Source organism: Chaetodon auriga, chromosome 2 (assembly GCF_051107435.1).
Source record: "Chaetodon auriga isolate fChaAug3 chromosome 2, fChaAug3.hap1, whole genome shotgun sequence".
Classification (NCBI taxonomy): Eukaryota; Metazoa; Chordata; class Actinopteri; order Chaetodontiformes; family Chaetodontidae; genus Chaetodon; species Chaetodon auriga.
Genome location: NC_135075.1, coordinates 17,246,020 through 17,384,482, shown reverse-complemented (window position 1 = coordinate 17,384,482; position 138,463 = coordinate 17,246,020). Strand labels below are relative to the sequence as shown.

At 41.6% G+C, this 138,463-nt stretch overlaps 15 protein-coding genes across 19 annotated transcripts; 9 read left to right on the top strand and 6 right to left on the bottom strand.

Moving 5' to 3' along the window:
• Positions 1-2,070: 2,070 nt before the first annotated feature.
• On the bottom strand, positions 2,071-14,156 carry patz1 (POZ/BTB and AT hook containing zinc finger 1). 2 transcript variants are annotated; one of them, XM_076759028.1, is made up of 6 exons: positions 11,474-14,156; positions 9,834-9,897; positions 9,551-9,722; positions 8,085-8,243; positions 5,084-5,296; positions 2,071-4,637 (listed from the first exon to the last, which is right to left on the bottom strand). In XM_076759028.1, exons 1-6 carry the CDS (start codon positions 12,718-12,720, stop codon positions 4,159-4,161), a joined length of 2,334 nt encoding a protein of 777 aa, XP_076615143.1. In that variant the 5' UTR covers positions 12,721-14,156; the 3' UTR covers positions 2,071-4,158. The 2 variants fall into 2 exon arrangements, with proteins under 2 accessions (XP_076615143.1, XP_076615151.1); XM_076759036.1 differs by lacking the exons at positions 5,084-5,296; positions 8,085-8,243.
• Positions 14,156-26,120, bottom strand: eif4enif1 (eukaryotic translation initiation factor 4E nuclear import factor 1). Its single transcript, XM_076759015.1, has 19 exons — positions 25,772-26,120; positions 24,935-25,052; positions 24,771-24,844; positions 23,843-23,970; positions 22,739-23,013; positions 22,091-22,289; positions 21,761-21,924; positions 20,860-20,998; positions 20,255-20,434; positions 19,592-19,863; positions 18,855-18,929; positions 17,686-17,872; positions 17,218-17,306; positions 16,767-16,900; positions 16,409-16,490; positions 16,161-16,284; positions 15,752-16,066; positions 15,436-15,606; positions 14,156-15,160 (listed from the first exon to the last, which is right to left on the bottom strand). The coding sequence occupies exons 2-19, from the start codon at positions 25,001-25,003 to the stop codon at positions 14,973-14,975; spliced, it is 2,865 nt and encodes a 954-aa protein (XP_076615130.1). The 5' UTR covers positions 25,004-25,052; positions 25,772-26,120; the 3' UTR covers positions 14,156-14,972.
• Positions 26,121-26,665: 545 nt separating this feature from the next.
• sfi1 (SFI1 centrin binding protein) lies at positions 26,666-36,623 on the top strand. 2 transcript variants are annotated; one of them, XM_076758991.1, is made up of 31 exons: positions 26,666-27,045; positions 27,127-27,198; positions 27,326-27,436; positions 27,517-27,611; positions 27,721-27,838; positions 27,936-28,038; positions 28,133-28,289; positions 28,374-28,535; positions 28,666-28,736; positions 28,820-28,912; positions 29,005-29,102; positions 29,276-29,342; positions 29,476-29,606; positions 29,683-29,764; positions 29,858-30,036; positions 30,138-30,213; positions 30,396-30,491; positions 30,587-30,663; positions 30,844-30,946; positions 31,023-31,119; positions 31,794-31,954; positions 32,042-32,116; positions 32,616-32,690; positions 32,803-32,979; positions 33,037-33,260; positions 33,342-33,413; positions 34,124-34,319; positions 34,404-34,473; positions 34,608-34,719; positions 34,828-34,927; positions 35,711-36,623. In XM_076758991.1, exons 1-31 carry the CDS (start codon positions 26,882-26,884, stop codon positions 35,879-35,881), a joined length of 3,585 nt encoding a protein of 1,194 aa, XP_076615106.1. In that variant the 5' UTR covers positions 26,666-26,881; the 3' UTR covers positions 35,882-36,623. The 2 variants fall into 2 exon arrangements, with proteins under 2 accessions (XP_076615106.1, XP_076615114.1); XM_076758999.1 differs by having other exon boundaries at positions 26,707-27,045; positions 33,055-33,260.
• On the top strand, positions 36,193-42,705 carry sxph (saxiphilin). Its single transcript, XM_076759005.1, is given in 18 exon segments — positions 36,193-36,370; positions 36,373-36,432; positions 36,787-36,950; positions 37,190-37,289; positions 37,387-37,563; positions 37,663-37,825; positions 37,940-38,004; positions 38,332-38,489; positions 38,586-38,772; positions 38,866-39,014; positions 39,116-39,206; positions 39,650-39,697; positions 39,781-39,963; positions 40,083-40,230; positions 40,441-40,523; positions 40,608-40,792; positions 41,595-41,781; positions 41,866-42,705. Coding segments are annotated over 18 exon segments (2,370 nt in total). The 3' UTR covers positions 41,910-42,705.
• A 380-nt stretch (positions 42,706-43,085) lies between these two features.
• Positions 43,086-46,994, top strand: sirt4 (sirtuin 4). Its single transcript, XM_076758930.1, has 4 exons — positions 43,086-43,220; positions 43,590-44,050; positions 44,279-44,573; positions 44,668-46,994. The coding sequence occupies exons 2-4, from the start codon at positions 43,590-43,592 to the stop codon at positions 44,818-44,820; spliced, it is 909 nt and encodes a 302-aa protein (XP_076615045.1). The 5' UTR covers positions 43,086-43,220; the 3' UTR covers positions 44,821-46,994.
• c2h1orf74 (chromosome 2 C1orf74 homolog) lies at positions 46,028-46,931 on the bottom strand. The gene has a single exon (XM_076758943.1). It carries the CDS (start codon positions 46,929-46,931, stop codon positions 46,113-46,115), a length of 819 nt encoding a protein of 272 aa, XP_076615058.1. The 3' UTR covers positions 46,028-46,112.
• On the bottom strand, positions 46,028-48,466 carry tomm6 (translocase of outer mitochondrial membrane 6 homolog (yeast)). The gene is made up of 3 exons (XM_076758979.1): positions 48,313-48,466; positions 47,377-47,511; positions 46,028-47,213 (listed from the first exon to the last, which is right to left on the bottom strand). Exons 1-2 carry the CDS (start codon positions 48,408-48,410, stop codon positions 47,415-47,417), a joined length of 195 nt encoding a protein of 64 aa, XP_076615094.1. The 5' UTR covers positions 48,411-48,466; the 3' UTR covers positions 46,028-47,213; positions 47,377-47,414.
• Positions 48,467-48,520: 54 nt separating this feature from the next.
• On the top strand, positions 48,521-50,874 carry uqcc2 (ubiquinol-cytochrome c reductase complex assembly factor 2). Its single transcript, XM_076758966.1, has 4 exons — positions 48,521-48,698; positions 50,348-50,422; positions 50,550-50,616; positions 50,701-50,874. The coding sequence occupies exons 1-4, from the start codon at positions 48,561-48,563 to the stop codon at positions 50,805-50,807; spliced, it is 387 nt and encodes a 128-aa protein (XP_076615081.1). The 5' UTR covers positions 48,521-48,560; the 3' UTR covers positions 50,808-50,874.
• tspo (translocator protein) lies at positions 50,698-53,523 on the bottom strand. Its single transcript, XM_076758955.1, has 4 exons — positions 53,011-53,523; positions 51,927-52,102; positions 51,700-51,838; positions 50,698-51,568 (listed from the first exon to the last, which is right to left on the bottom strand). The coding sequence occupies exons 2-4, from the start codon at positions 52,097-52,099 to the stop codon at positions 51,386-51,388; spliced, it is 495 nt and encodes a 164-aa protein (XP_076615070.1). The 5' UTR covers positions 52,100-52,102; positions 53,011-53,523; the 3' UTR covers positions 50,698-51,385.
• A 2,873-nt stretch (positions 53,524-56,396) lies between these two features.
• On the top strand, positions 56,397-66,625 carry frs3 (fibroblast growth factor receptor substrate 3). Its single transcript, XM_076758917.1, has 7 exons — positions 56,397-56,759; positions 58,190-58,315; positions 58,419-58,507; positions 58,656-58,842; positions 60,151-60,312; positions 61,939-62,060; positions 62,142-66,625. Exons 3-7 carry the CDS (start codon positions 58,442-58,444, stop codon positions 63,462-63,464), a joined length of 1,860 nt encoding a protein of 619 aa, XP_076615032.1. The 5' UTR covers positions 56,397-56,759; positions 58,190-58,315; positions 58,419-58,441; the 3' UTR covers positions 63,465-66,625.
• Positions 66,626-71,909: 5,284 nt separating this feature from the next.
• On the top strand, positions 71,910-91,346 carry LOC143338468 (sodium- and chloride-dependent GABA transporter 2-like). The gene is made up of 15 exons (XM_076758891.1): positions 71,910-72,162; positions 72,497-72,681; positions 73,342-73,476; positions 77,093-77,233; positions 78,523-78,610; positions 80,746-80,878; positions 82,701-82,835; positions 83,019-83,122; positions 83,889-84,013; positions 84,674-84,786; positions 84,929-85,066; positions 85,317-85,419; positions 86,589-86,689; positions 87,781-87,951; positions 90,060-91,346. The coding sequence occupies exons 1-15, from the start codon at positions 72,155-72,157 to the stop codon at positions 90,207-90,209; spliced, it is 1,830 nt and encodes a 609-aa protein (XP_076615006.1). The 5' UTR covers positions 71,910-72,154; the 3' UTR covers positions 90,210-91,346.
• Positions 91,347-93,620: 2,274 nt separating this feature from the next.
• slc6a11a (solute carrier family 6 member 11a) lies at positions 93,621-107,609 on the top strand. Its single transcript, XM_076747375.1, has 14 exons — positions 93,621-93,839; positions 99,487-99,621; positions 99,708-99,848; positions 100,102-100,189; positions 102,222-102,354; positions 103,327-103,461; positions 103,548-103,651; positions 103,851-103,975; positions 104,255-104,367; positions 104,461-104,598; positions 104,800-104,902; positions 106,771-106,871; positions 106,959-107,129; positions 107,276-107,609. Exons 1-14 carry the CDS (start codon positions 93,665-93,667, stop codon positions 107,387-107,389), a joined length of 1,776 nt encoding a protein of 591 aa, XP_076603490.1. The 5' UTR covers positions 93,621-93,664; the 3' UTR covers positions 107,390-107,609.
• A 6,952-nt stretch (positions 107,610-114,561) lies between these two features.
• On the bottom strand, positions 114,562-116,294 carry ppil1 (peptidylprolyl isomerase (cyclophilin)-like 1). The gene is made up of 4 exons (XM_076747894.1): positions 116,108-116,294; positions 115,595-115,749; positions 115,295-115,363; positions 114,562-114,840 (listed from the first exon to the last, which is right to left on the bottom strand). The coding sequence occupies exons 1-4, from the start codon at positions 116,161-116,163 to the stop codon at positions 114,620-114,622; spliced, it is 501 nt and encodes a 166-aa protein (XP_076604009.1). The 5' UTR covers positions 116,164-116,294; the 3' UTR covers positions 114,562-114,619.
• Positions 116,295-119,058: 2,764 nt separating this feature from the next.
• Positions 119,059-125,673, top strand: eno1b (enolase 1b, (alpha)). Of its 2 annotated transcripts, none has more exons than XM_076758866.1 (12): positions 119,059-119,163; positions 120,285-120,379; positions 120,522-120,617; positions 121,267-121,325; positions 121,435-121,504; positions 121,812-121,945; positions 122,049-122,271; positions 122,601-122,798; positions 124,163-124,364; positions 124,480-124,588; positions 124,831-124,889; positions 125,280-125,673. In XM_076758866.1, the coding sequence occupies exons 2-12, from the start codon at positions 120,295-120,297 to the stop codon at positions 125,347-125,349; spliced, it is 1,305 nt and encodes a 434-aa protein (XP_076614981.1). In that variant the 5' UTR covers positions 119,059-119,163; positions 120,285-120,294; the 3' UTR covers positions 125,350-125,673. The 2 variants fall into 2 exon arrangements, with proteins under 2 accessions (XP_076614981.1, XP_076614991.1); XM_076758876.1 differs by lacking the exon at positions 119,059-119,163 and adding an exon at positions 120,044-120,137.
• A 1,270-nt stretch (positions 125,674-126,943) lies between these two features.
• Positions 126,944-137,460, top strand: rereb (arginine-glutamic acid dipeptide (RE) repeats b). Of its 2 annotated transcripts, none has more exons than XM_076758851.1 (17): positions 126,944-127,087; positions 127,945-127,993; positions 128,484-128,608; positions 129,441-129,540; positions 129,639-129,737; positions 130,622-130,702; positions 130,814-130,967; positions 131,105-131,191; positions 131,313-131,506; positions 131,716-131,877; positions 132,169-132,279; positions 132,391-133,523; positions 133,943-134,147; positions 134,225-134,927; positions 135,037-135,177; positions 135,285-135,459; positions 136,419-137,460. In XM_076758851.1, exons 1-17 carry the CDS (start codon positions 127,062-127,064, stop codon positions 136,450-136,452), a joined length of 3,579 nt encoding a protein of 1,192 aa, XP_076614966.1. In that variant the 5' UTR covers positions 126,944-127,061; the 3' UTR covers positions 136,453-137,460. The 2 variants fall into 2 exon arrangements, with proteins under 2 accessions (XP_076614966.1, XP_076614958.1); XM_076758843.1 differs by having other exon boundaries at positions 126,974-127,087; positions 131,719-131,877.
• Positions 137,461-138,463: the final 1,003 nt, after the last annotated feature.

Sequence of the window (138,463 nt, the reverse complement as noted above, 5' to 3'; positions counted from 1 at the left end):
ACATCACTCCTCTTCCCTTCAGCGGTCTTAGAACATACAAATATCTATCTATCCTGGGCGGTTTAAAACTTTCTTTTTTGACAAAGCTCACAGTTAGGGCCGGCTCAGGCTTATCTTGGACCAGCCCCTAGTTATGCTGCTATAGGCTTAGACTGCCAGGGGCCTTCCCACGATACAGTGAGCTCCTCTCTCCTTCTCTCCCTCTCCTTCTGTATAATGTCCCATTCAAGCATGTTACTAATGCATGCTCTTTCCCAGAGTCCTTAGGTTTTCTGGTCTCACAGGTTGTCATCAATCATGGCTGCCCCTGTATTGTGGATCGTGGTTGTGCCAACTGCTGTAGCCCTGCTTGACGCCTGCTGCTACTGTTATTATTATTAGTCACATTTCAATTATTATTACATTCATTGTATCGTTATCATACATATATATTATCATATACCATCATATCAGTAGTAGTCCTCTCTCTCTCTTTCGCTCAAAAAGAAGTTTTCCTCACCACCATTGCCAAGTGGATCCCCCTGAATGCCACACACTGGACCTTTAAGATTCCCCACAGGAACAGAAGCATAGTGCCCCTGCTGTACCAGAGTACCTGTAAAATGGCCACATCAGGTTAGGGTCTGACATCTGGCCACACCCCACATCCAATGAGGAGCCCCTAGCTCCTGACGGCCAGGCCTGGATGGATTCACTCTCATTATCCACCACTAATAATTACAAGAGAAAATGTAGGAGCTTTTTCAATTGCAATTTATTTGATGCTCATCTCTGTACCAACAAGAGAGATGAGACTCCATAACAGAGTACAAAAACAAATATCTATAGAAAAGTATGCTTATATTGAAATATGTCCAAAGACGTTATAACAAAACATGTAGCTCACATGTTTTAAGAGCAATCTTGTTGAGTACGATGATAAAATACCAAGTTAACATATTGTACATTTTCTGTGTGTGTTTTTATACAAAAGTGTCAATGCAAGTCACTCTGTACAATTCTTAACCTTTAGAAAAGAGGACCTTTTTTAATCCACTGCTGTGCACAATCAGTATTTGGAAGGCACTTTGCAACAGACCAAAAGCAGAAAGCAAAACACTTAGGCCTACATAATCCTTGAAAATCATCTTTTACACTCGAGTACCAACATGAGCGAAAAACAAAATCATACATCCCGGTGAAGAAAAACACTCAAACAAAAGCAACAGCATTTCCTTACAGCATCTTCCACTTGTGTTCGCATAACTGATAACAAATCAACCCTTATTACCTTTTAAAGGAGTAAATACTAGTGCAGAGTGGATCAAAAAAGGACAGGGAAAAAAAAAACACTTGGTCAAAGACATGAGTTGTGCAGCTGGCAGCATGAGCACTACCAGAGCAGAGTGACAGTACAGCGAACAGCGAAACTATTACTGCCACCAACCAGTGATCGACATTCAGTCCCCAGCTCAGCTCGCATGCCAGGACATGCAGTTTACACTTTCAATCAAATGGCCATAACTTAACATCCCTCCTCGTGATAGACAAGCAAAAAAAATCTATATATGTACAGGACCACCATTGACAAACACTGATCATATTGGTTGGTTCATATATATTTATATATATATATTTATAGAATGTGTATATGAATGGTATATACACGTGTTACAATCACAACATAACCATAAATAATATAGGAATGTACTGAATTTAACAGACTAAATTACTCACAAATAATAATTAAAAGGAAAGCAGGAAACACAGATCAAACACAGAGACACACTCCCACAGACACGTATACTTTTTTTTCTTTTTCTTTTTACAGAGCTATCGCCACACACACGCACGCACGCGCACACGCATGCACACACACACTGCTAAGCCCCTTCACTGTTGGACTGTGTTTGATTTGCATCGTGATACAGGTTTTACAACACAAGAAAAAACAGCAACCCATGAGCAAAATGTTCGTCTGATGTGCGAGCTGCATGAGATCAATAAAAGATTTTAGTTTGGATACGATCTGACAGTGATCCAAAACCAAATGACACTTTACTTATGGTGTTTTTTTTTTGTGTGTGTGTGTGTGTGTGTGTGTGTGTGTTTGTATGGTTTCTTTTTTTTTTGTTTTGTTTTTTTGACATGTAAAACAACTACAGTGAACGTGGAGCGAGTTTTTAAAAATCAAAGCATAAAAGTGGACGTGAGGCTCCCGTTGCGTGTTGATTTGAGGAACCATCCAACAAAAGTCTGATCCCATCACGGGAATGTCTCGGGTACAACACTTTGGTTTAAGCACATTCTCGCTGTTAGACACCCAGATGGATGAGCTTGTGCCTTAACCGAGCGACTACAGGTGCAAACCACAAGACATGCCACCTACTAACAGAACAAGGCAATGTGACAGGAGGCGGGTGAGCAACACAAGAAGAGGAAGAGACTCTGGAGGCTTAAAGTGAGCTTAATCACGTGACGCACGAAAAGTAGCATGACGTTTGGTCGTTCCAGAGGCTGGTGGATCAGGGTGCGACTCCTCGGCCTGACACACACGTAACCACGCATCTCCGTTTAACATAATTTAGAGTGAAAATTGATCTAAATGAGCAAATCACTAGATTTTCAATTGACAATTAAAACAAAAACTGTACACAAAAGCGAGGGCATGAATAAGTTAATAAAATATAATCTACATTTCTCAGAATATATACTGAAAATATACCTGACCTTGGTCCCTGTTTAATGTACACAACTGATTGAACACCTAACAAACGAGACTCAGAAATCTTGGGGGATACAAAACTCATTCCTACCAAGCTCAAGGCATGTTTCAGACAAATTTTACAGGTTAAAAACATCTTATTCCAGGAAAATTCATTTTCAAAAAAGGTAATCCTGTACACAGTATAGATCACAGGAATAATGGCTTTCCTCTCCTCCAATTTTTCAGATGAATAATCCATTTTGTGAATCATCTAATCAAAAAAACGATCAAGGGCTTTTCACATCCGAGTGAGCCGTCAGGAGATCTGCATCGTTCAGAGCACGACCCTCCAGCTGCCACATCAGCGGAAAACCCAGCAACACCACCGCTCAGGTGAACGGTGAATGGTAACACTCATCAAAGGCTTTGCTCAAGTAATGGAAAAACACATAATTTTACCAGTAGGACGACAAACAAAAACAAAACAACAATAAACAAATTCATGAAAGCTGTGGCACCGCCTATTGGAGCCTTAAAAAGAATTTTGTTCCACTTACATTAACTGTAGGCTCTCTAATTTCTGACAGGAAGAGCGGCTGGCGTCTGTTTGTCAATTTGCTCCAACTTTTTATTCATTAAATCTGATTATGACACACAAAGCACCACGGTGTTACTTTCTTCTGTGAGGTAGCTTATTTAGTTTAGTTTTAGCTGAAATTATATATTTGTGGTGCCAGATGGGCTTTGAGCGGATGCTTTTATTCGTTTTACTGATACACGTTTTAAAAGTGCTTCACAGCTGTAACATTGTCAATAGTGACTCATCAAGGTCCATGACAGCTATCAATGCTAATCAGTGGGCAGCAAAGTGACACGTTCTGTACGAGGCCAAAGAAAAATGCAAATACCAAATGTGCCGTGAAATATGCCTCGGGCCTGTTAGGAATGTTTCTTAGAATAGTTAATTAAACTAAACCTGCCAATTTAAATCCCTGTCCTTAAGAAAAACAACATCCTTCTCACAAAGACGCAGAGAAACAACATAAATACAGACTTCACCAACATACAAGAAGTAATTACTTGTTTCAAAGTTGCAGTAAATAATTCACCTCGTGTCAAGAAATATTTGTGCAGCTAAGAAAGCTCAACAACACACAAGGCGAAACCAAATGAAAGCATAGCAAACAGAACTTCAACAGATCCACATCAGATAGAGGACAAAAAAACCTTCATGTCGTTTCCTTATAAAGAAAATTCAAACACCGTACACGCACTTTTCATACTCTGAAAAAGTAGAAAAAGTAGGAATCGTATGGCAGTCTGTGACAAAAATATCGGATACACATTAAGCAATGTCACGAACAGAAAAAGTAGTCTTGAGGCAAAGTTATTCCCAAATACAGAGCATCTTCTGTGGGCAACCCGGCTTTGTCCTAAGAGCGAGAGGCTTTCCAACAGCTTTAGCAAACACGTCACTTCCCTCCAAAGTCGATTCCACTTTGACCAGCCTCGGCATCGACCAGTGAGGACGCGAACGCAGACTGGACTATCTGAAAGCCAAATGACTCGAGCAGAGACATGTTTTGTTGAGGGGAGAAGGGAGAGGTCAGGGCGGGGGCCAGCTCGTTCAAGCCCGACCCTGAACCCCCCTGGGCCTTCTGGGCTTTGTGAACTCTGTGCTGGTGCTTATTGAGGTAGGACTTGGTGCGGAAGGCCTGGCCGCAGATGCCGCAGGTAAACTTCTTCTCAGGGTCCGTCTTGGCTTTAGATCCTTCCGGAGACCCCAAGGCCCCTGCAGAGGCTCCGTTGCAGGCTAAAGAGGGCATCTCCAGCTCCGGCCCGTCGGGTTTGTGTGGAGATTTAAGCTCGTCCCCGTTGGTCAACTCCCCAAATGAAGGATCTGATTCTTCTGATTCCAGATGAGGACATTTTCCAGCGTTTTCCTGCCCGTCTGTGGTAAACACAGCATGGAGAGAGAGAGAGAGAGAGAGAGAGAGAGAGAGAGAGAGAGAGAGAGAGGGAGAGAGAGAGGGAAAATGGAAGGAAAGGAAGGCATGAATTAGAACAAATCGTTTACAAAACAGGTTTTGTCCAATATTTCAATCCAGTAGATGTCTGTCACCTGCAAAAACTTAAAAATTGAACTTGAGAACTTAAGTGAGAAGGCACCAAGCACAAGTAGAACAAATTGTGACTATTAATTTTACAGATCAATCGCTAAATACAGTAAGAAGAACACACACACTTCCTTCAAAATGTGGCTATAGCATTAAAATCTACAATCATCTATCTCAGTCCATTTGCCCAGTGTCCACTGATAATTCTGCTGTGCTCATCCGACCAGCGGGCAGTGCTAGCACCATGCCCCCACCCACCCTCTTGCTGGACTGTACTGACCTGAGACAGGCCCATGGACGGGGAAGCCAGGCAACCCGCCAGAGCGACACTCCCAGAAATATGGAGCCCCACCTGCCTTCCCCATGAGCAGCTCAGGCTGCAGGCCCAAGGCGGGAGGGCCAGGCTGGGGGAGAATTGGGTGTCCAGAGAGCCCATGAAAGCGACCCTCTGCCTCAGACGAGGTGAGAAGCAGCTGGCGACTGGCACACAGGTCTACACAACACCCGGCCAGGGAGAAAGGAAAGGGAGGGGGGGGGGCAGACATAACAGGTCGGCGGAAACCATACGGACAGAATCACCTTCATTTCATCACTAGTATATGACAAGCTGTCTGTAAACAAAGCAAGCTAGACAAGTTTACTAGTTTGAATGTTGTTGAGTGATGAATTAATTACCTTTCTCCTTTTTTTTCCCCTCTAGCAAAATCACTTAACTCAGTGATGTGCTTATGAAAGAGCTGACAGTTGATACAGGTGCTACTTTTGTCAGATAAAATTAAACAAATTGTGAGCCGTTTGACTACAGACCTTTCGCACAGGGACAGTTTGACTTGTTAAACACAGGTGGAATTAAAAACATTAAAAATGACCACATTTAATACCCTGCTACTGTGCATGCTGGCTCACTGACACACATACATGAACAGAGAGCCATCGTTCGTGTTATTAGTGTCATCTGTGCGTCCTGCTGTGACATGTCAGATGATCGCAGTGAGAAAAGCCCAGACTGTGCATAACTAAGCATACTGTTCACACACATAACTTGTTTCTCTCACAAACGGCATGACACTAAATGAAGGCTACAGTGAAAACTGCAGTAAATATAGTGACAGTACACCCATTTGGCCACGACCATTTCCAAAGGTAGATCAGATTTTTTTAATATTTAATGAGCTTTGTCACTCAGAGTTAAATCATTAAAACCAAACAATTGCCAAGAATTCTCAGCTCACCAAATGCTAAGTAGCGTTTCCTTAAATTTCATTGCTCACATATTCAGTCAAGTCAATTTCATTTATGTAGCCCAGGATCACAAATCACAAATTTGCCTCAAGGGGCTTTACATTCTGAACAGAGTACAGCGCCCTCTATCATGAGACCCTCGATTCAGATAAGTCGTAGCAGTCAGAGCTGTTAGCTTTGTAACTTCACAAGTCATGCTCAGCATCACATTGAGAACTGCTTAGATGACACCTATCTGCCGTGTGACAGTCAAATATGCACATATACAAACTGTAGTCGACAGTGTTGAAGGAAAACACATTTATGCTACTGTAACTAAAGGTCTGCTCATTTGGTGACACCACAGACTGACTCAGCCAATCATCTAACCCTTCAGCCATGCTATCCTTGGATGGATCCATCTCGGAAATAAGCTGAGAAAAGACAAACTTGCATCATGACCTGAGCAGGCAAACAAAAACAATAAACGCTGCCCATAGGGCACAGGAAAAACACGACTGACCATTTGACATCTTGATTATGCATATCTGTGAGTCACTGCATAGCGTGACATGCTGTTCTTGTCACAAACTGACTGGCAGATGCTATGACAACCACAACTGATTTTACCATCCTGGATTCACCTCAGAGGAAACCAGCTGACTTCTAACGAGCTTTTCAGGTCTCCACTTGCCAAAGCAGGAAGCTTTTCCCCAGTTAAGGTCAATACGGTGCTAATGGATTCCTATTTGTGCTACTGAGACTGATAATATCACTCATTAAAAAGACAGTCTCTAAAAATAGCTCACAAATGGATAATGGCAATTATATATCAAAGAATATGTGTGTTTAAAGCGCCTGCAGCAAAATGTCTACCACGATGCAGTTTAGAAGATGGCAAACAAAGTGACAGGGCATGATCAGTTTCAATGATTTACTAGGCGGCTTCATTATAACCAATGATTTGGTTAGCCAACCTTAGCTTGGTATGCCGAATGGCATATTTTTCAATTTCTCTGATTATCCGTGCAATTGCAGAGTTACAAATACAATCACAGATGTAAACATGGTCTTCCATATTGTTTTTTTTTTTGCCAATCGTGGTTGCGGCTCTCTGCTCACTGTGCACTGTCTCTATGCTACTGCTTCTCCCACAAGAGAACAACCACAAAAGTTTCAATGAATCCAGGGCAAATGGAGAACACATTAAGACGATCATGCAACACTGTGCGTTGCTGAACAACTGCCGATGGATCAGCCAAGCAGTAAACAAGACACTGTTAACCATAGGATGCCATGGCCATGCTGGACAGACACTCACATACCAGGAAAAAAAAAAAGAAAGAAAAAGTAATCAGCACTCCAAGCATCTGTAAAAAAAAAAAGCGAACTATGAAGTCTGGATAACTTCTGCATGTGGCAATGGGAACTTAACAACTGTCTGCTTTATATTTCCAATTTCCAGCCTAATAACATTGCCGTGTTTTAGTCCCATAGGTGCACGTTAGCAGAAAAGGTCATGATTTCCATGGAAGTTTCAGTTCTGTAGAGCGTATGAGTAAACGAGTCATCAGCCTACTGACTTGCAGTCATTCTATAGTAAGAGATGTGCTGCTCATAAGTGCAACATCAAAGGGTTTCCTCAAGCTATTTCTGTAATTCTGACCTTTGACATGAGTCAGTGAAACTTATAAGGACACTGTTTCAGCTCTGTCTGTGGCACTACTGACTAAAAATGGTGTAGCAGTGAGGGAACAGAGAAAATGTATCCGAAGAGGTGTGCAGCACTTCCAGCTGTTTCCCCTCTACCTAATCACCAGAAGGTTCTGTTTACACTGCTTCCTCTGACTACAAGACACCGGTTAGCTAGCAGAGAGACAACCAGCACATGATACAGCACAACAGTGAATGTTTGAGCGAAAAGCTGGGCAGCAGAAGTCGATGTATGCTTGTGTTTTAAACATACACAAAGATGCAGCAGCATGTTTCTCCAAAAAAGCAGCAGAGCAAATGAAAAGCCAGAAACATGACAGTTTGGGATGGGGCGGGCGGCTGCTTGCCTTCCACTGAGCACTGGCGTCCCATGTGGTAAGGGTTGCCGTTGTGCATCTGCAGTTCCCCCCTTGGCTCAGGGAAGGTGTGCATTGTGGCAGAGGGGGGCAGTGGAGAGCCATGGTGTGTCTTTATATGCACCTTAAGGTAGGACGCTGTGGAGAAACCTGGGACCAGAAGAACAAAGAACAAGGCAGTTGTTTGACACACTCGAGGTCTTTGACTACGGGGAGGGGCGTCCTGTTACAAGCCGACAGGCTGTTCGATGGCGATGATCCGATGGACGTCTGGACTGATTCCACCAAAAACACTCTGGAGCACTGATGAGTTTTTGTGGGGAAGTTAAATTAATATCCATCTCTTTGACAGTGAAGAGCATCATTATAACATGGGCAAGAGGCACAAATCAAAATTCCCATCCCACGGAAACAAAGTGTGCAGAACATTGTGAAGAGATGTTCTTCGAAAACATAATGATGTATTTTTGCATCAACTCAGCTTTAATCTGCCATTTTTTTTTGCTGGTTTGATGCCTTTTTTTAATCTTTTACCCTTCAATCCACTTTATTTATTATTTCAGTTGCAGCTTTGAACATTTCATGTTTCTTATCTTCTTTGTACTTGTATCTGTAAAAGTAACATTGCTCTTATTGTCTTGTGTACAAAGCACACAAGATGTAAAACTTTCATTGGACCTCCCTGTGTACATAAAGGTAAAAGTAATGAATAAAGCATGATCTCAACCGGTTTGAATAGAGGACTCCAGTATTTGTGCTCAATGAGCACAAAAAAAGCAGAAGCCTGAAAAACATTTTCAGCATGTGGCGCCAAGACTTTATGTACAAGGTGAAGGCCAACTTTCAGACATATTTGTCATATTCAGTATGAGCCTTTCATCCTGTCCACAGACCAGACAGCAAAGAAAGAACTGAAAATGTTTTGTACAACTCAATGCAGCCTGTCCCTGAAAGTCACAGCGCATGGTCCAGATGCAGTGATTTGAATTGAAATGTAGCTTTTAAAAAGGAAGAGGCAATCATTTAAGGCTCTGAATTTACAAAAACTTTGAGTAGCACCATCAAATCGGGAAGCAGAAGACACCCAAATGGGACGACATACACCTTGACCAAAGCCTTGGGGTATGTTCGTGCTTCCTCTGGTTTCCAGGGAAAAAATAAACATATTTTGCGACTTTTGTTGAAGATATTTTACCACCCATAGTAGATACTGAAGAACCAAAGCTGCAGTAGTTGACTAATGTGATGTTTGGACAAAAAAAAGAGAAAAGACAGCCACTGCGTTCATTTCAGTGGCCTTCCTTTTTTTCCAAAAACCCACAGCAGAATACCAACGCCGGGTTACTGCAAGTGTTGATCCTCTGAACGTCCATGACTTCAATGCTGAATATCTGTCTGGACATGAGGAGCTTGTCACAGTGTGGTGTATCACTGTACGCGGCACTCTAAATAATTACCTTTGTTGCAGATGCCACAGTAGTTATGTGTTCCTTCACTGTGTTTCTTGAGGTGGTCTGTCATGTAGGCAGCTCGCAGAAACTTGCCACAAACTTTGCAGGGGATTTTGTCCTCATGGCATGCAAGGTGTGACCGGAGGCGATCTCTTGTAGCAAAAGAGGCGTTACAAATCTGCGATGCGGAAATCAACATGTTAACACCTTTTCTCACATTTTCTGGTTTCAAGCCATCATTAGCTGGGCTGCGACTTATAAAGTCTGAGGTGTAAATCTTAAATGTTACCTGGCACTTGTGGGGTCTCTCTGTTGTGTGAACCTGTTTGATATGTCCATTCAGGTGGTCTGGTCTGGAAAGAAAAAAGGAAAATAATGTTTGGGTTTGTAAAGTAGATGTATGACTAATTTCTTATACATTTCCGCACAGCTAAATGTGCCTTTTCTTACCATCAGCATCAGCAAGGACGCTCATTCTATTCATCTTTCTTAATTACTTTCTGGAGAGCAGCAACCAAAACATAAGCACACACTACTCTGAAGACATTTTACAACACATCTTAGAGACTGAAGAACAAAAGCCGAAGTAGGCGACTAATGTAATGTTTGGACCTACATTAGCACCAAGAACCCACAGCAGAGCCAGCCGAATACGCACGTTTTTATCCTCTGAATGTCCACTTCACTCGGGTGGGTGCTGAACTTCCCGTGCAGACTAACGTAAAACGATTGCCTCTGTTGTGACGACCCACTTAGTTATTCATGTGTGATTTTGTGAATCCACATTGTCTTTATGTCTAAATTGTAAAATACCAGAGGCTGACGGCTGTACTGAATTTGTCACATCAAGTAAGAAACTGAAAACAATGAATCATAATGAAAAGAATACAGTCAAGACACGCCGTTCCCCAGTCAGTATGAAATCCTGGATGTTGTTGTCATGTGCGGCAACCATTTACCAACCAAATGCTGAAATAATGAATCCAGACACCAAAAAGTTGCTGATGGCTCTGTCACAAACTTCCACCCTCTCCCTCATCACATTTTCGCATTTTTTTTTTAGCAGTTAGCGTCAAACTACTTTGGACTTCTCTTCATATATCATCTGCATGTATCCTCCACAGCAGCAGGTGGTGACAGTGAGTTTGCATCAGGGCCTGAGAACACTCAGCCTGGGAAACTGGTTTGAGTGGTTGAAGCCAAATTACACAGAGACAAGTCAGTCAGTGACAGTTGTGCAGCTTCTGACATAACAAACCCAAAGATTGGTGTGTGCTAATGATTAAGAGTGTCATGGCTTTCAGAAAGAGCCCTTTTTAAAATTAATGATCACACACACACACACACACACACACACACACACACACACACACATTAATGCACACATGTTAGGTTTTCATCACTTTGGGGACATTACATAGACTTACATTCATTTCCTGGAGACTGACCTGAACCATAGCCACTACTTGCCTAAACCTAACCTTTACCCTAAAATTTAATGCTTTACATTATGAGGACCTGCATTTTGTTCCAAGTAAGGTGAGTCAATAATGTGACTGTGTAAACAGATTTAAGTCCCCACAACGTGAGTAATATACACACTTACTTCAGGGTTTGATCTCTGACCTGCCTCTGTTAATTGGTACCAACTCTGAAGAGTGACTACAAATTTAGTATAACTAATTTTGTTGTTTTTGGACTAGATCCTGAGTTCAGGCTGCTGACGATTGACTACGTTTCGTGTGTGTGTGCGCATCTCAGAAGCTGATTAACAGCCTGCTGAACACGAGCAGCGGGGCTGACGCGAACTGCTCCATCAGTGCCTGCTTTGTTGCAGAAACAACGCTGCAAACTGTGCACACAGGCACACGGCATTGTTTTGTTTAACAGCTGTAAAACACAGGCCACGCTGTCAGCGGGTCAACTCACCTTGAAAAGCCTTTACCACAGCTTTGGCACACGTACGGTTTGCCGACAGACCCGTCATGGGACCGCACATGGTACGACATCCTGTCCTTGCGTTTGAACCGGAGCCCGCACACGGGGCATGCGTACGGCTTCTCCCCGGAATGGGAGAGCTTGTGTCGGTTCAGGTGGTACACGTCGCGGAAAACTTTACCGCAAATGTCACAGCCGACATGCCGCCTGGTCCTCTCCCGTTTGCGCCCGTTGTCCAGCGTCAGTCCTCCGTGTAACTGCACGCCGTTTTCCACCAGACCTGGCTGAGACATTAAAGACATGCCGCCCGCTGTTGACAGGCTGTCACCGCCGTTGTTTACACCGCCGGTGTGGGCTCCATGTTGCGCTTCGTGGTTCTTCAAGCGGGAAGCTTCTGTAAAAGCTTTACCGCAAGTCCCGCAAGGAAACAGCCCATTGTCTTTCTGGGTGCTGTGATTAAAGGGCACAGCCTCCACTACCCCAGCAGCTTTCTTTGGTCTCCCCCTGCTCCTTTTCGACCCCGGGGAGCCAGCGTCGTGCTGAAACGCGTTCCCCGGCATTTCCGCTGATGGGGAAACGGGCAGTCCTTCAACAGGCTCTAACATTGGCACCGACGACTCGCCGCCGTCCTCCAGTAACACGGCGGCGGCGTCTTCGCTCCCATCCACATGCATCGGTGCATTGTTAGCAAAGCTCTGACCGTTCACCAGCATTCCCGTCCCGTTTACCAGATCCTGCTGTGCCACCGGGAACCCCAGCTCGGTGGCCCCCGTGGCCTGGAAAAGGCTGGCGTCTCCTCCGCGTGAGGTCGGGACGAGGATTTGCACGTTGGACTGTTTGATGACCTCCTGACATATCTCAATGACTGACCGCATCAGTAGAAACTTGGCAGCTGTCATCAACTCCGGGAAGCATTCCAGTCGCACCACAATCCTGGAGGTGTAAGCGAAGTCCAAAACGTCTTTAAAAACTTTCGGGCTGATGGTGTGCATCTCCAGCTCCTTGGCGTCGCCGTCGCCCTCCGTCTGGCGGCTGAAGACCGACTCGAAATACTCGCTGCACGCGGCCAACACAGCCTTGTGGGCAGGGAAGCTCTCCTCGCCGACGCGTAAGATCACATCGCAGAACCTGCCTCCATCTTTCCTCTGAATGTTGAGGTTGTGTAGCATCTCCGCACTGTGCTTGCTCACCTGGTAGGTGTACGAAGAAGTCCAAGACGGCTCCGCTACCTTCTCCATGCCGAATTCATCCAATAACAATGGTTGTTAGCGACGACGGGAGGAGAAATGACGGATTTTGTTTATCGATTTCGAGCCGTTGATTCCAGCTAGCTACAGGATCCAAAACCAACCGCCCCTCCCCGTCGCTTTAGCATCTAACGTTAAACGTTAGCAGTAGCAGCAGCAGGGAAAAATGGCAGCCCCCCAGCTTCCTGTGAACTTTGACCCTGGTTTCTTGAGGGGTGGGGGTCGCTGTTGTTTCGTGAAAAATGTTTCTCTTGGGTTTTGAGACTGACCTTGTGTTCTCTTTTTTTCATGATTTTGTCATTGTAAGGGCAGCTGGAGGAGTCGAGCCCCAGCACCGCAGGGGTCTTTCGTGGCTTTAGCTCTGCCAAAATGTTAACACGCAGGTCTCTTCCTGCCTGGTCTGTTTGTAAAACCCCTCCCCCAACCAAGCATGAAGACGAAAGCCCCTTTTCCTTTTCTGTACGAGCGCAGACTGTAAACCCAACGCACATCAACACACATGCAAAATTATCACACTGTGCAATCCGTTCAGGTAAGTTCTGGCTCGACTAAAAAACAATTTAAAAAAAAAGTACCCGTGAAATTAAGCGTAAAAGGAAACAAACGAGAATAGACGCTCATTTCCGTATAACCCAGTATTATTGAAAAATATTATGTGGCAATAATTGAATTGTTTGGAGTGTGTGGATAAGTGTGAACAGGTTTCAGAGCGAAAAATTTCATTTTATAAATCAATTTTTAGATTTGTTTTTTAACCTTAAAGTCGAGCCTGTTAAACTGACGCTACTGCTGCTGTCTGCTCCTGTATACATGAGGGTGGCAGAGTATTAGAAGCTTCAATATAAGCCATCCCACCACCAAAACAACAATAATAAACACCCCTGACAGTCTCAATACTCAACATTACAAGCTTAACTGAAGATAGGATTTATTGCAGCACATTGCATTGTCTGATCAGTGCTGTTTTGTACTGAATGATAAGGATCTATTAGATGTGATTACTAAATGATTGTGACCAAGTTGTGCAATAAAAACTTGACAATAGTGGACAACACTTCTTAAAATACCCTGAATATGACATTTCTACATTGATAAGTATTTTCAGTTACTGTCCCACACATGATGGCCAATGCCCTGCTATCTACAACTAGCTAATATGTGCAGATGCAGCATCCTGGCCAATGAATGGGTCTAGCTGCTCACTGGATTGTAGACTTGTACTGAATAAAACAGTGACCCAGTTAAATGTCTTAAGCAGCACAACCATGAGTGCTCAGTATCCTTACATGTATGCAATTAGTGGTTGTATTCCTACAAAGTGTTTGGATGAGACAGCTGTCCATTCAGGTTTCCTCTCAGTGGTCAGAAGGTACACATTCACTGCATGAGTAAGAACTACAAAACCATTTAAAACAATTAAGCAAACTGTTTTACTGAAGATTTTATTTATTAATTCTATTTGTGCTTTTTATAACTTATAGCACATAAACTGAATCCCAACCACCCTCAAAAAATTGACAACGTGAGCAGTGCTGCACCCCCCTAGTGATAGGTTGGATGGGAGAGGACACAGTTTAAAAAGGAAGGAAAACAAACAAACGAAAAAAAAAAAAAAAAGGCACAACCAGCGCTAGCTGCATCACCTGGAGTTGTCTTGAAACGCTCCAGCCAGTCATAGACAGAAAAGGGCCACTCACCATGCCACAAACGAAGAGTAGAGTTTACACTTAAGTTACTCATCAATCCCACATTTCTCACTAGCAGTAGCCCTTTATCTGTGAACTTCGGGGGGGAATCAAAGTTGAACAAGACAAAGGAATGCTACCAGCTCTTGGTGACTTTGTCTCTCACAGTTTTCAGTTGAACTGCAGGATAGTTTCACCTTCCCCCATACCAAGAAAAGGGGAAAAAAAAAAAAAAAAAGCTATATACAGGGAGAATAAGATTCTTTCCCATGGTCTGTACAATTGGGCCTATACATTATTTACTGCGTAGAGCCGAATACAAAGAAAAAAAAAAGAAAATTCAGTCAGTCGGCACAACTCCTCGCCATCGCTCGTCCTCCCATTTCTGCTGACAAACCTCTTCAAAAGCAGTGACTTCACGGTTGAAGACAAAGCATGGCAGGGTTAGACTGTCCAGGTCTGTGCTCTTTCAAATTAAAGTTCACATTTTTATGGTGGAGATGGGCAAATAACAAAAAGAAAAAAAAAAAAATCTTGCTATCCAGTACAGTGTTTTTCTTATGGCCGGAACTCCAGCTCATCCACACTTATGACCTTGGCCGGCATGGACGGGAGCGGCTGTTCTAGCACGTCCGATCCGAACCACTTGGCGAGGCCTAGAGGGGAGCCGCCCCCATGTCGCTGGGAGCCGTTTGTCCGGTGAGGGCCTTGGCTCTGTGACTGAGGGCCTGCGACACTTGGATGTACTGCAAGGAGACAAAATGATAGATTGATTTAAGAGCTTAAAACATCAACAAAAAAAAAATAAATGGGAAGCTCTTACCCAAATACCTGTTATAGGTCCAATATAAAAATTTTATATAATATAAAAACTTTTTAATTATTCCACACTTTTCTTTTTAGGTTATTCTATATGGCACAAATACAATGAAATTCAAGATATGACTGTAGCTGTATGTCTGAAGACAGAACAACGGTAGCACATGCCCTTAATGAGTCGTACTACTTGACTTCCACTCACTTGGTCTCTGTTGCTGAAGTTGCTGCTGCATTACCGCTAACTGCATCTGAGTATTGGCTCTGGGAGGTAGAAGTGGATGCCCTGTTGCACTTAGAGGGTACAGCGGTTGTCCAAGCAGGGCAGGAGGCAAGCCTTGAAGTTGTGCAAGGTCAACATGTGGTGGAAATATACCTGGTTTGTACAATTCAAGACTTCCATCAGAGGTCATCAAGGTGAGAGGTCAATTTTACAAAAAGCTATTACAGTAAAACACAGAGACGTTTAACAAAAGATGAGAGCATGGAGAAAAAAAAAAAACAAAAAACTAAACACTAACCTGCTTGCACAAGAGCAGGTCCAAGTTGCTGGGGCTGGATACCCTGCGCCAGCATTCGCTGAACCACATTAGGGTGGAGCTGGGGAGGAGGGCGCACCATAGGTACATGGGATAGCAGCGGTACCGGATAGATGGGACGAGGGAAAGATGAGGAGTGTCCTGGAGGTGGCATGGTGGACGTATGGTGTCCAGCGGAGCCAGGCCTGAGACGCTCCTGGTCCTTGTTTGACAAGGTCTGCGAGCCGGCCTTTCCTCCCCCAGACTGGGCAGCATTCCCATCCATCACTTCCAGGTATAGGTTTGGTGAGCCGCTGTCTGTAATCACATTACCCAAATGCCAATGTTATCATGCTGTCATACTTGGGCTACGTTCAAATCAGGAAGTTGTGGGTAATTTAATACTCTGTACCATCTTGAGAGTGCGTTCCTGCCTCCTCCTTGGTCTCTGAACGACTTGATGGCTCATCTCTGCTTTTATCTTTTGTCGCATACATTTTGCGGATCACAGATGTGGGTGTAAATGACGGTGACAGCTGAGGAAAACATTAATACTAGTTACATCAAGAGGTGTAGACAATACAGACAAAAGTTGAAAGAGCCTAACTTTACATGGCAGTTCAAAGCACTGAGGGCTGGGAGGGTAAAGCTGATGCTCACCATGCTGGTGACAGCATTGGCTGGAGAGTTTCTTCCAGCAGGCTGAGGGCCTGGACCAGGGGAGCGAGTTGCACGCTGCAGTCTGTGGACCACAAGCACATCAGCCATAACTAACCATCAGATGCTAAACAATCCTTGTTATCGGGTTTGGGTACATGCTTTCGGCACACCAATGTAGCTAAATATTTCCCATGATTGTCAAGAGATTTTCATTCTTTTTACATTTCTGCACAGTACTGCTGTCATGTGCAGCACCCTAAGCTGCATTTTCCATCATTCCAGTTGCTAAAAAAGTAGCCTTATTTCTCTATTAATACATATGATAAAGTATTTAAATGGTTTTTTTAAAAAAACATACCTATTTCGAAAAGATTTATCTTGTGGTGGCTTATAGCCAGACTGGAAAGAGTGGTGGGCATGTAGAGCAAGATCCTGTTGGAATGCAAGAGCTTCAAGATCTGCCTGATTCACTGGCATGGAGAGCGCCCTCATCTGGACAAACAAAATATGCACAAGTGAAGAGATCGCCAACTGATGTCTTATGAGGATGAGTGTTACTTTTCTAAAAATATATACTAATAAAGAAAAAATAAAAACTCTCACTGTAAACTGAGAATTGTTGCATGCTTTACAATGTATATGACAAAAATCAAATTAAATAGTTAACATACAAAGTGTTACCTATTCATATCCAAGCCATTAGTGCCATTCTTAGTACTATGTACACCCACAACAGGATTGAAATAAACTACTATGTGTACAAAAATAAAGCAATTAATCCAAGTTCAACATGTCCAAGCATGTGTTACCTGTTGCTGTGCAGCAGATCCAGGGCTGATAGACCTGTGTACATCAGCAAACTGTTCAGGCAGCATAGGCTGAGGACCAACAGGAAAACCTTGAGGAAGGTGAGGGAGAGAAACAAATGATCCATCTTGTCTGACCAACACCATCTATGTCATGCAAACAGAGCTGTAAAGAAGTTTGGACGGTATCTTAACAATGACTAACACTTCACGTTGCTTCACATTCAAAGTTTTCCATCGTTTGCTGATCATGAAAGTCTATCCAAGAATTAGTAAAACATTGTTTGTCCTGAGCACAAACATTTCATGAAAAAAGATCTGCGATTCCACAATTCCAAATACTTTTCTGGGCCCATTTCTGATGATACCTTCATGACATCAGTAGCTTCAGCCTTAGATTTAAAAGACAGAGTCGATGCATACAATGTGTAGTACCTCCATTTCCAAGGTATGATTTTGCAACGAACTCACCTGCTGAAGGTTGCAACCGACTGTTGAAGTAGTCAGGTGAGGGTGCCCTCTGTGGAAAGAGAGGGGGTGATGGGCCCTTATGTAGTAGGCCATGTAGAGGGGCCGAGGTTGTTGGACCCTCAGAGTTGCCCAACAGATTGCCAAGCAGTGAGGGGGAGCCACTACGAGCAGGACCCCCCAAGAGCTCCTACAATACCAGCACATACAGATATATGTATTTCAGTCTCAATTCACTTTAATGTTATTGGTCTGGCAATTAGATTTAAGTGCAAAACAACTGTTCATAAAATGTGAGTGTGTGTATTTTTCCCCCATGAATCTCACCCTGGCAACTTGCCAAACTGGGACCTAGCAACCATTCTCAACAGCTCTGGTAAAGACACCACTGGATGCAGCACACACAATTTTATAATGATCTTAGACATTTTATGTGTGATGTTTTTGGCTGCCCCTCAAACACAATCTGAACTGGAAAAGTGCATTCACTCTTTCTATAAAATACAGTCTGTAGGCTGTTTGGTATGGGCTGGAGATGTTTGCTGCAGGCATGGCCTCCAGATGAAACATATAATATTTATCTCATACTGCCTCCATCTGATAGTCATAAAGGTGAATAATTAGTTTCACATTAAACTTTTCTCCCACAGGAGTGTGCAGAGGTTCAGCCTGAAGGACTCAGTTGAGACTAATTTTGAGGGTCTATGCAGTGCTTCACAACATGTTGCAGCATTGAAGGTCTTAACTCAGCAGTGTGTATGGTCATCTACCCAGCAGGACACACAACGCTTCAACTGCACAAGAAGTCGGGAAATAGACCCGAGGACCAAATTCAAAACACAGTCGCCCCAAAAGTACTCAAATATGACAACACAATCATTCTGCTGTCTGTGTTAAAGAGCAGCTGCTGTTAAAAAGAGCAACGTACATGTCATATCCCCCCTATACTTCAGTTACACTCTCCATCTGCTGTAAAAAAACAACAGGTTTCTCCTGTGATAATGACACACCACCTGATCACAAACCTGGAGTACAACGGGACCTTCCTCAGACTGAAAATAATTTGCACCTGGCCCCAATTCTGTTAATAGGAACTGAGTGGCCCTGTGAAGACCTCGAGCCCATAATAAACATTTACAACATCTGCCTGAAAGGATAGTCAACATACGCACCTGAAATATGTTTTTCTGCTGCTGAGCGGGCACCGGAGCTTCAGACATTGTCACCACAGCTGGGTCTGAAGGCTGCTGCATTGTACGGGAAGAAAGACAGTGTGGCAGGTGCAACACAAGCAAAAACAACTTCCTTGTGAAAACCCATCTCAGTAAGTAATGTCAGGTTTTGGGAAGCATTTTAAAGTGCATCAAAAGAGAAATGGCATTCAAATTGGCCTTCAAGTATCTGACCAGCTGGTACAAAATTTGCACATTTATCCAATGTACAATTTGGTGAAATCTCCTTAACCTGCAACAATACAAGCCCACTGAGATTGTTTTGTACATGCAAGTCACAATCAAAGAGTCCCTTATGCAAGTCAGGTATGCCTTTGGATAAATGTACTGATATCTTTATTAACGAGCATTCATCTAATGACAGTGGTTCTCATCTCAGTACAGAAAATATACAGATCACCAATTCAGGAGCAAACTTGCATAAAAAGGACGCTTGCAGCTTTCATGCATCACAAAAACAACCTCCAAAACCATTAAACAAATTTATGCCCATCACTTTCAAGTCCATTCATGAAGTGGATCAATCTAGGTGAAGTTTAAATGCTTGCATGCAGCATCACACAAGGACAGACTTGTATGAATGGTTACCAGTTTCATTGCAACATACACAATGTTGTTACTAATCCAGTTTAAGCCTGGGTCAATAACAATTAAAAAAAAGATATTAAAATACTTACATTGTTTGTGTTGGTTTTGGGGTGAGTTGGCAGAGTTCCACTTGCCTTCATGCTGCTGACCAGTTTATTAAAGGCCGACATGTCCGAGTCACGTGAGTGTGGACGGGCGCTGGAGCCACCAGTTAAAGCCTCTTCTAAATGTTCAGCCATGAAGGGCGTGCCATTTCCCCTCTGTGGAGGCCGCACCTTTCGCACCTGTGGTTCTGAGTCCAGCTTCATCCCCTTCATCTCTCCCTCCACTTCCTCCAGCGAGAGCACCGCTCCGCAGTTAGCTGGGGACAGATGGGTTTTACTAAACTTTATGTAGCACTGGTCAAAATGACAAAAGGGAAATTAAATGCTGCAGCTTGTTACTGCAGATGCCAGTGAGACTATGGAATGCAAATCATGAAGTCCAGTTTCATAAGCCATCAAACACATGGATCTATTTCAGACATCCAAACATAGATGTATTTCACTGGATTACCCAGAAACATTCCCCATCTTTTTTTTTTCCATCAAAAAATGAGTTCTCAGTTGAATTTCCACTGCAATCAAAACATGCGTTACCATGCACAAATCTTATCTATATAGCCTGACCATGCATGAACAAGTTTTCTGGTACTCAGCAGTAAAAATTATGTCATGGTATAACTGCAAATGTTTTCGTGAACTGGCACTCACTGCTTTCTCGTAGCCGAGCCTTGTTGACTGACAGGGTGGAAAGAAGAGGTTTCAGGTCTATTTTGGCCTTATGCAGCAGCTCCAGGATGTCCACCTTCTCCTTGCACTCCGATGACTGAATCGGTGTGAAGTATTGAGCAGGGCCGTGGTGACCAGGGGACGTGCAACGTGGCTCAAGCCCTTCAGAGGAGCAAAACAGTCCAAGATTTAGGAAATCCATTACACAAACAAAGGCAATAATGTGATATGCCAGCACTGGAGAATGATATAGTAAAGGAGCAGCTTGGTGAAGATTAAGTTCAAAGTTGTTAATGCCATGCCCCCAGAGTCGGGTCGAGTTAAGACTGGCCTGTTTCAGTTGTGTATTTTGATACAATAAGCCACAATAATGTCCTGAATGTACGTCCAGGGACTTGTTTCATGAAGCAGGTTTGCTGAATTATCTGGATAATAAAACCTTGCACATTAAAGTTAATGTGATCATTCTTCTAAAGAACAGGCCTGAAGTTTTCATACCAAAATGTGTCTAAACACAGCTTCACCAAAGAGTGCTAGGGCAGGTTTTAAGCAACATGAAGCTCATCCAGGGAAATCAAATCATTTACCTGCGAGTTTTTCCAGCTCCTCGTGAGGAGTGGACCTCAGACTGCTGGACCGGCTGCCCGAAGGGCTCATGTTACTGGAGAACCACTGACTGAAGCGACTAGCCGATACAGGGCCCTCCCCCAAAACGTCCTCTATCATCTGCAAGACACAAACATGCGCCTCTGAGACAGGGTGGGAAACAAAAACTGGCAGACCGAAGGGTACAAGGACAAAGGTGGCACTTACGTTTAGGATGTTTTCCATCGATTTAGCACAAAATGCGCTAGAAGCCTGAGGGCAGTGTCAGTGAATGCACTGCTGTTTGACCATGTGTTGTTTTAATGCCACAAACCAATTAGTACACAACTGTGTTATTTAGTCTGCCGACTGGTTCATTTAGTTGTCCAATTAGTAGCAGGTCTAATGTAGCTCTAATGATGGGCATAAATTTGGATAGTTGATACCTTTTTAACCCCATGCAGTAGCCCACTGACAAAAATATCTAGAAAGCGCACCATTCAGTGACAATTCCCACCACAGAGCAAGTTCAATGAGATCAAGCCAATGCAGCAGAGGCAATCTTGTGCTGTCAAAGTATCTGCAAACTTTACACTTGGCTTCAAAAAGGCGTGTTTATTCATTCTAAAACATGAACCTAAGCAGACTATGGAATTCGTCAAGTGAGAACTGTGTCATAACTGTCAATGTAGCCTCTACAATAAGCTTTATCATTATACAAATATATGGAAAAGCCAGTCTGGTTGTAGGGGAAAGTGCAGATACCAGACCTGAAAACCCCTACTGTTTGGCTTGGCGTAGAATACCATATAAAAGGAAAAAGCAGTTATGAATGCCATCCCATCTGTGATATTCACACGTTTAAACACCCAACGAAACCACACAGTGCACCCCAGTACTTACAGAGGCCAGTCCTGGCATGGTCTTCTCCAGATTGAAGAATTCATTGAAGTCAAAGTCTCCAGTTGACTGCTCTGGCAGAACATCAGGGTGGGGAACCTCCTGATCAGCAGTGGACTGCAAAACCCCATCTTGCTCTCCGGCCTGTCCGCCATTACATTCTACTACTGCACACAATAAACATGAAGACAAAAACCCAAATCTTAAGTATCCCTGACGTGATAGCAGTCACACTAGATACTCAAATGATATAATGCAGTTCCAGTAACTGATGAAAACAAAACACAAAAAAAATGGGCAAACTGAATTCTGAAGAAAAATGCTTTGACATGCCTTCTTTTAAAGACTCTGCCCTCTTTCTTGACCGCTTGGACTTGCGTTTATCATCTTCCAGGATTTTGTCGTCAAATCCGATGAGCTCAATTGTTTCAGACTGGCTGGTGGGACCCCCAGAGAACCACTCTGGCTCCTCCTCTGCATAAGAGTCATTCCTTCTCCTTTCACTAAACACACGTTTGTCACCAAAATCTCTCTGCAAAGGATCAGACAAGACAAATCTGAGGTCACTGTGCTTGTACTTGACATGTTGCTCAGTTAGATTAAACGAACTGGACCATTCTTTAAGTGAAAACCAGTCTTAGCACCTTCCTCACTCTAATAAGCAGTGAGTACGCCTTGATTGCTTTACTAGCAAGTGAGAAATATTATAAGTCCGTCTCATGAAAAACATTTTCCAATTGCAAGGCTTTATTTTCACCTGCTCATTTCTGTTGTCAGCTAGTGTTATCTTTTAAACTTATCTTCACAGGTAATTTTTTTTATTTTTTATTTATTTTCTTTAGACAAATTGAAGGGCATATGCGCCTGATATGGTGGACTTTCTTGGCAATCCTACTCAAAATTGCAAACAAATGCCAACCTCAACACACTGAATGCTGAGGGAAATGCTTTATGGATGAACTGACAGCAATGAACACCAACCCTGAATCTTTTATCCTTGAAATCCCTCTCACGTTCCCTCTCTTTCTCTGCACGAGCTTCTCTCTCAAAGGCTCGGGCAGCAATTATGCGGCCACTGCCGATTCTGCGCGCAGCTCCAAGGCGGAGACTCTCATTTTCCTTATTTTCGAGGGGGCTGATTGGGCGACGGGCATGAGGCGCAAGTGCAGCGTTGCCTTGACATCCACCTCCAAAGCTGCGTCGCTGCGGGCTCAGTATGACATCCAGATCATCCTCCTTTAAGCGCTCACGAGGATCTGAACACAATGCAGTAAAAAAGGCCCAGTTTTAGATGTTTATGTACCTACAAACAACACCCACAGTCATATTCTTAACAAACATACAATCCAGAGTTAGCCTAGATTAAAAATCATCTTTCGATTGTCACATCAACATCATTCATTTCTTCCTGATTTATATATTGTTATCTCATCCCTCAAGACAACACTATGCATGACAAATACATGTTGAAGCTTAACCAGAGCTGCTGAATATTCAGGGGTTGTGAGCAGTCTAATCACAAACATTGCCTGAATAACATTCAATGACAAACATCCTCCTGTGAGTAGGGATGGGAATTAAGACTTTTTGATCCCAATGCCACTATCGATACAGCTCATGAATCTGATTCTTATCCATTCCTTTGATTCCTCATCTATTTTTTATGTGGGAAAAAAAGTGGGCTACACACGTTTTCAGTGTCTACAAAAGTGTGTTATGTTGCATAAAAAGAAGTCTCAACATACTGCTGATGATTCCACGCTTACATGAAATTATCATTTTTACACACATTACAACTACCACTGTTGTCATCTTACTTCATGAAATGAAGTCCTGCTTTGGACCGTACTTTTTCTCCATCATGAAAGCAAGTTTATAGCATCATAGACGCATGAGTTGTCATTGTTTTGCAATATCAAACTGTCAGAAAAAATGTCAGTATAATTAAAGGGAAATGATAGGCTCGGAGGCATACGATTCAGATGTGTCAAACAATATGGAACTGGTTTTCAACTGATACCAGTTCTCAATCCCCATCCTCACCTACAGACAGTAAGATAATTTAATGATTTTTATGACATTTACCTGGGATTCTTCGTTTCAGAGGGACTCTCTCATCCACATAGTCCTTCTTAGAACCTTCCACCGGAGAGCTACGCTCTGAAGTGGGATACAGTGAAGCATGCCACTTCTCAGGGTCCCAGACACCATCACTGTAACAAAAACACCATTTGAACCCACAATTAAAAGACATACTCAACTAGTTTCCAGACTATAACAGGACAAATGCTCAGCTAACATGATTCCAAAATAAAAATCTCAACCGCCTCTGGACCAAGAGGAGGAATGCCATTTTCTATCATATCAGTTACTTTTAAGAGAGAAAAGGTTGAAAAACACATCAAACACATCAAAATATTATGCTCATGTGGCCCAAGCCAACATTGCCTCTACAGTTTATAGGAAAAAATAACGGACAAGTCATCTGCACACCAAACATTGTTTTACATGTGACGTCTCATGAAGACGTCACAAGACCCAACCTTTGACCAGCCACCTGCAGCTGTATGTGATCAATATTTCTTCAAGGGTCTAAACGGTTTGCACTGAAATTCAAGAGTAAAGAGTGAAGTAAAAGTGACAAAAGAATCTTAATACATTCTTCACCCAAGGTTACAATAGTCACCAATTAATGTATCTTGTCTTCTAGCACACTCTTTTCAATTGACCAATGAAAGCCACTCATGTTATACACTCAAGAGTAAATGCTTCAGCTTTTTCCCTCTCATCAGCTTCATTCTCACCAGGGAAGACATATCTATAACTGGACATCCAATTAAGCCAATTACTGTCAAAGAGAAGCTTTGAAGTTTTTCAATGCAGTTCATTTAAACTCTCTCATTAGTCTTGCTCCCCTGGTCGTCCCATATAATATCATTTGGATAAAATCTGAATACTATTATGTGGATTATGTATGGTGTGGACTTTTACATCAGAGGAAGTAAATTCATACCTGTCGTATTTCTCAGAGAGACACTCTGGCCTTTCATTGGAGACGGGCAGTTCTTTTATTTCCAGAAGCTCCTCCTGCATTTAATTGATCATGGTTAATTAATTTCTATTAGGAAGAAGCCTGTGTTGCCACTAAACTATCATATTATTGGTAGTTGTCATCACCTTGCTGTATCTGAAAGGAGCTGTGGCTGCTGGCTGTTGTTTAACATGGTCCACAGCATCGTTCTCCATGATTTCAGACGCAGAGCGAGCAGCTTCCAGCCCAACAATGACTCTGTTCCTGTTGGAAACAAAGTTAGCGTATCTAGATAGTCCAGCATGACAATAAGAGTTTCAGTGACTTCATTTGGCTCCTTCTCGTCAATGAGGTTAATTACTGCGTCGGTTGATGTTGATAAATTAATCACTGGTATCGATCAAATCAATTAAAGTATGTGTTAAAGTTGAAGCAGCACCGAGTCATTCTAGTGCTGATGACATTTCAAACTTGTGACCATGGATCAGCAAAACATAAAAAAGCGTCCTGGCTTCCAACACGAACAAACAGCACAACCAACTCTAATTATAAAAATTAACAATTAAGTTCACCTAACCTCGAGTCAATTTGCATGCGGACAGTTTAACAAACGCTGCTAGCTAATTAGCAAGTTAATTGACAACAGCCAGAGAGCGCTGACATGAGACGAGACTTGTCAATCACAGTAATTTACCTAGCGTTAATTGACACATTACCTGTAGCGTCTAGACTGTGAACGAAGCTATTCTGAAGAAAATCCACCCAACGTTGACATTACTCAACCAATCTACTGAAAAATGAATCATCATCCCTTTACTGAGTTTCAAGAAAACATACGCTAACAATTAGCCCAGGCACTGGTGGAGAGTTAGCTAGGATAGCGTCCCACACAGTTAACTGTAACGTTAAACCTCGTTCGTGGTATAAAAATACAAATAACTGGCTATCTACTATATTTAGAAAAACACAAAAGGCCAACTTACTCAGCTTGAATGCTGCGTGGAAAACTGGTTGCTAACGGCCAAGCAGCGGCAGTTCACGTTAGTTAGCTAGCTAGCAAAACTAGCACCTTTAGCTAGCTAGCTAGCTAACTAGCTGGGGAATGGGGATAATGCCCACCCAGCAAGTATCAAATCTAAAGCCGGTTGAGTTGTTGCAGTGATTTCAGCAAAAGCACAGTGTAATGGGGTAACTAAACACAATAACACAGGTCCAAATAACAAATTAATTCACACGGAGACTGTGTAATTTCAGTTAATTGTCTGGTCTTTCTCTGTTTTCTAAGTCGTAGCAGCAATTTTCCTCTGATCGCCGCTTTAAGAAGGTCCTAGGAAAGATTACATTGTGTCCATCGCGCCTTTGTAGAATTTAAAGTAGTCTCATGTGCGTCAGCTTTGTTATAATTTAATATTCAAATCATACCGTGGAACTATAATATAGAATTATGAAAATCGCAGGAAAAATGTAACTTGTTTAATGGCGATATAACTTACCATAAACTCACAACATTCAAGAGGCAATATGTGGGGCAGCTACTCACAGTCGTGGGATTAGCTCGATTTGCAACTCTCGAATAGCCGTCAGTCGGAGTTACTTTGAATGAAGGCGAGATCCCGCCCATACGGGCTGTCAAGGGATACATTGCAAGTTACCGTCACTCTGAAAGGACCCCGGGTGCGTTCCGGATATTTCATACTCAGTATGTGCAGCGAGAATAAATCTGTTACAATTTAAATTGTTTCATAAGGAAGGAAGTCCGATAACCGTTGCTTGAGTTTCAGTTTGTAAAGATTATTAAGCAGTATAAAAACGCCAGAGAGACACATTTAACGTCCACATCCGGAACGAAGTGAATTATGTAGTGCGTAAATGCGCTGCCTGTTGCCATTGACAACTGCGTCTGAAACGCATCCGTGTCGTGCGTTCACGTGACGAGGAAAAACAAACGCGCGGCAGTTAGTTACCCAAACTACTTTTTCACAATGGTCGTAGATACTAATGGCGTATCGCTATGGTAAAGTGTTGGTCTTTGTTGCTTTTATTTCAAGTGTGGTGCTCTACAGTTCTGTACACTCGCATTCTGATGTAATAAAATGCAAAGTAACAGCAGAAAGCCAGACACAGTGAGACTCCGACCAAGCTGTGTCAGCTCCGGTAATGAAACCAAACAAGTCCGCAAAGTTCATACCAGAAAAGTTCCTTACAGAGTTGGATACAGTTGGAACAAAGGTGGAAGACTCAAGGAGCTGAGAATAAGGTGCTGACACTCTTTCTGTATTTCAACGTACACAACATTTATCTCATTTGTAGCGGAGTCTAATCCTTCTACCTACTGCAGGCACTTGGCAAGGAAGTTTCTGAAGATATGGATTCAGAATACCTTTGGCCGAATTTTTCCTCATAAAGCCAGGTAATGTGTTACACTCGACCGGAGTTGTTGGTGTAAAAAAGCTATTTTATATTTAAAGCGAGGATTACAGGCTGTTTGCCACGCTCAAATGCCCTACGTGAGCCTAAGGGAGCATTGCATGTTGCAGGTCCCACTATAAGAGCGTGGTCTTGAGACGAGCCTTTGAAGGATGGAGAGATGAGTGGTGGACGTCCAGGAGGGAGTGGAGTCTTACAATGCGGGCAGAGTGTCACCACAGGTACACAGTACAGACTTGTGCCTCAGTGAGCTGGCCACCGACAGTACTTGTGTCTGCTAATGATGCATTTTGTCTTCCAGGTATTATCTGTATAGCCTGGCATTCCATCACTGGCGGACGTTTATGTTATTACAGAGGGAAAAGAAGAGCAAAATCCAAAATGCTCAATTCTTTGGTATGATTTTGGCACATACAATGAGAGTGTAGCTAACCTTAACGCCTTATGTTTCGTTATATACCTCAAGCATCTGTATCGCCTTTAATCACTTTGTTTCTGTAACTAGCTGACAGGCAACGAATGCGTCTGGTTTGGGACCGATGGGAGGTTTTCACAGAGATGAGGCGAATGAAGAACAGAATGCTTGAATCTGCCCTTGAGCTGAACAGACTCACAGCCCTACGGTAGGACTATTGCATCTATAAATTAGGCCTACACTTGTAATGCTTAGCTGATTATTTTGTTTAACAGTGTTGCTTTTTTTTTTCTTAACTCGTGCAGTTCAGCGTGGAGCATGTGGCAGATGAGGCTGCAGCAGCATCGAAACGTTTATGCCTTAGAGGATCAAGCCCTGAAACAGAGGGGACTAACTTTACAGAGCAGGGTAAAGACCTGACCCAATGCACCTGCAAATCACATACTGACAAACGTATGTGTGATGATCACTTCCTTTATATTTGTGCTGTCCTGTTTTTAAGTCTTGGCTTCAGTGGAAAGAGATGCACACAGCTGCTTGTTGCCAGAGAGAGAAAGAATCCAAAGCTGCACTTCACTTCATCCTCAGACTGAAAAGAAGTGCAATTCACCACTGGAAAATTTATGTGTCACGACTCCAAGTCAAGAAAAAGTCACAAGGTCATTATTCTTTTAATATAAATCACAAGCTCATTCACACCATACCTCTCATGTATATTCACTTTAAAGCTTGTTTTTTTTAAGCTGTGGCTCAGCGTGCTTACCATGTCCACCTGTTCATGATGTGCTGGAGTAAATGGAGCAGTGCCTTGCATCACAAGCAGAATGAGGAGGACCATTTGCAAGCTGCAGAGAATTTGGCCGTACGGAGCACCCAGCGGAGAGCACTGCAGCGCTGGAGGGCTTGTATCCTAAACATAAAACAAAACATTTCTTCCATTTGTATCCTAACTGCAGCATCATAAGTAGTCCAGTGAGGGATAGTAAGAACTTCTATTTATCAGTACAGCTGTTTGACTCTTGAGCTTGTCACTAGACGTGGCGTTGTGCAGAGAAGACGATGAAAGAAACAGGATTGCATCTCAGCATCAACATCATCATCTACTGGTGAGATTCCCAGAAAAATTAAGCAACTGCAGAGAAGTAGAGTGATTGTTTAACGTACTGATCACTGTGGGTTCTTGTTGTAGCATGCTGGATTGAAGGGACTTTCTCTTAATGTCATCGGGAACAAAATGCACCGACTGAACCGCAACATGGCCGTCCAACACTATCATCAAACTGTAACTGATGAGTACTCCATCATCCTAATGCTACATTGTCAATTACATACTTTTTAAAGCTTCTGAAGGTTTAATGTTTGTGTTTTTCATAGTTAACCAGCAAGTACTGGAAGCTGTGGCAGGACCGTCTGGAGGAGGCTGAAGACAAGAGTTTTCAGCCCCTAACAGAAATGGCACTGACTAACCACAGGTGCTTTTATGTACATTTCCCAATCTCTGCCAGGAGCTGTGTTTGACCTGGAGTGAAAAATATATCATGTTGCAGCATCCAGGCTACAGACATGTTTTGTATTTCCTCTAAAGTTGTTCCTGTTTGCATAATTTGGGTTTAACTTTTGACTGGAATACTTTTTCTCTTTACAGCATGTCCCTGTCGAGCAGCTGTTTTCACCACTGGAGAGAGAAACTTGCTGAGCGGAGACACATGCAGGTATTTTTAGATCCAACCCATGACTTGCAGAACAGAAATAAGGACACGTTTCTATAGATGTTCCAAGCATATTCTGTATACATTTCCAACATAATATCGCAGTTTCTAAATTCCTTCAAAATGTATTCTTCAGGAATTGGAGCATCGTGCAGACATTCGGTTTGCTGAACGCATGCTGCCTCGGTGTTTCAACTCGTGGGTTGACTTTACTCTGCAGAGGAGACTCCATGAACAGATGAGACACAAGGCAGAAGTCTATAATCAGTGAGTTACCATCCCAGTTAGTACGTGCACTGGAATTAATTTCCAAACTAAGCTGAGTTGTTCTTTGTTTGATCAGGCAGCGTCAGTACACCTGGGTGTTTTACACCTGGTGGAGACAATCAGAGAAACACAAAGAGCAGATGCTGTCTGAGCGGATGGTATGTTACCTTCAAATGGAGGCACGTTCTACTGCATGTTGATTAAGAGCACAGCTGTGTCTCAGATACTGACCGATAACTTGATGTTGTCAGGCAATCCTACACAAGGAGCGGTGCCACTTGCAGAGAGCTTGGGATCACTGGAGGCAGCGGACAGAGCAGCAGATCCAGGAGGAGGAGAAACAGATGGCTTCAGACAGTCTGTACCTGCACAGACTGCTTCACAAGACGATGACACAGTGGAAGGACAGCAGCAGTGAGATACGAGACAGGTGAAGCAAACAAAGTCCTGTTGAAGTGATTTAATAGGCTGGTGAAGTTGCTGGTCTGTTGGCGAAACACATATTTTTCATCGCATTTGTTTGCACGTCAGGAGGACTCGAGAGCTGCAGGCTTGTCGTCAGGGTGACCTGCGGCACATGAGATGGGCTGTGGAGAAATGGAAACAGGTGACTGTGCAGTATTTTCTCTTTCTGCTTGCACAACATCCGTTCACATAACGTTCTTTAGGCTCAGGTGGAATAAAAAGACAGAGATTGACCTGTTTAGGAAATTTGTATTGTCTTCTGAGCTGCTCTGTTAGCATCTCTGGTAGTCTGTGTGTGTCAGTGACTCTTGTGTGTTTGGTCAGTTTGTTCAGAGCCAGCGAGTGAAGAAAAGTAGACTGAAGCAGATGCAGAGCTACCATGAAGTTAAACTTCTCAGACACACATTTGGGGCCTGGAAGGTACATCAGAATTTTGTAATCACGTGATTTCTTAAGGTCAGGGTCATAAAGACGAAGTTTAAGATGATATATACTGCGGCCCTGTGTATTCACAGAAACACCACCTACAGATGTCTCAGATCTACGGTGATGCAGAGGAACTTTACAGACAACAAAAACAGAACTCTCTCAGGTATTGAACAGGTATTTATGTATGTTCAGGTCTGAAGTCTGAGTTTGAATTTCTTTAATTAGAAACCACTGGTGTGTGACTACTAAACACTGTCACTGACCTTCTACCTGTTCCTATTTCCTCCATCTGAATGATTCGTATCAGCTTCATCTGCTCAGGCTCAATAACATCTCTCTGCAGGAAGGTTCTGTCTGTTTGGAGGGAGAGCGCGGTGTTGCTGACAGAAGTCAGGCTCATGGAGCGACGAGCTCAGAATCACTTTCAACATTTCCTTCAACTTAAGGTTGTAAAGCAGCCTCGAACTGTTATTGTTATTCCTTTTTCAGAGCCTTTGCTCATAGCTTTCTAAATCTGTCAAGGTGTTTCTTGCTTGGAGAGAAGTAACGACACGTGCAGTGTCAAGGCGTCACCAGCAGGGGGAAGTAGTCATCAGGGCTCAGAGGTCCATAAATCAGGGCAAGTACAGAACTCCATAAGCTGCAATTATTTTTTAAAATGTTGCTGTCTCGAGATAACGAAAGTCATTTTCTTGTGCTAATAGGTTAATTTGTCATGTAATCTTGAGAAAACAATAAGATGATTTCTGCAAGTATATCTCAAGATCATGGGATGATTATGGAGAACTCACACTAGAGCAGACACTGGTTTTATAGAAACCAACCAAACCAACCAAAGCCAAAAGACATTAATAATTTCCGGTTTTATCGGTGAGACTTGCAAGCCCGTCCCACTGGACCCCCACAGCATCTCCTCATAGCCTACCGACTCCTGTGATCCCGGACTTTTATCATCAAATTTATGATGTAGCTAATTTAGCGGGATGTCATGTACTCGAACATGGATCAGTCTGGTGTGCTTATCAGAAATGGGTTCTCTTTCATGTGACGTTTTCAAGTCAGTTATTACAGCTGTCAAGCCACCATCTATGCACGCTGACACGGCACTCCTGATCCCCGATAAACATTCTAGATAATAAAAGGAAGCTACCTTTGGTTTTCTCATGATAGCGGGTTGATTATGTCAGTATTTCAAGATAACAAAGCTCATGGTCTTGAGATAACAGCATTAAAAAACAATAATTGCAACCGGAATTGTTCTGCACTTTTTAACCCGATGTCTCCCATGTTTAGTGCGGCTGCTGCGGTCTTTCAGACAGTGGCGGAAGCAAACCAGGGAGGCACGGAGAGAGAGGATGTTCATGGAAAAATCCAGACGGCACCATGACTCCAAACTCCTTTCTAAAGCACTGAAAGCATGGAAAAAGCATCACAACCAGTATCAGAAAAATAAGGTTGTAGCTTCATTTTCAGCTGTTATGTAAAGCCGCACTGTGACTTCAGGCTGTAACGTGACTTTTTAACATGTGATGATCTCATAGGTAATGAAACGACAGGGAATCTTTTTGCTGAGGCTAAAGATGTACCAGAGGTACTTTGAACAGTGGACAGTGAAGGTTTGTCATATTCTTTTTCACACAAACACTCAAGCCTCTTAAGTGACTCTGATTTTCACACATAAAGATCCCTTTACTTGTCATGAGGAGCAACACTCAGCCAGTAAAACAGCTGTATAATGCTGTGTCCACTGTGGGTCCAGAGGAGCTTTGCAAAAGCTTGATCCATACTAGAGACAAAAAGTCAGGATATCTCGGCCTTTGCTTCTTAATTTGGACAATTCTTCTTAAATATTGTCTCTCCACCATGTCCACCAACTCTAAGAAAATAAACAGTAAAATAGTAAATCCCTGGAGTAGCCCTTTAAAATTGATAATAACAGAAGCAGAGAGAGGGAAATGAGGCCAACTGGCCTTGTTTCATCTGTACAGTGTTGTTTCTTAAGTTGCTAATTGTTCAGCTTTCTATGTGGAAGAGATATCAGACTGATGCAGTATATGTGGTTTCATTTAGTGCATTTAAACTTGGCCGTGACTTTGGTTTCCTTCCTGCTAACAGCTGCAGCACAGACGGAGAGAAGCTGAGCAGACGGAGCGAGCTCTCTGGCACTGGTCCCTCACTCTTCAGGCCAAGGTAACACCTGCCTGCACATTCTTCTCTCATTGCAAAACTGAACCCTGAATTTGTAGCGCTGGTGCTCACGTGGTTTAATGTGTGTGGATATCGTTTTGTGAACCCTTTGCAGGTGTTGCTTGGATGGAGACTGTGGATCACTGAGCAACGCAGGAAACAAGAGCAGACTGCCAGAGCTGCACAGGTCTACAGAGACCAGCTGCTGAGGGAGGGCGTGACATGCATCCTCACGTACGCTGCTCACATGAACGACCTCACAACGAGCCTCACGCAGCACAGCCAAGAGCACGTGGGTATCTGTTAGTGTGTTAGCGTTACTTCAGACATTAAATTTGACTTCACCCAGTCTGCCTGTGTCCTGCAGAGATCAAGAAATCTCCAGAGAGTGGTGAAGCGCTGTGCTATGCGCTGGAAGCAGCGGGCGCTGTGTAAGCCACGAAGTAAGCAAGAGGTCAAAGGGCAACCATCAAAAAAGAGCGTGACCTTCTGTTTGACTACGCCTGGGCCAAAGAGTGTTTCTCCGTCTGACTCAGTGGAGGAGGAGACTGAAGATGAAGTGTTTAGAAAGCTGTGAGTCTGAGCCCCTGACAGGCTGTGAATCTGTGTTCAGCACATGGACTCAGTCTCAGAGAGTTTTTCATTTTTTTGCAGACTGCTCAGACGTACACTTCGTCGGCAGCCACGTCGCCGAGAGGACCTGTTTGAGTCTCCACTCAACATAAAGTAAAGTTTTTTTCTACATACTTAACATTATTTTATAGGACCAGAGTGAAGGATGTAGTGGCATCGAGCGGTGAGGTTGCAGATTTCAACCAGCTGAATTCCCCTCCATTCGCCCTCCGCTTCACCAGAATTGTTTTTTCCCACGATGGCAAAGTCCTGACCCGTCCTACTCTGACTCTAATTGGCTTGTACTCGTTGCCTTTGTTGGTTGGGTTAGTTCGGTTGAAGTACGAGGAGTGAGATTGGCGAGGGTAAGAATATCAGGCTAAGCCAATCAGAAGCATAGTAGGGCGGGTCATGACTTCGCTATCTTGGGGAAAGAAACATTGCCTCCCCTTAGAGTGTGTAGCAGAACCGGCAGTGCCCACTAAAGCTGAAAGCTCTCGATCCAGTGTTTGGTTTGTCCATTCTGGGCTACTGTAGAAACACGGCAGTGTAACATGGCCAACTCCTTCTGTAGGTATAAAGAGCTGATTCTAAGGTAACAAAAACACAGCGATTCTTATTTTCAGTTGATTATCTACTAAAAGAAAACATTGAAACACACACACTTATGAATATTATATTCCATTTCTGCCAATGTAGCCCCCCAAATCCTACACACTGGCCCTTTAAGTACTACATGTCAAATTAGAAATCAGCTTAAATTTAAATTTTATGTTAAAACTCTGCCTCCCTCACTGACAAAAGCCTTTTCTCTTGTTTTCTAGCACCAGTGCAGAAACAGCCTCAGAACCCTTGCAGCTCCATCCTGTTCAAGTTCCTGTGACCTCCACACATCAGAGCACCTTCATATCTCATGTGTCACCCACTGAGCCTCATACATTCACTATCGACTCTCCTCAGGAGACCCAAGACGTTCTTTTACCCCCCTCTGCTTTCATAACCACCTGGACCAAAGATGCGGTAATAATCACCTGTTTGCCTTAGACAGACATCCGTATGTACTCAGCGCTAAATGAACTAACTTCATTTGGGTTTTATTTTCAGACCAGCAGCTCAGGTCTTGGAGATGCTCCACTTGTGCCTTCCTTTAAACAACACTCATCAGATTGTCCAGGTATGATCGCTGCTCTTCCTCTCCAGCATGGGTTATTCTTCCATTTAAACATAAAATTACACGATAGTCTAACTTGGATTATGCAAAACATGTGAACAAATGATCTGAACAACTTGTTGTTGTGCTTCTTCAAGACTCATCCAGTGAAGAAACTGCAGCGACAGATCCAAATTCAGCTCTGATCAGAGAGCTGCTCAGCATCCAGCTGGACATGAAGACATACCAGGAGGACAGGAAGCAGCTCCGGTAATACATCTGTAAAAACAGTTTTTCCATTCTTATTGACTTGTTGAACATGTTGTCTTCACAGTGACTGATGTTTGACTGTCTGTGTGTGTGTGTGTTTTGGCTCAGGGCTTGGCAAAAACTGAAAGAGGTATTACAAAGTTGGCTGCAGACCAGTGGAAAGGACGAACAAATTGAAAAAAATGCTGTTGGTCAAGAGTTGCAGGAGGTAAGAAGACGTGTCATTGTTGAAAATACTCATTGTGTCCACACAGTTTGATCAGAGTGACAAAAAGAGATATTCATCACTCAGCCAGAATTCTGCTGTGTGATGAAGAGATGTTAACTGTCTGAGTTTCTTTAATTACGGAGAGACAGACAGAGAGAGAGAGACTTGTGAGGTGCTGATCATGAGGAAAGTTATTTCAAGGTAACTTCCCAAATTACCTCTACCGATGGCTTAAATTATGCATGCATTCCTTTGAGGACAAGAAATCATTGGCTGTGAAAAAAGCAGAAATCAGATGCTACATAAGAGGAAACACTATGAAATCACCAGTGGTGGAACGTAACCAAGTACATTCACTCAAGTACTGTACTGTACTGTACCGGGTAATTCCATTATATGCAGCTTTACACTTCTACTCCACATCTCAGAGGAAAATATTGTGCTTATATTGACAAATATATGACGATCTTACAGAATATGATGCATCGCTGTCGATTAAAGTACCCAGCTGTATGTAAGCTAGTTAAAATGAGCTCAACCTTAAACATCTGCAGCAGTAAAATGCAACATGAACATTAATGCAGCAGTAATTTTAATCCAAAAACACCAGATATGATATTAAAACGTGACAGGGACCATTTTACTGCACAATGAGCACTTTCACTTTTCAGAATTTAAGTACATTTTACTGATAATACTTAAATGCTTTCACTGCAGTAAAGGACCTGAGTACTTGTGATACTCAGAGTCTGTGTCACAATGGATGTTTTTGGATGTTAACAGTTGGAGGAGCGGATCGACAGACTGTCCACTGAACTGGCGAAACAGAAACCAGCGATGCTGCGACACGTGGAGAGGATCCAGCATTTACACTCTGTCCTCAGAGGTCATTCTGTGTTGACAACATTACAGGAAATAGTGCTCGAACGCCCCAAAAGTGCCAACACCTGCTGATCATTTGGACCGTTGTTCATCTGCTCGGATCACATTTCTTATAATAACATGAAGACTGACATGAGGAGTGAAAGAGAAAACTGTTTTTATTTCTACCTCTTCTGCACTCGGCTTGTGAGGAGAAAGTGTCCATGTATTGCTATTTATTCTTGTTAAATATCCTATAAACTGTTTTTAAATTGACTGAGCATATCACAAAAGCATCAGATCCAAGTTCCTGACCGCAGCTTTCTGTGCTACATCTACACCTAAAATCTACAAAAAGGCTGGCTAGGGGTCGTCCTTGTGACAGATGTGGCTAAATATTTTCCATGTGTGTGGAAAAAAAAGTGACTTTACTGTTTTCAGAGGAGCTGCCCTTGCGCAATAGGTTTTCTATTTATCCGTGAGCACCAGTGCCTCTCACGCTGTGGAAAATCTATGCAGGACGAACTGGACAGCTTTCTGTTGTGCTCTGCAGACGACATAAGACAGGTTTTAGCCACAGCAGGCCAGAATGAGACGACTTTATGCCATTTTACTCTTTTTCATCTTTGTCTGCTGCATCAGGGGTAAGTTTTGTTCCTGAGTGAGTTTATTTTACTTACATTGTTAACTTATATCCTGTTCATATTCAGTCTCATTGTGTCCTTAAAAGTCTTTTTATTCTTTTGTAGATGTTGTCTTTTTTTTGTTGATGGCAAGATTGTTTTCCTCTTTTTGGAGCTTCTTTGTGGACATTATTAAAACTGATTGAAATATTATAAAAGTTGTAAAATTATTTCACAGTTTGCAAAAATGCAAAGTTTAGATTTTATTAATTAATGCAATACCTGCATCTTACTAAAACACATTTATGCATGAAGTCTGCACCAAATGTGTGTGATCCTCTGATGAACTTGTGTGAACTGCGTCTTGCACGTTAGCTAAGAAGATGCGGTGGTGCACAGTGTCCGATCCTGAGCAGAGGAAGTGTGCAGAACTCGCTAAAGCTCTAGTGGCAGTGCTGCCTCCAGCTGCTGTGGCAGCTTTTGCCAGACTCTCATGCATACGAGCGTCCAGCACGACTGACTGCATCGACAAGATCAGGGTGAGCCTTCCTTCACCTGACGTTTCTGAAATTTAGCAACAAAGTGTGCAAAGGACAAATGAGTCACTGTGGCAGATAACAGCCATTATTAATTATTAATAGCATGAACAAATAATATCTCTTGGGTGATTTTTTTGTAGTGAAAGCTTTCAAAGGTGTACAAACCCTGATGGAGCACCGCTCTAATAAGGTCTCCTCTTTTGTAACATTAAGACTGGCTGTGTTAATCTTTGCTTTAGGCTAACCGTGCTGATATAGTGACTTTGGATGCGGGAGAGGTTTATTCTGCTGTGAAGCAGTTCGGCCTTGTCGTCATTGCCAAGGAGATATACAGTGATGGTAGGTTTACCTCACACTGCTGGGACACTTCAGCATCTCTCTTCAACACTTAGTCAGTGTACCTGTCTGTGTTTGTCCATCTCTGTGAGTCCTGCAGGAGGCTGTATTCTGTCTGTGGCTGTGGTTAGAAACAGCAGTTTGGACATACGGTCCCTGCAGGGCCTCAGGAGCTGTCACAGCGGGGTTCGATGGACGGCCGGATGGAGCCTTCCACTCGGCTTCCTGCTGTCCCGCAACTACCTGAGCTGGTCAAAGGAGCAGCCTCTCAGTCAGGGTAACGAAGTTATATCCAGCTGCACAGTGTGGAAATCTTTTGTCATTTCTGGCCCTCTCGTCTTTCAGTGCCCTCACTTGTTTTTCTCCTCTCGAGCAGACGTCAGCACCTTTTTCAGTGCCAGCTGCATTCCCGGAGCTGCTGCCATGGCACCACCTCTGTGCGCTCTGTGCCAAGGCCAGAAGTCCTACATTCGCCAGAAAAATTATCACTGCGAGACGTCCCACAGTGAGCCCTACTACAACAGCCAAGGAGCCCTCAGGTCAGGCAGCAAAGGCTCCACAAGCTCCACACTTACGATGCACATTTGCTGTATTTCAAACATGAAGACAGTCAAAACATTAGAGACACTCTGTTTCCTCTGTTGCCCTCACAGATGTCTCAGGAACGGGGCAGGAGATGTTGCATTTGTGGACCATTTAGCTCTTGAAAGTATTGAAGGTAAACTATCTTCTAATGGACTTTATAATATCTTACTGTTCAATGAGCTAAAAGTAGAGCATAAACCCTGCTGAAAAAATTACAAAGAGATCAAACCTTAACATCCACATTTCCAGGCTCACTGTGTCTGGTATGAAAAAGTCAACTGCATCCATTTTTATATAAATAATAGCATTAAATAACACCCATCTTCCGTTCAGGATGACACATCTGTAGATCTAGATGTGTGGTGTTGATGAAGCATGAAGATCTACTGAATCTGAAGTGAAAATCTCCCTTTTTTATGACTTGTCACATCTGCTTTTCTTCTCGTGCTTGTCCTCTCAGACAGCAATGGAGAGGACTTCAGGTTGCTGTGTACAAATGGCACGCAAGCTCCTCTCAGCCACTACACAAACTGTAATCTGGGACGTGGTCCAGGAGGCGGCATGGTCACCAGATTTAATTTTCGCAAGGTTGCTCGCAAGTTTCTAGTGACGGTGCAGGTACATCTCTTCTCCCGCTTTGTCTCCATGCTGTGTGTCCGTAGATGTCCTTTTACCCTATTAAAGACTGTTAAATGATTGTTTATTGCTCTTTAGATGCTGTTTGGTCAACAAGGACGAGAGAGACAGCGCTTCAACCTCTTTAACTCGTCTTCTTTTGGAGAAAATGACCTTCTCTTCAAAGATGCCACACATAAACTCGCTGTTCTGCCAGACGGCATGGATGTCAGTCAGGTGCTGGGGTTGGACTACGTGGCACTCCTCAAAGGCCTTGGACACGAAGGTGCTTAGCCACATTGGTGTGTGGTCGTTAATCATTATATTTGAAACAGGCCGGCTGTGATTTGACGACCTCATTGAACCTGTGTGTGTGCAGGAAGCTCGCTGGAGGACAGTGTGGTGCGGTGGTGCTGTATTAGCCATGCAGAGCAGAAGAAATGTGAGCAGTGGGCTCTCAGTATCAAGTCAGACCCGCTGGTGTGTGTCAGAGCGCTCTCAATACGAGACTGTATCGAGAAAATCAAGGTAAGTCAATGGAGTGATGCAAATCACAGGATGTGGGGATATTAAAGATTTAACTTCAAGCTGCAAACACCTGTATCCTCTCATTGACACTGATGCTGCAGAGGGACGAGGTGGACGCTGTCTCACTGGATGCAACTCACTCTTTCATCGCAGGAAAATGTGGTCTTGTCCCTGTAGTTACAGAATATTATGGTAAGACTCTGTTAATGTTCTTTTTCTACTAAAGTCTCTTCTCAAAATACATACAAACACCAAGAAGAGGCCACGCCAACATCAAGCCTCTTCTGCTGTATGTGTCTTATTAACTGATGGTCTTCATTGGTCGCTTAATCTATTTCTAGACTGAGAAAATGTTTTGGGGGTTTTTTGCCAACTATTTTGATAATTGTTTGATCTTTTGAGTCATTCTTGAAGCAAAAATTCTGTTTGCTCAAACATGAATATTTGCTGCTTTTTTTATCCTGAAGGCAGAGCGTCCAGATAAAGGGTGTCTAATTTAAGCAGGTTTCCTACCCGGACTTTTACGTTTTATGAACTAAATAATTGTAAAAATAATGATCTGATAAATCAGCTCCAGTCTTCATTCATTAGAAAAACACTGATCTGTGTCCCCTGTGTTTCTCGTGGACTCTCAGGAACTGAATGTGTGCCTGCTGAAGGATCGGCCCATTTAGAGACAGATGGTAAGACACAACACTCAGTAACCAACTTGTAGCTGATGACATTAATGCCTCCACACTGAAAGCTCCACTCTCTCTGTCGTCAGTGTTGCCCTCGGTGGTGGGTGTGGCAGTGGCAAAGCGCTCGAGCAGAAACATATTCATCGGGAACCTCGGAGGCCGTCGCTCCTGTCACGGATACATGTACAGCCCAGCAGGCTGGCTGCTGCCGTACAGACGCACGCTGAGCCTGGAGCATAACAGCAGCTCCCCCTGTGATCCAAACCAAGGTACTGTTCTGAAGCATTCAACTTGATGCTTACACAGGCAGTGCTGTTAGTATGTCTCCTCTCTGTGTGCTTTGACCTCTTGACTTCACGCAGTATCTCTGCACTTTGTGTTTTCCTAGTGTACAACGAGGTGTTTTGGAAAGGCTGTCTTCCTGGCTCTCAGGGGAATCTGTGTAAAGTGTGTATGGGAGGCACCGGGGAGGCCGCCACCAAACGCTGTGCTGACAACCACAATGAGCGTTACTATGGCAACATGGGGGCTTTAAGGTATGCACAGTGGCTTACCTGAACCTCAGCTTTCAGGTAATTGGTAGAGCGTAGTTCTAATGAAAACTGTTCTGCCTCCACTGCCGCTGTATTTTGACCAGTATCTCAAATAAAATCAAAACCATCCTGAACGCTTGTAGGGCTAAGAGAGAAGATGTTTTTATTCATTTGGCTGAACTGACCCTTTAATCCCTTACTCATTATTCCCAGGTGTCTGGTTGGAGATCCCACCGGTAAAAGCTACGGCGATGTGGCTTTCGTAGAGCAGCACAACCTTCAGGCCAACGTCCTCAGTGAGATTTTCAAGGCGAAGTTTTGACATGAATGTGCACAAACATACGCTGTATGTTTATTATGTTACATTATGTCTTTGTCAGGTCTGAGTCCCAGCGGTTGGGCAGATGGGTGGACGCCATCAGACTTCGAGCTGCTGTGTGGTGACGGTCGTCGGGCTCCGTTGTCAGAGTGGGAGAGCTGCAACCTTGGAGTCATCCCACCGAACACCATCATGACGAGGCCAGTCCTCACAGCACGAGTGTACGACTTCCTCATGAAGTCACAGGTCAGCTTATGCGACTATCTGTCGTGTGTGTACTTGGTCCTAAGTGTGTGTACACTTATGTCTATGAAAGACATGAGACTTTGCTCATCAGCACCTCTGCCTATTAAAGACCCGTAAACCCTTAAAGCTGCAGTGTGGAACAGATGAGATATGAAAGGCTTTACTGTCTTGGCATTGTAAAAACAAAACAAAAAAAAAGGTACAAATTTCTGTAGGGCTGCAACTAACAATTATTCTCATTGTCAATTAATCTGTTGTTTATTTTCTCGATTAATCGATTAGTTGTTTGGTCTGTAAGTTGTCAGAAAATGGTGAAAAATGTTTCTCAAAGCCCAAGATGACGCCCTGACATGTCTTGTTTTGTCAGAGGAGAGGAGAAACCAGAAAATATTCACATTTAAGAAGCTGGAATTTAGCCTTTTTTTTTTTTCTTTAAATTACTCAAAATAGTTCAATTAAAATACTTGGTGATTACTTTAATAGTGGACAATTAATTGATTAATTGCTGCAGCTCTAAATTTCTGTCTTACAACATATTTTCCAGAATAAAATATTCTAAAATGAGCAAATTATCTGTATAAAAGAGTAAAAATCTGTCCAGCTTTTGGTAACTGTGCTATGGACACATTTCAGTTGCTACCAAAACATGACTGATGTCCAGCAGCAGCTTTCGCCAAAGACCTGTTTTTTGCTTCCTGTGATGCAAATCACTTAATGATGAGGTTTGTCATCACAGAGAGGAAATGTTGAATGTTGAGGCGGATATTTTTACTCCATTCTTTCTGTTTTTTTTTTTTTATAGGAAACTTTGGCAGCCAACCCAAACTCAGAGTTCAAGCTCTTTGAGTCTCAGAAATATGGAGAAAGTGATCTGCTGTTCAAAGATGCAACTCAGTGTTTTGTGCACACAAGCCACATGGACTACCGCTCCATCCTCGGAGACGAGTTCTGCAGCCTCGCGGAAACCGTCTTCAACTGCACGCGCTCTGGTACGACTACGATCAAATACACCCGCTCGATTGTCAAATCAATAATGATAATGCTAATGTTTACATCTGTTTTCCTTACAACAGATATCTTGGAGTTTTGTAATCAGGACGTGTGCAGCATATTTTAATGCTTACCTGTCCCTGTGCTACTTCAACTCCTCATCCGCAAACCTGGTTCAGCCAAATCTGATGACTGCAAACATCACTGTTATCGTCCTGTTCACAGCAGAGGTTGGAGTCAAAACTCTTCTGCAAACTGGATCGATTAAAATGTTCTGCTGTGTGTGATCTGTGCGTCTTTGAGAAATGCAAAACACATTTACTTTGTATTTTTAAGGCTGAAATCAAATTCCATCCATTAACACAGCAAAGTGGAGGCAGAAAGCCTCATACAGAGACGCTGAGATGACTCATAGCACTGAGGTAAATAACAAAAGACGTAACTCCACTTGTAAATATGTGAGTGTAAAATCAGTGTGTGTATAACATGTAACCACTTGTAAATGATCCAAGCTTTGCCTCAGTTGTTACATTTGCACATGCATCAATTATATTACTGTGTTTGTTAATACATTTCAAAATAAGTGTGAGATTGGGAACCATAAGAAATGTGGGGATGTCATTTTAAAGCAACGGTTATTACTATTTTATTTTATTATTCTTATTGTTTTTACTTGCTGTATGTTTTGCCTGTGTGTTATTTTTAATTGTAAAGTGTATTGGGACCATGCTGGATGGTGACTCTGCACTTTAAATAAAATTGATTGCTAATTAGTCGTAAAGCAGCTCAGAAATAAATGGACTCAACCTTGGCGAATAGACATTTTTACACATATTTTCAGGACCTCAACACTTGTTCACAGAGTGACTGAAGCTTTGGTTTGAGTAAAGATCTCCAAAGTCTTTGTTGATCCCATGACAAAAACCTGTTACAGCGAGAACTACTGCATTAGAATTAGCTTTAATTAAGTAATGCAGTGTATGTAATGGAGTTGAGTTGTTGCAAAGCAATTCAGTGATATTTTCCTATAATACCTGATTTATCTGGACCAAAGTCTCAGTAAATCACTTGAATGAATAATTTAAAGGTATTGATTTCTTTGGGCTACAGTTGATCAATGCTGTATACGGCTGCACGCTGTTAGTACAAATATACAGTGATGTTAAAACAAATGTGGACGATTTTCATTTCCTCAGGGAAAAAAAATGTGGTCATCTTGAGTTTAAAGTCATGGACTACAATTCCCTGACTACAGAGGGACTGTTTGGTGTTACGTTAAAACCTGGCATTTCCTGTTGCTGTCAAACAGTCCGACAAAGGTTCCTGTGTTATGTCAGCTTGTGGGTTTTCATGTCTTTCAACTAACACGTTGTAGCTGCTGACGTTTTGTCACAACAGTGACGTTAAACTGAAACTAACACTGAAACTCACAAATAAGGTAAAGTAGCTGATTTACGTAGCTAAACAAAGCTAGCTAGCTAGCTGATTGATAGCATCCGTTGAGTTAGCTACCGGTCGAAACGTGCCCTTTAGGAAAGTGGCCCCGTGAATGTTTTAGTAACGTTATTTCTTCTTACACTTTATTATTTTCATTCAGATTTTAAAGCCTTGTTGGCATAAACGTTCATAAGTACATTATAATGTAATGAAAAGTTGTGTAAAGCGAGTGTCTTGGCATGAATCGTGTAGCTTCTTTGCTACCTGACTGTTAGCATTCAGTTTCACAGTGGCTTTCAAGGGAACATGGAGCAGGCTGCGAAGAAATGTGTGGTTTGCAATCATCAGTCCCGTGTTTGTCTTCCTGCAGATGAGACTGCCGCGGCGGATCCTCACATTGCACACAGCACCTGTGCGGAGGGCTTCCTTTGTCCCCGCCTGCAGCACAGCTGATGCTCACTCCCTGGAGCTGCTGCAGGACTTCGTGTCCCGAGCCAGGCGCCTGTTTGTCATCACCGGAGCAGGACTATCCACAGAGTCCGGCATCCCGGACTACCGCTCAGAGGGAGTCGGCCTGTACGCACGCACTGACAGGCGACCCATGCAGCATGTAGAGTTCATCCGCAGCGCAAAGTCCCGTCAGCGCTACTGGGCCAGAAACTTTGTCGGGTGGCCGCAGTTCTCCTCACATCAGCCAAACTCTGCACACAAAGTCCTGCAGCGGTGGGAGGAGGGAGGCAAGCTGCACTGGCTGGTTACACAGAATGTGGATGCTCTGCATTCAAAGGCAGGACACAGAGGGCTGACTGAGCTCCACGGCTGTGCCCACAGGTGAGAAAACAACACCTGACACCTGAAGCTGCTCCAGTAGTTTGTGGCCTTCTCATTTGTTTTATCTTGTCAGGATTCATGATAAAGGAAAAGCTATAGCTGTATAGGGGTGAGAGAGAAAATGTGTTTCGTCATATGGGTGAACTGATCCTTTAAGTCGCCATCCACATGTCTGTCCACTGAAGTGTGTTTAAAGATGACATGAGGAGTTGACATATGCATCCTCAGGGTGATGTGTCTCGGCTGTGGTGGCATCACAGCGAGGAAGGAGCTCCAGACCCGATTTGTAGCACTGAACCCAGACTGGAGCGCGCAGGCAGGCGGCGTGGCTCCGGATGGTGATGTCTTCATAGAGGACGAGCAGGTCCTCCATTTCAGAGTTCCCTCCTGTGAGGACTGCGGAGGGATACTGAAGCCTGAGGTCACGTTTTTCGGAGACACCGTGAACAAAGCAACAGTACAGTTTGTGCACGACAGACTGGCGGAGTCGGATGCGGTTCTAGTCGTGGGCTCATCGTTACAGGTAGTTTTAGAAAAACGCATGCAGCACCTTGGAGTTCACAACACAACTCTTCTGTTTCTTTTATCTGATTGTGTCCGTCTCTGTTACTCCCAAGGTATACTCAGGATACAGGTTTTTACTGGCAGCGAGTGACAGGAAAATGCCAGTTGCCATCCTGAACATTGGGACCACGAGAGCAGACCACCTGGCTGAGCTGAAAGTGAGCAGCCGCTGTGGTGAAGTGCTGTCCTCCATTCAACCTCTCTGACTGTCAGGGACACTCTGTTGTATGAAGCTGGTCAAAGGGCTTTCTAACTACCTCACACTTAAACAGGTAAAAGGCTCACTTCAGGATGACTGCCTCGGCTGTGTGGCACTCTTTTTGTGTAGCATAAAACGAGCCATGAGCATCTACACTTCTCTGCCAGGAGAATTTGCTACCATTGTCAAAGTAGGACAAAAACTGACTTATCTACTCTGCCAGCAGAAACAGAAAGAGTCCAGATGTGCTGTGTTCGCCATTGTGTGGACTTTGATCATAGGGTATGTGCAGTAGATGATGGTTCACTGTCTGAAGGCCCTGAGTTGAAAGGACTCTTCTGTATTGATTGTATTGGTTATGGTGTCTTTGTGTTTGTAAAACAAAATTACAAGATATTTACGGAAGTGCCAGCACTTCACAGGTGAGACACAACAGAGAGGTGAAGATGTGGAAACTAGTTTGAGATTATACAAACTGTACTGCAGTCAGCTAGTGTTTAAAGGGTCTGATTTGCATAGGGCTGATCAATTAATCAAAACGTTATCGAAATCGGAATAGGGCCAAGTGCAATATCCAAATTGCAGGAGCTGCAATCGAAAACTGTAAACTGTCAAACAGTGGATCTTGTTTTACCTAAAACTGATGCAAATGTTAATGTTTGAAATGTCACAGCAAAAACCTTTTACCTTCTGTTTTACATCATTTACAATAAATAATTTCAAAGCATTACAGCTCTATGTACATGAACTTGATGAGGTGGACGTCTTCAGTGTCTCCACAAATGTGTGGTTTTGCAATGTCAAAGCATGTTTAACCAAACTTCATATTTACATCCTGACTCATCTGATGTCAGTATGAAATGAACTTCACACACAGATTTTAGTTTTTTTGAGGTGTTTCTGGAGCTGTTTCACAACATCCACCATAAGATTTTTTTCCAGCTGTGAGGAGCTCCCTCATTTACTGTGCATTGGATTCTTCGACAGAACAGTTTTACTTTCCAACTCTCCAACAACTAAATGCAAAACAGGCATAATTAACTTTAGTTACTAGTCCTAACCAATACTGGAATATTCATTGTTCTGCCTTGATATTAATCCCATAAAGAACTCCCATCCTAAGTTTTTTTTAATGTATTTGGTCCCTTTAAGCAGTTACTTCTGTCATAATGTGGCTGTGTGTTTGAATACCACTGCACCTTCAGAAACAAGCAGCTGTTTTGAAACAGTTTAATCGAGTGATGAAGTGAACCCAAATATTCTCTGACAGTTTATTGTAAAGACAAACGTGTGCTAGCATCAAAGACAGACTGAGGGCAGAGTGACTGTACACTGGCAAACTGTGAGATCCTGTAGGACATTTTGTTGCTGAAATCTTTCTTGTAAGCAAAGTCTCCAGTTTTCCAGGATGGACTGTGTCTCTTGAAGCAGCCCAGCTGGGACGCTGAAGGAGTACAGACAACATCTGTGGCCCGCGGAGTCCGCCTGCCATGTTGCTGAAGCTGTAGTCACCATCAGGGGAGTCATAGCCAGACAGTTTTCAAAGCTTTTGGTCTGATCAAACCAGTAAGTGACGGGGAAACCCAATAAAAGACCAAACACTGTGCACAGGTTCCAGTTCTCTGCTTTCTCTCCAACATAATGAGGTTTCTCCGCCTCCTTCAGTTGTTCCAACCCTCTCAGGAGAAGCAGTAAATCGTGTGTCGTGCTCCTCAGCTCTGCTCTGAGTGGATCAGTGATGGTGGGCTTCTCCAGTGAGTGGCAGACATCAATCACAGCCACGCTGCTGTCGTGAAACAGCTGTTCTACACTTGATCTGACTGCAACTGGATTAACAACAAGAGCGTTTCCATTTAAATCCAGCGTGAGAAGTGATTTAGACACCAGCTGGGAGGACTGCAAAGAGCTCAAATACCGCTGCACCTGGTCTGCACTGGCACTGTTGCTATCGTACAGTAAAGCTGGTTTCAATCCCAAATCAACGGCCGAGACCTGAGCAGCCAGATCCAGACTCTGAGGGACAGAGAGAGGTTTTCTACCAGCGGACAGACATTTACGAGCTGCAGCAACAAAGAGATCTTGGGTGGACATGGCCGCAGAAGTCACATGAGACACCATTCAAATGGACCAAAATAACAGGCTTCAGTGATTAGAGCTGTTCAGAGGATTAAAAAACATAAATACAAGCTATTATATGGGTCAACAACAATAACAACAACAGAGACACTGCTTCAATGCAATTCTTTCTCTTCAGGCCTCCTACTGGACAATGATATGAAACAAGTTATTCTACAGACAAATGAAGCTAACTCAGGCCAACAGGATGATTTGTTGTAACAAGTCACACAAGTTTCACAATCATTTAGTCATGTGCCTTGTTTCTTTGTTGGTCCAAGACACCTAAAAAGGAACAAAAAAAAAGCAAATGTGGAACTTTGGCACCAACTGCATTTATATATATATTCATGATGAATAAGGCTGTTACCATAACACACATTAGATTGGTCAATAGCAACGTCAACTGGATGTAAAGGGACAGCTTGAGTAAAGAACATGATCTCACCATCATCCTGGTTTTGGTGGGGATGTGTTTTGACCAGCTTATGTCACAGGCTGAGGAGACATCAGGTCAAAATCTGAGAGATTTCTTGCAACCCAAACACCAGCTGCAAACAAGCCCAGGTTGACCAGAAGATTCCTGAAAAAGAAGCGTATGATTGACCATGAGCCGCACGTACAGCTGCAACAGTTAGCCGATTCATTGAAAAACTATTTTGATAATTAATCGTCTCAGTCATTTCTCAGACAAGAATGTCAAACAATTGCTGGTTCCAGCTGCTTAAATTGAAGGATTTGCTGCTTTTCTTTGTGATGTATGACAGTAGATGAAGAGTCTTTGCATGTTGGACTGTTGGTTTGTTTGACCAAGATACTGAAGAGGACATTTGGCTGTTAAAATAATCTTCTTTACTTCTTACATATTTTGACACTAATGTGCAGCAATTTCTTACTCATGTACACCAACTACATGTCTGCAGTAATCCAGTATTAGCCCATATATAGACCCAGCCAATTTCTCGATATAGCTGTAATAATATCACAAAACTGAAAAAAAATAATATTTAAAAACTACGTTTTGCCACATGATCCTTTTCAAGACAGGGCCACGTGATCCAGGTAAAACAGCAGGTCCCAAAAAGGTGATGTGAGTGAATACTTCATTATTATGGTGCAGTTTCTCAAGCAAGTTGTCAATTTAAGTAGCTACCAGTTCACATACAGAAGGCCTGGAGCTTTCGAGAGACCCTGGAGTTCTGGGACCTCGGCGCAGTCGCCCACTTGGCCCAGTTAGTAATCCAGCCTTGATACTGACAAAAATGCGAGAGAGACTGGACGAGGCAAGGGCAAACGTCTCTAACGCAGTGTGAGCTAACGTTAGCTACAGGGCTAACGACCACAGAATTCAAACGCCTTACATACTGTATCCACATAAGCTCACCTTCTGAAGTCGTTTCTGTCTGTTGCAAACCGGCACGCTGTACCGATCCACTCCATCACACCGGAGGGAGATCCTTTTTTGCCGTTTGATCCACTCATGATGCTAACGGCGGTGCGGCGTAACGACAGAGGCAGCAACGAGGGGAACAGACACAAGGAGGAAGAATTTAGATGTAACACAGGTACGGTGTGCGATAAAGCTCAAACTTCAGCGTCCTTTTCCAACTGATTAGCGTTACATGTTCCAAGATGTCTGCGACTAGGTACCGTCGGTTCTTGAAACTGTGCGAGGAATGGCCACGGGATGAGTACAAGAAAGGCCGCGATTTAGGGACGTTTCTGCGGCAGAGAGTAGCTTTAGCCTTCCGTGAGGGTGAAAACACACAGGTACCGTAACGTTAGACTGAGTGACAAAACTCACGGCTCCCCCTTTGCTACATAACACACCGAGCTAAGCTAGCCAAGTGGATAATCAGAGGAAGACAGCCGTCGACCTTGCCTGTCCTGATGATCCTGTACTTCTTGAGCCTTATAATGAACAGCATAATTGCAGCTGCTAATGCTAAAATCACTGTCAATGCTAATGTTCCTACGTTTGTATCAGTTAATACACATAACTTAAACCAACCTGCTAGAACCACATTGTTCATCATGTAAACACTTTCATAGGTTGTATAGGTGCAATTTTAAGTACTATTTTGAGGTAGTTTCAATTAATAATAGTAATTATTCTGTTTTATGCTTTTATGCGTGGCACGTTTCATCTGTCCGCACTTTTATTATCTCCAGATTTATTCGCTTATCAAATGTCAGCAGTACAAATATCTAGTTTTTTTTTTTTTCTCCCTAGAATCTGCTTATGACAGCAGTCACACAGCTCATACTGTTACTGTGCGTTCAGACCAAAAGAGGCAAAAGAGGCAAGGACGCCCGAGGCTGCGCGAGAAACAGGACAGCTTCCAAAGCGGCAAAATATTTTAGCCGCTTTGGTCGCTCTTCACGTGACTGACGTCAAAGTTAAATCGCGCTAGTCATTTAAAGGAGCCGCAAAGCAGACTTCTTGACAGCGGCATAGTGCTGCTTGCTGTTGTTCACCTTCAGTTTAAAGCATGCCTAGTTGCATGGGAGGTTTTGTGTGTCATTAAATACAGAAGAAAAAAAAAATCTCTGAGCATGAACATAAATCAAAATCACCATCTAGTCACGAGCGGATTGACGTATTGAGGAGGAAGCAATTAATTAATTAATTAACACACACACACACATTTGTGTTAATTAATTAACACACACACACACACACGGGTGCAAATGCGCGCTCCTTACGTCTCAGCTGCAGCATCTCTGTGCACAATTACGCATGTGGTGTTGTCTGCTTGTCTTTCGTTTGGTGTCATACAAGTTCGTCAAGTTCGTGTGTGTGTGTGTGTGTGTGTGTGTGGCCAAAGAGTGTTCCTTTTTTGGAAGAACGGGGAAAATGGGGTGAGGCCGTTAGCGAATTAAATTAACTCCCGCTCATAATTGTTATTATTGTATCATCAACATGGTCTGCGACGACTATAAATATGCGCGTTTAACCCTCAAAATCATATCGACTCATCATGGATTTGGATGACATCGCTATGATGTGTGCTGTGCCCGCACACAAGTGATCAATTTCTCGGCATCCATGACGGAACTAGGAAACAAAGTTACATGCGTTGTTCTTTGGGGCTCGCTCGAGCGAAGGACACCTCTACTCTGATTGGTTGCCGCCGGTTGCCGCTGAACCGCGTCATAGCTAATTACCATAAAGTTAACCGAATTTCAACTTTTCATCTGGTGCCGCTTTGGACGCTTTAGCCGCTTTGGACGCTCTAGACGCGCGGCTGACGGCGGCTACGCTTTGGCCGCTCAGGACGCCGGGCTCTCATTGAAAATGTATTAACTTCCGGCGTCCTTGCCTCTTTTGCCTCTTTTGCCTCTTTTGGTGTGAACGCACAGTTATACGGTGTCCCTAGCTTCAGACATTTATCTAATCAATATGTTTTTCCCATCAGATCTCAGATCCAGAGAAGTGTGACCAGATGTATGAAAGTTTGGCCCGCATTAACAGCAACGTATACAAACAACGAGTAAGTACAGCCCACGTTTCTGTAACTGGATCTGCTGCATCTTTGCATCAAGGGCTAAGGGTTAAATATGCAGAGAATGGAGAAAAAACAATGTATTTAATGCAAGCACGTCTTTGTGTCTGTTCAGTTTCCTCGTGTAAGAGACACAAGCTTTACTGGGGTTACACTGGAAGAGTGTAAACTCCTTTTGTCAGGTATGGACCTAGTTAATCCCAATTATATTTAGGAATCTTTATGAAACACAGTTCTGTTACAGTTCTTTCTTTTCCATCATACAGGGAATGTGCAACAGATGGATGATGAAAAAAAGGGTTTGTGGAAGACGTTAATGGAGAGATTCTCCAAATCATCCGAAGACACTCCAGAGAAAGCTCCTGAAAAATAACTTTTCCTCTCCTTCTTTTCTTTTCTCTTTGCATGTATAGAAATAAAGTTTATTGTTGGTATCTTTATGGGCTGTCGTGTCATTTTTATCATCGACTGTGTTGGACTTTACACACTATTTTAATTCTGGGGATGTTAATTGTGTAGCTTGTAGCTTTGAAGAAAAAGAAAAAAGGTTAGAAATGTGGTTTCACATTTTATTTGAAAAACATACCAACGATGACTGACGAAACACTGGAACAGCTTTGAACAAATGCTCATTTTTTTTTTATTAGCAATCTTTTCAATTTGGTTAAAACCATGAAGAGATCAGAGCAGGCTGTTTGACAGTCAGACACTCAGCTTACCCTGATCAGACAGAGTAACACACCTGCTCAGGTGTAACATGCTGCCACATCAGGTGCTGCAGATGACTGTAAACAAAAGTCTGCTGGACAAACCTTATTTTCAAATTTTATTTTCCACATTAGTCACCTTATTTGCAGATACTAACTGGTCTTCTACAAGCGGATATTTTAACATCATTCATCAGATATCAGCAGGGTATTCAAATTCAAATGATTCACAATTTGAGTTCCTTTATTCCTCCTTCTCCTCTTTTTTCTCAGGGTTGTCTCTCCATATGCAGTAGTTCAGACAGGTGGCGAGACACAGCCAGGACAGGTAGGGCGCCATCAGCAGAGTGGCAGTGCGGCTGATGGGATACCAAGACACCATGGTGGCCCCAACAGTGCCAGTCAGCAGCCCAATCTCAATGAGTGCCTGAATTGGGCAGAGGGTGTTACAAGGACACAGATGTGGGATATTGAAATGTCACACTTGCTACATTTCCCACAATCTTACTAATTTGGTCTCTCAGTTGAAAGACGGTTGCGGTTGTGCACTAAACTTACCCATTTCAGCTTGTGTGCACCAAAGAAAATAGGAGTCCACGCCCAGTTCAAAGCCAGCTGCAGCCCATAAAGTCCCAGTGGAACCAGTGCATCCTCAGTAAAACCTCCCAGCTCTTTCCACACCAGGTATGAGCCATACCTGCATTGCAGAATTACAGACAGAATCACTGAGGTGAAGGTTGCATTAGACAGAATAAAAGGCTGCAGGACCCAGTCGAGATGCTTACCCCATGCCTGTATACAGACAGGTCCACACAACAGGGAACGCTGCATTTGGTGGGCGCCATGATGGTCTCTGCAGGGTCGGGTACCAGGTCTTTACCTCTTTGCGTGTGATGTAACCGCCATAGAATCCTCCCAAGTGTGGCAGCGCCGTCATTCCAAGCATGGGCAGCCACATGTTCTGAGATAAGAGCAGGACACTTCATAACTGTCTGACCTCAGCCAGGGTGTGAACCTCAACACTTCTTCTGCGATGATAAAAATGTTTCCACAGCACTGACTATTAAAAACTGTCAAGAACTGAAAGCTGGCATCAGATTCAACCTTTTCTTGGGCTGAGTAGGTACATTACAGTTGTTTTCTGTGGCTGAAAACAGCAGCAATGAGAATCAAAGCTGTGGGCCAGAAAACCAAAACAATGAGCTGAAAGACGCTTTAAAGAGCTGCAGAGGTGAAGCCAACTGCAGTCAGGTGGTGATTTTACGAGGGTCCATCACGGCTACTGTCACATAAAAGTAGTTATGTGATCCACTGCTGATGTGATGGCAGCTTTGAACAGTACCGATAACAACGATATCGGCCTCATGAATCCAGTATCTGTCGGACATATTTGATGAAGCTATTTTAGGAAAGTTAAGGTCCAACCACCCCAGTTTTCATCACTTCTTACTGCAGGGTAAAGCCACTCCAGTGGGTTGCCAGATTCAAGCAAGTCTCCTGAAGTTAAATTTCATGCCGTCCTGAAAGCAGTACCGACCACCGGCTGTGGGCTCAGGAGGGTATGAAAACACATTCAGAGAAACGTCCGTCTAACCAGTATGGTCGTTGGTCAAACCAGTCCAGCGGCCAGCGGATAACATAAGAAAAACATTCAGATTCGGTTTTAACAGCACAGCAAATTATGCTAACTTTAAGCTAATTTCTCTTTTATGCAGAAAGACATTCTGGCGCACTTGTACTTTGACATACGGAGGCTCGCGGTGTGGGAGTCACAACTTACAACACTTAAAAGACCAGCTAGGTCAAAGTTAAAGCTAATTTCACTCTCACTACATTGCAGGAAGGTCAAAGCTGAGACATGTTACTCACGCTACACTCAGCTGTCAGCTCCTTCGCACAGTGTTTGTCGGACTGATGCTACACAGCTGCTGTGGAGTCTGCGTGCATGCTGCTGTACTGTGATATAACGAAGTCTGTTGAACGGGCAGGGCTGTCTTATCTGTGCGGCCAGTGACACGCTTCACAGACGCTCCCTGCGCCGCCACATAACGCACACACACGCACACGCACAGCAAAACACCGTGACGTCGAAGCGTGGTTAGCAACGATTGGTCGCCAAGACAGAGTCAAGAGGGGACCGACGGCTGGTGGAGTATTTTCGTAGCTAAATAAATATGTTGTATAAGGCTACAGTGCTCCTTAAAGTCCAAAGGTCACGAAATGCACTCGCTAGCGTTACTTCCTGCTTTGGCACGTTTCCTCGATGCTTACAAAACACACACACACACACACACACACACACACACACACACACACACACACACACACACACACACACACACACACACACACAGCTGGATACGTGACTGGTCAGCCGACAGCAGAGATTAAAAAAGCCGTCGAGATGGTTACCGCCCCACCTCTCTGAGCTAACTTCCGCTTCGCTGCGGGGTTTGGCAATAGGTTTCTTTCAGCAGTTTCTATGAAAAGCTAAAACTTGCTTCTGGCTGGTAAAACCTGACAAACACGGTAGAATTTTTCGCATAGTTGTAAAAGCAAAACACGCAAACATTTAGACTCAGTAGAGACTATCTACCATTTTCTGTAGCAAATACTTGTGTGGGTTATCTTTTCACATATGTGTTACATATTTAGTTAGATTATTGTAAAACATCTGGGTTCTACAACAATCAATGTTCTTAAGAGGATGTTTCATTTTATTGATAAAAAATGCTAATATTATGTGTATCCGTTCATTCCTAAATAACCAGGTGCCCAGTGACATAGTGGTCCTTACTTCTCTGGTTTTCTTCAGTAACACAGTGTGAATAATATATACGTTAATATGTGGAATTTGTTATGCACATAACTTAAACTGATATATGAATGTGATCATTTTGACCTTAAGCTAAAACAGCTTTTAAAAAGGCATCAGTCATGTGGTCATGGAAGATGTGGTGCTTGTCACTGAGTTTTATGGTCATTTTGAGTTTTGTGTATTTCTATGAAGGGCCATTGGCAATGCAAACTGCCATATGCTATATATGCTGTGGCATGTGGTATTGGTCCATGCTATATATTTGTCCCTATGAAAACAAACATGAAAAGAAAAATAAACATTTGAACACACGGAAACCTTCAGGACGTGTCAACTTTTCAGAGACACCAGTGAACCCTCTACAAAGAATAAGAAAAGACAGCAGGTATCGACAATGCCAGCATGTTGCCAGCGATCAAATACATCACATATGACAAAGACCTGATATATACAAGCTAATGGCAACAATCCCTACTGCACTAAATGAAACACTAGCACATGCTATAAAATAAAAAAAAAAAACCTGAAATTAAAACAATGGTGAAAAACCTCTGGGTGCAGTCAGAAGTGTGCTTTGTTGAACCTGTAACGACACCCAACAATGATGTCAGTGACAGTCAGCAAAAACAAGATTTTCAAGGGGTGTTAAATTACCCATTAACTGGACTTCCACTATAATAGAAAGGTGGTTTTAATTTTGAATTTGTGTTGTGCCATATGTCTTGTAACTCTTGTCATAGGAAGGAAGTTGGGTTACCCAAGATCTCAGAGCTGTTTGCAGGTTTAATACATTTGTTTGTGACATTTGGTGTTTCCAAAAATCTAGTGACTGCAGTGTTAAAAAGGACATCAGACAGGCACCCCTCTGACAACGAGCTAGGTGGCTGATTGATGTCTAAAGGGCACTTATAGTCAGTAAAGTTGTGTTTGACTGAAACATGAATATGGGTCTTGTGCACTGCATTTAGTATTTATTGTTTTTTTTGTGTGTTTGTTTGCCTGCCCAGGGACTACAGATGGAAGCTAATCACTACTTGATTTTTCTCTTTGAGAAAACTGATGATTTTTGTACATGGTCCCTTAAAATAAAAAGCGATTTAAGCCATGACACACACACACACACACAAACACACACACACACACACACACACACACACACACACACATTTGTTTCAAAGAATACAAAATTTTAATTTTGATTTCAAAAATACAGAATTAAACTGTTGTTTCCAAAAATTCAGACACAAATCACAGCATTGAGTCTCACTTAAATTCAGAACACAAATTCATGTATCTGAGATATTAGAAGTAAAAAAAAAAAAAAATGCTGTTTTAAGATCCCTCCCAGCTATGTGTATAATATGGTTTTGGCACAAAAAAAAGTCAGTAATTGCTTTAACAGAAAAATCCATATTCTATGAATATGAAAAGTATGAAAAATGTTTCAAAACATAAAATTTCAGCACAGAGTCCATTCTCAGTGTGTGTTCATTGTTAAATTCAGATTTCCTCATCAACTGTAAGTCACATATTGAACCACAGTTGGCTTCCAAACTAGTTGTGATTTCACAAAATCCTGCTCATATGTCAACATCTTCAATCAGATTTAAGGAAATGTTAAACATGTTGTGAAATGTGCTTATGTGCTTCCTTACTAAGAGTGAGATGAGCAGACTGATACTACCTTCACATCTGTAGGCCTACAGTAAATATGAAGCTATCACAAGCAGCCAGTTAGCTTAGCTTAGCTTAGCTTAGCACAAAGATTCTGGCCACTGTATAGTGGTAGTAGTACAGTATGTACTATAATTCATGGGTGCAAAAATTACCATATATGTACAGCTGTCAGTGATGATGACACAAAATGATTATTATTATTAAGTATCCAAAATCTAAATTTAATGCTGGGTCAATGATTGAATGCCTATTATAATAGGGAGGATGAGGGAGTTGTTTCAGACGCACTTTAAGTAACTTGGCAGTGAGCTTTAGAGGTGCTGGAAAGTGTATTTTGTCCTCTTTGGACATGGCTAGGCTAGCTGTTTCCCCCTGTTTCCAGTCTTTATGCTAAGCTACGCTAAGCACTTACCGGCTGTTACTTCACACTCATCACAGAGACATGTACGATCTTCTCATCTGACAGTAAGAAAGTGGATGAAAGTGTGTGTAACTATTCCTTCAAGTCGATGCCTTTCAGTGTCAAACTCTGCAGGGACATACAGTGAAGATCAAACACCCAAGACCAGAAATAATGAGCAAAAACACACTTTTGAGTGGAAGGGGACTGTAATGAAATAAACCATTAAATAAATCACGCACACATTCACGTGTTGCTCCAAAAACACAAACAGTGAGGGGAGTATTCACGGTAAAAAATCACGGCGGTGGATCAGGGCAGAGATGCTCTCTCCTCCCTGCTCGTTGGGTATTTTTTTTTGCCCCTCCTCCGCGTCCGTCAGGCAGGCACACCTTTCCTCCCTGGTCCTCCAGCGTTTCTTACCTTCTTGCCGCTTCTTTCAGCCTCGTTGTCTGGCGGTGAACTCTCACCCCAGCTGCTTGGGAAATGTCATACAGGCAGAGGCCCGTGCTGCAGTAGGGGGGCGTAATAGGAGGAAAAAAATAACAACATTTTTACTGCTCTCCCTGCATCTGCGACCCGCGTCTCTGCCGTGCAAGTGCCACATCCCGCTACCAGCAGCAGCAGCAGCCGCCGCCGATAACTAATCGCAGTCTCAATGCTTATCTCGCATTAGGGCTAATATAAAAAAAAAAAAAAAAAAAAAAAATCCGTGCCAGACATGTGAGTAGCAAACCATCGCTGTCGTTTCTCCACTTACCCGTTGACTGCTATGTGCTCACGCTATTGTATCCTGACACCAATGAGACCGACTGGTCATTGAACCGTGTCGTTGTGCCTTTAGTGTCGGTGTGTTGCTTTGGTGGTAGCATGGCTGTGCTGAGGTCTCTGCACATTGATTTGGCAGATGAAGCCTCGCTGTCGGCTTGTTTTTGGGGGGCTCTGCGTCGGCTTGGCTAATTGAGCCCACCAAAAAAAAAAAAAAAAAGAAAAGAAAAAAAAAACGGCTGTGGGTTTTGTGCTGTAAATAGCTCAGATGGAGGGGAAAGCCCAGTCAGTCACTGGCTGTGTGACAAGTGTGTAACGCAGCCGAGCGCTTTAGCCTGCACGCATCGACTGGAGGTAGCCGTGGATGTGGTGTGTGAGTCCAGCCTGGCATCTCCAGTCAGATGTGGAGGCCCAGGTTAGAGCACACACAATGCGGCGGTGTTGATCTGACATCTGTGTGGAGGCTGTGTGAGGCTGCCAAGGAGCAGAAACCACAGCGTGATCACTGGTGATCCTCACATCTGCTGCAGATGTGAGCACGAGAGAGCAGGAGACATTTTTTTTGTCTGCTTTGTGTCCATTTGGTCTAGAGCTCAAATCTCAGATGTGTAAGATTGTTTTGGATATTTGGTGTGTGTGTGTGTGTGTGTGTGTGTGTGTGTGTGTGTGTGTGTGTGTGTGTCTTGGACTCCTGATTTTAAGATGCACAGCTGGCTCGTATTGACATTCAGTTTGTGATTTCCAGTAATAACTTCACAGGAAACCCAGTGTGCTTTTTAAAGAATGGATGTTATTCTCATAATGATTTGTAGGATTGGCTGTTGGTCTGGGTTATTTGGGATTGTGCAAATTAATCTCAGTTTACTTGCTGTTCAATCAGGGATGCAACTTTTTCTCTCAGGTGATACCTCACCGCAGGTCATCTGCCGTCACCAGTGCTCAGCTTAGAGTCTGGACACTATTTGGACTGTTTTCATTTATAGCAACATGGGCGTTGTTGTGGGACTAAAACTAAGTCTGCAGCCCACCGTGAAACAATTTACTAAGACTTACTGGTTATGTGATGGTCGATACAGAATCCAATCGGTGAGGTCAGTGCTGATACTGATTCAGCATATGGAATCGGTGCATCGGGGACTGAAGATATTTTCTCCATCGTTTAGCTACACATAGGAGATATTTCATAGCACTGACCAGGGTACACTTAACAACACTCGCAACAGCTTAAGCATCTTACATCTCTCGACCACCACGATGCCCTGACTGCGCCTATATTTCTGCTAAAAAAAAAAGCTCAATCTGTATTTCGTATTTACTTGCAGGTGAGATTCATGCGTCGATGTGTAAGTTTTATGTCTAAACCCGACTGTTGTTCACGGTTTCAGGGGGGAGAACATCGTGCTTCTCTTGAAGATGTCAGTCCAACAAACAAGCTGGCTTGTGACAACGATGCCCAGTCGAAGATCCTGGGATTGAGACGTGAATCCCTTTACACTGATGGCCTGGACTGAGTAAGAAGTTTGTGTGTTCCCTGAAGGGGACGTTGTTCTGTCTGAGGTGGATAATTGGCATTAAATTGATGTGTATGGATGATGATGTTCATTTTGATGACAGGTTTCAGCTGGCCTGCTGAAGCTATGGGGAGCTGTTGGAGCTGTCTGTACAGAGACCCCATCCGAGACAACCATCTCACCAAATTTAAGGTCAGTAGTCACAGCGTCATTTTAAAGAATCTGCATAGCAGCACCACTTGCACTGTTTGCTTCCATGTGTCATTGTCCTGTCACAAACAAATGTGTTTTACAGATTATTACAACAGTCTTCATGATACATTTCTTCTTCCTGTCCCAGGTCACCAATGTGGACGATGAGGGCAACGAGCTGGGCTCTGGGATCATGGAGCTCACCCAGACCGAACTCATTCTTCACACACGAAAGAGGGACGCCATCCGGTGGCCGTATCTCTGCCTGCGACGCTACGGCTACGACTCCAACCTGTTTTCTTTTGAGAGCGGCCGTCGCTGTCAGACTGGGCAGGGTGAGCATCATTTTCTCTGGGTCTTTGCTTCAGCAGAGAGTCATGATGATGGCATTATTTTTAAAGCATATTATCATCTACTATACATATTTTCTGAGGGCTGAATTTGCTTGCTTTCCAAAGCTATGCAACCATCCAACAAGCCGATGAAGCCTACTGGCCCCTTTAAACATGGAGAAGTGAAAGAATGATGGTTCATTATATGTTGGTGAACTTAAAACTGTTTGACTGTAACACTTTGGTCAGGAGCGTGATATCAAATGAATCTCACCTGTGGGTGCGACATCACCTGTGCACATGTATGCTCTACACTATGCGCACACTCGCCTTCTTTTTAACTGACTGGGAACAAAAAAGACTAACACATTACTTGTGTTTACTCATGTAGGGTACCGTGACAAGAGGCATCCCCTGTGTGCTTGTAACCATAACATTAAGTTTTCCATTTTTAAAGCTGCAGTAGGTAAGATGGAGAAAAGAGCAGACTAAGCCTGAAAATATGAACCAACACAAGTTCACATCACTTCCTTCCCTCTCCGCTGCATTCATGTCCTGCCTCCAAGACCCTCCTCCCTGCGGTGTCTGCGCGGCTGCCGTGACAACCACTAACGTTAGCCTTAGCATCGGAAACAAGCTAACTCTGCCCAGCCGCTACATCACAGTCGCTAACATACCGTACGCACTGCGGAGTGTAACTGTAACAACCACCATATTAGCTTTATGGTTATTTGTTGTCTTAGCCGTATATGCTGTTGTTGGCAGTGGTAGTATGGGCAGTTTCTCCTTTGTGGGTGGCTGTTGCTCCGCCATAGCTTTCACTAGCCTCCTGACGCCACTCACAGAGCTGTCTGACTGAGCGGAGGGAGGGGGCGGTTCGCAGCATGTGTGAGTAGTGATTGACAGATGTCAGACGCTCCCTCAGACGCTCCTCTTGGCTCTGATTGGTTGTTTTGTGTCGGGCACGGAGGATTCTTGCAAATCGCAGTAGGTGGGACTAATGGAGCCGTTTTTTTTTTTTTTTTTACAGATTACATGTTTCATGTACTGCTGTCTGGGCATAGGGACAGTTTTAGCAAATATGACAAAAAAATTACTTTTATACAAGTTACCTACTGCAGCTTTAATCGTTTCAGTGAATCAATAAAGGATATTAAAACTTATCCACAAGAGCCTTTTTTTGGCGTAAAAAGACAAAATGCAAACCTGTTCCTCAGCTATGACTTCCTTGTCTTTCCATTGCCTGATTGGTGACTAATTGTGGCCTAACTGTGTTTTTTGTTTGTTTGTTTGTTTCGCTGGTTTGATTAGGAATCTTTGCATTCAAGTGTTCCCGAGCAGAAGAGATCTTCAATCTGCTTCAGGAGCTGATGCAATGTAACAGCATCAACGTGGTGGAAGAGTCTATGATGATGAGTCGCAGTGGCCACACACCAGAGATGGACATGTCTCGCACACCGCAGACTCCCAACAGTGAGTCACACCACCACACACACACACACACACACACAAATACACAGTAATACATTATACACTTCAGATTAATTGTAGAACTTGGGTGCAGCCATACAGCAGTATAATTAGCAGAATTTGTGAGCTATTAATAGACACAGGTTACATGGAATCCAGCCAGTCGCAGGTGTAGAAGTACTGAAGTAACACCGAGTGGAGCAGAGACAGAGCTGCAGCCATAGACTTCACTTCACTTCCTGCTTAGAGCTGAGTGCAAAGTTATGATTGTGTCTGTCATGTCCTCATTAAGATTGTGTTGTGACAACATTCTCATATTGACATATTATCAATCACGGCTCACCTGTTTAAATTGAATTTTACTGTTATTTGGCCAAGACACGGAACCCCAATATGACTAAAGCATTTGAACACTGAAGTGGCTATTATAACATATTTCACGTCCAGATAATTCTGTGGTAATGACTATAATAATGTTGTTCTTATGACGTGGCTGGACCAAGTGGATATTATGGACAACAAATCACACTAGGACATTTTGGAACTCAAATAAGAACTCGATAAATGAAGGATGCCCTCTGCAGGTGTGACGGTCTCCAGTATCTCACGGAGCGCTTTGAAGTGTGAAGGAATTAAACACATATGGCACTCTTTAGCGTTTTTATAACATAAAGGTCTGTCGGTGTTAGAGCGCCGTTTGACAGCTCATTGGCAGGCAGAACTTCATTCTCTGGATCTGCTGCAGATCCACTGGGTCGTTCTCACTGATAATGGTGGTGGTGGCTGTGCTGCTCCTGGTCGTAAAGGGTAGCTTTGGGGTAGCCTTGTGCTAAATCTTTTTCTCAATATGTTTGTTTGGGAGTTTTTCCTGTGTAACTGCAGTGTAGAGAAAATGACACAATTTTGTGGGATAGAATGAAATTCTGATTTGTTTGCATGATTTATATTCTCTTTGAAACGATTCGTCTCAATAGCCATTGACAAGAAAACCCCTTCGGTTCCACAGAGATATAAAGATGTGATCCGTCTCTAGTGTTTGCCTGCATGCAGGAGTGTTCAGACCATCGTGATAGAGTCTAAAGACAAAGGTGACATCTGAAGCGTCAGTCTCTCTCAGCTGTGGTAGTAGGTGAACATTTGGGTTAGGGTTCATATAGCTGAAGCGATTTGAAGTTGCATCATTCATGACAAAAATCTGTGATTTTTTTTTAAATGCATTCTTGCCTCCTTGGCATATATGACTGAGCTGATCAAAGCAAGATGGCTGGAAACAACAACAACAACACTGCACTGTTATTTCATTTTCGTGGACTTGTTATTTTTCCTTGGCCATAACCACAATGAGCACATGAGCCTTGGCTAGCTTAACAGTGCTTCATAAAATGACAATGAATCGAGTAATTCAATCACGGAAACCAAAGAAATGGAGCATAGATGACAAAATACATAAAAATTCATTGATTTGAAGATTCCCTTACGGCTTTTTAAAGCTTGATACTATTCATAACGTATAATTTTCTCTTGGTTTGCAATGTTTGCACGTATCAGGTTTACTGATTCAGGACTGCTGATCAGAACAACAACTTTCTTTGTCTGTGTCTTAATATTGTGACATAAATGTGTTTGCAGCTCCAGCGTTCCCTGTCCAGGCTTTTCCCAATGGATACCCTGGTTATCCAATCAGAGGTGATACCTCTCAACCCTCTCTTGCTGATGATCATGGACATAGCCTCATGGGTTTGGAAGACCAGGTAAGGCTTATTTATGCTCCTTGCAGTTCGCTGTATCTGTGATAGTTCACGGTTTGATCCTGTTCTTATTTTCCCTGACAGACCCACACCTACGTGAATACTGTTAGTATGGAGGGGGATCTCTCTATGCGTCACTGTGTGCACTCCCTGCCCGAGGTGCGGCCCAGCACTTTCCCTGAAACAACACGGGGAGCCATGCCCGTCGGGGGCCAAGGAAATCCGCAGTCCAACCTGCGGTGCTGTCCCCTGGAGGAGCATAACGATCCTCAGGTGTTTCTACAGCCGTCTTCGCAGGAGGTCAAATTCATGCTGGGGCCCACTCCAGCACAGCGCCATCTGCTGGAGAGAGAGAGGGAGAGAGAGCGGGAGAGGCATGGGCACAATCCCCACAACCTTCAGCCAGTAGAGGGTGCAACAGGCTCAGAGACGGAAGGAGACGAGCCCTCCATGCACCTGTGCAACTCTCACTCCTATCACCATTTCCATCACCACGCGCACCGGCACGCGGGCCTCGAGCACCCGGACAGCTGCCAGAGCAGCGAACTCACCTACGAGAACATCAACGGTCTGAGGAGCGGCCGCAAGCAGCGGCTGAGTCCCAGCAGCGTGTCACAGTCCGTGGGTTCGAGCAGCAGCAGCAGCACCGGGGACAGTCACTCCCACTCCCTCCTGCACCAGCATGCCCACGGCCCGTCGTCTCTACCCCCGCAGGGATACGCCTGCGAGAGGGGCATGGTCGGGGGTCACCGTCGGACAGCTCTGCTTAACTACGAGAACCTGCCCTCTCTGCCGCCGGTGTGGGAGTACAGCGCTCTGCAGCGGGATGACGAACAGGAAGAGGAAGATGATGAGCAGGATGAGGAGGAATACGAGGAAGAGGAGGAAGACTTTGATGAGTACGAGTTCTCAGAAGGCCCTGGGACACCCAACGGGTACCACCAGGACGGTCGGGGCATCCACAGAGATGCCCTGCAGAACTATGTCAACACAGAGCAGGTCCAGCCGCCCCGGCTCCGACACGCCTGCCCCCCGCACCCACGGCCATGCCAGCCAGACAGAGGGGGGCGAATATTTAGCTTTGATTTCCGCAGACGATCGAGGTCAGGGGTTGGAGGCTGTGAGCACGGCCACATGCCTCCATCACGGCAGCTGAATTATATCCAGGTGGACCTAGAGGGAGAACCTCCCTGCCAAGCCCTCAGCAGCGGGGGTGCCCAGAACCAGCCACAGCACCAGCGCCTACCACCCAAAAAATGTGGCCCACAGGCACCCCGGCGCAGTGAATGCTACGCAGTCATTGACCTAAAGAAGACCGCTGCCATGTCCAACCTGCAGAAAGCTCTGCCCAGGGATGATGGGACTTCCAGAAAGACTCGCCACAACAGCACAGACCTGCCTCTGTAAACAGTGTTCAAACTGAAGAGGAACGATGAAGACAGATGAAGGCTTATCCTTATCTTAGCACACTGGACCCTTCACTGTCATCCATCCATTCAACTGTCGGGCTGACTAATACAGTACAGGTACCTAATTAGAAATTTACTGAAACCTATCTGTGCATATAAAAGGAAATGAGAAATCTCTGAGGAGAATTTGCCATTTTAATTCTGTGTTATTTATTAGATGTGTGGTGTGAAGCTCTCTCGAGAAATTGGCAGTTTTTACTGCAAATAACGTTCGCTGGATATATGGATATTTATATATAAGCATAAAATCATATATATATATATTTGTATATGGTTTTATGCTCAGCTGTGACTTGGAGCAGAGACCTCTGTTTTCAGTGGAAGCAGTCATACTGTATTAGCAAACTTTAGTTTATAAACCCATCTCCATTCAAATATTATTGTTCCTATCATTTACTTATTCTACATCCGTGTGGTTTTTTACTGAAATACTGTAAGAGTCAGAAATGTGACTCTCAGTACTGAAGAAGTAGGGCAGTTGTTGGCAAGATGGAAGTTTAAGCGTTCCTCCAAGATACCGGCCAATATTCATACCTCATCACAAGCATCGAAGTCTAATACTGTGGTTCGGAGAAGAGGCCGTTATTTGTTATTATATATGTCTACAGAGCATTTTGCACACAATCCTATGGAATTGTATTTTATCATATGTTAGGAATGGTGGCATCCAATCCAAGAAAAAACAAAACAAACAGAATTAAATGAACAGAAGAGATGGCGATATTTAGAGAACTGTACGAAACTGAATGATGGTAAAAGTAGCACACATGGATTAAAACGAGCGTTTGGCTCCCTCCTGTCCACATGCAGCAAATGAAAAAGTAGCATATCATCTTGACTCACACCTCCTGCATTTCATCGTAGACCTGCAGGAGCTCCACGTGGTTTACGCTTGTCACATTGCACTTTTGACCCTGGGCCACTGAAGCGCTCTTTGTCTCTACTCCCACTCCACTGGAGCCACAGGTTCGACCGTCGCATCCTTTTACCAAAAGCAGGGGGCCAAATATTTCATTCTTAAGTCAGCATTGTAGATAGGATCTCTTCACATGTTTTGATGGAGACATCAACAACCTCAAATAGTGGCATTAAGCTATAACCTCACATGAAATGTGCTGAATCTATGATTTGTTAGTTATCAGGCGTGAATGGTCTGTGTTAAAGGGTAAGTCAAGTATGTCGCAAAGTCATGCAGTGAAGAGCTTCATGAGGCTATATATCATCCTTCTTAGTCAGATATTTATTTATTTATTTATTTATTCTTTTTTTTTCCAATTGTAATAATTTTTGTTTTCCATGTGATGACCAGCGTTTTGTAATCCAGTTGGTAATATGGAGACCAAAGTTTCACCTCAAATTATCACTGGACACTGGTGTATTACTGTTGTAACTGTGCTTAATTATATTTTAAAAAAAAGACTGTATTTATATTTTAAGTGCCAAAACTTAATTGCAAACTGTATAATGAATAAAATGAAATGTGCCAATAGGATTTGTAAAAAAGAAAAAAAAACAAACCTGCAGGACAGAAAGGCATAAGGTGAAAACGGTCGGGAGACGAACTTAAAAAAGAAAAAAAAAAAACTTTTTTGAGGATAAGTAGAAATTAAAACGAGAAAAACTGCACATTCCACCTCATCCGCATCGACAGCCGTTTGGGAGCGAGACATAAGATGGTATGGTAATCTTGTAGTCCGATAATCACAGTTAGGGTGGTTTTATGCTGCTACATGTACATACTAACAGTAGCCCGTGTCAGCCACAGGGACTCGTCCAAATGAAAACGTGTGTTTGAATCTATGCGATGTCAGATCTTTTACCCTGTTGTTAATCGCTAATAGAAGTAGCATTGTTGTGTTCTTCTGAGATCATTTCTGAGCAGCAGGGATGTAATGCACCATTGCAGACGATGTTTCATTTGGCCGACATTTCATTGAATCAAGATTTGTTTTGCTGACAGACCAACTGTCTGGTAGAGGAAGCAACGGAAGCACAGGCCCGCCGCCGCTGTCACCTCGTTGTTGAGCGCTCATATCGAGTTGATGTTTTCAGCTGACGGAGGAAGGCTGAATGTTGTGGATTTACGCGCGTTTAGGCCTTCAGACGCAGATGCATTGTGGCATTTAGCTGGAGTTGATCTTTTTGCTTAACAACAGCGTTCAAGAGATGATCATGAAACTCAAATACAAACTCTCAACTTCTCATGAGGGCGTTTTTGGCTTCTGTGTAAAAAAAAAAAGGTTGTCAGATCCTTTAAATAATAGCTTCCAACGTTTAGATTTTTCTCATCAATATTTTTACTCTAAATAAAATGTCAGGAAAAAGTAGAAAATGCTCATCGCAGTGTCCCCGAACGCAGTTATAATTGTAAATTGCTATGTAGATATTTGTTTTACATTACATCCATTTTATTTTGGTATTTAACAGGATTATATAAAAAAACAGTGACAAGAGTTTTTGTTTTACAAATGTCCTGAATCAGTTATTATCAAAATCATTTCAGCACTAGATGGTGCTCAAACTCACATGATCTATTGCTAATCTGATATTTTTTATTGTTTTTATTTTGTTTGCTTCACCGAAATAGTAAAAAATGCCAGCGTCCTATAGGCTGTGGTGCCATCTTCAAACTGCGCATTTTGTTTAACCAACAGACCAAAATTGAAAGATATTAACTTTCCAATCATATAAATAAAAAAAGGAAACGAGTAATCAGTTATCACCATTCCCAACACAGACTCCTGACGTAACCCAGAGACCAAAAGTTGCTAGTTTGTATTTTTGTTTGATCGTCATCTTTTGATACTGTGATTTGAACAAAAAGGCCAACTTTGAGCTGATATTTTTGACTGTATTTGCAAAGATATTGTCACGACACATTGGAAGGATGTTTACATTTTTGCAATAATAGGTGAATAATTGTTTTGTCCATCTCAATCAGACCAGTGTGTGAAGTGGGGGAATTTAAATAGTAGTCTATAGAGCTGTGGGCTTTATGTATTTAATCTCCTGTTCTTCTGTGAATCAGCAGTCTTATTTTTATTTCAGGTACAATGTTTATTTTGCAGTCTTCATAGCTGGATTTTAGCTATGAAAGTTAAAAAAAAAAAAGAAAAGAAAAGATGCCTGTTTTCCTGATTGTCAGACAATGTGTTTGCTTAAACTCACATGAACAGTAGGTGACCATTGCCAGCACTTCATTTTTATTGTATAAAGCATCTCAAAGCAGTGGCCATGTTTCATACAGGAATCAGCAAGTGTTTCATCTCCTTTCTCAGAATATTGTTACATGTGGTTTTATGGTCATTTTAAAAAAAAGTATCCATGTTGAAATGTGTTAACAATCTTTGTTATAACGCAGTAACCTCACCACCACCCAACCAGTTATCAGTGATTACGGCGTCATTACCACGTACTCCTGTGTTTACAGATAAATAATGGAAATATTTCAAATAATCGTTTAGCAACTCGTTCTGCACAAAAAACGCTCCCATGATGCGCCGCAGTTCAAAGGGAGTTCAGCTCTCGTCTCATAACTCATTGTCCTCAGTTGATGTTATCTTAAGCATTTCATTTTCATGACGCTCTGTGTTTATGCTCGAGGCGTCATTCACACAGGTGTCTGAGAAATTATTAAGCGCTGCTCATTGGTACGGTTTGCTCCGCTGACATGATTTGCAGGGCAAGGAGTTACAAGTTGAGATAACAACTCCTGTCGTTAAGTTCTCCAAACTGAATTTATTGTGTGGGTTGGTTAACTAAAGGGCTTTGCTCTGTGTTTACTGTACAAACATGACCGCGTATCTCAAAGTCCATTTAAATAAATTTCTCACTGTGCCTTTCATATTCAACGTGGAGAAACATTTTCATTACTGTTTATGAGGGCGGCCTGTTGTAAGAATAAATCTCCGCCTGTTAAAGTTTAAAGACTGATGATGGTGAAGCTGAAAGGGACCTCAGTCGAGGTGGTTTCATACTTCAAGTTGTATTTGAAAAAAGTGCCAACTCCTGTTTTACACCATATTTTGAAATTATGTCCAAAGGAATTTTTTGACATTTGGGAAATATGCTTATTTGCTTTGTTATAGTTAGAGTAGAAGATCGATGCCACACCCTTGTCCGTACACTAAATATCAGGCTACAGCTTGCAGATGGTTAGCTTAGCTTAGCTTAGCTTTGTGTCGCTTAGCATAGCTTAGCTTAGCAAAAACACTGGAATCGGTGGGAAACTGCTAGCCTGGATCAAAAATCAGCACCTTTACAAGTCACACATTGACAAGTTATGTCCTGTTTGTTTAATCCAGACAAAAACCTCAATGTAAAAATGACATGTTTGTGCTTTTGCGGCGAGGCTGTTGTGACAGCAGTTGCCAGGCATCCACCCAAAACTTCAGGAAGTCACTGCCTCTGGCCCTGAAATGTTCTCATTCTTAGTCACTCTCATTGGATTGATACCAAATGACAGTGGTATCAGCGTTCTCATATGACGCCTGGCAAGAAAGCAAAAAGAAAAGAGCCCATTTCCCAAAATGTTGAACTATTTCTTTCATCTTGTCGAAAAGAACATTGAATGAATCGTTTGTTGAGATCTGTTGAGTGGTTTTTAGGAGATGCGGTGAAACAATTCGATGTGACTGAAAAAGTGTTGAGTCATGACTGGTATGTCCCGTAGCATATAATGTTAATAATGAGTAAAGATGGCGGCGTGTTTGTCATTGTCATGTCATGTGGCTATGGTGCACTCTGTCTGATTTCTCATCAGCTGCCATTTCTTCTCATAGGGCTGAAGAATGTGAAAATAAAGCTCCTGTCAGAGATTTCTTTTTTTTTTTTATTTGTATACTTTCCAATTTGTACTGAAAGCGTGTAACATGAGTCAGATTGCAAGAGAAAGAAAGGCCAGCAACGGTGTGTGCACCATAGTGCTGCCCGTCATCTTCACCAACAGTGGTATTCATCATTCTCATCCTCATCGTCTCTTCAGACATCATAACATCACAATCTAAATGACATATTGTAAAACCTCAACTGTCTGTCCATGCTATGAGATAGATCTCTGTCAGAATACTGAAAGTATCAGAAAACTGTAATATCTCTTCTTCTTATTGTGTATCTTTTTTCTTTTTTATATCTGGTTTGTTTCTGTCTGGTACGAGGGTGTGATCACCACCAGAGGGTGATGTACATGTACGGGTCTGAGCTGTACATTTTTGTGACAGATTTGTGTATTTACATACAGGTTGCAATGGCCTAACTTTGTGACTATTATATCAATTTATGAATCGAAAGAGTGCCAAATATGCTTGAGCATGACAAAATCCGGGACCTACGAGGAACTGCAGGTACTCTCTGACTCATCGAGTGAGACTCGAGTGACTCACTGCTGTTGTAGACTCTACTTATGATATGAATGCACAGCTGAAGGTTTAACCATGCTAAATATTTTTGATGAAAGAGGGAAAAAAAAACTTTATGTTTTTGTCTCAGTTTGAAAATGCTTCTTCAGATATTTGTTGTATGTTTCTGTGTCCATCCATGGCTTATAAATGAGTACGCAGTGATGGTCTTATCATGCTGCCATTAGAGGTGAATATAAAAAGCTGATTTGCTTCATTTGTCGGACTGTCAAAAAGAAACATTTGGGTCATTTTCCATTCTTAAATCATTCCACACACAGATGCGTTGTATGTTATCTGACCTCCTCTTCATCCCACACTGTCCCAAAACAAAGTGAGCCTGACATTTGGTGAATTCTATCAATTATAGAGTGTGGATTTGTCCAAAATGTAAAAGTAAATGTAATTCTAATATTAAAATGAAGCTATGAAAAATATCTTATTGTGCACTAAACAGTGTCTATTTTTTTTCTTTAAGTCAAACCTTTAATGTCTCAAAGAATCAATAAATGTATTTGAGCAAACGAAGCGTTTCCCCTCCAGGATCATGTGCCTCCTCAGTTCATAACATGTAAAATTTTTAACATTACAACATGTACAAGATATTTTTTAAGGTATTCCTAGAATATTTTTATAAAATACACCAGAACAGGCTGCTCAACAATCAGAACAGTACAAGATCTAACAAAAAAATATATCTTTTTTTAAGCGAGAAAGAGATGAGTCAGGTCAACACAGCTTGTGTGAACACAGAACCTTTTTGGGCTGTCGATCAAACCTGATCACTCTTGGAGGCGAAACGCTTTGGTTACTCTGGTCTTTTTATTATTTTCTGAGGAAACATTGAAGACAGACGTGAAACGGACCTGTTTAAATGTGTGTAATACAACACTCAAACCATTCATCCTCCAGCCCAGCAGCTGAGATAAGCTGTGCTGTGTGATGGAGGTCTGTGCCCAGACGAGAGAAATGTTAACTGTGTGAACACCATTCAAAGTAGATTGCCTTTTTGTTGAGGACATGTACAGCTGTCTGTAGCTCAACAACCTGCCCAGGATATATCACTTACTATCCAAGTGGACATAATCATGTTTCCCATTTTTGCTTAAACCAGAAATTAAATCGTGACTTTATTCAACAAATTGTTTTTGCAGCTGAATATTAACTTCTTTTGAGCATGTACTTAGTGTCTGCCAGTGTGTAAACAATTTTAATAATTTGATGTACAGAGAGCATGGTCCTTGTTAGCTCTAGAGATTTACAGCAAACTGTAAATATATGCCTTAAATAGTAGCGGTCTTGTCTTGTGTTCGTATGTCTGTCTTGTTTTATGGTTACTGAATAATTGTATGAAAAGAGGAGCCTCACAAATAAAGCAGAGCTTTTATTGTTTCTACTCTACTTGGCGTCACTAATGTTAAGTCTGGAGGGTTTTAACTTAACTCAAGCACTCAATAATTCATTTTGTTGTAACGGAAGGCAGGTAGATGGACAAAGCCTGTACACAGCGTCATGAAACTTGCCCGACAGTTTGTCATTTGAGGGTTGGATTTCTGTCTGACTACCAAACGTACCTGAAATATGATCATCTGAAATTTCCAGTTCCCCAGCGGAGTTTTCACTACAAACAGTTCACTGTGCTACAAACAGAGGCTGAGATGGGTTGTGGCAGGGCTGCACATTTAAATGAAAACAGATTTGAGACACAAAACATTGTAGATAAGGCAACTGAAATCTTGCAATTATGGCAGTTATGCACCTTGTGAATTAGTCCTGGGAATTGCAAGAGAACAAGTATTGAACCAAAATATATGTTTGTTTGTTTTTTTAATCTTAAGTCAACACCTAATGGTATTTTTGGTATTTAATAGCGTTGTTTTTTGCATGAAAGCTCAAAAAGTGCAGCATACACTACCTGCTTAGCACCAAACAGCAGACAAACACAGTTAGCAACAAGCTAAAAGTCAAGTAATTAGCAGCCAAAGAGCCAGATATTCCCCTCAGGAGTTGGTGGAGACCACAACCAGAGCTAAAATAGAGTGAATTTTGGACTTACATTCACCAGGTGGCCAGAAACACAACTGCAAATGAATGATAATGTCGCTCTGTAACTTCCTGGACGCGCAAATAAGGAAGCGTTTGCTAACAAGTTCACCATATCATTTTTAGAATTTTTCAGTGTTGTGTTCTGCTGCTCCGAAGTGAATAAAAAAAGCATTATCACACTGACATCGCTAACTAATGTTTAGCTTGGCCAAAACCCAAGTTTAGCGTTAGCATCCTAATATTTGCATATTAGTAATTAACACAAACTACAGCTGAGGCTGATGGTAATATTAGTTGTCCGTAAGATCCCAACTCCAAACTGGGGACTTTTTATATACACATAGCTGGTGATAACCCCGGGTGTGATGTAGATAAGATTAACTTTATTGATGCCACAGTGTTATTTAAGAGTTACAGTACCAGTACAATAAAGGTTGATGATCATAAAAACTAGAAGACGGAAGTCAGTGAAATATAAAGACCAGAATTAAGTTATTAATCAACCATAGGATTAAGGTGTGGCGCACTCGTAGTAAATAAGTAATAGGTCTATAAACATTAAAATTCAGAGGTCATAGAGATAGATATGAAAAGAAAAGTATGAAATAGCATGAGAATAATTCATAAAAAGAGCTGTAGATGTGAATGATAAAGCAGTGCTTTCATTGAACTGTATTACTTTAATAAGATGCCATATGGTACAAATCACATTGTTTTCTTCAATTATTCAAACCAGATGACTGTTTGCGTACAAAACTTCCTTTTGGTATTGTTTTTAAATGATTTATAACCCAAAGCTGCAAATTCCCAATTGGCAGATAACTGAAGCCTGTGTACAGCCACTAACATAACAGAGACGGCTCAGCTGATTTGGTTTAGTTGTTAGCAACTGAGCTAATCTCAATGACACAAGCAGCTCCTGTCTCAGTGGAAAAATACAGCAGGGAAGTAGTATACCTTGGATCTTTATCAGAGCCAAACGGTTTTTCAACTTGCGCGGTATGGCGTGCAGACCAATCCGACAATAATTAGGTCATAGAGGGGCCAAAGGAAACCACAGCTACTTTGTTTCTCACTCTGGCTCTGCTCATGACCTGTTGTTTGTGTAGAGAGCCGGCAGTACACCCAGCTGAGAGGAATACTGATCAATTCGCTGGAAGCAACTCTTGGGGGAGGGGGCTTTGCGATGGAGGGGTAAGTACCTCACCATGTTTTTGTTTTACACTGGGCTGCACTGTGCATCGCTCTATTTCCAAAATGTGCTCTCATAAGTGCAGCTTGCTGATAAATACTTGCCAGTGAAAACTTTCCACTCCTGATAATCCTGCCAGCTTAAGTTCAACAAATAAATAAATAAAGCTTATAAACAGGACCAAATAATCAGCTGAGTAGTTTTGTCTCTGTGCATAACCCAGAGCTACAGAGGTTTGGCAGCCCTTATCCTATAAATGTGAGGAAGGTTGAAGGACATTTCAGATCAGATTTCACTGCAGTTGTAAATAACTACAACTCTTCTTGACATGTCAAGAGAATTCCTCAAAGGAAACAGCCTTGAGACACCCGGTAAAGATAACAGCCTGGTGAAGAAAACTCAGCTGTTGGACCGGGGCCAGTGGGCGAACAAGTTGGAGTTCTTGCTGGCTGTGGCAGGAACCCTGGTTGGACTGGGAAACCTCTGGAGGTTCCCCTATTTGTGCTACAAAAATGGTGGAGGTAAGCAGGATTCCCATAAAGATCATCCATGCTGTATGCCCTCACACCTACTCTTCCGAACAAGGTCCAGCAACTGCACCAACTCAAAGTGTAATGTCAATAAATGTGTGCAAATAACATTGACTCAAACATTGAGTCATTTAAATGATAAGTAAGTTGCTCAGGTTTAGCACAAAGCTGCTGTTTGTTATTAAATATACTTTTTTTTTTCCTTTGTGTGTGTGTGTGTGTGTGATGAAATTCAACTCGGTGGACAAAGGGGATCATTGTTTTTGCCTACTTTGGAAGCTAGTCATTAACATAAAAAAACTGTGCAAATTATGCTGCTTCGTAATTCAAGCTGAGTCTCGTTAAACTCTGTGGTCATGTTACATGAGTATTTGATCATTTCAAGGCTTTAATCTGCGACTACATGCGTTAGATTTTTGGACCAGCCCTTCAGAAGTAAAATCTGTGTATTCTGTGAATACTGTGAGACTCCATGTGGGCCAAATAAGGTATCCAGATGTTGCCATGCTAAAACAAAACAAATAGCGCTTCAAGAAAAAAAATCATCTTGTAAAGTCTTGTATTGTTTTCTCTAAACCGAGCTGAATTTAATTCTCAGTGCATAAAAATCAGCAGATTTGACATGCTTGTCACTCATTGCCTTCCTCTCAGGTGCGTTTTTGGTTCCGTACGTCTTGTTTCTTCTTTCCTGTGGTATCCCAATGTTCCTCCTGGAGACAGCCATGGGACAGTTCACATCTCAAGGGTGCATCACCTGCTGGAGGCACTTCTGCCCCTTGTTTGAAGGTCAGTGTGTTGAACAGAACTGTATTATGTAACAGTGTATTATATATGCAAAAAGATATTCCGTAAAGGAATGCGTCACCCTTTCAGAGCGTGATATAACTCATATTTTTCTATAATGTGGGGTTTCTTTTATTTGTTTGGAAGTTTTGTGAGCAGTTGGTATGGGGACTGGATGCCGTCGATCCAGTGCGACAATGTGTATAGTGTGAGAACACAGCCGTTAACAGGGCAGTATACCGTGCTGAGACACAAGAGCTACTGGTGAGCAGCAGCATTCCCTTCAAACATGTTATGTTTTGAAGGATAGTGCTGTCCTCAATCCAATTTTTTTTTCAACATCAAGAAGTGCAGTAAGAAGAGGAAAACCACAATAGCTTGTCTGTTGTGCAACACTTTGTGACTTCTCTATTCTGTCTGTGGACAAAAAACTTTAAAAACAGGTCACAAATATATAATTACATTCTTTTTTAAAGGCTGTAGCTTTGAGAAAACATTACTCAAACAGGATGATTAAGCTACACAGTTACTCACTTTAAAGTGCTTTTTTTAACTTGTGCAATTGGAACATGTAGAGACATGACCTCAAACCATAATTAAGAATCCATCACGACTACTACTACTCACTATGCTGACATTTACTTGCCCTCGAGGTTGCTATATAGAAAAAGAATATCTTCCACAGACTTAAGTTTAAGTTGAGTTTTCTGTTCTTGAATCCCAAATCCAGCTGTGCTCTTTCACTGGCTGCGCTCGATGCCGGGATGGCGAGTGCATTCCCAATCCAATCACTGTCAGGTTAGCAAACATTTTAGCACGCCTCTTCTAAAAACATAAAGCTTCAAAAAGGCTGCTCTTGGGTGTCTTGAATTCGATGTAGGCTGCCAACTCATCCTGAGGCTGTAAAATTTCATCGAGTCCTCCATGTCAAGTAAATTCCCACCTGCTGATCACAGATGGGGTCTCTTCTCTGGTCATGGGCCTGGGGCATATTGTATGGGCCTTTCACATTTCCAGCCAGATACATTACCAATACCAATACAACCGGAGAGGAGGGTCAAAACTTGAAACTAAGGGTCATAGTTTGGAAGTGCAAACATACATTTAATATAGTGCAGGAAAAAAATGGCTTCATTTAATACAGTTAGGCCATGCAGATAAGTGCTTCAGTTGCATAAAAACACTTTCTAAACTGGACGTTGGGACTTCTTGAGAGGTCAAGATTGAGATTTGATTGCTGAAATTACTCATCTGGCACATCAAAAATCACTTCACCCTGTTCTGCATGTTGCTTCAGGATTTTCAGGTTGGGATGTAAGAACATTGTGAGCTTATGCAGGAGATGCATTTCAAATTCGTCACAATTTTGAGGCACTCCTCCTTCAGTAATGACAGTGTCAAACTGTCAGTGGATGGTTGCAGGTGATGTCTGAGGTGCTCAAACCATCAATAGTCAGGTGAATGGTCAGGATGCCTCCAAAGCCTTGGTAGCATCCTTAAATTGTGCCAGAAATCCAACATTGTCACTCAGTGAGTTCCAGTGTGTCTCCATGGATGCTCTCACTGTTTTCAATTCTGCAGGTTTGTTTGCTAGCAGTAAATTACAAGCAACTTGATAATAGCTGATAATGGCACATACTTCTTTGCCAAAGACATTATCTTCAGCAGCACTGTGTTCAGCACGTGTGCTACTACGAAGCAGCTCGTGACAGTGTGGAGGGCTGCAAATATGTTTGCACCCCTGCCATTCACAATTTGGACAAGAAGTCATCAAGATTGTGTTTATGTAGTGCTTGCATGATGACTGTTATATGATGTTTTGAACAATGTCTTGTCCCATTCAGATGTGCAAAGCACTCAATCAGATCCTGCTAGTTGTTGATGTGATGCAAAGCTGCTGAGTGTCCACATAGCCAGCTCAGGTGCCAGTCTCAATCAAACGGTCAAACTGCTGTCAATGCATTTCATTCTCATAGTCTCTGATCACAGCAAATTTCTCCCAAACGTCCAGCTTGGCCTTTGATGATGTATCATCCACAATTTTTGTCTCACCACTGGGTGTTTTTGCCTCTATGTCATCTATTTTGATGTATTAGCTAGCAGCTAGACTACAGAGCTGTCTGATGTTCCAATTTTCATTTATAATTTCTCCAGAAAAAAACAATACAAAACATGTTTTTGTTCTCACCGCTGCCTGCCTGCATTTAGTTCATTTTTACCTGTGCCCATACACGTTATTTTAGATAACTATATTTTTTCCCCTTATACAAACTTTTTTGTGGGTTACCTGTCGGGCACTCACAGTGACCATGTTTAGCACCATAACGGAACATGTAATCCAGTGCAACAATGTGGCTCAATGATGTGCTTTTAATACTTTTTGGAAAGCAGTGGAAGTCTAAAGCACAGATGAATAAAACATCAAACAACAGCTAGCAGGATGAATTCATTGTTGGTTTTGCTCTGTTCAGGAAATTTGCTGACAACAAGAAAAATACAGACCCAGACTGTGAAGAGCAGAAATTCAACCCAAACACAGTACGGCCAACACACAGGAACCGCTCATATAACAGGAAACCAGGGCAGCAGTGTACCATGCTGAGTTAGTTTGAAATCCAGACGGATTTACTCTGTCAGTGCAGGCACTTGACCCAAAGCCACTGAAAGACTCGGATCGAAGCGGCCCAAACACTGTGTAAGAAATTAGCTCTTCAACCTGTGGTAGGTGAATTGATCTTTAGGCGACAGACTGGAGATAGTCTGCAGGACTGCAACAGGCGGACGGAGTCTGGATGCAGGACACCAGAGAGCAGAGCAGGTCAGGAACAGGCAGGGTTAAAACCAGGAGATCATCTTAAAGGATGGATAGTAGACTCTGAGTCTTGGATGAACAGAGTAGTTCAGTGTTGGCTGCTGGTTTGGTTTTGAGAGGAACCCAGGGAAGGAAGGCACTCATTGTGGGGCAGCTGTCTCTTCTGATGTCCTTTGGTTCTAGTTAAGCCCTATTAGTTCCTATATTGAGATGGGAGACAAGAGAGAGAGAAAGAAGAGAGTAGAAGAAGGGGGTTTGGGGGGAAGGGGTGCAGAAAACGAGTCGAAGGAGAAATGAATGAATCAGGAGCGCTTAAATACCTTGGTGCGGAATCAGGGTGTGTTTGAGGCGTGGTCTTGTTCCTGAACTTAGGTATTAAACTTATTTATTTAATGAGTGAGGAGACACAGGTGTGCAGCTCAGGTGATGAGAGGAGGGCGTGGCTAGGGAGAGCAGGTGGCAGGCAAGGTATGGAGGGATGTGACACAGAACTATCATTTAATACACAGAAAACAGAAAACAAACCCATCTGGATGACTGGAGACAGACCGGTGGAATTTGCCTCCGTGACACAGCTGTTTCTTTTTCTTGAATGGTTTTTCTTTGCCTACATCAACAAGAGCTCATAATTAAACATGCCACCATTCAATCAAGCTTGGCAGGTGCGCTGGCTGGCAGAGTGGGAAGAAACTCCACACCTACAATCTGTGTTAAAAGCTAACCGATCCAGTTTTATACATGCTGTAGTAACATTTTGCCCGTCATTTTCAATAATCTGCACTGACTGCACTTTGTCTGTCTCCTCAGGGATTGGTTACGCTACCCAGATTGTGATTGCATATGCTGCCGTGTCATACATCGTCATCCAGGCATGGGCCTTCTTCTACCTGTTCTCGTCCTTCAGCGCCGAGGTTCCATGGGCCAGCTGCAGGAACTCCTGGAACACAGGTACACATGGAGACAGATACAGGGATTTACAATGTGCATGACAAATGTCTGTCTATGTGTTGCTCTTCAAATTCTCTTACCTATCTTCATAACAGCAGTCATGGAGAGGTCCATGAGCTTGGACTTGAATGGCTACTGAGAAATTCAAAAGAAACTTGTTTGCATTCTTTGAATTATAAATCTGGTTTCTCAACAGCGATGTAGCTCACAAAAAGTTTAAAAAAAAAAACAGGAGATAACTAAACCTTGTGGGTAGCAGTGTTTTCACTGCAGTCAGCATTTTGGGAACAGACAGAGGTGGAGGGTTATTAACATCCCAAATTAGTGCTAGAATTACTGCCACACCACTGTATGCCTCCTCCAGTCAAGTGGCAGTTTACATCCATGTCTAGCTATACTCATAATATGTGTAGTGAAGACTTTGAAGGAATTTCTAAACGTTATGTATATTTTTTGCCGACATGGAATTTCTGATTACATTGACATATATATGACTATATATAGTCCAGTGACTAATTTCCAGTGAGAGACATGTGATTTTTTGCCGTCCAGACTTAAATAGTAAGTCAATCTTGGTACAATCTGGAACAAACAAAAATGGCCCTTGAGACAATTTTTACAGAGGAGTCCAGAGGACTGATAGAGAACTTCGTCACATGGTGCAACAACAATCACCTGAAGCTCAACATCAGCACAGCCAATGAGCCTGTGGTGGACTATCTGCTGTATTTCTATTAGTGTGTAAGTTCACTGAAAGAAACAAAAAACCAGAGTCAAATTCCTTGTATGTGTTCAGATGTTTGACTAATGAACCTGATTCCCATAGAGTGGAGCCATGACAGCAGACAATGCTTCAGCTATGGATGTTGCTGCAAACTGTAAAACACGGATGCTTCACACACATCTTCAACCCGACAGCACAGAAGATCTATGCAATCACCACAGTTTCAAGGTGGACGCCCAAGATTAGAGTCACCAATTCAGCATCTGACCAAATGTGAAATGTGGTCGCAGTCTCCTTCAGGTCATCCTTGAGTCCAAGTGAATGTTTGTGCTAAATTTGAGGAAACTCCCTTAAGGCGTTCCTCAGATATTGCATTTACAAGACTGGGACGCATATATGGACAGATGAACAACCTGCAAACATAATGTCTTTTGGCCACGGCTGTCACTGGCGTGGAGGCATGATAAAGTGGTTGAGAATTATTTTGCATTTGATGAGTATATAGAAATGTATCTGTTCAAATATGCATCTACACTTAAAATATCTCCTCTTGTTTTTTCCTCAGAGTTTTGTGTTGAATTTGATAAAAAAAATGTGTCTTCCAATTGGACATCAACTGAGAATTCAACAACGCCTGCAACAGAATTCTGGGAGTAAGTGTAATTCAGTGCATAGCTGATCAGTTGATTTTAGGAGGCTAAACACTAAGGTGCATCAGAACCCTGCTGTTTTTGTGCGTTTGTCTTCGGGTCACATATTACAAACACAGGTTCATGGAGAGGTCAGTCAAAAAACACATGAACATATTTCTGGGTCAAAGGTGAGCCGCTTTTCCATGTTGGAGTCTCCATTGTTTGCATATGTAAAGAAATTCCTCTAGCGCTACTGTCAGTCCAAATGTCAACACATTTACTGAAACTAGAACTCTTTAGGATGGCATTCTCTCGGTTGGTCCACCACTTTATTCCAAACTAAAATATCTCAGCAGCTACTTGATGGATTGACACCAAATTTTGTGCTGACATTTCACATTAGCAAATAAATCTTAATACTTTTGCTAATCCTGATTTATCCTCTGGTGCCACCATCACTTTCAAATTTGAGGCTCTGCAAGAAATGTCATCATAACTATTCGACAGATGCCATAAAATTTCATACAGACATTGATGTCCCCGCGAGGATGAATTATAAAAGCTTTGGTGATCCCCTTTTTCTCTTCTAGGACCAACAACAGTCCAAATTCTTTTTTGTCTAATACTTTGCTTTATGACTAAATACTTGTGACACTAAAGACATTCTCATCAGTTTCAGCTGTACTTTGTGTTCATTGCTAATTGGAAATTGTAAGCATGCCAATACCCAAATTTGCACTGAGAGCATGGTAAACATTACACTTGGTGATGCTTCATATCACCATGTTACTGTATGTTAGCATGCTGATGTTTGCATTAGTCCTACATTACAGTACAACATCACAAAGCCACTGCAATGGCTGTAATGTAATTTCGTTGTCTTGTACAAATTTCCAAAGATCCAAACTTATATACAACTTATAAACTTACATATTCACAATATATTCTCTGTGGTGCATCCATTATACCTTTTCACCAGAACTGTAATTCTACAAAGTATTTGGCCATTACATGCAAATGCATTTGGCAGCAAAGACAAAAACAAGAAGTGAAAGAACATTTCTCAATAGGTAACAATTGCCGTTTTGACTTCAAGAACATTTTGCTGCTGAGTTGACCATTTCCTGGGACAACCCGCAGCTCTGTGGCAGGATTTTCTTTTCTCACACTATTTGGCCAGTCAACTAAAGTTGACATAAGCCAGAGTGAAAAATTATACAAAAAGAACCCTGCTGTTTTCGTGTGTTTGTCTTTGGGTCACATATTACGAACACTGGCTCATGGAGAGGTCGGTGAAAGGAATACATGAACATATTTTGGGGCCACAGATGAGCTGCTTTTCCATGTTGGAGTCTCCAGTTTTTGTGCATGTAAAGAAATTCCTCTAGAGCTACTGTCAGTCCAAATGTCAACACATTTACTGAAACTGGAACTCTTTAGGATGGCAATCTCTGGGTTGGTCCACCACTTTAGTCCAAATCAAAATATCTCAGCAGCTACTTGATGGATTGACACCAAATTTTGTGCTGACATTTCAGATTAGCAAATAAATCTTAATGCCTTTGCTAATCCCGACGCATCCTCTGGTGCCACCATCACTTTCAAATTTTTCGCTCTGGCTTCTTTATTTTTACACGCTGACATTTTCAGCTCAGCATGTGACATGGAAGAAAGACAGATGACTCTTTTTTAGCTGCTCCTTTTTTTAGCTGGCCAGCAAGTGTAGAGTATCACAATCTGTTTCTTGAACAGTATCACTTCACTAAAGTCAACTTTAGTTAGCTGGCCAAATATTGTGGGAAAAGGAAATCCTGCGGGTTGTCCCAGTGGTATATACTGATAAAAGGTCAACTCAACAATTTCTCTCTCTATTTGGCTGATATGTATCCAGGACATCACTACTGTTAAGTTCTGTAATTGGTGCTTAGTTTTGAGTTGTATTACTCATTTTCACATGAAATTGAAAAACAAAACAAAGCATGGCCCTTTTTTCAACACGAATATCGTGCAATGTAGTAATAACATCATATGATCAGTCAGTTTTAACCATTTTTATGATATTGTTTCTAATCATATGATCATTAGGAGTAGTTTTGAACAAACTTCCTAGTGTTTGTACTGACCCTGTTTTGAAAATATGACGTGTTTCTTCTCAGGAGACGAGTACTTGGTATAACTCAAGGGATCGAGGAGATTGGAAGCCTGAGGTGGGAGTTGGCCTTGTGTCTCTTACTGGCGTGGATCCTGTGCTACTTCTGTGTTTGGAAAGGAGTGAGATCCACTGGAAAGGTACAAGTCTTTCTTCAGAGGATGAGACTAGATCGTGTGTATGTGTGTAATTTTCTTCTATTATAGCACCTGGGGAGGAATTATATTAAAACAAGGCTGGTAATTGTTTATTGTGTCATGCAGTACACCTGCATGGAAGCATCAGCATTTCTCATTTATGCTGTTTTTCCCTACATTTGTTCCCAGTCTGTATGTTGCTGAAAGGTAGAAGTTTGATGAGGTGTCGTGCTGCTGTTCCTAAACATCTCTTACTTTTTCTATGAACAGTGAATATCAGATTCAGATAAGCTCTCTGAACTGCACAAATGCATTGTAAATCACTCGTGTCAACCTGATGAATGCCTCCTGTTCATGTGGGCAAATTTCTTTTCCAAAATGTCACACAAAACTAAAATAACCACTCAGAGCTTTGAGTCCTGCTGTCGTAACTCAGCAGACAGAAACAAAACACTTAAGCAGAGTAAAAGTCGTGCTAGGGGACAGGAAACAATTAGAAAACATTAACACAGCTGCAAACAAGAGCATTAAGTCCCACTGTCATAAATCAGTAGCCAAAAACAAAACACATTTAGCATATCAGAAGTCATGTTAGGGGACGTGAAACAGTAAGAAAGTATCAACACAGCTGCCCAAGACGTGTCATCAGAGCACAGTACAGTGACAGAAATCACAAGCGAATGGTTCGATATCAAGTTAGATGCTGTAAAAAACGTCTTCTTATAGCAAAATGAGCCATGACATGATGAGAGGTGGTTAAGGGATAGGAGAGTCACAAAGATGGATGAGAGAATATTGTACAGTAGGTGACATTAGCAGGCATTTAGACCAGAAACAGTCCTGTGTTAAGACAGTGCAGGGGGCTGCACTGGTTGGGCTGTGTTGGACTCCTGAGACAATCCAGAAAGTCCTGCTGGAGTAACAGATGAATGCTTTTAAAGGCCTAACAGATACCAAAACACTGCACAACAGTTATGATCACAGACAGGATTTAACAACTATGGAAAGTTACCACCGGTAACATGTAAGAGGAAATTCTGAGCACCAGGAATGTAAAAAGTTGGTGACACGCCCTAGTCTGCCTCTGATTGACTAGTACACGTTGACTTCATTGTTTTGATTGACATGAGTTTGGAGTTAGGGTAAGAATATCAGGGTAAGCCAATCAGAAGCAGAGTAGGGCGGGTCATGCCTTCGCAAACCAGTTTGTCTGTTGCTCCCAGTTCCTGAGAAAGCAAGGGTTTTGAACAAGTTTTGAGAGTTAACAATGCTCAAAACACGTTCATTAGTTGCAAATGTATACGCTCAGTTCAGTGTTCACCAAAAATATGAGCATGTCCAATGAATGCTTTTTTTTAGCAGAGTCACCCAAAACACTGCCGACTAGCATGCAAATAAATAAATTCATCTTCCACCAAAAAGTTTCACCAGTCTCTGTCAAACTGTAGGGGCACTAAGCTGCAAATCAGGCTTAAATGGGCTCACGCAAACTGGTCAAGCATTTGTGAAAAAGAGCAGCTTTGTGCAGACTCCATGTTATCTTCACTGATCTTAAGCGTAACCTCCTGACAAACACTACCAGCATGAAATGGTTGAATAAAGAAACATATCAAATGCAGATGCTTCCATACATGGCACGAGGACTGTAAAGACAAAGTCTATACGTCAGTAAACATGGAGCCACTCCAAGGAGTTCGTGTGATTTGGTATCCTGTTTTGAACAGACAGTGCTATGGTGTGTTTAGTCTTTAGTGTTCAGGTAGTAACATGTTACACTTTGTATTTATTTATAGAGCAGAAAGCTGACTTTGTCTTGTGTTGACAGGTAGTTTACTTTACAGCCACTTTCCCCTACGTGATGCTGGTGGTTCTGCTGGCTCGTGGACTCACTTTACCAGGAGCTATGGACGGCTTAGCTTTCTACCTGTATCCTGACCCGACAAGGTTGGTGGACCCTCAAGTAAGTAATAAAGTCAAACATTCAACACAAACACCAAGACAAGCTGCCCGCTCAATAGCCTCCCACCAGAGGCCACCCTGCTGTAAAACACTTCAATTTGACACTATTGTGCAGCAATCTCCATTCTTACAGTAGTTTAAATGGTGAAAGTTCATTAATATTTATGTTTTGGCATCTGCTTAGGTTTGGATGGATGCAGGCGCCCAGGTTCTTTTCTCTTTTGGGATTTGTCAGGGGAGTTTGACAGCTCTGGGCAGTTACAATCAGTATAACAATGATTGTTACAAGTAAGTGCTCTCTGCTCTCTGCTCTTTGTCTTTTTGTTCTTTGAATGCATCACGAAAACAAACCTAGATTGGCCTGAGATTCTACCATTTCATTCTTCTCTTGTTTTCTCAAACATACTATTATGACTTCATTAGCAACTAAGGATTATTTTCATTATTATTTCCTCAATTGAGTTGTGTTGGAGGGTTTTTTTTTACCTGTGTTCTGGCCAGAAATGTCTAAATGTGTCCATTTTTTGCTATTTTATAGTGTTCTGAGAGTTCACAATTATCATTATCTCTGTAATGCTTTCTTGTTTATTCCCATTGTAAAGTTCTCACACAATTCCATTCATTTTGAGAAAGATTGTGAGAAAGACACTCGCTTGCACAGCTTTCTGAGATTTGACTATATTTACTTTTTCATGGGTAAACTCCTGGGAACGTTCCTAGAACCATAACACTTATACTTTAAAGACGTTCTTTAAAAGATGCAAAACTGAAGTGGAACCATTCGGAAATGTTAACTTGAACTTAAAGGCTCATTACACTATTGCAAGTGAAGCGCAGTAAAAAAATGGACATGCTCAAATAAAGTACTGGTATGTGAATACTGTAGACTACGTAAATACAGCACTTCAATGAACATGATTCGTTGACAGGTTATAGCCTAAGGGAAATTTAAAGTACTCACTGTGGAGGATGATTACTGTCAACGTGACAAATTTCACAAAACTAACGAAGAGTCATTTTTCTTTTGTTAAATACCTTTTGTTTGTTTCCTCAGGGACACATTTGTTCTGTGTTTGGTGAATGGCGGGTCAAGCTTTGTGGCAGGTTTTGCAATCTTTTCAGTTTTGGGTTTTATGTCGTACGAACAAGGACTGCCAATATCTGAAGTGGCTGCTTCTGGTAAGACCACCATATTTAACTGTGACTGGACAAAAATGTGCATTAGTGTTGTTCTACTTTGTCCAGCGATTTTGAATTAGAAACTTCCAGTGTGATAATATACTGCAGGATTTATCACTCATTTCATTTATTTAATTTAATGTTTGGGTTCATAAGGACAACGCACATTAATCAACATTTCTGTACATGTGCCAGTGTTAGCCAGCTGTGGTGCTCTGTCATTTTGAAACCAGTGAAGTTTGATTCTTCAGAGCTGCTGAACAATCAACTCTGATCTTGAAGTGCAGATTTCACCACAAATGTTTGTTGTCATTAATTAATCTTAATTGAGACAAACCTCCTGGGTTATCCATTTCTCAGCTAAAACACTGCTCATACACTAATAACCAAAATTAGTAGCTTGGACAACCTTGAATCCTATTCAAGACAATGAAATGCCTTTCAACAGACCATCACTTAAGTTTATAGCTGTGCATCTCTTTGATTGGGCAAAGCACAAAGTTTGCAGCAATTAATGGGCCACAGTTCTTTTCTGCAGCAATTGGTTGTACCTCAAAGAATTTAGGATACTCTGAAAGCAAAGGACAATAAGACAAATATTTACCCTTGAAAGCCATTTAAACTGTATTATTAAAAAAAAAATCCACTTCTCAAACGCAGGGCCAGGTTTGGCATTTATCGCCTACCCTCGTGCAGTGGCCATGATGCCTTTACCTCAGTTATGGGCTGTATGCTTCTTCATCATGGTCATCTTGCTGGGTGCAGATACGCAGGTGAGATAAAAACATCCCATTGAGGAGTTTTTGTTAATCCTCAGTTTAGTTTTGCTACTTAACATTAGTTTATTGCAGACATTAGCTTTGGTGTTCCTCATGAGAGCTTTTCAGTTTACTCGCTGGTCTGTGTCTGTGGCAGTTTGTGAGTCTGGAGTGCCTGATGACCTCCGTGACAGACATGTTCCCCACTGTGTTTCGAAGAGCTTATCGCCGAGAGCTGCTGCTGCTTTGTCTCTGCTCTGTTTGCTTCTTCCTCGGCCTCCTTCTGGTCACAGAGGTGAAACTCCAGTGGGTCCCACCCACAGCTTCTCATGTTTGTGTTCTGTTCACAATTTATAAAAAAAAAAAAAAAAAAAGAGAGAGCCTGTGCTGTCCAAAAACAAGCTAATACTGATTACTGTGCTAGCCTTAGAGATTACTTAGAGTCTGTTCTGGACCTGTACCATGCTGAAAAATTTAATCTAGACAAGAGTGTGTTGTTTTTGTGTTTGATGTGCATTAACAATCAACCCTCTGTCTTCCTGCAGGGAGGCTTGTATTTCCTGCAACTTTTTGACCATTATGTTTGCAGTGGAAACAATCTTCTCCTTCTCTCAGTGTGTCAGTCGATAGCAATCGGTTGGATATATGGTGAGTTATTAAAGCTATCCTGCACTCATCAGCAATATACTTGATATGGCTTTTATTTTTATGCATTTTGAAAATAATCAACAAAGTCTTAAAAGGTCAAAAAAAACCAAAAACCCAGTGGTTTGTCATGTTTTTGGGCTGAAATGAAGTCAAACCTAACCAGTGATGGGCAGCAGGCTTTGTGAGGCACAGATCAAAGGCGCTGACTCGTTGATTACTGGGAGGACATAAGATGAACCGTTCGCTCATGCAAGCTCTTCCCAGGAAATCTGAGTATATGCTCAACTGGGGCTGTCAGAGACATTTTTTGGCATGTCGTCAAGGTCAATATCCCTAGTATATATCTGATTATATTAAGAATAATATGTCACAGTTGATTTACTAGATATTGCTCTGTTTCAAATTCAGATTTTTTTCCCTTTTATAAGCTTTTATAAGCTTGATGGACATTTGAGCTTCTCTGAATGTGAATGAATACAAAGGATCTCACAGAGCGCTATACATACCGCTTTCACACTGCCTCCTTGTCAGGAGGAATTTCAGTCGTGCCTCAGAGGGATTTGTGGTTAGAGTTAGAAAACCATTTGACATGGCAAAGTGCTCGTAATTGCAACGCTTTTAACCACAAAAGTTCACACACTTAAACCCGTTTCTTCCTGTTTACTTTTTGGCCTGCATATTTCCTTTTTGTATCCCAGTGTGAGAATAGTGTCATTTTTTATGTCACAAGAAAAAGAAAGAAATTTGAAGAGCGCTTCAGATGTGCAGAAGAGAAGCCTTATTCAATAATAAGGGATATTAAAACACTTTGAATGATTCATAATGTACAGCTACAGTATACTTTGCCATCAGTACTCAGAAATTGTCCAAACTTTGATGCTGTGTGCCGTAACATCATAAAACAACTTTACAGATTATGAGTCTTTGTATGAGCAGTACAACTCTATATCTTTCTTGTGTGCAGAGAGAACCGCTCTATAAACTGTACAGTTGACTCACTGATGTCATTTCCTTCACAACTTTTTGATTATGATGCTCAAATCTGTGATACAAGCAAAATAGAAGACACAAGCTAAAGTGTTCTGTTTTTGGGTGATTGTGCAGAGCTCCTTTTAGTTTCTACAGATTTTTAGTTCAGACTGCCAATTCACTTTCCCCTTCATCACCAGGTGCAGATCGTCTCTATGACAACATTGAAGACATGATAGGTTATCGCCCATGGCCAATAATGAAGTTTTGCTGGCTTTACATTACCCCTACTGTGTGTATGGTGAGTGGAATAGAGTTGCTTTTATTTTGCTGTATATTTGCTTGTGCTCACACTTCTATCCTCCAGTTGAAGTAGGAGGTGAGGACTGAGGAAGAGATGAGAGTGAATGAAGTGAGGATTTTAAAAATGTGACCTGAAATGAGAATTTCATGTGGAAAAACATCTGGGAGGTCTCAATTTAAAGGACCGGGACACTAAGGGTGAAAACAGAGGTGTATTTAGCACTGTGTTGATCTCGGTAAGATGGTACCTACAAAGTGATTTAATATACAAGAGCAAACACAACTGGTCCTTACAGTTATATACAAAATGAGAAGGAAACAAGGGATGAAAGAAAATAAGTCTGCAGATTAGGAAATGAACAAAGGTCCTATCAGCATACTGAGTTAGTCACTCGCCAGTTTTGCTTTCAGTCCAAATGGGAACAATGAAACTGAGAGTTTTGCATTTCAAATCAGCAATGTTTAAAGGGGCAGCAGTCCAAAGCAGAAATGTCAACATGTTCTCGTCAACAAATAATATCACTGCATCATAATCTGTAGGTCCATCATATTTAGGCTTTGAATCTAAAAAGTAACTAAAGCTGTCAGATAAATGTAGTGGAGTAAAAAAGTGCAGTATTTACCTCCAAAGTGTCATGGAGTAGAAGTATAAAGCAGCAGAAATGAAATACTCAAATAAAGTACAAATTGTAGTTAAGTACAGTACGTGAGTATCTACCATTTGTTGCTTCGTCGAGCATGTTTGGAAAAAGTCTTAATATACCCAGAATTCATGGTAAATAGTCTGAATTAAGCAAGATAGTTGTGTGTCAGACAGTTTTGTGCAAGAGATTACATTTATCTGAAGTCTGGCTCCGGGGCACTGTGTGAGGCCATCAATCAGAACATACATAAATTACATACATAAATTATTTTTGCCTAAAGGAATTGTCTTGTTGAAACAGGAAAGCACCTTCCTCAACCTGTATCTGAATTGTTAGAATGATACTAAAGAGTCATGTTGTGCACACAAAAGACACAATCAATGTGTCAGAGATGGTGAAAGGGATATCAAACACCTGATTTTCTTTTCTTTTTTTCTCCTGCCAGGGTACCTTCATCTTTTCAGTGGTGAAGTACAAGCCTCTCAAGTTCAACAAAACCTACATCTACCCGACCTGGGCTTATGCTTTGGGCTGGTTCCTTGGCCTGTTATGTGTTCTCTTGGTTCCTCTGTGGATAATCTTTAAAGTGACTCAGATGAAAGGGACAGTGCGGCAGGTCAGTGAAGAAAAAAGAAACGTGAAAACATCATCTTAACTATCATTTGAGTTGTATTTCTAAGCCAAAATGCCAATAATTGACAAACAATAATAAACTGAATGTCTTTAGGTATTTGGCTGTTGGTCATTTAAACGCACAGTTCATTTACAATTTCTGTCAATTTGAGCTCTCTGAATTTATAAGAGCCATTCTTCACAGTTTTAAGAAATGACCCTGATTCCAATAAAAGTGGTAAAACGTAAATCAAAACAGAATTCAGGCACTTGCAAATGATCTGTGTTCACCTGCAACAGTTTAACAAAGTGTTCCTGAGTCCATGTGATAATACCCTTTATCTAATCATGTGTTCACAAAGTGGTGAACCTCGCTCCACCCTCGCTTGTGAACGACTGAGCCTTTCCAGGATGACCCCCTTCATACCCATGAAACTATTACCTGTTACCAATGAGCCTGTTTACCTGTGGAATGATCCAAACAGGTGTTTTTGGATCATTCCACATCTCTCCCAGTCTTTAGCTGCTCCTGTCCAAACTTGAAATGTGTTGCTGCATCAAATTCAGAATAAGCAGATATTTACAAAACTCAATGAAGCTGATGAGGTAAAACATTAAATATATATTGTCTTTGTACTGTTTTCAATTGAGTATGTGTCTAAAAGCATTAAGAAATGATCCCGTTCAGTTTCTTTTTGTTTTACACAATGTCCCAACTACTTTGGAATCAGGGTTGTTGTATGAAAGCTTTTTATGTCTATCTATCGTGATGTAAGGGCTGGGAACAATTTTTGACCGTTTGCACTTTCAACTTAATGCGTCATGTCCAGTAGTTTCATTTTGTCATCATTTTGGTAATAATTTACAATCCAACTTAATGGAGTCATTTATTGTTTTATAGTTTTAATCCTTACTTAACATAATTACTCAGACTTAAGATTGTGGTAGCCTCTGTACTCTGACCTGAAGGAGTCTCTCACAGCTGTAATGATGGAATACATCCAAGCAAATTCACCCTACTAATCTTAATAAGCGCCTGGGTTAGGATTTAACACTGCTCTGCACAGTGCAGACAAGGCTGTTCAGAAATGAGAACTAGTTACATACTGCGACAATTACAGGTACTGCTGCACAACAAGCATCAGAGTCCAGTAATGTGCTTCAAGTTTTAAAAGCTTTCAAAAGGAGCAGCAATACATTAATGAGGCCCTCTAGCCACACATTATGGTCAAGGACATGCAGCTGCACATGCCACCGTGCTTCAGAGAAACACTCAGCTTGACACTAATGATGTCCAAAAATTAGGTGAGAAGAAAGGCACTTCCATGGAGGTTCTGTTCATGTGTGTGTGTCTGAGTGCTACCTACAGGCTCATGTTTTTCCCACCATTTTATTTGACCATTAAATCTGTCTGACAGTTGCTGATTATTTTTTGCCATTGATTGATTAGTCAACTAATTGTTTCAACTATATTAAAACAACATTGAACTCAAACTGGAGAGAATATGCTTTTTGACAGCATTAATTCAGACAATGCCATATTTTGTTATAAGCACAGACATAATATCTTAAACCTCAGCCTTCTCATTCATTAAATTTCATTAAGGGGCCTGGCAAAAACAGTTTAACCTGATTCAACTTTTGGCAAAAAGTCAATGCAACATCATTCAGCAATGCACTGACCACTCAAATACATGCATGTGCACATTCCTTGTAGATTAGTCTAAACCTCAATATGCTGGTGTGGCAGAAACAGGCCTGAACAGCCAAAAATCATGGAGATCAGATAGCATCTTTCTGCAAACATACAATGTTAATGAAAAAGTCAGGGAATCATCTGTGATTACAGCTCATCCTGAGGGGCACAACAATAGCCCCATCCAATAGTTGTAGACACAATCACTGAAAACCCATAAATGTGAACTTCATGGTGGCGCCAGAAGAAAAGTCAAGGGATTAAGTACAAGACTGCAATATTCTACACTCACTGCACCTCCCCATTTCTTTAACTATGGCTACATTCATTTCCAACGTAAATTATCTATAATGTAAATAAATGCGTTACGAATGAATTGTGATGCTAATTGTTGTATCGCCGCCCTGTTCCTACAGAACCTCAGGCAGCTGTGCCGCCCTGAAAACACCACGCACAACACAGCGAAGCAACCCGAGCAATGTCCTTTGAACCCAGACGACGCTCTCTCCCCTGCTGCCAATGAGTACAAGGCGAGTGGTGGAACTGAGATGGAGATGCAAATGTGAGAAACTGCACATTTTTGATACTGCTTTAAATATAATGTTATTATTCTAAACTTTTAAACAGGTTTTTACAAGCTAAGCATTTCTAAGAAATCACGTTGAGCAATAAGATGATAAGAGTGAAGACTTCCATTTCTGCTGGGTTTCCATATCAGGTCTGCAACCTGCACAATAAGCAGAGAGTCTTGTGCCTCTGTAAAATGTCTCTGCTGCAGACCTACATTTTAGACATACAGTATTGACGAGACAACGGTTGAGACCTTCTCAAACCTTTAATGTTTTGTTTCCATGCTTCAGTATGCCACCTCCATAGAGGATCAGGAGATGCCAATCTTGATTATCACTGCCCACTAAGATTCACTGTCAGCACAGATTTCCAGTGCACTGTTTCAATCCTGATCACAACAAAACGTTCTGATTTTCAAGCCTCTGTCTGACTTCTCCTCCACAGCAACAGCTGCTGGAGCACATGGGAATTGTAGTACTGGGCTGTAACTAACTGGTTAAGAAACTAAGCAAATTAAATGTTCATTAAATGTTTAAAGATTAGGACACTGTATAAAACATAAATACAATAGAATGAGATAACTTTCATGGCACATATTCAGTTGAAAACAGTACAAGGACAAAATATTGAATGTTTTATCTTATCAGCCTCATTGATCTTTGTAATTTATTTGATGCCAGCAGCATGTTTCAAACAAGCTGGGACAGGAGCAACTAAAGGCTAGAAAAGATGTGGAATGCTTCAAAAACACCTGTTTTGAACATTTCACAGGCAAACAGGTTGATTGGTAACAGTTGATAGTGATAACGATTGCGTAGTCACTTCTGACTTGTAGGCCCCAGCGTAGCTGTTTCATTAACATAAACACGTGAAGAGATCCATGACAGCTGTAGGAAAACTGATGTTGAATTCTTGGCAACGTCAAAGATGCACTGACAAGAGAGTGAAGATGATGAAATAAAGCTGCGGAAGTCTCAATATTCTCAGACATAACATGTGTCGTGTCAATGTAAGAATGAAGTCTAAAATGCTGTAACCACATTGCGCCTGAAGTACCAATCAATGTTACAACTGCCATCGCTTCTGGCATCCTGACCAGATCCAGCTACTCAAATAAATTCAAGTTCATATTATGTCACTGAGTTACTATTTTTGATAGTCTAGTCTAGTCTTACTGTAGCTGTAGTTACTCACTTACTTATTTTAGCATATTTAATGCTGTTCCCACTACAAGAAATCACAAAAGTGCACTTTTTTCAGTTACGTACTTTTATTTTACATTTATGCAATGTAAAGCAATTGTGTTTCTCCAAATATATCCATGCTATCAGTGAATTTTGTTTCATATTGTGTTGATTTTGAATTGATTTCACATTGTATTTATACACTCCATATTTAAAATCAAACTGTTTCTATTGTGTGTTATCCTGGGTTGGGCATTACTTTGATGAGACACAGCTAAAAGCACTAAATAAATATAAATGCTCCTCCACAGAGTTGAGGAGGAACCCTCAAACATCAACTGTCTCCTCTGTCTCCTGAACCCACACAGAGCTTATTCAAATATGACATTTCTCTATTGCAGACCGACAGGAAAGAAATTTTGAGGTACATATACTTTGCTGTAGTATTTCCATTCTATACTACTTTATACTGCTAGTCTACTACACATCAGAGGATGAAATACTGTACTGTTTACTTCGCTACATTTATTTAACAGCTAGTAGAGTATTTTTTACAGTGTGGTACGACTACTTTCACTTTGGTAAATGATCTGAATACTTCTTCCAAAACTGGTGATTGAGTATATTGAAGAGATTTGGCTGGAACGAGTGAATGCTCTTGTGTGAAAGCTGAAAAGGCCACATTAACAACCAACTATAGTAGCAGCTATAGTAAGCTGCTTGAAGTGTCAGTCTGCACTCAAAGGAAAGACCAGAGATTCTGAGGGAGCCCCTGCTGTGATCTTAAAATACTGTGCTGCACAGAAATAATCCTTGAGGAGCAGAAAAGGTTGATAGGCAGAACAGTGCTTTTGCATGAGGGCAACTGCATTAGATGAAGAGCTAATATACAATAAGTAAGTACCCTTGTAGAGAACTCTATGCTTGGACTTTGACTAGTATGTAAATGAAAGCATGAACAAAATGAGTTATATTTAACATAGAGCCGCTCACTCCTATCTGAAAAATAGCTTGTCATTATAGATCATAGCTGTATGCAGGATTGTTATTATTTCTAATAATAATATATTTAACACATGCCATTCTGTCACAAATTCCATCAGTCACTGAAGATCTTACAAATGCCTGACAAAAGGCTCATATTGTTAACTGTGTTAAATGAGTTTTTCCTCGGGAATAGCATTACACTGGCAATGTGTCACTTCCCCTGAATGCCCCTGCTGGTGATAACCTGCAAAATACATTCAAGGTACCACTTCATTTATATATACTGTACGTAAACCCATGCTTCAGTAGCCCATATTGGTACAGTACTGGTACTAGTACGAGTACCGCTCACTTTTTTCATAAAATACTGAACTTAAAGGCACAATTGAAACCGGATGTTTGTGGAACTGTAATATTGCCTTGGCGATATCAACCTTTATTTAGACAAATAATCTCATTGAGACACACAGACTCATTCTGAAGAGGGACCTGATAGAACTTGGGGGCCACACAGGGGGCCTCCTACAGGGGATATTCAGTGGTCACACAGTAACTTTTTGTGGCCATGGTCAATGTCGAACCCTGTAATGGATAAGCTTTGTCACATGAACACTTGATGTGTCTCCCTCCTCTCTAGCTTTGCTATGCTGCTCAAAAGCTTGAAATGATGTGGTAATACATATAAATTTCCCTATGAAAAGAAACAGTATATAAATATGTCTTCAGTATAAAAAGTACTGTAAAGCATTTTTTTATTTTGACTTGCAATATATTCTACAGACAAGGTACATAGAAAATAGCATATAATGAGAATATAGAAATTCTTGACCCCCTGAATAACATTAATTTGGGGCCCCTTACAGTTGATACTCTAAAACACCTGATGTGCTTTATTGTACAAAAGCATGCCAATGTGTATTTATATATAAGAAGGCTGACAGGCAAATCTGTACTCGTGACTGTGTTAAAATGAGTGTTTGCCCTGGAGAAAGCAATAAGTTTACTGGTTTTCAGCCATTCATACCTTGCGTGAAGCAGAGAGCCCCACTTTCAACATCATGTCCAAGAGGAAATGACTCAAAATCCATCCATCATCATTTGTATTCTGGAAAACTACTTTTTGGCATACATCTAGAGGTCCCCCTTGTGGCTAAAATATCTTGCTGTCAATTTCAGCAGCCTCTTATTAACCTGCACCACGCAGTAGTCCCCGGTCAGTCAATCCAGAAACTCAAGAATCTAAGCCAGTCTTCCCATTGGAGCATATCTCCTTCAGCAGTATGGCAGACTCTCTGCACAGGCTGTGCCATCTCCCTCCAAAGGCTGCTTCACAAACAGTCGAGGAGCGTGGCAAATGGGGTAGCAAAAAGGAGTTTGTTCTCTCTGTGGCTGGTGCTATTATTGGGCTTGGAAATGTGTGGAGATTTCCATATCTGTGCTACAAAAATGGTGGTGGTGAGTATTTCTGTTTATTATTCTCTCAGTGTAGTATTCATCCCCAATCTCCACTTCATAAAAGGTGTCAGATGCAAACTTTTAAAAACTACTTTACCTTGTTGTTGTCTATAAACTAGAGAAACAAAGAAAATAATTTGCAGGTTGTTAAAGTATTCTTTATTGTTGTTGTTATTGTTTTTAGATTTTGTTTGTTTGTTTGTTTGTTTGTTTCACTCTGCTTGTTTGGGTTGTCTCCTGCAATGGTTGCTGTAAAATAGTGAAAGACTGGTGAACCAGAAAGAGAAATCCACAGTGGACAAAGGGAAACTTTTTAAGCTTGAAAAACCTGCAGCATTTTATATGTGACAGACTGATGACTGCTTCATTTTAAGTTCATCTCAGTTTTATAGCCACAAATTCTGAAAGCTATGCACTCTAAAACTTTCAGTCTGTGTCTCCCCCTGCCTCACATCTGATGATTAAGGATTTGACAGGTCATAAAAGGCTATGAAAACAATGTACACTCCGTGTTTGTGCAAAGAGCACAGTCACATTCTTTGCTGAATCCCTACAGGTTTTATTTAAACACCATAGCCCCAGGCTGGTTTCACGTCCCTCGAATTGATCACATACCGAAACTCAATCTTTTACACAAGTGCTGTAAACAGGATGTAGAAATGGATGTTTTAAAGTCATTCAAAGAGTCTAATATGGTGATACTGCTTAAACTATAACTAACAAGAACCTACTAGATTCTAGTTATAATCTGAAATTTAAGTAAAGATTATTTTAAAATGTTTTTCTTTCCTCAATCGTGATTTATTTCTGTCTCTGACATAATGAGTAAAGAGCAGACAGCATACAGACATAAGTCAGGAAGTGAGCATCCAATGAAAGGTCACTGCTTTATCTGGAGAAGACGATGCACTTATGAGATATGTATACATGCGCGGTGTGTAACTGCACTATTAACCAGTACTGTTAACACTATCAACAGTTACTATTACTATTACTGCACCAATGTTATTTTTATGTCAGATCAGGCTGTTACAGCTAAATCTGTGAGTTGCACTAGCTACAAAACACATTTTACTGTGGAGGTACCCAGCTAAGATATTGAATTTAATAGTGGCATATTTAAACTTTCCCAGTTTTTCCAAAACAATATTCCCAAAGTACCCCTGACTCCACCCAACTTCTATCCAAACTGCCCATGTCCAGTGTATCTGTGAACTGTAAGATATCAGCTTTGCATGTATTTTTGAGGGCTCGATTACCTTTATGATCAGTTGTTAAGCACTTTCATGGTGACGTAATGGCAAAAAATGGGAAACTTTACTTTCTATAGAACAACAAATACATTTAAATGAATGAAACCAACAGTGATCTACTCATGTAACACTTATTCCTCGAAAGGTTTGAGGCTCATCACCTTACACAACGTACTGTTTCATATTTTTTTCTCAGCGTAAAGGTGAGGAAAGCACTTCCCAAAGTTGCCATGTATGGAGGGTTTTAATGACCAAAATAAAATATCTAGATACATAAATAATTAGATAATAAAGTGCTTAAATCAATGACTAAATGTATAATAATATAACACCATTTTTAAATGAATAACCCATTAATATTTCAAATTCATTCAAAAATCAACATGTTAATTTTGACAGCACTAATGAAAAAGTAAGCCTGGCTTGTTCTTCATGATTGCTGATGTTCCACATCACAGCTGCCAGTGACATGGTCATCTTTCTGGTTCCTGGCTGTGATATGTGACACCAGCAAATGGTTATGCAACTTAACCTGATATAACTGATGCCGCTCTGCTCCATTCCATTCTTTATGGTATGCTCAGACACTCTTGTTTCACCAGGTCATGGATTCTCAAGTCAAACAGCATGTAATGTTCAATTGTATAATGCCTTAGATCAAAAGAAGGACAGCCAGCTTGACTAGCGTTGAGTAGCATTATTATTTAGTGATTCAGTTATCTAAGCATTTAATTCTAGAATTATTATGTCACATGTCACAGTCAAATGGTGATCTCTAAATATAATGTATGTACTTTGAGAAGGTCATACCCAACAGAGACTTATAGCTTGTTCGTGTCGTGTTGCGTGTTGCATGTTACGCGATGATTCCACTCAGCTCTTTTAAGCTCACTTGTACTACTTCAGGCCTGGAATTAAGTCATTCTTAGGGCAAGGTTACTTTGGCTTTTAACAAATGCAAATTGATCGGGGCAGGTGGCTCGACTGTACGGGACCAGGCCAGACCAATGGTGGAATAACAGTAAGTGATAATCATTATGAATATTATGCAATTAACATGTAGGAGTCAGTGTAGTGAAAAACAGTATTGAGTTTATTAAAACTTCCACAAAATACGTTCTGACTGATTTTTTAAAATGTAAACAACTCATTATGATAGAATAGTCTTTAAATGGGCTACGCATGATCAAGGTGAATCTGAAGTTTCAACACCTGTGCATCTATTAGCATTTAAACTTAAATGATTGATATTTACACAGTACAGTGTTTAGCTGCTTGTGCTTATCACAGAGCATTGTTTATTTGCTAGCTGTTACTGTGGGAGAAATCTCGCACTGTCCAGCATGATGATGGAAACACTGGGAAACATGAGTTTGTTTATTTGCTGCGTTGCATGTAGTTTGAATGAGGAAATCCACAACTTAGTTTAAAAGCCACAGTTACTCGTGGACTTGTTGGGCCTGATTCTGGCAGTTTCGAGCCACTGACTGTTGCTAGACAAACCTTTTGAATGCGTCCATGATGAAAAGAAATGCTCAGCACGTGCAGTGCACGGCCAGCAACAAAAATTGGTTTAAGACCAAGCACTGGAACAAATTGCAGAGCCTTCGTGACATCATTTTTGGCCCTCTCACCCTTGCACAGGGGACACTGCATACACCATAAATGTAGCTTAACTTCCACTCCAGAAAAGCCTCTCCAGTGTTTTTGTGATGTGGAACAAATGGTTCAATATCATTATGCCCTGCAAGGACTGCCTAAAAGCAACCAACTAACCTCAAGGAGGATGTCTGATGGCTCTCAGCTGAACTGTGCAAAAAGGACTCTTTATCCAATATTATTGACATTACAGCCACACGGTTCAAAAAGATCTCAATCATGAACTCAACCATGTTGGATACAATCCTCTGGGTCCCAGCTTTACGTGGATGGCCCTTGTCCTGTTCCACTAGTAGGACATGGCAAGGCGGGAAGATGCTGAGCTGCCTCGCCTCCGTCCATAAACATCTTGAACCGCTTTGCCCTGCTGTCGACTGAGGCAACAGCTCACCCTGCCTCTGTGGCTCATGCTGTTCCCTTGGTCGATGTTGTTCTTCCCATGTGAAACTGGACCCTGCTTCAGCTGGGAAAACTCCTGCTGTAACGGCTGCCCCAGCTGCTGTGATGGCTGACCCACCTCCCGTTGATGCTACCACTTAGGGTTGATGGAGTTATCCAATGGGAAATCACCTCTGTGACACTGAGCATCATAGGTCCCTTCTCCTCCTCAGCTGATCAGGTGCTGGACGGAGCTGTGTCATCATGACCTGCTGTGCACCAGCCTTCCTAATGCTCGGGCAGATTGGTCAGTCCCAGTCCCAGTGCCACTCCCTCAGGCTAACAACATGTATCCCATCTAAACACTGTCTCTTGTGACCTCAATTACTGTAACTCAACCAGTAAATTGGAGTTTCTCACAACTTAGAGCTGACAGCATAAGTGCTCTTTCCAAATTATGTTCCCCCAATTATACGTGCTTCAACTCCTCTAGGCTCAATGGTAGAGGAGGTGGACTTACAGTTGTCTTTAAAAACTTTGCCCACATCTCAGTGGAGAAACCTCCCAACTTTGAAGTACTGATGTTGAAAATCAACCGTGATATCCCTGCGTGCGTTTTTTTTGTTGTTGTTTTTTTGCATTTGCATTTGCTGTGCATGCTGTTCTATAAAAAAAATTGTTTTACTATATTGTATGGAATTATATTTTGTGAAGCATCTTGTAACTTTTGAAATGCGCTCTAATAAAGTTTCTTCTTCTCGTTCTTCTTTCTTTTCTTATCATGATTATATTCACAATACTGTAGCCACATGTGGCTTGTAGATCTGGTTTCAATATGAATTTTTAGTTGGTTATTACACTAAATGTGTACAGTCATCATCACTATGCAGCTCTACAGCCGCAGCTCCCACGTGTTAACATATCTTGTCTGCCAGCACTAAACCACAATTATATTTGAGTTGATTAGATTATGTTCAGACTGAAAGTGATCAACAGAGACAAATTGTAAAACAAGTGAAATATCTGCCATTAGAGGGTTTGCTGCATTTCTCTTCCTTATAGTAGAGTCAAATTAAAATCTTGTCATTTTAGACTGTTGATCAGACAAAACAACTTTTGGCTGCCATGTTGGAATCTGGGAACTGGTGACAGCCTTTTTTTTTTTTTTTTTGGACTGTTTTCTGATGTTTTACAGACTACTCTCAATTAATTTAAAGATAACCAATAGATTTAATTGGAAAATGAAAACAATTATTAGTTGTAACATTATGTAAAAAAAAAAAAAAAAAAAGCAGTGTTCCTTTTACAAAGGCCCATGACCTGATACAACGGACTTGTTTTCACAGTATAAAGGTGCATACGACACATAGACTGTATAAAAATGACAGACCAAAACCATTTTTTTGTCTTTGGTTGTGAACATGTTTATTTCTGCTGTAAAGTTGGACATTTTAATGTGGGTTAGGGTCTATGGGGATTGGGTTAAAAACAAAATTTAAGAGTGCGCTATTCTTTTAATTTTAAACTTCTGCTTCAGAGTACAATTCTCCTCCTCTATGGTTTGTACAAAGTAATTTTTTTTTTTTTTTTTTTTTTTTGGGGGGGGGGGGGGGTATTTTAGCCTTTATCATAGAGACAGCTGAAGGTGTGACAGAAAAGGGGGCAGACAGAGAGGGGACAGCACACAGCAAATGAGCCACAGGTGGGAGTCAAACCTGCAGCCACTGCAGAGGACTGACAGCCTCAACACATGGGGTGCACACCCTACTAACTGTAATGTAAATGTAATGCAAAATTTACAGGCCATTATCCCATTTGGGTTGGATGTAGAAATGTGCAAATGTGTGTTACATGTGTGCTGGCAGGTTACTGGGGACACAAATGCAGAACTGGTGCTGTTCAAATGATTTATTTCAAAAATGGCAATAAAGAAAAGGCTTATGGGATGGTGTGGCAGGCAAAGGTCAAATCCAAAGAAAGCAGTCCAAACAAGTAAACAAATCCATTGTGGGATTGTTGGCAGAAATTAGTATTTGAGTCATGAATGCAATTTTTTTCTATATGTTATATAGTATTGTCATGTAGAATAATGTATTAGTAAGTGCTTTACAATGACTAATAAAGAGCCAATATGCTACTAATATGCATGCATATAAGAATAAGAAACTAGTTAATGGTAAATATGTGTACCTGATTATAATATATATAAGGAGCGTTATTCACACCGCGCTTTTCCTGAGGGCCTGTGTCTTTACAAGCATGTGTCCAACTCAGAAAAAAAGCCCTCCTCGACACCAGTCGCGTATCAATTTACAGTGAAAGTCGTAAGAGTAACTGTTATTTATTCATGCTTGCAGGTGCATTCTTCATCCCTTACATCCTGTTTCTTATGACTTGTGGCATTCCTCTGTTTGTACTGGAGACGGCACTGGGTCAGTACACCAGTCAGGGAGGAATCATGTGCTGGAGGAAAGTCTGCCCCTTGTTTGAAGGTGAGGTACACCTGGCAGGATTGTGATGTACTGAGCAGGATTAAAAAGGAAATACTACCAATGTTAACATTTTATGTTTTGTCCAGGCATGGGGTACGCCAGCCAAATGATCATTTTCTATGGATGTATCAGCTACATTGTGATTTTGGCCTGGGCTTTTCTCTACTTTTTCTCGTCCTTCTCTGGCGAGCTGCCATGGGCCACCTGTAATAACACATGGAATACAGGTAAAGTAATTATTTGCCTTCAAGGATTCTAAGTATTATCTCTCTCCCACACATATGCCACTATTGTGTCTTAATTGTATTTGTTATAAGTATATATACATTTATTTGAAATATCGATAAAAGCTTTTTTCATTTAAACAAGTTAATGTTCAAAAAACAATTAATTTATCATGTAGCTCTGATCTAATAACGCATTAACTGAGTATGCTTTTTCAATTTTAACTGTGTTTAACAATACTTTGATATATTTCAGATTCTTGTGTGGTATTGAACAACTATAATGCCAGTGCTAACTGGACCTCGCCTGTGAATATATCATCGTCTGTAATAGAGTTTTGGCAGTAAGTTTTTATCCAAGTGAGACTGAATAATAATAGAAATTATTCACAGACTGTGTTATCAGTGGATAAGAAGATAAACATTGCAAAGTTGTGTAATAAAGACGAGCCCTTTGAATGGATGAAAGTTCAGACATCTTAACACCTTAGACAGACAGGACAATATCGAGTTCCTCTCCAGAGCGGTAACAAATGCGTGTTCGTGCACATACACATACACAGAAGTATTGTTTGGCATTGGTTGGGTGTGTACAAAATTGGCATAATTCACTGGCAACTAATCAGTCTGTTGTACGTGTCAGGGCAGGACAGATTCCAGCGTTACCAGTTTTATAACGTAGTGTTATGTGCTCATGTAATTCTGGAGCTGAGGTTTAATCAGCCAGAATAATCAAAAACACCTGTGTTTCTTTTCAAATGACTCGTTTAAAATGACGATTAGATCAGTTGAGTAACGGAGGTCACGTGATCAGCACTGATGCAGGAAAACATAAGCATACTCTTTGACTAAATAGCACACTGGTCTTATAATTAGTGCACTTTCCTTTATTTCTTAAATTCTTCTTTGAGTTGTTGGGTTGTTGTGTTAGGGGTAATCCGGTGCCGATGTCACATTCATGTCATATAGGACATTAAGGTAGAGATGGGAAAGATTTCCATATTAATGACTTGCGAAAATTCACATCATCAAGATGGTTACAGAGTTGGTTATAAGGCGTCTATATTTGTTTGATTTCAGGAACTTCTGTATTATTATATGCCAGGTTGGATTCATCAGAGCAATATCTATATTACACTTATAAATAGCATTTATGTCAACATCCAAGTTGTAATTATGAGTTTCCGAAGAAAGATCCAACATATTTGACTTGGTGCTCAAAATATGTAATTAATGAAGAGGCAAGCAAATGTGGATGCCTCGCGTCAATCAAAGTTTGTCACGGAAGGTAATTAAACCCATTTTTATTGTATATATTGTCACAGTAAATTGTCAACGCAAGCTTCTCGAGTTAAGAGGTGAACGCCCCAAGTTGTAAACATGGGAATTGTTTTCCATCTCTATCATCCATCCCATGTGACATAAATGCGGCGTCAACACTAAACAGCTTTACTATCCAGCTCGTTTGTCAATTTACAGGCTTCACATATTCATTTTTTCATTCATTTTGGCTGAATAGAGCTCGTGTCAGGACTATGTGGACATGTCCAGGCTGCATTTGATTGACATCTCCTTCACCCTTTCAATATATTTTTGCTGTATCTGTTAGGGCGGGACAGTTCTCACCTTATGCAAACTCCTTACGTAGCTCCCCCAAAGTTCAGCTTGAAAAGGGGTCTAATCAGCCAGAATAATTGAAGACACCTGTGTTTTAAAGGTATGAAGGGCCCTTGATTGCACATTCAAGCATGTATTATTATGAATAGTTTGCTGAGCTTCAACATCATTAGACCTTTCCCCGTGACTTTTTGACTTGTCAATCACAGCTGTAACTAGTAAAACTAAGAATGGCTGCATTCCAGTTAAGTGTACCAGTGGCAGGACATTGATGTAATGAATCCATCATTGTTGGTTACACTTGTGATTTTGAAAATACATCAAAATGTCTACATGTATTGTCGGTGGGCCTTCTTCACATACTCCACTAGTTGAGAAAATGTACCTCAACGGAGGATCCATGAGAAAATGAGAAAATCAACTGTGGCAGGTATAATTTTCTTTTTGTCGGCTTATTGTAACATCATGAAAAAGCCAAATTGATGATTTGCGATGTACAAATACTGTACATGTGTGAAGTCAGATCAATCTTAATATTAATGAATGCACACAGAAGAATTCATGAATGTATTTCAGGATTTCCATACAAAAGACTCTCCACATGAATATTTTTCAATGCTCACACAAATGTTTATCATTGTATAGAAATGTAAAGGAAATCCACAAATGAAAAAAAACCCACAGACGAATGCAGTGAAGCACTAAATATGAGAGTAATGGATATGCATGATACAGTATGTGTTTTTCCTCAAATTACAGGCAACGGGTGCTTAACATATCCACCGGCATAGAGGTCTTGGGAAAAATCCAGTGGGACCTTTCTTTGTGTCTTCTTCTGGCCTGGATCATCTGCTACTTCTGTGTATGGAAGGGGGTGAGATCCACAGGAAAGGTGAGGCCAGAATGACAAATCCTGAGTCAGACATGAGATTCCACTCACTCATCTTTATTTCTTAATTTAATTTCAAATTTTCAGTTTTCTTTTTCGAACCACTTTCATGTTAACACAATCAGCGATCGACTGTTACAAAGTTACATCACCCACTGACATAGCAGGTCAGTGACAGAAGACATTTGTTTGATGCTGTAAAAAGAAGGCAGGTGCAAAACAGGATTTCTGCACTGTAAGAAGTACACACATTCATTAATACAACTGTGATCTTGAAGTAGCTGGCAAGGAATCTGAAACTGTTTCACAACCGGGTATGAAACTGCCAGTCTGGATCCACCTGTGTGCCATGAGGCTGGCACAGTGCCTGAGGTGTGTTATGAAAAATAACGAGAAACCCAAAAGACGCAGGCGCGGGTTATGTGGCTTATATACCACACTCCCCTCAGGCGGCTTGGCTCTCTTGTGTGCACATGCCTCGCCTTCTTACAGAATACGTAATATGTGAGATTGAGATTTCTTTAGGAGGATACAGATTTGCTGATGTTGTTCCAACTCAATACAGGTTTGGAATACATAAAGCCCTTCAATTAGCCTGTCGTGAGAAAGTGTGAAAGAGATATTTGCAGATCTTGGGCATCTGCGCCAAATACTGTAGTTACCCAACGTGACTCACTCCCTACTCCTGTCTTTTCTCCCCAACGCCTCAAGCAGGTCACATAGATATTTCCTCAGTCACACATGATATGCTTAATCATTTTTGCGAGTTTCTGCAGGATATGTAGAAAATCCTTGGTGGTAAAAAAAAAAAAAGTAAAATAAAAGTTGGTTATATTGATAAACTAAAAAAAGGACCAGTTGATCTCACAGAATTGCTCCTCGTGTCACTGGCCAACTTTTCCGTTTGGCCACAATAACATGTTATAGAGTAGTATTCTCTCATTTATGACAAACTGATTTTCTTCTTAAATATAGGCTACCTACTTCACAGCCACATTCCCCTTCATCATGTTGGTGGTGCTGTTTGTTAGAGGAATGACTCTACCCGGAGCTTTACTTGGTATCAAATACTACCTGTACCCCAATCCTGCACGGCTCGCTGACCCACAGGTATCATTCAGTTACGTTCTAATATACATCGAATTATTCTCAAGCAAAAGTTGTTTTGGGGTCAAATAATTTTTTATTGTTTGTAGGTTTGGATGGATGCTGGAACCCAAATATTTTATTCATATGCCATATGTTTGGGATGCCTGACTACACTTGGGAGTTACAACAAGTACAACAACAACTGTTACAGGTGAGGACTTTAGTGTGACTGAGAATGATGTCTCTGTTTCAGTGGCTGAAGATGCTCCATATAAATCAGCCATCTGTTTGTTTTTTCTACTCATTTTTACTTAGTTTCATTGGACTGCAAGCTATTTTAACATAGTTGTTCTTTAAAGTTCAAGGTGACTTTTTTTTGTCTTTTTGTCTCTCTTTGTGTCTTTTTGCAGAGACTCCTTCTATCTCTGCTTGTTGAACAGCGGGACCAGTTTTATGTCCGGCTTTGCCATTTTCTCAGTTCTGGGATACATGTCCCAAAAGCAGGGTGTTGACATTCACACAGTTGCTGAGTCAGGTATGAATGTGAATCTAGTCAGTGCCAGTTAATACGACTTTAGACTGTCAGAGTATATGAAGCTGTTTTGTGAATTTCAATCAGCACTGCTTCCAGATTTTGATCATTCAGTGAAAATGAAAAGAATGTAAACAACTGTTTGCTGTCATTATTTGGACATTTTTAGAAATGTTCAAATGGGTACTTAATTTTCAGTTTTATCTGTTAGGATTATTCTGACTAAAAACCAAAGCTGCATCAAACAGCAATGGCTCACTCACTGTTGGTTTCACTCTGCAGGTCCTGGCCTTGTGTTCATAGTCTACCCACAAGCCGTGACCCTTCTCCCGTGTCCTCAGGTCTGGTCCTTGTGCTTCTTCTCCATGATCATCTTGTTAGGAATAGACGGTCAGGTCAGTTGTAGCCTTCCTTATGTTTACCAAAAGCTTCCTGCAGTTTCTTCTTTTCTGGTCCCTATTCTAACCTGTCTTTCCACCATTCTCCAGTTTGTTGGGCTGGAAAGCATCATGACCTCAATAACGGATCTCTACCCTTCCCAATTCCGAAAGGGATATCGTCGAGAGCTTCTTCTGCTGCTGATCTGTACTGTTTGCTATTTATTTGGCCTGTTATTGGTGTCACAGGTAAGCTGGAAAGACTACATTCATTGACGGTCATGTAAGCAATTCATCATGTGAGAGATGGATTGCAGTCTGATCAGCTGACATCTTTTAAAAACACCATTTCTTTCTCATTGAAGGCTAACATCAGAAGCAGCTGTTCACTTGGCACAAAATAAAAGGCAATCGATATTCAGTCCAATTTATTTCCTGTTTTCATATTAGGCTGGCGCATACATTCTGCAGATCTTTGATCACTATGTGTGCAGCGGTCCCACTCTTCTTCTGATGGCAATCTTGCAGTCAGTGGTTATTGGATGGATTTATGGTAAGATATATTTATCAATGGTACAACTGTCTTTTGATTTTTATGTGTTACATTGACGTCATGCTAATTGTACAACCTCACAACCAAAGCTACATCTCTATTCTACACTTTTCTATTGATTCAAAGACGTTGTAGCCCTCTTGCCTTGTATGTTGGCCAATCACAGGTCATTTCAGAGAGGGGGCATTCTTATTGGCTGTTCTACGAAAGCAGATGCGCATGCACAGCCCTTCAGAAAGTGAAAGCCGAGGGTACATCCCTCTGCTGTTGTGGTCCGCCATCTTGAGGGCCATCTCAAAGATTTTATTTCTGCTCTGAGAAGCGAGAGTGGATCTGTTAGGAGCCAAGAGCAAGGATACACAAGAGCAGTTTTCATGGAAGTCTTATACAGGCCAACATGTCCCCTTGTTGGATATTAATTAATTGATTTGATGCTGTAGCTGATCAAACTGATCTGCTACATACATTAACACATTCTGCCAGTAGAAATGGTTCCTGTGTCTCTGAGCAGGACACAGTGTAAATACAGACTGCAGGTTGTGTGAAACCACTGCTGCTCTGGCTTTGGTTCTGATAACTGTGTGTCTTTATTAGTATGTGCAGACACAAATTCATCAAAAGTCTCTCCAGCTGTTCAAGCCAACTGGTTGGGGAGAAAAGATGCCAGAAATGACGTTGGAGTGGTACTCGGAGAGCGAGTTTGAAAATAAAAATGCATGGTAGAAGGAGAATAATTCAAATGATTCCAGTGCGAAGAAGATGAAGAGCAAGCAAAGTGCCTGCATTCAAATCATCATGCCAGGTCAGCGAGGTGTCCAAAAATAAGTACGAAAGTACGAGAATGGTGAGAAATGATGAACTGGTGGCAGTGCAAAATCAACCAGAGAAGAAACGGAATGGAGTTGATCAGAATATCTGTATGGACACCAAAGGATTTGGGGCATTTATTGCAATGGTTAATAATTGTGCTACTGAAATACAGGGAAAGTCCAAAAGGATTAAGCTCAATTGAATGTTGTGGACATATCTGGAGATACACTGAATGAAGGATTTGCACCGACTCTGACAATTGGTTCAAGGTTATAAAATGGACAATGTAATGAATGGAGTCACTCTGGTTTAACACGGTAAATACTTTTCACTGTGGAGCTGTTAAAATCCAGGAGGTGGCTGTAATTATGCAAATTATATGGCTGGCAACCACCATAAAACTCCAGAGGTGAAACAGTTAAAGTCGTGAAACTGACAGCTGATCTAGATGTGATCAGCTGCACTGTCATTACAAACGCTTCACGTGACAGAAGAGATGTCTCTGCTTCTTTTCTCTTGACATGGTTTCCTCCATTTCCACACTCGTACCTCTCTGCCAGCGGCTGCACAAAGTGAGAGTGAAAGTGAAAACCTGATTTAGTGGTGGAAAATCCGACAACTTTTGCCCTCAAAGGCACGTGTGTGCAAAACACGTGTGTGAACACGTACCAGAGCTTCGGGCTCATTACGCGCATTGCCATAGTGCTCACATCCACAAGTGGCAAAGAGGCATGATGACAAACAGTGAAGAATAAGGGGGAAGTGGTGTGTGTGTGGCTCTACGAAGCACAGTGTTTCACAGGTCAATCAAGTCCTGCTGCCATCCCAACTTGTGTGTTTGGTGGGAATGTCAGGATGTCAGCAGATATAGTTGTCTTGAGTTCTGAGTTTGCTGTTGATGATGACATTCTAAATTCAAAGGCACAGTGCCATTTTATATACTCACTGCAAAAACAGTGAAATTTAGTATACACCTCATGCTGTGTTGTATGTATAAGTATGCATGGTATGTATGGAACTAGGAAAGAGCTTGTGTAATGTGTCTGTCTCTGTCCTAGGTGCTGAGCGCTTCAGTAGCAACATTGAGGACATGATTGGGTACAAACCACTGTCGGTGATGAAGTACAGCTGGATGTATGGCACCCCTCTTATTTGCAGTGTAAGTGTTTAAATTATATTTATAGAAATTACTTCTCCTTTTGACCCCAACAATGTTCATATATATGTGATTTGTTTCCCTTTAAAGGGCACACTTGTGTTTTTGATTGTGAGATACACCCCCATGAGGTTCAACAACACCTATGTTTATCCTTGGTGGACGTATTGTATCGGCTGGTTCCTGGCCATGTCATCTCTTACACTGATTCCAGTGACGATGGTCTGCAAACTGGCCAAAGGAAAAGGGACTCTCTGGCAGGTCAGTGGTGGTTGTTTGTGGGTGACTTGTTATTTTGCAGTTTTAAGAACCATTTGAGGCTGAAAAAACACTTTTTGTTACCTGTGCATAGGCCTACTGTCCTGCTGCAAGTGATATTCTTTGACAATATTAATGCCTTCCCCTAGCGTTTGAAGTCAAGCTCCAAACCTGCTGATGACCTTCCAGTGATGGCAAAGGAAATGGCAAGCATCAGTGCTGCCCTGAATGTCCCTGATGATGGAAAGAATGGCAAGATGTAATGAAATTCCAATCCTTTAAAAAAATAATCTTAAATAACTTTTCTTTTTTTTTTTTTGAATTATTATTATTATATGTAACCTAGGTCACAAAGAGTTAATGAAACACCTCAGCCAATCAGAATGCAGGTCCACATCACTAGTGGCAGGACAGAAAGCAGTTGTAGTCAGACGCTGGATGGCACTATAGGGAGAGTACCTGGTGCTGAATGGTAAAAATGTAACTTAGATAAAATGGTAAAAGCAAGATATAACATAAAGCAGTAACAGTCTGCACTTCGTCATAAGCTCGTAGATCTGTGTGTGTGTGTGTGCATCTGTGTGGCCATGTATTATTCATGGGGACATAAATGTACTCATATATAGTCATAATGAGGGGACTTGCCTTCCTTATGGGGACAAAATACAAGTCCCCGTAACGTATATGTTTAAAGTTTAGTATGAGGAGTTAAGGTTAGGTTTGTTAGGGTTAGGGTTAGGCAAGTGGTGGTTAGGGTTAGGGTTAAGATAAGTCTCCAGGAAATTAATGCAAGTCAATGTAATGTCCCTAAAAGTGAGGGGAACACAATTGTGTGTGTGTGTGTGTGTGTGTGTGTGTGTGTGTGTGTGTGTGTGTGTCACTGTAAGAGGTTCTGCTCACTGAAACCCACCAAGTGACAGAGAAACTATCGAATTGAGAGTGTTTTTTGATAAATATTTGCTGCACTACGAGGTGCTAAGCTAAGCTAGCGAGTTGAAGTGAATGGGCCTCGCTAACAGAATCAGCAGTAAGTGATAGACAGTGCGATTAACTGACTGTTTGACAACTCTGCTGGAAAGAATATAAAAAGGTGACATATGGAGTGTTTAATTGCTCAGTGCTGCCCTTTTGTACACTCTGTACAACAGAAAGAGGGAGAGTGCATCTGTGCAACACCAACTTGAAAAAGTCTTTCAAAATTACTGTCAAGGCCACTGCGACAGGCAGGAGAAGTCCTGCCTTCTGCTCGGGCTACAAAGGACCCTGCACAGTCTCCCAATCTTTTTGCCCTTCACTGAGCTTAATCTCACTACAGCAGAACACTTCCTAGCGATTAAACTGTCTGACAGGAGGTGAGCTAGCTCCCTTGCCAGGGTGTTGCTAACAAGGCATGTTTCTGCATTGCACTTGTTTAGCTTGCTAACTAGCTGCATTCCCTGCCATTTAGCCTAGCAAACAGCAGCATTGGTTTGCTAACAACTTGCCTGCTTACCATGCAAACTCAACCAGTGGAATGGCTCCAGAAGAGAAGAAAAGCTCTCAGGTCAGAGATGGATACACATGATGCTTGCCCAGTTTGTCGTGGCACATTGCATGCAAAAGCTACACTTGAAAAGCCTGTGCACATTGTCGCTGACTCCAGAAGAAAAACCTTAGGAGACATATGACTTTCCCGTCCAAGGTGCTAGGAAGCCCAGCCACTCGTGGAGACCCCCTGCTGTCCCAAGCCATCAAGTCCACGAGGGCAAAGCAGGACATTCGTGAGAGTGCAGACTGATGATATACTCCCTGCTAGAGTTTAATTTCAACCCATCCAAACAATTTCCCGTTTCCTGAGAAATATAATAATGGCAAAATGGGAAAAACTTAAACAAACAAATGAACATTTTGAGCATATTGAAATATATTTAGAAAATTTGCAGGACTAAAACTGTCTTAAAACACATGCAACAGCTGTGTGTGTGTGTGTGTGTGTGTGTGAAACATTGAAAGCTTACTGTGCTTAATAAGCACGTTCAACAGTATATTGAAATGCATATATCTCAGAGCTGCACTGAAAAAAAGACGGCCATAATTTCCTGAAGAATCCATCCGATATCTCACACCAAGTCAGTGAGAGCTTTTGGAGAGCTTTGCTTTTTAACTTGCAGAGATCAATGACTTCATTTTCACTTCATTTCGCCCTGTCTTTCGCTCCTCTCCCAGTATTTTCACATCTACGTTAATTGAGGGTTCATTTCAACCAAACCAGAGTTACTGGTGATTGTTGGAACAGTGGAAAAATGAGTTTTATTTTGTTTCTGTTAAGTTTGAATCAAGCATGTTTTACAATGATAAAATTGTTGTTTCTGTAAATGGAGTCTTATGGCTTTGGCGAGAGCAATATTGCGGCTGTTTCTGGCGAAACATAAAGGTCTCTGTGGGGATCCTTTCCATAATTTTGCTTGTTTAGGCCTATGCGATGAAGATTTGTCAAATATCACTTCCATGAGACCGTCCTCAGTAGACAGATCACAAGCAATGAACATGCTGCATACGAAACTTACAGGATGTTCATTCTAATATTGATTGACATAAATGCCATTGTTTTGCCGTAATAATAATTGATATCATCAAACAATACACTGAAGTGGTCAGATTAGAATCCCATAGGTCTATGTGTATGTCTCCTTGTTGCATTGAGGGTTGCTTGAAATGTGACCAATGGATTTGATTGTAGCAAAGTGGAAAGTTATACCCTAAAAGCAAGCATGGTTCCCGAAATTCCTGTGATAGTGTGCTTTTGTTCATGCGACAGAAAATGTCTCGTTTTCAGACACAATATTAAGAGAAGGACCCAGTCGACTTCACTGTCACTATCTTTTGCCCCTTCTGGAGGCTGTTGAAGCTGGAGGGACAGACAGACTGAATATCTTTGGGTTGTGGACAACACAGCACAGATCAGTGTTCATTCCAAGATTCTTCCAACTGTTGAAGTGCAGTTTAGATTGAGGTGGAGAGACTGTGGAGGGTCTTACTGTAAAGGTTATTTTTATACTATTTAGTTATATTTTGTTTAAGTTAAAGGAATGCACATTTCTTGACAAATCAGAAAGGCGATTAACAGTTCTGGCCATGTCAATGACTCCTGGTCAGGGTTTTGAGTTGATTTGGAGTTGATGGTGAGCCAAACCAGATGAGACCTCTAGATCTCTAAATGGAAGATCCCCAAATTGAAGAGCCCAGAGCATTGAACTGTCAACCTTACCCCTCTCCTGTCAAGGCGGTAGGCTAAACATTGTAAACTGGCCAACACCAGTCTTACACTCATTTCCCACCACAATTTACAAAACCCCAAATCCCAGACTCTTCACTTTACCGCCTTGAATCTTCTTCAAATGCATTCCCAGTAATGAGGAGGGACTCAGTCTAAACCATCACTGGTTTAGATGTATGGGCTGCGCATTAATATTATTGATATTGTGTATTCTTATGCCTTGGTTAGGGGGATTTTGTTATTGCTGATACAGTAAATAGTCAACTAATGTAAGGTTGAAGCAAGTTATAAAGCGCAAATATTGAACCAGGTATTATTTTAATATTGTTACTTACCTAATGTTGGATCCAAATATTGAGAACTGAGATTCCAGTTAGACGGAGAAGCAGCTAAAAACAACTCAGTGGTTCAAAACCAAAGAAAGAGTGACATAAAACGTGTTTCTTACTGAGGTATCTTAGTGGAATTGAACTGTACAGTAAACTTACGGTTATTTATTTTCTTAATTTTCAAAAAAATACAAGGTACCAGTTCATAGCTCCTTGTCTTGTGTGGTCATTGAAAATTGAAAATAGCCTTTTTCTGCCTCCTGTTCAACTCTGGTGTCCTCTGATTCTGATCCAGTATAATTATAATCTTTACTAAGTAGTTCTTCATTTACTATCAGTGGTGTTAGGAGCCATGTGCCACATATATAACAGTATATGGTGGTAGTATTCATTTACAAATATGTGTTTTAATGTGAACTGAACATTATATTAAATGTCTAATATCGGTGGTGGTGGTGGGGGGGGGATCCATTATTAAATTGTTGAATTGTTACAGACACTGGATGTACCAAATACCACATTGAGTTGCAACCAATATCTACAATCCAGATCTCAAATACCTCAAAGCGTAGAAAACAACCAAGGTATTTCTGCATGTTTTAGCCAATTCACTACAAATGCACAAACTTTTATGTGATTGCCTCCTATGGGCAGTGCATTGCTGTAGTAAGTATGCAGGACTCTAATGTGAAATAATAAGCCTGCTGCTGAGAAGATTATTCCACCAGCTAACTGTCTCCATCACAGAGCCTTTCTCTCTTCCACTAAACCTGCTTCCAGTTTATACCTGAGGACACTGTGTAGTTATTCTAGTTCATTCATTTATGTAACATAATACTGACTGTTGAATGTAGTGGAAAGTTATTTAAAGAGATAATAGTTAAATCTGCTGTTAAAGCATTTGGTTTCAAACTGAAATTTGTTATTTCTTGTTAAGAGACCAAAACGTAAAGACTGAGGAAGAAGGGAACAACATCTTAAAGAACTGTAAGGAAACGTCACAGGAACTTAGAACAAGATTAGTGCAGTTTAAAATAATGAACATGGTAGACTGGACCTCATCAAGGTCACACAGGGTGAAATTATAGGACAGTTGCTGGAGGTGTGGGGGAGGATTGCCACACTCCTACGTGTGTTGTGGTCCTGCTCGGTTGTACAAACATTCTGGTCAGCATACATGAGAAGATCAAACTGGTCCTCTCATTTACCATCCCATTCTGTCCAAGCCTGTTTGTTCTGGGTGATCCTCTCCCTCTGAAAGCCCTCCCTGCAAACTAGGTCCCAACATCCCTTACGCTGGGGAAAAAGCTTGAAGTCACAGAATGGAAGGCAATCATTCCACAATCAGCCAGGGTGTGGTTCTGTCAGCTGCATATTGTGGCAGTCTCTCTTCTAGGCTAACCAACCAGGCAGAGAAATATTATGCTAGGTGGGCAAAGTCCATCTCCTTAATTAAAGGACCCTGAGACCTCTGCATATGTATTGCTGACATACCTAGGAATGATACAGACCTGTGAGACTCAATAACGTACATCTGCCAGTGAAGTATTGTCTGTAAGTGCTGTTTACTAATTCAGTTATTTATTTTCTATTAATCTGAACTTTCTTATTGTCAGTCTCAATGTGGGTGTTGTGTACTGATCAGCCATATAATTTTGTAACCTTGTTTCTGTTCAATGTATGCTATCTCTCGGCTCTTGCATTGCCAGGTGACGTATCTGGTATGTTGCTTTGTTCTGTTCGAAAAGAAAAACAATAAAAATTAGTAATCACACGCACAAAAAGCTTAAAACTGAAGCTAATGTGCTCCATCGGGAATGTGAAGGAGTAGTTTGATCAGACTTAAGTGGTAGCGTCATCACGATGGCAATAAGCAAACAACCCAACAGCTGTGGTGAAATTCTGATTCTGGCTCTGATATTGCTAAATTCTGATTGGTGCACAGAAGTGCCTAACAACAGAGCCCCGCCCACTGAGTAGAGCAAAGACAAAAAAACAACAACAAATCCAGGGATCCCTCATACCTCAAATAAACCAAAACTGTTAAAAAAAAAAAAAGTATGTATTTATGTCGAACCCAACGTTTACTTGCTCAGTAAGAGACTGATTGAGAAAAAGAAATAGTTTGACGTTTTGGGAATAGATCAATAGCACTGTTGTGTCTGCACCATTCATGTGAAACTACAGCCAGTAGCCAATTAGCCTAGCTTAGCATAAAGACTTGAAACGGGGGTAAACAGCTAGCCTGGCTCTGTCCAAAGCTCAATAATTAAAGTTGGAGTTGGCAACGTTGGAGAAGCCAGCAAGAGTAAGCTAGAATTTGCAAAAAGGAAAACAAGAAATAACATGTGAATCAGTTATTCTTAGAAGTGCGTGTAGCCAGTTTCTTTTTTTCCACCCAACGAGCCAGGCAAGCTGTTTTGTTTCTAGTCTCAGTGCTTAGGTAAGATAACCATCTCCTGGCTAGAGAGACATGAGAGTCAGAACAAGGAAGGGAATAAGCCTGTTTCCCAAAATGTCAAACTATTTCACTGTAGCAGAAAAGTATGTTTGCATTGTTGTCAAGATGTTTTCTTATCATTATCATTTGGAGAAGAGTTGGACATGGGAGTTGATTCTTGACTTTAGGATCCTGTGTGACAAAATAATCTCAACTCAGAGATGCAGTTACCACCCTTTTCAAGGAGAAACAAAAGCTGGTGAGGCTTTTGAGTTGAGGTTATTTTCTCATATATTTTGGTTTTACCTAATACAACCACCGGCTTTTAAACCTTAAAATAAAACTGTTTACTTGAAGAGAAAAATTATCAATAGGATTCAACTATACTATCTTTGACCACACTAACTTGTTCAGTAGTTTTCAGTGCAGCGTTCAAGTCTGACTCCTGACTGTGTCCTCTGGAGCTCTTCTCCCCATTCCTCCCTTTTGTTCTCCTCAGTCTCTTGTTTTTCTAACTGAAAAGGCCTGAGCAGCAGTAATTCTGTTATTATGTCAGACTAACTCATTCATGTGGCTCTGTCTTTGAAAGTCCTGACACCATGGGGTCAACACGTTAACAGTGGTGTTAACAATGAAAGTTGATTTTCTTCTGCTGTAACTTCAACGAAAAACAACTAAAGCAAGGAAAGACACCAGTATGGGTCTTTTTTATTTTTCTTGGTAGTTTTCTTACACAAACTATATTGATTTATTGGCATTGACTTATTGAGAGAAATCATAGAGGGATATTGGTTTTACTTTGTCTTATGTTTCATATATTCAGTGTATATTTTACCTATTTTATAACCTATAGAGGCATATATTAAGCCAAATAAATAAACATCAAGCAAGCGTTAACCTCCTTGTAGCTTGAATTTCTAATACAACTCCTACTATATAGTGCCTTAAGCAACAATTTTTTTGGTACATAGTATTTTCTTGGATTACTATTTTGATGAGGGTTTTTTTTTTTTTTTTAATATATATATATATTTTGTCTTCATAAATGGCTTATTTCTGAATGAATTTATATAATAAAGTACTTTCTGGGGCAATATGGCTTGTTCACTCTCATTATGTGTGCATGTGAGTTAATGAGTGAATTGATATAGGGACAAGTGATCAATAAACAATTAACAGGCTTTAATGATTGCTGAGAATCAGAGGTCATAAATCATTCTTTAACAGTCAGAATTACTCCTCTCTCTTCAGGCTGGGATTGTACATGAAAAAATTTCACTCCCCCTTAGATTTATCTTGTGATCCTTTGGAGGGGCTACTGTACTAGTACAATACTTTAATGGTCCTTATTGATCATTTCCACAGGCTGTCATGATATACAATTAAGAAACATGAATTCTACACGTTGAGGCATTTAACAATTTTTATTAAAAAAAAAAAAATCAGTGTACAAAAAAAGTGTATTTGTTTAACTGGCTACATTAGTTCTGATGATTTTGATATCATCGGCTGGCCGATCTTGACCGTTTGTCTCTACCATCCCGATCCGGTTGAGCACTCCCATCCCCTGGTACACTCGTCCAAAAATGCTGTGCTTTCCATCTAACCACTGAGTGGGTCCAAGAGTGAGGAAGAACTGGCTTCCGTTCGTATCCGGTCCTGCGTTGGCCATCGCCAGAATGCCCGCACCTAACAGAGACATAAACGAAGTGAGAGAATTACATTTTTGTGGCTTTTTGTTGTTATAAGTCTCTTAAGTATCCTATGAATATTAAACATTATAAGTTGATTCATTTAAATCAGATTTCAAATCAAGAAATAATTGAAGCAAAACCACCACATATTCACTTTTGCATTAATTTGGAATACCTCACGTTTAATATGTATTACTTCAGTGTATTTGACTTAGTTGCCAGTTTATTAGGTACACCTAACTGAAACTACTGCAGTTTAAAACAACCCTGCAATAAATCCCAACTTCAGTTTTGTAAAAATAATAGTGAGGACTCAGCACTGACACACATACTAATAGGTTCATTATACAGTGTGCAGGAGCCTTTTTTTTTTTAAATTTATCATCCCACATTTGTCTGCTCCATATCTGCCACCTTCTTTTCAACTGGGATGTTTCCACTGTGATTACCTGTGAATTTCAGCTCTGAGTTCAGCTCATCTTCAAACTGTTTGCCAAATATGGACGCACCACCACGACCTGTAAGGAGACTAAAGATCAGTAAACTACATATTTACTCTTAAGTGAAATAGCTCAATAAGACAATTATGTATACCTCATGCTTTATTTTACGAGGCTGGTGTTTCTCCACTCAAATGTCTTCACCATGTGACCTTCAGACTTTCCTCTGAGGTTCGATATTGCTCTATATTTCACACTCAGCTATGAGTGTGGCTGATCAGTGTATAGTGTGATGTGTGATGAACCCACCTGTTCCTGTAGGGTCTCCTCCTTGCACCATGAAGTCTTTGATAATTCGGTGAAACTTTGTGTTGTTGTAGTAGCCTCGTCTGGCCAGCTCTGCAAAGTTCTTGCAGGTCTTTGGTGCATGTTTCCAGTACAGCTCCACCACAACAGTCCCCATCCTGCAATGCATGGTAAGTATTAGTATCATAGTGTGTTTGAGCAGCACAGGCTTTCTTTTACGTTTAAGTTTTTAGTTAAAATAGTCATGGTGACGCGGTTTGTGACTTCATGAGGCTGCATAAAAAGATCCAAACAACACCCGCATGCTGCCAAAGAACCAAAGCGTTAGAATTTGCAGATTTCGTGAGATCTATACTCTATACTAGATTATCCAAAGAAGACATTACGGTCTTGCCGAAGTTAACCTAGCAAGCTCAACGCTACGCTAAAGCAGCTAACAGCTAACGTTAGCTTAGTTTCTTACGTTACTGAGAGATGGCTAGCTGAGTTAGCATTCAGGGGTTTTATTAAACTTACGTCGTGTCCAGAGCCACCGTTGGTGGCTGCCACGTGTCTGGAGGTATCCCTGACATTTTTCCTCCAAAGGGTTCTCCTTAGTAGTCTTTAAATAAACCCGCTGAAATAAAAAAGGAACTCGTTTATTAGCCTAACACGTTCATTCAATTCATTTCAGATGGAGTTTCTTCTTCTTCTTCCCCTCTTCACGTAGGAGGAAGTCAGTAACAATTGACTGCCCCCTACTGACCGGGGTGGCATGTACATTTACATTTCAAGAAGTACTGTACTTCATTGCTATTTTGAGGTACTTGTTCTGTACTTGAGTCTTTCCATTTTCTGCTGCTTCTACTCCACTACAATTCAGAGGATCTTTTTCTCGACTACATTAATTTATCATATTTATTTACTGGTTAGCAGGCTCATATTAAAAACTACTACGAAAGATCAGACTTTATTGATCTCTGGAGAGAAATTCACAAGCTATGCAACAGAATATAAAGTAATTCAAATTAGCCAGCAGAGAAAACCTGATATTTGAGATGCACCTCAGGTGATAAAAACATAACTGAGTGACCAAGTTGTTTTTCCAATGAAAAGTCACTGTCAAATATTCCACCCATGGAGCCAAGATGTTTTTGTAGAATTAGGATGTGCTTTGGAGGATCAAAACAATGGTTTCAAATTTGTTTTCATTCAGTTGGAGAAAGTTTGGAGACTTTACAGTGTCCAATGTAAAGTCTGAAACCAACATGCAGGATGGACCTGCAGGTCTCTTCGTCACACAGCACAGGTGAAACAGCAATGAAGGGACAGCTCCTTCACTGCTGTGCAGTGCTGTCAGCATGTCCTGCATTGCATGGGACATGTTCTCATCAGGGATCAAAAGCTCAGGTTTTCTGTATGATAACCGATGTCTTACAATTCACATACGCGCATGCCATGGGACAATCTGTTGAAAACCACTACAAAGTATTCTTAACTGGATCCAATGATGGCTTATCAGTGAGTAATCATGTTTCTCTCTTGAGTCCTATAGTGAAAGACATGTAGCAAGGTGTGAGAAAGTATGTAACGTGAGCTCCTGGGGTGAAGGCAGGAAAGCTGTCAGTTAAAAGTCAAAAGTGAAAAGAAGTTGATGGAAAAACATGTTTGGGCAGTCTCAGTGTTCGTCTATTGTTTAAAAGTGCAGTGTGTTTAAGTGAGCAAAGAAATAAGGAAAGTCACATATTTTTTGTGGTGTGCCTAAATTACTTAGAACAATCAAGTGCACCAGTTCAAAGTTCAGTTTTACGTCCATTGCAGGCAACATTTCAGAATAGTGACTGCATTATGTTGCTCAGGTGTCGTTCATATTAAAATCTATGGGGGCAGCAACACGCATACAATGCGTCAAGCGTTACAGAAATGGATGAGGAGAAGAAGAAATTCTTCTGTCTGTGCATATCCAGAAAATGATAGCCAAATGTAAAAAAGTGTTGAATGTTATGCGTTGCTTGCGAGGAGTGGAGTGGGGAGCATGTAGGCCTGCCATGAGAACTATATACATAGGATTTACAAGATCAGTGTTTGACTATAGGTGTGTAGTGTGTAGGTCTGCAGCCAATACTCTCTTAAAGAAATTGGATGTCATTCAGAGTCCAGCATTGAGATTGTGTTGTGGGGCTAGGAGGACAACCCCTGTAAATGCATTACAGGTTGAGATGTGGGAGATGCCTCTTTATATGAGAAGGAATCAGTTAACATTAGTGTACTGTGTAAGGGGCATAAGGAAGATCATATATGCCAATCCGTCCTTCTTAAATGTCAGAAGAGAGACAAAAAACAGACCAGAAGTTTTGGATGGATCATATCTCATGAAGTTGAAGAAATGCATCTGCATAACATGGAAGTGAATCCTGCAGCCAACCTCCCAGCAGTCCCAATGTGGATGATGGGAAGTCCTGTCGTTGATTTAGACCTTATAGAACTTAAAAACACTGGGGAAATCAATAGCTCTGTTGTAGAGCTGTATATCAAAGATAATTATGGTGATAGGGTAATACTGTATACGGATAAATCAAAAGCAGAAAATAACAAAGTGGTTGCAGCATTTGTTATACCCAGGTATAAGATAAGCAGAAGGGAAAGGCTAAATGACAATCTAGCTGTATACAGGAGAGTTAGTAGCAATTCTCACGGCACTTTCTTGGGTAGAGAATAATTGGCCAAAGAGGGTAGTAGTTGCATCAGATTCCTCCTCTGTGCTGCTAAGTATCTAGAATGGGTCTTCAAAGTCCAGATGAGACATTATAGTGGACATTTTGCAGGTGGTGCATAGATTGCAATGCTCTGGGGTTAATGTTGCCTTTGTGTGGGTGCCAGCTCATATAGGAGTATCAGGAAATGAACAGGCAGACAAGAATGCTAAAGAAGCTACCATTTTGCCTGAGGTCAGTCTAAATACAACCTATAGTAAATCAGAAATAAAAAGCATAGTTAAGTCCAAGCTAAAGGAAAACTGGCAGTCAGAATGGGATAGAGGAAGCACAGGGAGGGGCTATTGTAACATCCAAAGGTATGTGGGCAATGCTAGAAGTACGGGAAGGCACAGGAGGAGGACATGATATCCAGAATGAGATTTGGTCACACTGGTCTAAATAATACATTGGTTTTAATTAAAGAACATATTAATGGCTACTGTAGTGAGTGTGGACCTCAGACATTAGAGACCATAGAGCATGTGTTAGAGTCATGTATTAAATATAATCAGGCAAGGCAGCAATTAATACAGCAACTTCAAGGAGAGGAGTTTCTTTGAGGACTAGAGACATACTGCAGAAGAATTCTTGTGAATTATGTTTTAAATTTTTATTTTTATTTTTTGGGAGAACTGGGTTAAGCAAGAGGCTGTGACCCACACTCTATTCAGAAGGTGGCGGTAATGCACCAAACGTTGTTTGCCAACCGCCAAATAAATACAAGAAGAAGAAGAAGAAGTTCTTCCTCGGTGCCCTTGCACTTGCACATGATCGGTGTCTTAATTCTGCGCTTCATCTTCACTGATTTGTCACAACTTGCCAGTGGTTGGCAGCAAGGTAGAAGCTCATATTTGCACTGTCTCCACTATTATTAAGAGGATTAATTCATTTGTTTGTTTTTCGTTACGGCGTAATCTGCCAACAGGCTCTTGTTCTTGTTTTACGTGTAACGTTTAATTCTGTTCTGAGTTCAGTTAGCAAGCTAATATTGGCCTGAATCAAACCACTTAGCTTATGGTAAGGTGCTGCAACCGGAAACGTTGTATTTCGGGTCAAAATAAGAGTTGAAAATTCAAACATTGCCTCAGATTTTACTACTACTTACTCAAGAAAAAGTGATATTTTATATTGACAGCTAGCTACCATGTAAAGTCAATTACCAAAACACACAGTTTATTTGTGAATATATTATTGAAACTCTTTTTTAAAAAGATGTAATAAGATTAAAGTTCAGCAAAACATCCATGTTTTCATATACTGACAGCTGTTTTTGGCAGCAAATAGTATATTTCCTAATGAACTTGATGATAATAATATATTCAGTTCTTAGCCTATTTGTTTCTGCTCCTGTCTTAACTTTTATGAGTAGTTCCTCAAATATGTTGCCCCTTAATGTTCTTCACTCTGTGTGGTGTCAAATCCAGTCCAGGAAGAGTCATTGTGTTGGCTAGTTATCCTGCTTGTTTATCTGGCAGGCAAAAGGAAGGGATTATTAGGGATATCATGCCATGTGGTAAATTGCACGGCAGCTTCGCTATGAAAGAAATTCTGTTGTGATCAAGGCAACATCCTGACTGCTAAAACTTAACTTCCTATACATTTTACAGCAGCAACACAGGCTAGTTGTAGCTTTAAGCTTAACCTTGCTTTGACAGATGCAGCACTTTCTGCATCCTTATTGCCTTGTGATTAATCAGATGAGGAGGTCTAATCCAATTAGGATGGTAGCATGCCTGTTAGCATGCCTAAGCTTACAGCTAGGTCAGGGTATTTTTGTGAGTAAGCTGCGAGGAGGAAAGAGAGTAAAAGAGGTGTGCCAATAGCCAAGAAAAACAGACTTTTAGATAGCGTTTAGTTTTTATTTGCATTATTTTTCTGCCTCAAACCAGAGCTGTTACAGGCTGCAGTGCATGTTTGTCCAGATAATAACAAGTTCAACTTCTCTTTCTCATCTCAAGGTCCTTCACCATGTCTATCGTCAAGATCCACGCCCGAGAGATCTTTGATTCTCGTGGAAACCCCACCGTAGAGGTTGACCTTTACACTGACAAAGGTAGGCAAAAATGAATGCAGTATTAAAAGATGTATAAACGTTTTGTCACTGTACCTCAATAACAGAATTCATTTCATCACCTTAAGTGATTCTCACGTCGCCACTCTTATGTCCTCTTTGTGCTCTCTTGTACATTTTGCAGGCTTGTTCAGGGCAGCTGTACCAAGTGGTGCATCTACTGGAATCTACGAGGCGTTGGAGCTCAGGGACAATGACAAGTCTCGCTATCTTGGCAAAGGTTTGTACCACATTTTGGTGTTTCTTTTTAGCAGGAAAGAATTAGTTAAATGTCAGGTGTGGTTTTGGTATTTACCATATTTACCACTATTGATAAACAAGCTTTACTGCCTTCACAGTTTGAAGCAGAATTCAATGTCAAGGAAAACACTGAATGTTATACTATTCTCATTTCTTTCTCTGTCATCTTTATTCTGCACTGTCTCTCTTCCTTTTTGCCAGATATGAAAGGGTTAGTGAGTTTCTGTTGCCTGTCCATCTTAAGTTTAACATTTGTGAATTTGACAATAGAGCAATTAATTATTTAATTTCACGGTAATAACTACTGATCACTGAATGCTGTTGGCACCCAGGTATGATGTGCATGGTGAATTGTCAGTAAAGCATGCTCTCAATCCAATACTGATGTTCATTTTATGAATTGATTGACTGTGTTAAATAAAACTTCGTCAGCATGTTGTGGAGTAAGAACAATTATGTTCCTTTATCAAAAGTCAATAATAAAAAAGCATTTATACTATTGCATGTCTCTTTGTATATGTATTTAAGAAATAGAAGCTGCATGTGTCTCTAAATCTGTGTCTTTGTTATTGACTTTACAAGATTTGCCCATGATGTTTTGAAAGAATAATCACTCTGATCTGTCGCAGGAGTCTCGCAGGCTGTAGAAAACATAAATTCAGCTATTGCTCCTGCACTTGTTGGCCAAGTAAGAAGATAATTCTCACTCTCTGTGTGTGTTTTCAAGTTTTGGATATTTTCTTCATTGTTGTAGTGCCAATGTGAATCATTCCAACTTGTTCATCACATTCCCTCAGGATGTGTCTGTGGTTGAGCAAGAGCGAATTGACCAGATGATGATTGACCTGGATGGCACAGAGAACAAATGTGAGTGACTGTAGTCAAACTGTTTTTACTTGTTAATCTATAACAACCATATAGAGGACATTGCAGTGAATTCTTAATGACTGTCTGGAGTGCGACAGATTCTGGGTGAAGCAGCTGTTTTCACTTCTTCGCAACTTTTTGTTCTGCTGCATTATGAAGCATCTGCAGTGAAATGTGTGCTTCAACCTGAGTTCTGTCAGTCAGCAGTGACATTATTAAGGAATCCACAATCAATATTCAAATCAGATTTCAAACAGAAGATGATTTTTTTGTTGTTGTTTTTGATCATTTTCTTTTTTCCAAACAGCCAAATTTGGAGCAAATGCCATCCTGGGTGTGTCCTTAGCTGTTTGCAAAGCTGGTGCAGCAGAGAAAGGTGTCCCCCTGTATCGTCATATTGCCGACCTTGCAGGAAAGCAAGAGGTCATCCTACCTGTGCCAGTGAGGATCTCTGTGACAAATTACATACATCAAATCCCTGCTGTATTTCTTCAGCTCATTGTGAAGTCACAGCCCTCGTCTCTCTCCCCTCCACCTCCACTAGGCCTTCAATGTGATCAACGGTGGCTCCCACGCAGGAAACAAGCTTGCCATGCAGGAGTTCATGATCCTGCCTGCTGGTGCGAGCAGCTTCAAAGAGGCCATGCGCATCGGAGCCGAGGTCTACCACAATCTGAAAAACGTCATTAAGAAGAAATATGGTCAGGATGCCACCAATGTGGGCGATGAAGGAGGCTTTGCTCCAAACATCCTGGAGAATAAGGAAGGTATGTCAAGAGGAATCATTTAGTTTGAGCTACTGACATATTAAGCTCTCATAGAAACTTTCAGTTTCCTTTCCAAACAAAAAATTGCCCGGTGTGAAGTCAAACTGATATTATCACAATTAAGAATATAAATCAAATGTTTAGCCAATAAATACCACTGTGAACAGGTAGACTGAGGAAACAGAACACAGTGTCAGCAGTAAAAATGTGTGTTTTCTACTCAATATCTTTTCCAGGACTCATCATTCTCTGGTGCTCTGTGCAACTTTAATAACATATATCATGAGACATAAAACAGGCTTGTTCATATTGATTGTTGAACTCTGCAGCTCTGGAGTTAATAAAGGAGGCCATTGCCAAAGCAGGATACACAGATGAGGTCGTCATCGGCATGGACGTGGCAGCGTCTGAATTCTACAGGGAGGGTAAATATGACCTGGACTTCAAGTCTCCTGACGACTCAAGCCGTTACATCACTCCTGACGAGCTGGCTGATCTCTACAAGAGCTTTGTGAAGGATTATCCAGGTAACCTCCTGATACTTTGTCTTTTTACTCATTTTTTTAACAGGCAGGGAGCAGGACACACAGTATAGTACCAATGTAGCCTCCTGAAGGGAAAGGATCTGATTGGTCTGTAACTATATGGGGCACCTTTCCTGAGCTTTAATCTATTCATCCTCTAAGACAAATTGATTGTGTGCTATTGTCAACGCTGCTTTACAGCATCAAACACCTGTTTCATCCTTGGAAATCTGTCAAGAACATTCAGAGTTCATCTCTTTTACAGTGCACTTCATTTTTTTGAACCTTCAGATGGATAAAGCACGTGGCATCTTGAGCTGCAACTCGAGTTTTAAACGGGTATGAAACGAAAGATAAATGGAAAAATAAGGTTGTAAGTCATCTTATTTTTGAAGGAAGTGAATCCCCATCAAGCAGTTGTGAATTCTTACAGGAGTCAAATGACTATTTATCACAATAATCTTCTCTGTTTGAACAACATAAAACGACACTGTACAAAGATAAAGATGTCACAGCCTGATTTTCAGAACAACAGTGTTGGTTCAGTTTCTTCATGAAAGTGTTTTGTGTTATTTATATTAAATCTTGTACAGCAAATTTACTCAATTATGGAGCCTGCATTTGTATACCTGCCAGGCAATAACAGATACACATGCATTCATTTTGTTTAAACACTATTGTCCTGATTATTATGGGAGCCTTGTGGTATATAGTCACTGTACATGCAGGCATCTTTTATAATGAAGATATAATGGAGATGCAGATTTCCAGGACTGAATTTCACTTTTCTTTTTCTTTTTCTTTTTTAAGCATATTTGTACTTTTGAAAGGTGACATTCATGATCCATGATCCTTTCAGAAAGAAAGGATATTTTGGGCTCATCACATCTTTCCTCTCACATTTCCTGTCAGTAATGTAAACATTGTACTTGCCAAGTGTGACAGGAAGAAACATGAAAAGTCAGACGATCAAACAGGTTTTAAACAAACCCTGAGGTTTGGCAAAGGTATCTGGACCATTTAAAGCATTACCCACACTGCCTGTTTAGTTTATAGATCGAATTCCTTGTTTAACTTTGACAGCAGTAGTTTGAATAGTTGTATATACACAATTTTTCTGTGAAGTATTTTACAGACATTTTGGGTGCACTCACTTTCAGGATTACCTCAAAATAAAGTGGTTTAGATAATACAGCTTAAATTGTACTAAAACAGAAATATTATTTAATACTTTGAGAAGAAGCTGTGATTGGTTAAATCAGGCCGTTTTGACGGAACAACAGCTGAACACGATATTTCAGTTGAAGCCAAACTGATCAGCTGTTTCATTACCCATTGAGGAACGTTTGCGTATTTTTCACTCACAGTGGTTTCCATCGAGGATCCCTTTGACCAGGACGACTGGGCGGCTTGGACAAGCTTCACTGGAAGCACAGACATCCAGATCGTTGGAGACGATCTCACAGTGACCAACCCGAATCGCATCAGCAAGGCCGTGGAGGAGAAGGCCTGCAACTGTCTGCTGCTCAAAGTCAATCAGATTGGCTCGGTTACTGAGTCTGTGCAAGCGTAAGTCAGCACTTTAAACTGCAGTGTGTGTATAGATTAGCTGAATATTAGAATATGTGTCATACAACGACCTGTAATGTGTCGACATCGATGGTGTCTCACTCCTCCTCCTCAGGTGTAAGATGGCGCAGGAGAGCGGCTGGGGTGTGATGGTTAGCCATCGCTCTGGTGAAACTGAGGACACCTTCATAGCAGATTTGGTGGTCGGCTTATGCACTGGACAGGTAAACTCAGATTATTCAAGCATTTTATTGTAAGTGTGTCCTTTGTAGATGTTTACGCCAAAAATTACAGATTTATCTCCACTTTCCTTTTTCACATTGGGAAATTATTTCCACTTGAAAGAGGGGAAAGTCAGGAAAAAAGACACCTAAAATTGTCAAAATCCAGTATGAAATCTGTGAGACAGGAATCATAATGACATGACTTGGACAAAGATTTGATCATTGTACTCATTTTGTCACAGATCAAGACTGGAGCACCCTGTCGCTCGGAGCGTTTGGCCAAATACAATCAGATCCTGAGGTAAGTCTGAAACAAACTGAGGAATTTCATCACACTCATGTCATTTTCAGAAGTATAAAATAAGACCCTGCATGTGTTATTCTGCAATTGGTGAAGTAAAATACCACTAGTACCTTTTGTGCTAGACCACAGCTGCTTCCTTTTGCTGTACTGCTAAAAACTTTTAAGCACTATGTAGGTTAGTAAATGAGTCTCAGTTTCTATCATTTCTGGAACTTTAAAACAGCACTGTGTCTCTACACAGTCTGATAAATACAATCTCAATTTTTGCTGTGTAAAGCATAAATAAACCAAAATATGATCATTTACTAATCCCTTTTAACATATACTCAACTGAAAACAGTGCAAAGACAGTATATTTAATGTTTTGACCTGTGCTTTTTACTGTAGAATTGAAGAGGAGCTGGGAGACAAGGCTCGTTTTGCCGGAAAAAACTTCAGAAATCCAGTGATTGAGTAACTGGATGCAGCATTTACTTCACCTACAAATGGATTCATGCACACAAATCCATGACAACACATTGGATAGTCATGGAAAACACATCAAAGCAATAATGATTAATGTAGAACTACTCATAAACTAACAGTGGTAATAAATTTATAGAGAGAACATAATACAGTTAGTGGAATTGTGACACTTGACTATCAGTTCTTCTACTGTATTTTGTGCTGTTTGTTGATATTATTGACAACAATATTTATTGACAACACTCACAAACTGTAATGACAAAAGCTGCACTTGGATTCACAGTTAATAAAAAAAGTGTCTTAGTGACAAAATGCATCATGATTGTCTGTCCCATGTTTCCTTTAATTGTGCTGGAGTGGTGGTAGATGTTCTTGTTGGGTTAAATGAGATTGACTTCCCCCATCTTTGATTATTTGAGGAATTTAGATTGATATGTAATTAATCAAATGGGCAATTAGAGAAAGGGGCTTGAAGACGTATCCAATCTGCAAAAGTTTCTATGTAGATATTTTCCTCTCAGATGGACTTTTTTCTCTGCAGTCTGATGTGTTTTGATGTTTCAGATCACACTCCTGCTCTCCTTTTTCCATGAGAGACTCAAATTCAATGTGGTGTCACAAACCATGTTGTATTTCAATCATAAACCTCATCTCTGCTTTGGTTTTTGAAGCCACATCTTTCATTCCTTAGTTATGATTTATAGACTTAACTCAGACCTTTAACTGAAACAAGAATAAATGAAAGTTTTTGATGTTCAGCAGCTGGAAGATACTGAAGTGTACATCTGTTCATGTGAGTTGTTATTTCTCTTTATTATAAATACAATAATAACAAGTGAAGGAAGGATTCAGTTCCTTAAGTAAAAGTACTAATAGCACTGTAAAAATACTACATCCCAAGTAATATTCTTGCATTGAAAATGTCACTTAAGTAAAAGTATTAGTAAAAGTATTAATTACTTGTAGAAAATGGCTCCCATGTGTACCCTTGCATAGTTTATCATTAGATTATTACGATATATGCATTAATCTGAAAGCAATATTTTAGTGTTGTTGATTGAGGTGGAGCTCGTTTTTAACTATTTCGTATAAAACTGCATTCATTACAGATTCATCCGCTCATTATTTTCTCAATCCGACTGATTATTTAAAAATGTGATAAATGTCTACGATTACTCAAGGTCCAAAGTCGCAGTGCCTGCAAAAATGGATTAATATAACTATTATTTAGCGTTATTAGTATTAAACAACAACCTCCAGACCAACGGGGCTGTAAAGGGACAAATCTGAGGATATATTTTCGCTCCGTGGTCCTACGTGAAGAGTCGACCGGCAGAAATGTCACTTCTTACATAATAACGTCTAACAACGACAGAAACACACAACAGTATGAGGTGTCGTTTGATTCATGGACGTCTGAGCAGCAGCAGCTGATCAGCGGCCTCTGTGGCTGCTGCTGCAGCTGCTGATCCGCGGCACATGCTCAGTTATGTACACCCAGACAACTTTGAAGGCTTAGCTGTGGCTGCTGAGGTCATTGCACTGGAAAAAAAAAAAAAAAAAAAAAAAAAAAAAAACACCGACTCCCCCCACTATACCGCCTCCATTTTGAATAGCCATGTAATAGGGGATTCGCATAGTTTGTGTGTGTATCGCCCACTGCGCTGCGTAGTGTCAACAAGCCACATCCAAACATCCTTCGACATGGACGACCTGTTCAGTCCGCGGAGGTAACTTGATTAACTTACCGTTTGCGTCCATGTTTTAGTTCCTGTGCATCCAGTGTGTCGCTAAGTGTTTTGTGGCGTTACTTTGAGAGCCGTTTGGATGAAATAGTCGGAGTGTCAGTGGTCACGAAGTTCGTGTCTGGCTAACAAGCTAGCCAAATAACGGCGTAATGTTACTGTCTCGTTAGCAGCTAGCAGCTCCTGCTGGCAAAACGGCTTTCTGTGCGCTTTATTGCAGCTAGCAGCCATTTCTGCAGCTATTATGCTAAATAATGTTAGCAAAGCAGATTAATCTCATGCATCACGGATTAATAAATCGGCTGTTATTCCCTTCGGGGTTGACGTGTATTGACACGGGTTGTTGTCGCTATATGTATGTATATCAGCGACATGTTGTGCATGCTAACGTTGGTGTTTATTATGGGTTGTGTACTTTAGCTAACAGTTAGCCAGCTGCTGTCAACCTGTTAAGATCTCCAAAGTGGCACACACTGTTCTCGTAATGGTGACCGTAAAAATTAGCAGCTCATGTATGATTGATTGACAGTCTTTCGCGGTAGCTAGCGTCGGATTTCATTCATGTAATATAAGGAAACGTCGCAGGTCACAGCTGAGATTGGTTCTCGGTGATGGAGGGGCGGGATGTTGTTCAGTGTGCAGTGGGAGGGAAGTTAACACACCGACTGTGTACATACTGTACATACTATGTGGTTAACACACTGTCTTTAACTACGGCAACACAACCGAATTGATTTGCTCGAAAATACCTGAAGGTGTGGAGAGTATAGACAGCAAATTGTATGATTGTTATTATTGAATGCACCTTGTGAACATTGGATGTTTTTTTTTTTTTTTTTCAGGAGCCTGAACAGCACACAGGGCGAGATAAGAGTGGGACCAAGTCATCAGGTAGACCCTGCTGCCACAAAAACATGATGTGTTTCAAAACAAAACAGAATTTGTGGGAAGACTGTATTTAAAAAAAAAAAAAAAAAAAAAAAAAAATCACCCTATATGTACCTACTTTTGACTAGTCCAGATTTCCCCATGTGGGATAATAGGGTTTACACTAACCTTGACCTTGACCTTAGAGTTTACTGTAGGTTCAAGTATTAAGCTCATTATGAAAAACTGATCAGACCTGTCTGTTCAGTGTGCGTTATTGTTTGCAGCATGTCATGCAATATGAATGCTTCTTTGTCAAAGCCAAAATGTGTTTGTTTTTTTTTTGTAAACAGATATGAGCAGGTGCTATCAAACACCAGCATAATATTTGATTGTAATGATATCCTTTATCCCTTTGTTTATTTAATAACACATTGTAATAATACATCATTTTGACAGTTGAATCAGTCGCAAAAAATAAATGACTTTTGTCTTCCCTTTGGTTACACTTCAGGCCAAACTTCCAGAGCTGCAGCCGCGACCTGCTCCTGGTTTACAGACTCAGACAGAGAATGAGGAGCTGATGTGGACGCCTGGGGTCAATGACTGTGACCTTCTCATGTACCTCAGAGCTGCCAGGTCAGTGTCTGCACTGCACTGCTGGAAATCACTGGTACTTAGGTGAACTTCAGCGTTTTGGAGTCTTGCTAGCACCTTTGCAAAAGGTGAGATCAGTATGATTTTACAGTAAAGCCAGCCATGCAGCCATGTACTTACTGAACAGCAAGACACAGATGCTATTTTATGCTCAACTAAGTTGCCCTTACTACATAACCCGAGTGTGTTTGTTCATTGCAGTGCTGTAACTGTACAGAAATACCTTGTTGCTGTAAACAAATACTACTTCACTGTATGCCAAACCAGTACTTATAATAGGGAAGTAGTGAAAAACAAAACCAGTCTTGTTTTGGTAATGTGAATTCCAGGCTTGTTATGCTCCTTTTTTCTTAGTTGGTTTAAATACATTAAAGTCAGTTTAAAGATGAGACAGGTGCGTGCTTTCTCATTTGAGATTCTTACACCATGCTACGTTAAAAGAACGTGGAAAATATTTATTCACTCTGCATTTATTTGATTCTTTACTGTCAAACTATTGCTCAGGTTCCTTCGGCCAGATGGCTGAGTGACACAAGTGTTGTGTATACTTGCTCTTAAGCAGACTGGTTATTGTCTGCTTTTTCTATTTGCCTGATTTCTTAAATGTCACGCAACAGAGAAATGTGGATTTAATTGTGGCAGCAATTAAGAGTAACATGATTAATACTGCTAGTTTTCTGCTGGAGAAGCAGAAAAGCTGTATTATCAAGCATTTCAGAATCGTTCCTTAAATTAGACTGAAAATGAAACTGGGAAAGCTTAAAAAAATACTGATTTCACCTAAAAGCATGCTTTTTTTTTTTAATTTTTCAAGGAGCATGGCAGCATTTGCAGGAATGTGTGATGGTGGATCCACAGAGGACGGATGTTTAGCAGCATCCCGCGATGATACCACACTCAATGCACTCAACATGGTGAGGAGCACACCTTCAATCATTTTCGTCAGTGTTCTGTCAAAGAGTCAAAATATTACTTGCAGACTCACAATCATCTCTGCTTTTCTCAATTCTAGCTGCATGCAAGTCATTATGATGCAGCAAAGGCTCTCCAGCGTCTGGTTAAGAAGCCCCTGCCGAAGCTTATTGAGAAATGCTGGTCGGAGGATGATGTGGTGAGACGCCTTTAGCTAGTAGCATAGCACTGAAGGTCAGCGCTGATAGCTTATCATTGTTTGTGCAGCCAGATAAAATCCTCAGTGATGAATCGGATGCAAAGTGCTTATCTGTTATAACTCTGCTCGACACACTTGATGATGCAGTGACTGGAAATGAAAAGTTCTGTGATCAGACATTACTGCTAACTTAGTTTAAAATTACAAATCAGTCCAGTACTTCATTGTAATAATTATGTCAGACATGTGCCTAATACACACTGCCATGTATCCAGTGCTTGAAGTGGAAAAAAAAATAAGTGCCAGGACTACCCTCAGTCATATTTTGTATCAGCCAGTATCAGTAAATCATTACAGCCTCATATTTTGAATTTCTACAGTGAATGAAAAATATTGTCGATGTTCACAATGTATATTTATTCCATCCAGGGGACACCTATTTCAATTATTAGAGTAACAAATAATTTTAGTGTGCGGTCCAGTGAAGTCTTCAAGCTGAGCTGTGTTCTCTGTTGGAGCCAAGCCACCATTATTGTAAGGTTAATGTAACGTTACTTAGGCTAGCCACCAACAGAGAAAAGCAGGCAAAGGAGACCAGGAACAGGTGAGCAACACGTAGTGCCCCCTGGGTAATGCAGTTTTATGTAGAGCCAAGGGGAGAGAGCAGAAAACAGCACGGGCAGCTTATGAGAAGTGCCGGTGGGCACGAAAAAGCCACGGTACACCAAAGACTTACATGTAGAAGAGAAGAAGAAGTGAGTGCTGGCCCACTTCGAGCACTGTATATATCACAAGATTAACATGATCAGAACCAGAACCTTCTGTTTAATTACTGTGCACAATTTAACTCTATCACCACCCCCTTCCCTCCTCTTTCCTTACAGAAACGCTTCATCAAAGGCCTGAGACAGTATGGAAAGAATTTCTTCCGTATCCGGAAAGACTTTCTGCCCAGCAAAAAGACAGTAATTGAACACTGTTTATTTCTACAGAACAATTTAGAATCATGATTGTTATATTTTTGATTAGAAACAGAACTTGTATTGTTCCTAAAAGTCCTCAATTCCTATCATCAGGGGGAGCTAATCACTTTTTATTACCACTGGAAGAAAACTCCCGAGGCTGCAGGAACAAGAGCTTATCGACAGCAACGCCGACAGCCCTCCTTGCGCAAAGCCAAAACTCGTTCGGCAGCAGCTCCTGTCAACACCCCGTCACGGACTTATTCAGGTGAGCACTTAGTGTTGGTCATAAATGTGTCGACATTTTCGTTTGCCAGTGAGTGTTGCTCATAGTTCTGCAGTTATGAAATGTGGCATACATATGAGTTGGACATAAAGCATTGAAGCTGATTTTTTCCTTTGCAGTAGATGCAAGTTCTGCCAGCGAGGATGATCTTGATAGTGAAGACAGTGAACAGGAAATCAAGAGCTGCAGCCACTGCGGTGCAACAAGTGCGAACATGTCATTTATCTGTGATTCATCACATCGGGCAGAGCTCAGTATTTTATGGAACACTAATGTTTTACCAATTGCTGTAAAAGTCTTTTCACATGAGAACATTTTCTTCTACAGGTTCCAAGGATTGGCACCAGGGGGGAAGAGACAACCCGTTGCTGTGCACGACTTGTCGCACATACGAAAACAAACACGGATGTCTACCAGCAGCTCCAAAATCTGCAGGCGCTCCTTTCATGTTTAAACCTGTTAAAGAGGAAGAAGAAATGAACAGCAAGCATGGCATGAGGACACGACGAAGCAGAGCACCTGTAAGCCCGAGGCCGGAAGATCACTCACACTTATCTTTATTATTAGTAAAAAAAAATGTACAAGAGCATGTCTTTATGCCATGATGTACAACATGAATCGGAACTTCCAGTCTTATGGAACCTGGCACGTTTTTGTTGTAATAGCAGGGAAATGATCTTGTACAGTCAGGAGAAGCGTCTTTCATTAACTAATGAATGTGTTTTTAAAGCAGCTGTCATCTTTAAGAAGTGGCCACAGGAGGCTCACAGGCTCCCCCACCAGGGAGGATCAACAGTCCAGTAGCCAGCCGTCCCCGAGTGGACAACCCTCTAATTCTTTGAGATCGTCTTCCACAGATAATAAGAATGAATCCAGCCGGAAGACAAACAAGGTAAACACAAAGTACATTACATATACACATAAATGTTGTATGACATCTTATCAGACCAGCTGGGTTGTTTGCCTGTTATGTGTACCTTGATGTGGGAGCTGTTTAGTTGCAGTTAGTTGCATATTTGGAATGAAGATGTTACAAAAAAAAGAGATTAACAGTGTAGCTCCTTTTTGATTGTGATACAAACCGCTGGAACTAAACCAATGTCAACAGCCCCCATAATAACCACACAAATCGCCCTCTGTCGGCAACTAACACTGCTGCGTGAATATCATGTGGTGTCCACAGAAAATAAAAGAGGAGGTAACATCACCAAAGACAACGAAACGTGTACGAGAGAGTCCTGCGCAGGAGCCCGACGAGCCTGAAAAAGCTACATGTAAAAGGCCGAAGACACAGGTGAGAGGGAAACACTCATTCTACATAACCTGAACGCAGAAAGTCATACAATAATAATAATCTGCTGGTCATTAATTGAGCATGACGTCATTTGCTTGTTTGTTCCTCCAGGATGCGCAGGGCTCCCGCTCAGAGGGAGAGGCGGAGGTAGAGGAGGAGAGCTCTTCAGAAAGCCGCAGTGCTCAGGACGATGGCAGCAGTGACACCAAAGACATCGATCAGGACAACCGCAGCTCCTCTCCCAGCATTCCCAGCCCTCAACAGGGCAACGAGAGCGACTCCGACTCGTCTGCCCAGCCGAACGGCGTCCCATCAGAGCCTGTTGCTCCTGCTGCGGTGTTGGCTGACACACCGGTCCCACAAGCCCTCCCCTCTCAGGGTCCTCCCATCGCTCCTCAGCCAACGCAAAGCACCCCCTCTTCTGATCCTGCTCAGAGCCCCCCTCCTCCTTCTCCAGACCCCCCTCAGCCAGCTGCTGGTCAGTCAGCTGCTGCAGCAGGCCCGAGCAGCCGACCACAGCCCGCCTCTCACTCTCTTCCTGGTCCACCGCCTCTTCCGTCAGGACTGGGTCAGGACTCTCCCCTTTCTCCAGCATTTCAGGTGCCACCTGCTCTCAACTCTGCACAGCCTCTGCAGCCTCATGGTCTGTCACCTCAGGCCCCCCAGCGACCCCCACCCTTCTTTAGGGAGGCTCAGCTCCCCCAGCCTCCTCTGTCTGGCCCACAAATCAAGCCTCCTCCCACCACTCCAATTCCACCTTCACACAAACAGATGCCACACCAATCTGCTACACCTTTCCCTCAGATGCCCTCCAATCTCCCCCCTCCCCCTGCTCTAAAGCCCCTCAATTCTCTGCCCAACCAGCATCCCCCGGGTGCCCCCCCTCCCCCTCTTCAGCTCATGCCACAGCCTTTACCAATGCAGTCACTTCCTACCCAACTTCCGGTGATTTCTCAGGTGCAGACCCACCCCGGAAAAAGCATGACTTCCTCTCACCCACCCGCTGCGGCCTCACACCCGCCCACGTCTTCTGCTATTGGCCCTGTCCCGAGCCTCCAGCCGTCATTCCCGCCTGTCCCGCTGAGACCCTCGCTGGGAACCACAGCAGGGGGATCACAAATTCAGATTAAAGAAGAGCCACTGGATGACATAGAGGAGATTGAGAGCCCACCATCTCCACCTCGGAGCCCCTCACCGGAGCCCACCATCATCAACATGGCAAGCCACGCCAGCCAGTCTGCAAGGTACATCTGTCTGCATTCTCACAAATGAATCTGAAGTGTTTTACTCAGTTTGTAAAAACTGGAACATTTTAATTACATAAATCTCTTATTTTAAACATGCGATAGCAAAACTGCTCATGAAAACAAGCTGCGAACGCACCTCTGACTTAGTATCACTAAATATTTAATATTGTTGGGCTGAGTTAAAGCTGTCTGTTTGAGCAGCAGGTTTGGAGAATAATTTTAATGTTCGTTTTTGTGTTCAATTCCAAGGAGGTGGTTCACATAATACAGTTAAACTGTGGTCTTATTTAAAACCCATCTCATTGTTTATGTGGTTGCCACATTGGCTTCATTGTAATCTAGCAGAGTTAATTGATTCCCAGATCCCAGAAGTTTATTAGTCATACTCATTAATGCACACCTGTCATTTCTTTCAGGTTTATCAAGCACTATGATCGTGGTTACAACTCCTGTGCAAGAACAGACCTGTTCTTCACTCCACTTTCATCCTCCAAGCTGGCCAAGAAAAGGGAGGAGGCCGTGGAAAAGTCCAGGAGGGAGGCTGAGCTCAGCGCTCGGCAAGAACGCGAAAGGGAGAAAGACCGGGAGAGGGAGAGAGAGAGGGAGGCAGACAGAAATGCTGTGAGTGCAACATTCCTCATTTTGAAGCATCTTGTCTGTCACAAAACAGTTATCTCACACACTGTCTTTGCTTACAGAGAGCCTCCAGCTCCTCCCATGACAGTCGTATGAGTGAGGCTCAGATGTCGGTTCAGAGCCACGGACGCCCCTCCTTTGAGCAGCCGCCCACCACTGTAGCCGCTGTGCCCCCCTACATTGGCCCCGATACTCCTGCCCTGCGCACTCTGAGCGAATATGCTCGACCCCATGTCATGTCGCCCACCAACCGTAACCACCCTTTCTATGTGTCACTGGGCCCTGGCGACCCCTTGCTGGCCTACCACATGCCAGGCCTGTACAGCGCTGAACCCAGCCTGAGAGAGCGCGAGCTGAGGAACCTCCGAGAGAGGGAGCTCCGCGAGAGGATGAAGCCCGGCTTTGAGGTCAAGCCCCCAGACCTGGAAACTTTACACCCCTCAGCTAACCCCATGGAGCACTTTGCCAGACACGGAGCGATTGCTCTTCCCCACATACCTGGCCCCCCCCACCACTTCACACCCTTCCATCCCGGGTTGAACCATCTGGAGCGGGAGAGGATGGCGCTGGCTGCACCTCAGCTGCGCCCGGAGCTGAGTTACGCAGAGCGGCTCACTGCAGAGCGGCTTCACGCAGAGAGGATGGCGTCTGTGGCGACTGACCCTGCTGCCAGGCTGCAGATGCTTAATGTGACGCCACATCATCACCAGCACTCTCACATTCACTCGCACCTCCACCTGCACCAACAGGATCCCCTCGGTCAGGGTGAGGTTGGAATTGTTGACTGAATTTGAGAAGTTAATTAGTCAGCAGTAATGTATCCGCTCGTGTGAAGTTGATCTTCATTTACTGTATGAGTTATTTCTTCATCCAGGTTCAGGCCCTCATCCTCTAGTGGACCCCCTGGCAACAGGACCACGTTTGGCCCGGTTCCCCTTCCCTGGTGGTCCGATCCCCAACCCTTTACTCAGCGATCTTCCTCATGATCATGAGATGCTTCGCCACCCGCTGTTTGGTTCGTAGTCTTAACTCTTAACATACTCACATCCCATGTCTCGAGTCTTCTCTGAGTCCAGCTCCTCCAATTTGGTCTTCTTAATGTCATACTTGTCTTTTCCGTAGGAGCTACGTATCCAAGAGAGTTTCAGGGCCCGATTCCTCAGATGTCTGCTGCTCACCAGCTCCAGGCCATGCATGCTCAGTCTGCAGAGCTGCAGAGGATGGCTATGGAGCAGCAGTGGCTGCATGGGCATCACCTGCATGGAGGCCCTCTCCCAAGTCAGGAAGATTATTACAGGTGAGGTTTTTGAACGTCTAATCTAGGGCTGAAACAATTACTTTAGGAACGAACTTGGATAACAAAAATCTTCAATTCAAATTCTCTGCTTCAGAGCTTCATGCACCATGGAACTATACAGCAGACCAGTGCTCAGACAGTAATTACTGTTGCACTAAGAGCGGCCCTGTGTACCGAATGCAAGTTAAAAATGAATATTGAAATAGTTTTTACACAAAGAAGCCTGTAAATTTTATGGCCTGACTTGTGTAATGGTTCCCTGTGGAGACTTTTTTAATGTACCCTTGTAGCAATGTACGAATGTAATTACTACAGTGAAACTGTTTACCTGTCCGATTGCTAATGTAGTTACAACCAAGCGGTAAAATCTGAGCCTGAAAAATGAAGTCAACCAAAAACTGTGCTTCCTGGATTGGCCACTTGAGGCTGGTTCCAAAAGCAAGTCACTCCCCATAGACCCCCATATTAAAATGCCCAAAATTGCTGTACAAATAATCATGTTTACAGCAGCCTGGTACAAAAAAAAAAGACCCCAAAACGAAACAAAAACAGTTTTTCATGACAGCTGTGGGTGGGGTGAATTTTTCTATAACTGACTTTGAATTCTATTAAGGCCTAATGTTATGCATAATTATGATTGCGATTTGAGTGACAGCTTGCTGCTAGGTTTCAGCAAACAGGCTTCATGAGTCCAGCTTCAGCTCCACCCACGCTCCACCTCTTTGCCCATTTTTGGATTAGCTGGGAGTTTGGTGGAGCCAGCATGTCATTATTATCAAAGCTATGCATCTTAATGGGAAATCATGAGACGTGTTAGGATTTGCACAGTTGTGCTGTCATTCCATGTTATCGCAGCCAAATCAGCATGATTCCACATTGCTTTGTTAAACTCGTGTGAAAATGGATTTCGCAGCCAAGCGCTCCAAGTGTTTACTCACCTTTGTGTCTGTTTTCTAAAGCCGACTGAAGAAAGAAGGTGACAAGCCATCTTGAGTCCCAGGTGGTGCATGCCCTACACCCTACACTCATACTGTACCCAATAGAATACTGTGTACTTTTGAGACTGTAAGACAATATTTGTGTGTCCGTTTTTTGGTTTAATATATTTTAGAAAATTCTTTGTGGATCTTTATGTGCATTCCTTGTTCAGCACTTAATGGGACTGTCAAAGTCCGTCTGAGATTTTCATATCACTTAAGACTTTATACTAGTTTTATTATCAAAAGGATTAACTGTCTCACCCATTCATGTGAGATTTAAAGTGACAGATTTTCTCTAACAAACTGTATAACAGTTTCATATGCAGTGATATGAATTTGCTAAAACACGGCTCTTATAAAGGATATGAAAACAGACTGACTTTGGTGTTCAGTTTAAATATCCCTATGGTTTCTAAAGGATTTCCTTGTACAGAATGACATTTAAATCAGTGTTTGAATGATTATAATGACCTAGCATGACTCATTTTTCACCAAAGTAGAGTAGCAAGTTGCATTGTGGTGTTTAGACTTTGAAAGCATAGTAGAGGTTGGTTTTACTCTCAAATCTGCTAAATATTTGTCTAAATCCTAAAGTTTTATATATCAAGATATCTTTTCACAGTATAACCGAAGCTTTTATTCACTCATTTTTGAGATTGTAAATATTACACGTTCACAATATTCTATATGAATTAGTACTATTGATATAGCAGTAGATGTGAACACTTGACCCTTGACTCAGCACGATAGCAGTAAATCATAAGCTAAAACAGTATATGGTATTATAAGGTAAGGTAATTACTTATTTGACCATGATCTGTCACCACAGACAGAAAGTTTGATTAGAATAATGTATTTACATCGTTTTGATGAGAATAACTGAATTGGAGAGAAACTAAATCTTGAGCATTTTAATGGACTTTTTAAAAGAACAGCCTCTAAATTCAATATTTATGTGACATTATATGAAAGTGTATCCATTGCATATTTATTTCAATAAATATTCTGCAATGACACCTTATTCTCTTTGCACTTGGACTTCCTCTGTTTGAAAGAGAAGCAGCCTGTGGTCAATGTAGTTTATCAGGTGCACCTAGCTAAAACTAATGCACTACAACAGGTCTTCAGTACAGCCTCCCTTCATGCAGGTTATAATAGGGAGATATCAATTGCATTATACAGAGAGGTGTTTCTGTTATTTAACCTATTTTTATTTTTATGGTTATTCTAACCTTCATGAACAAAGGATGCATTGCAAGACTGTTGTATTTGCATTAGTTTTAATAAATTGGAAACTCCATGCAGAAAGACTGTGGGAAAACAACAGTATAGTTCCTGCTAGTGCAGTTGTTTCCCACACCCATCAACTTGGACAGAGAGAAGCGCGGGGTCATAGTTTTATTGCATTAAATCACTTATTGCACAAAATCTGTCATATATGTAAAATCATATGTACCCAGTCTTGTTTGACAAGAGATAAGAGGAGTTCTGACAACAATCATTTGCTCATAGATCTTTAAACGGCATAGTTTTAAACACATATGAACAGAACAACAGATATTTCAGATTTATTGTTTTGTATAGGCAAATGAGCCATTCTCAAAGCTTACACACGGTTTGTTTTTGCACCACAGCAGATGCGTTGGCCTTTTCTTTACACAGTTTTTTAGACCAGTGGTTCCCAACCTGGGAGTCATGAGATTAATTTCAGGGGTTGTAAGTTTATTACTGGAGAAGGAAACAAAAAAAAATGATGCTATGGTTTGAAAAAGGAAAATTACTCTGAAGTGCTCACGCAGCCTGTGATGAGAGGTCACAAATAGCTAGGTACGACACTTTGTATGAAACGGGCACAAAGCCAAAAAATTTGGGAAGCACTGCTTTGGACAATGCTTACCCATCATACACAGCTCAAGCAGACACCTACTGAATCTGTTTCTTACAACATACATACTAACCAGCCGGCAACACAACTTTCTTTCAGGTTTTCACCCCTTTTTTATCCTTTACAAAGACACTCCATA

Excerpts from the sequence above, each read along its gene's own strand:
- tspo (XM_076758955.1), bottom strand. The coding sequence starts at position 52,099 with ATGTGGCTGCCCATGCTTGGAATGACGGCGCTGCCACACTTGGGAGGA. Across the intron at positions 51,839-51,926 it reads TGTCTGTATACAGGCATGGG|GTATGGCTCATACCTGGTGT; the intron begins GTAAGCATCTCG and ends TCTGCAATGCAG. Across the intron at positions 51,569-51,699 it reads GTGCACACAAGCTGAAATGG|GCACTCATTGAGATTGGGCT; the intron begins GTAAGTTTAGTG and ends TGCCCAATTCAG.
- ppil1 (XM_076747894.1), bottom strand. The coding sequence starts at position 116,163 with ATGTCAGGGATACCTCCAGACACGTGGCAGCCACCAACGGTGGCTCTG. Across the intron at positions 115,750-116,107 it reads ACGGTGGCTCTGGACACGAC|GATGGGGACTGTTGTGGTGG; the intron begins GTAAGTTTAATA and ends CATGCATTGCAG. Across the intron at positions 115,364-115,594 it reads AGGAGACCCTACAGGAACAG|GTCGTGGTGGTGCGTCCATA; the intron begins GTGGGTTCATCA and ends GTCTCCTTACAG.
- patz1 (XM_076759028.1), bottom strand. The coding sequence starts at position 12,720 with ATGGAGAAGGTAGCGGAGCCGTCTTGGACTTCTTCGTACACCTACCAG. Across the intron at positions 9,898-11,473 it reads TGTGGTAAAGGCTTTTCAAG|ACCAGACCACCTGAATGGAC; the intron begins GTGAGTTGACCC and ends TTTTCTTTCCAG. Across the intron at positions 5,297-8,084 it reads ACGCCAGTGCTCAGTGGAAG|ACCTGTGTGCCAGTCGCCAG; the intron begins GCAAGCAGCCGC and ends GGTGTTGTGTAG.
- sfi1 (XM_076758991.1), top strand. The coding sequence starts at position 26,882 with ATGCAAAGTAACAGCAGAAAGCCAGACACAGTGAGACTCCGACCAAGC. Across the intron at positions 27,612-27,720 it reads CCAAAATGCTCAATTCTTTG|CTGACAGGCAACGAATGCGT; the intron begins GTATGATTTTGG and ends TTCTGTAACTAG. Across the intron at positions 28,737-28,819 it reads ATCAACATCATCATCTACTG|CATGCTGGATTGAAGGGACT; the intron begins GTGAGATTCCCA and ends TTCTTGTTGTAG.
- sirt4 (XM_076758930.1), top strand. The coding sequence starts at position 43,590 with ATGAGACTGCCGCGGCGGATCCTCACATTGCACACAGCACCTGTGCGG. Across the intron at positions 44,051-44,278 it reads CTCCACGGCTGTGCCCACAG|GGTGATGTGTCTCGGCTGTG; the intron begins GTGAGAAAACAA and ends ATGCATCCTCAG. Across the intron at positions 44,574-44,667 it reads TCGTGGGCTCATCGTTACAG|GTATACTCAGGATACAGGTT; the intron begins GTAGTTTTAGAA and ends GTTACTCCCAAG.
- uqcc2 (XM_076758966.1), top strand. The coding sequence starts at position 48,561 with ATGTCTGCGACTAGGTACCGTCGGTTCTTGAAACTGTGCGAGGAATGG. Across the intron at positions 50,423-50,549 it reads GCAACGTATACAAACAACGA|TTTCCTCGTGTAAGAGACAC; the intron begins GTAAGTACAGCC and ends GTGTCTGTTCAG. Across the intron at positions 50,617-50,700 it reads GTGTAAACTCCTTTTGTCAG|GGAATGTGCAACAGATGGAT; the intron begins GTATGGACCTAG and ends TCCATCATACAG.
- LOC143338468 (XM_076758891.1), top strand. Across the intron at positions 73,477-77,092 it reads CTTCTGCCCCTTGTTTGAAG|GGATTGGTTACGCTACCCAG; the intron begins GTCAGTGTGTTG and ends CTGTCTCCTCAG. Across the intron at positions 84,014-84,673 it reads ATCTGAAGTGGCTGCTTCTG|GGCCAGGTTTGGCATTTATC; the intron begins GTAAGACCACCA and ends TCTCAAACGCAG.
- eif4enif1 (XM_076759015.1), bottom strand. The coding sequence starts at position 25,003 with ATGGAGAACGATGCTGTGGACCATGTTAAACAACAGCCAGCAGCCACA. Across the intron at positions 22,290-22,738 it reads TCAAGGATAAAAGATTCAGG|AGAGATTTTGGTGACAAACG; the intron begins GTTGGTGTTCAT and ends GATCCTTTGCAG. Across the intron at positions 16,067-16,160 it reads AGGAACGCACTCTCAAGATG|ACAGCGGCTCACCAAACCTA; the intron begins GTACAGAGTATT and ends ATGTGATTACAG.
- slc6a11a (XM_076747375.1), top strand. The coding sequence starts at position 93,665 with ATGGCAGACTCTCTGCACAGGCTGTGCCATCTCCCTCCAAAGGCTGCT. Across the intron at positions 99,622-99,707 it reads AGTCTGCCCCTTGTTTGAAG|GCATGGGGTACGCCAGCCAA; the intron begins GTGAGGTACACC and ends TGTTTTGTCCAG. Across the intron at positions 104,903-106,770 it reads GGTTATTGGATGGATTTATG|GTGCTGAGCGCTTCAGTAGC; the intron begins GTAAGATATATT and ends TCTCTGTCCTAG.
- frs3 (XM_076758917.1), top strand. The coding sequence starts at position 58,442 with ATGGGGAGCTGTTGGAGCTGTCTGTACAGAGACCCCATCCGAGACAAC. Across the intron at positions 58,508-58,655 it reads ACCATCTCACCAAATTTAAG|GTCACCAATGTGGACGATGA; the intron begins GTCAGTAGTCAC and ends TTCCTGTCCCAG. Across the intron at positions 58,843-60,150 it reads TCGCTGTCAGACTGGGCAGG|GAATCTTTGCATTCAAGTGT; the intron begins GTGAGCATCATT and ends TGGTTTGATTAG.
- tomm6 (XM_076758979.1), bottom strand. The coding sequence starts at position 48,410 with ATGAGTGGATCAAACGGCAAAAAAGGATCTCCCTCCGGTGTGATGGAG. Across the intron at positions 47,512-48,312 it reads GACAGAAACGACTTCAGAAG|GAATCTTCTGGTCAACCTGG; the intron begins GTGAGCTTATGT and ends CTTCTTTTTCAG.
- rereb (XM_076758851.1), top strand. The coding sequence starts at position 127,062 with ATGGACGACCTGTTCAGTCCGCGGAG. Across the intron at positions 132,280-132,390 it reads GTAAAAGGCCGAAGACACAG|GATGCGCAGGGCTCCCGCTC; the intron begins GTGAGAGGGAAA and ends TTGTTCCTCCAG. Across the intron at positions 135,178-135,284 it reads GCTTCGCCACCCGCTGTTTG|GAGCTACGTATCCAAGAGAG; the intron begins GTTCGTAGTCTT and ends TCTTTTCCGTAG.
- c2h1orf74 (XM_076758943.1), bottom strand. The coding sequence starts at position 46,931 with ATGGTGTCTCATGTGACTTCTGCGGCCATGTCCACCCAAGATCTCTTT.
- eno1b (XM_076758866.1), top strand. The coding sequence starts at position 120,295 with ATGTCTATCGTCAAGATCCACGCCCGAGAGATCTTTGATTCTCGTGGA. Across the intron at positions 122,799-124,162 it reads CTTTGTGAAGGATTATCCAG|TGGTTTCCATCGAGGATCCC; the intron begins GTAACCTCCTGA and ends TTTCACTCACAG. Across the intron at positions 124,365-124,479 it reads GTTACTGAGTCTGTGCAAGC|GTGTAAGATGGCGCAGGAGA; the intron begins GTAAGTCAGCAC and ends CCTCCTCCTCAG.